The 144,179-nt window shown below is 36.7% G+C and overlaps 1 long non-coding RNA gene across 2 annotated transcripts; it reads left to right on the forward strand.

Annotated features, from left to right (window-relative positions):
- Positions 1–22,472: 22,472 nt before the first annotated feature.
- LOC111773821 (uncharacterized) lies at positions 22,473–75,002 on the forward strand. 2 transcript variants are annotated; one of them, XR_011440226.1, is made up of 5 exons: positions 22,473–22,650; positions 48,263–48,345; positions 66,737–66,813; positions 72,404–72,653; positions 74,681–75,002. It is a non-coding gene; the product is annotated as an uncharacterized lncRNA (long non-coding RNA). The 2 variants fall into 2 exon arrangements; XR_002808442.2 differs by lacking the exon at positions 74,681–75,002 and having other exon boundaries at positions 72,404–73,328.
- Positions 75,003–144,179: the final 69,177 nt, after the last annotated feature.

Below are 144,179 nucleotides of genomic sequence, written 5' to 3' on the forward strand. Positions count from 1 at the left end.
GATGGTTTTCTCAGTTTTCTTCTTATTTATGATTTGTGGCTCTGCTCTGATTTTTTGTTTAGTGGTTACCAAGAGGTCTGTATAAAAGATCCCATAGATGAGATAATCCATTGTCTGATAGCATCTTATCTCCATTAGCCCAAGTAGGTTCCATGCCTTTCCTCTTTGCTTTCTTTGTTATTGTTTTCACAAATTATTCTTTTTTTGTGTTGTGATTAAATTGAAGTGTTTATAGTTATTTTTGATGCTTTCTTTCTCTTTATCTTTTATGTTATAATTATATCTTTGCTAACCTGTTCTGATAGAGAGCTGATTTTTTTTTTATTTTGTCTATTTATCTTCTTCATCAAAGCTTTGTAAATCTTTGCCTTTTTGTTTCAGGTAGCAGGGCTTCCTTCATTACTTCTTGCAAGGCAGATCTAGTAGTGGTGAATTCCCTCAGCCTCTGTTTATCTGAGAAAACCTTTATTTCTTCATTGTATCTGAATAATAATTTTGCTGGATAGAATATTATTGGCTGAAAGTTTTTTCTTTCAGTATTTCAAATGCATCATCCCATTCTCTCCTACCCTGTCAGGTTTCTGCAGAGAAATACACTGAAACCCTGATAGGGGTTCTTTTTCTAGGTCATTTTCTTCTGCCTTGCTGCATTTAATATTTTTTCTTTGTCACTGACTTTTGCCAGTTTTAATGTTATATGACTTTGAGAAGGTCTTTTTGCATTGATATAATTAGGAGTTCTGTTGGCTTCATGCGCTTATAAGTCCATTTCTTTCTCCAGGTTTGAGACATCGTCAGCTATTATTTCTTTGAGCAAAGTCTCTGCTCCTTTCTCCCTCTTTTCTCCCTCTGAGATACCTATAATCCTTTTAACTTTTCTTGATTGAGTTGGATGTTTCTTGATGAAGTTCTTCATTTTTTAAAAACCTTAGCTCTCTCTCTTCCACTTGAAGCATTTCTATCTTCAAAATCACTAATTCTGTCCTCCATAACGTCTGCTCTCTTTTTTATGGTTTCTACATTATTTTTTTATCTCCTTAATTGTGTTCATCATCTCCATAATTTCTGTATTTTTTTAAGGGCTTCAATCTCTTTGGTGAAGTATTCTTTCTATTCATTAATTTTACTCCTTAGCTCATTGAACTGTCTTTCTATGTTTTCTTGTAACTTATTGAGTTTCTGTATAACAGCTATTTTGAATTCTCTTTCATTGAGATTGTTAATTTCTGTGCCTTCAGGATTGATTTCTGGAGACTTGTCATTTTCCTTCTATTCTGTCGTATTACTGTAGCTCTTCATATTGTTTGATGAACTGATCTTTTGCCAGCATGTTTGTGGTCTATCAAGTCACAGATTCCACCTGCCACTGCTGGTGGTGGTGGTGGGGCAGGGATTATGTTTTGTGATCTCACCTCATCTACTGGTAGTTGTGCCAGTCAGGCCACTGTATCTTTATGCAGGCTGGCTGCAGTTGCTCTGTGGGTTGTGCTCACACAAGCAAGGGCACTGCAATTGGCAGGCAGGTCTAGCCAAGTTGCTGCACTAGGCAGGCAGGGCTCCTTCATGCCAGCTATGCTGCCACCACTTGATGGGGAGTGTTTACTTGGGTGAGTCCTTCTTGGTAGGTGTGTGTCCCACAGGCCCAGCTACCACTCTGCAAGCATTCGTGTGGCCTGGGCTGCCCTCGCCTCCACTCACAGTCACGCTGACCACTATGTGAGGATCTATGACCTAGAACATTGCCACCAGGGAGGGGGAGGGGTATGCTCACAAGTTACTCTGCTCCAGGGGATCCAGTTCACCCACTTACAGATGTGTAGCTGTGTGAATCTCTCAGGCATCATGTTGTGTTGTATAGGAAATCCTCTGTTGGTTGATGGATGCCCATTTAGTTGTAACTTAATGGGGAGAGGCAAAAGGAACAACACACTCCACCACGATGCTGACATCACACAAATTTTGCCTTTTTTAAGGCTGAGTAGTATTCCATTGTATATTTGTACCACATCGTCTTTATGCATTCATATCTTGATGGGAACTTAGGTTGTTTCCAAGTCTTGGCTATTGTGAATTTCACTATGATGAACATAGCGATGAACGTATCTTTTCAAATTAGTGTTTTCGTGTTCTTTGGATAAATGCCCAGAAATAGAATAGTTGGATCATATGATATTTCTATGTTTAATTTTTTGATGAATCTCCATACTGTTTTCCATAGTGGCTGCACCAATTTACTTTCCCACCAACAGTGTCTGAGGAGTCTCTTTTCTCCACATCCTCTTGTACACTTGTTACTTTTGTCTTTTTAATAATACCCATTATGACAAGGATGAGATAATATCTCATTGTGGTTTTGATTTGCATTTCTCTAATAATTAGTGATATTGAACATCTTTTCCTGAGCCTGTTGGCCATCTGTATATCTTCTGTGGAAAAAATACCTGCTCAGAACACTTGCTCCAGTTTTTAACTGAGTTGTTTGTTTTTTGTTGTTGTTGAGTTGTATGAGTTCTTTGTATATTTTAGATATTAATTCCTTATCAGATTTATGATTTGCAAATATCTTCTCCCAATTGGTAGGTTGTCTTTTCATTTTGTTGATGGTTTCCTTTGTTGTGCAGAAGCTTTTTAGTCTGATGTAGTACCATTTGTACCATTTGTGTATGTTTTCTTCTGTTTCCCTTGCCTGAGGAGACATATTCAAAAAGATCCTGCTAAGACTGATGTCAAAGAGTGTTCTGCCTATATTTTCTCCTAGAATTTTATGGTTTCAGGTCTTAAATTCAAATCTTTAAACCACTTTGAGTTAATTTTTGTGGGTAGTGTAAGATAATAGTGTACTTTTATTCTTTTGCATGTTGTGCAGTTTTCCCAACACCATTTATTTAAGAGAGTTTCTTTTCTCTATTGTATCTTCTTGGATCCTTTGTCAAAAATTAGCTCTCCACAAATGTGTGGGTTTATTTCTGGACTCTCAATTCTGCTCCATTGATCTGTGTGTCTGTTTTTCTGTGGTTACTGTGCTGTTTGATTACTATAGATTTGTAGTGTACTTTGAAATCAGAGAGTGTTGTATGTCTAGCTTTGTTCTTTTTTCTAAGAATTGCATTGGCTATTCAGGGTCTTTTGTTGTTCTACCTTTGTGAAAAATGTTGTTGGGACTTTGATAGGGATTGCATTGAATCTGTAGATTGCATTATGTCATATGGACATTTTAACTATATTTATTCTTCCAATCCATGAACACAGAATATTTTTCCATTTCTTTGTGTCTTCAATTTCTTTCAATAATGTCTTATAGTTTTCAGTGTATATGTCTTTCACCACCTTGATTAAATTTATTTCTATCTATTTTATCCTTTTTATTGTGTTTCAAATGGGTTGTAGTTTTGATTTCTCTTTCTGTTATTTTGTTGTTAGTGTATAGAAATGCAACTGAGTTTTTTATGTTTATTTTGTACACTGCAAATTTACCATATTTATTAATGGTTTCTAGTAGGTTTTTGGTGGGTTCTTCAGACTTTTCTATGTCTAAAATTATGTTATCTGCAAATAGTCAAGCTTTATATATTACTTTCCAATTTCAATACATTTTATTTCTTCTTCTTTCATAATTGCTCTGGCTAGTAATACCAATACCATCTTGAATAAAGGTGGTGAGAGTGGGCATCTTTGTCTTCTTTTTGTTCTTAGAATGATATCTTCAGATTTCTATGACTGAGTATGATATTAGCTGTGGGTTTGACATTTATGGCTTTTATTATATTGAGATACTTTCCTTCTATACCCATTTTATTAAGAGTTTTTATCATAGATGGATGCTGATTTTTTCAAATGCTTTTCTGCATCTATTGAGATGATTTTGTGATTTTTATTTTTCACTTTGTTAATGCAGATTTACTTCCAGATGTTGAACCATCCTTGCATCACTGGACTAAATCCCACTCGATCATAGTGTCTGATCCTTTTAATGTATTTCGTATTCGATTTGCTAATATTTTGTTGAGGATTTTTGCATCTATGTTCATAAGTAATTCTTTTTTGTGTTGTCCTTGTCTGGTTTTGGTGTCAGGGTAATGTTGGTCTCATAAAATGAGTTAAGTACTGTCCCTTCCTCTTCAAAATTTTGGAAAAGTTTGAGAAGGATAGGTATTAAAGCTTTTTTGAATGTTTGGTAGAATTCACCAGAGAAGCTGTCTGGTCCTGGACTTTTGTTTTTGGGGTGTTTTTGATTACTGTTTCTATTTCTTTACTAGTGATTGGTCTATTCATATTCTCTATTTCTTGATTCAGTTTTGGTAGGTTGTAAGATTCTAGGAGTTTATTCATTTCTTCTGGGTTATCCAGTTTTTTGGCATATAACTTTTCATAGTATTCTCTTATAATGTTTTATATTTCTGTGGTATCCACTATAATTTCTCCTCTTTCATTTCTGATTCTGTTCATTTGAATGTTCTCTCTTTTTTTTCTTCATGCGTCTAGCTAACAGTTTGTCAATTTTGTTTATCTTCTTAAAGAACCAACTTTTAGTTTCATTGATCCTTTCTACTGTTTTTCTTTGAAGTCTCTATTTCATTTATTTCTCCTCTAATTTTTATTATTTTCCTCCTGCTGCCAACTTTGGGATTTGTTCTTCTTTTCTATTTCTGTTAGGTGTAGTTTAAGAATATTTATTTCAGGTTTTTCTTGTTTGTTGAGGTAGGCCTGTATTGTTATATATTTCCCTCTTAATACCACTTTTGCTGCATCCCATATATTTTGGTATGTTGTGTTTTCATTTCTATTTGTCTCCAGGCATTTTCTTGATTTCTCCTTTGATTTCTTCATTCATCCAATGGTTGTTCAGTAGCATGTGGCTTAGTCTCTACCTATTTGTGAATTTTCCAGCTTTCTTCTTTTAGTTGGTTCCTCGGTTTTATTACTGTGGTAGAAAAAGATGATGGATATGGTTTCAATCTTCTTAAATTTATTGAGACTTCTTTTGTTTCCCAATATATGGTCTATCTTTGAGAATGTTCCATGTGCACTGGAGAATAATGTGTCTTTTGCTACTTTTGGATGGAATGTTCTCTATATATCTGTTTAGTCCTTCTGGTCTAGTGTTTCATTCAAGGTCAATGTTTCCTTCTTGACTCTCTGTGTGGATGATTTATCTATTGATGTTAGTTTGGCATTAAATTCCCCTACTATTATTGTGTTGCTGTCAATTTCTTTCTTTAGTTCTGTCAATAGTTGCTTTGTATACTTTTTTCTTCTATGTCAGAAACATGTATTTTTTTTTTTTAAAGATTTTATTTTTTCCTTTTTCTCCCCAAAGCCCCCCGGTACATAGTTGTGTATTCTTCGTTGTGGGTTCCTCTAGTTGTGGCATGTGGGACGCTGCCTCAGCGTGGTCTGACGAGCAGTGCCATGTCCGCGCCCAGGATTCGAACCAACGAAACACTGGGCCACCTGCAGCGGAGCGCACGAACTTAACCACTCGGCCATGGGGCCAGCCCCAGAAACATGTATATTTTTAAGTGTATGTCTTCCTGATGGATTGGACCATTTATGATTATATAATGTCTATTTTTGCCTTTTGTTATCTTTCTTGGCTTGAAGTCTATTTTTCCTGGTATAAATATGGCTACACATTTCTTTTGATTGCCATTTGCTTGGAGTATCACCTTCTATCCCTTCACTCTATGTTCATCTTTAAAGCTGAGATGGGTCTCCTGGAGACAGCATATTGTTTATTATTGCTTTTTAATCTATCCAGCCACTCTGTGTCTTTTGATGGGTGAATTATGGTTATTTCCATTGAGAGTGGTTATTTATATCTGAGGACTTAATACTATCATTTTATTTTCTGATTGTTCTAATTTCCATGTTTTATTTTTCTTGTGTTTCTATCTGCCTTTTCAGTTTGGTGGTTTTCTGTGATGTTTCTCAATTTTCCTTTTTTTTAATAGTTTGTGACTTTGCTCTGCTTTTTTATTTTGTGGTTACCTTGAGTTTGTATAAAATATCTCATAGATGAGATAGTTATTTTTTTTTGCTGATAGCATATTGTCTTCATTTGCCTTTGTAAATTCCATCCTTTTCCTCTTTCCATCTATATTTTTTTGGTCACAAACTATCCCTTGTTTGTATTGTGAGTTTGTTACCAAATTGAAATGATTATCATTATTTTTAATGCTTTCTTCTCTTTTAACCTTTATGTTATAATTAAGTATTTACTAACCAATTATGATAGAGAACTGCAGTTTTCTAATTCAGTCTGTTTATTTATCACCTTGCTCAAAGCTCTGTGTACCTTTGCCTTTTTGACTCAGGTAGGAGGGCTCTTTTCAAAATTTCTTGTAAGGCAGGTTTGGTGGTGATGAACACCCTCAGCTTTTGTTTGTCTGGGAAAGCCTTTATTTATTTTTCATATTTGTAAGATAACTTTGTTGGATAGAGTATTCTTGGCTAGCAGTTTTTGTTATTCAATATTTTGAATGCATCGTTCCACTCTCTCCTGGCCTGTAGAGTTTCTGCTGAGAAATCTGCTGATAGCCTAATGGAGGTTCCTTTGTAGCTTTTTGGGTTTTTTCCTCCCTGGCTGACCTTAATATTCTTTCTTTGTCATTGAATTTTGACAGTTATAACATAATATGCCTTGGAAAAAGTCCTTTTGTATTGAGATAATTAAGTGTTATCTTAGCTTCTTATACTTGTATATCCAGTTCCTTCCCCCAACTTTGGGAAGTTCTTAGCTATTAATTCTTTAAATATGCTCTCTGCTCTATTCTCTTTTCTTTATTGGATACCCACTATGCTTATGTTGCTTTTCCTAATTGAGTAGATATTTTTTGTTGAAATTCTTCTTTAAAAAAATCTTTATTTTCTCTCCTCTTCTACTTGAATCACTTCTAGCTTTCTATCTTTGAGCTTGCTAATTCTCTCTTCCATATGGTCTGCTCTATTTCCAATGCTTTCTACTTTATTCTTCATCTTATTTATTGAATTCTTCAGCTCCAGAATTTGGTTCTCTTTTAGAGATTCAGTCTCTTTGGTGAAGTACTCCTTCTGTTCACTAGTTTTATTCCTGATCTCATGGAACTATCTTTCTGAGTTTTCTAGTAGCTTGTTCAGTTACTTCATAACAGCTATTTTGAATTCTCTATCAGTTAGACTGTTATCTTCTGTGACTTCAAGTTTGGTGTCTGGAGAATTGTCATTTTCTTTTTGTGATACTGTGTTGCCATTATTTTTCATGGTGCTTGATTAGTTGTTCCTTTTCTGGAGCATTGTAGTAGCTACAACTTTCTTATTTAGGTAAGGCTTTATTTGCTTTGATTCTGAGCTGCTTCTGGTTGTGTTTGAGAGCCTGCACTTTCAGCCCTCCACTGCCTCTGCCAGAGTTGTCATCAATGCCCTTATTGTGCTGCTTGTGCCTCTGAGATTTCTGGTGACTTGCTGCTTAGAGTGTCACTGTGGTCATGGGTGTTGCCAAGGGTCATCAGGCTGATGAGCACCTCTGCTGCTTCTGGAGTCACCTGGGTCATAGGTTTCCCCACTATGGTGTGGGGAGAGGTAGAGTGAGATGGGAGCTGGGGTCACAGATGCCTCTGTGATGCCCATATTTATTGAGTCTGCAGAAGCTACTGCTGTGGGTGAGGCACCAGAATAGTGAGTACTGCTGCAATTGGGTGGGGTCAGGGTCATGGACTCCACTGTTGCTGTCATCAGGCTCTCTATGGCCTTAGGCACTCCTGTGCCTGAGGGCCACTGCTGTGCATTCTGTGTCTGCTGTTGCACCCAGGTTTTCTGGCAGAGGGTGCTGGCACCACTGCTGCTGGGTGGGCTAGGGTCATGGGCGCCACTGCAACCCCCACAGAGGAAATGGTACCTGGGTAGTAGACACTGCCATGATTTATAGAGCCTCTGATCTTGGGTACCACCACCGTTCCTGGAACCTCAGGTCATGGGTGCCACCAATGCTGCTGGGGTGGAGGGGGGGAGGCTGGTTGCAAGTGTCATAATCATACCTGGCATTTCTCATTGTAGGCACGGCCACGGTTCCTGGAGCCTCTTGTCTTGAGCACTGCAGAGGTTTCTGGAGCCTCAGGTCACAAGCACCACTGCTGGGGGCTACAGGGTCCTAAATGCAGCCCCCTCTGCTGGGAGGGTTTTGGTAGGAGATGCCACTGCTCAGGGAGTGGGATGGGGGCTGGGTCTCAGGCGCTGCCACATTTCCTGGAGCCTTTAGGGGCGTGGGCTGCCTCGATTCCTGGGCCCTCTGTTCATGGGCATTACTGCAGTTCCTGGAGCCTCTGGTCATAGGTGTCACCACAGTTCCTGGATCCTCCCATCTCAGGAACCACTGCCACTTCTCACTTGGTTCTATCACCTCTAGGAGGTCTAGTCTGCCCACTTTCAGATTTATAGATGTGTGGCTCTCTTATGCATTCTGGTGTGCTGAGCAGAGGATCCTTTGTTGATCTCTGGATATTCTACTGGCAATAACATTGAGAACAGAGACAAAGAGAAGGACTCACTCTGCCATGATGCTGATATCACTTCCTCACTTCTTTGATTTGATTTTTTTTTTTTGTCTTCTTTTTTTAACTTTGTTTTTCTCTCATTTAGGATAACACCAATTTTCTCTAACTCTAATATCAAAAATTGACAAAAGCAGTATATTAAACTATCCATATCTCAGAATTATGTCAGCCAATTTGTTAAGCCTGTGTGAAATTTTTTATCATAGTAGCATTTTTTTTTTAATCACTAATAGCATTACTTACAGGCGTGTTTTTCCTCCTTTTCTAAAAGTGCTAGGGAGTTTGAAAAGAGGGCTGTGTTGAAAAAGAATGTAGAATTCATAGAAATAAAGGTCCTAAGGATGTCATAGACTGGATGGTCATGCTTGCAAGGATTAAGAATTCTTTGTACTATTCACCTCGTTTGATCCTTAAATGTTACCCTCTGTGGAAGCATTACTAATAATCTTGGGGACATAAAACTACCTTCACGTTATTAATACAAACTCCAAATACACCGTTTTTGTCACTGGTAGTCCATGTCCTTGAAGTGCATGCAAGTTTTTAGCCACTGAAGTTGTATGCTGGTGAGTTTTAAATTTCACGGTGGTGCTTTATCCCAGTGAATCAGACATCTTGGCTACTTTTGTGGGTCAGTCAGACCTTTTCCATGAAAGAGTGGTTTTCTCTCCATGTCTCCAATGTTGATTATGCTAAAATATCCTCTACGTCTTCCCTCACTTGAAATTGCATTTGCAAATGCCACCCTTTATTAGTTAAGTTTCAATGCATACCATGACCAAGAAATAGAGGTGGGATATTTCCCAGGTTCTAGTAATAAAGATGGAAAAGTTCTCAAAAAATGCCACCCTGACACATGTGCATAGTACCTGGCATACAGCAGTGCTTAATATATCTTTTTAAAATATACTTATTTTTGAAGGATAATATACACAAAACAAACAGTGCACATCATATTTGTAGAGATCAATTAATTTTTATAAAGTGAGCACATTCGTATACCACCAACCAGACCAAGAATTAAAGATCACGGTACACATCTGCTCTTGTGCACTCTCAGGTTCTGCTCCCAAAGGCAGCCGCGGCTCACACATTTAACACCAGAGATTAATTTTGCCTTGTCTTGAACTTCGTAAAAATGGGATCATAAAGTGTGTACTCTTCTGTACCTGACTTCTTTCGCTCAACATAATGTTGATAAGATTCATCCATGTTTTTGCATGTAATTTGTTCATTTTCATTGTTTACTGTATGGCATTATGTAAAAGTGATATAATTTACTTATTTATTCTACTGTTGCTGGGCATTTGCATGGTTTCCAGTTTTGGGCTATTCTTAAATAATACTGTTATGAACATACTTGCATTTGTATCTTGGTGAACATATATATATGTCTGTTAAAATTTGAACTTCTGGGTGATAGGTTTATGTTTAGCATGAGTAGATACTGATATATTTCAAAGTTACTGTGTTAATTTATACCACCACAAGCTGTGTTTGAGAATTATAAGTGTTTTCACATTTTTAAAAACACTTGATATTGTCAATTCTGCTAGTGGGTATGTAGTGGTATTTCACTGCAATTTTACTTTACATTTTCCTGATGTTTATGGTGGTTGAGAACATTTAATATGTTTAATGGTCATTTTGCAAAGCATCTGTTCAAGCCTCTTGTCCATTCTTTTTAAATTAGGTTGTCTGTCTTTTTTCTTAAGCAGTCTTGCTATGAGTGCTTTTCCTTTTAGTGGCTTATTTTCATTTTATCTACTGATATTTCTCGATGACTATAAGTTCTTAATTTTAATGCATTTCAATTTATCATTTTCTCCTTTTGTTTAGTGTCCGTGTGTATGTCTTGTTTAACATAATTTTGGATATCCCAAGGTCATTAAGTTATTCTCTTGTGTTATTTTCAAGAAACTTTAAAATATTCCTTTTATATTTTTATATTTTTATCAAAAATCCATCAGGGGTTGATTTGTGTATGATATGAGGTATAAATAATCATCACTTTTTCCCCACATGTATGTCCAGTTGATCCATCCACACTGCCTGCAAGGTCACTTTTGGAATATATCAAATGTCTAAACAGATGTGGGTTTGCCCCTGAGTTCTCTATTTTATTCCATTGGCCTAATTGTCTATAATTACCACTTTTTCTGAATAACTATAGTTGTATGATAAATCTTGATAGCTGGTTGCATAAGTCATCCAACTTTGATTTTTAAGATTAGATCAGTTATTTTGGCCCATTCTATTTTCACATAAATTTTAGATTCAGCATGTCAGTTTTTACAAAAAAACCTGCTGTGAATGCATGAACAATTTGGGGAAAATTGATATCGTTGCAATGTTAGGTTTTCCTGTCCTTGTGTATCATATAGTCTACTATTTATTTATTCTCTTTGTTTTAGGCCTTTAAGTTTTTCAATAATGATTTTTATCTGTGTATATAATTTATATCATTTGTTAAAGTTTTTATTAAGTATTTGATGTTTCTCTATGCTTTATTAAACTTCATCTTTTTTCCTGGTGTATATATAAATACAACTGATGTTGATATTTTTATGTTAGATTCATATACAATAAATTTGCACAGTCATGAATTAATTCTAATAGTTTTCTGCATATTGTATTGGTTCATTATGTATAAAATCATACCATTTGCAAATCTGCACGTAATAAGAGTTTTATTGCTATGTATTGTTCTTTTTGACCCCATATTTTTCTTTCTTTCCATTAATTTATTGCACTAGTTAAGACTTTCTAGTCAAATATTGAATAGAAGACAAGGAAATTCCATCATTACTGATGGTACGGAGAAAGTTTTCAATATTTTAATAAGTATGATATTTTCTCCAGACATTTTATAGATATCCTTTGTCAGATTAAGAAAGCTCTCTTTTATTCGTAGTTTATTGAGAATTCCCTTTTTTTCTTGAATAGGTATTCAATTATTTCAAATGCATTTTACGACTTTACAGGGACGATCACATGCTTCTTCTCTGTTATTCAGTTAATGTTATGATCTTCATTGATTGATTTTATCCTGATAAAGCAACCTTGAATTTGTGAAGTACATTGTGACATATTCTCATTTTTATATGTCAATGGATTCAGTTTGCTGAAATTTTGATTAGGAATGTTATATCTACATTCGTGAAAGAGACTGGACTCTAATTTTTCTATTTTGTAAGATTCTTGTCTGGCTTTGTGAATAAGTTTTATACTGACTTCATTAAATGAACTGTGAAATATCTCCTCTTTTTCTATCTCTGAAAGAGTTTGTGACAGCTTTGTTTTATCTTGGCCTAGAATTTTCTTTTTGGGAGGATTTCTAATTTTAGATTGTACTTCCTTAGCAAACTATTTAAATTTTCTATTCTTTTATTTATTTATTGGGCCAATTTTGTTAAAATTTTTTGTAGTGTATACTTGATTTATTATTATAAACAATTTATCTTTTTATTTAATTTTCTTTTAGCTTACTTTTCTCTTCTTTCAAACTTTTTGGGGTGGTTAATAAGGTTACTGATTCTCAGGTTTTTATTTCTAATATATTTATTTAGGGCGATAAATTTTCCACTAAGCATTGCTTTAGTTCAATCTCATAGGTTGTGATAAGTTGTGTATTAATTATTGCATGTAAAACACTTTATTATTACTATTCACATGTCTTTTTTTAATTTAAGGTATTTTTTTTGGTGAGGAAGATTGGTCCTGAGCTAACATCTGTTGCCAATCTTCCTCTTTTTTTTTTTTTCTTCCCAAAGCCCCAGACATAGCTCTATATCCTAGTTGTACGTCCTTCTAGTTCTACTATTGGGAATAGAAATATTGGGATGCCACCTAAGCATGGCTTGACCAGCAGTGTGTAGGTCCATGCCCAGGATCCAAAACGCGAACCCTGGGCTGTGGAAGAGGAGCGTGAGAACTTAACCACTATACCCTCAGGGCGGCCCCTGAAATGTCTTGTTAAATCTTGTTTAATAACCTATGGTTATTTAGAAATTTATTCCTTAGTTTCCAAAGATTTGGAGATTTTCCCTTTGTGATTTTACTATTGATGTTTAGCTTAGTTTCACAACTGTCAGAGAGCATAATCTGTTTTCATCTGTTTTAAGACCTAACATATGGTCCTTTTTTAAATGCACCAGAGACCCTTGAAAAGAACATGGAGTCTGTAGTTGGTCCAGTGATCACTTCTGCTGTGTATGTTCTGCTGTTAGATTCATCTACAGAACTCTTAACTTCTGTTATATGTATTTTTTCAGTTGTCAAATTTCTATTTGGTATTTTTTATAGATCCCTTTTCTCTGGTGAAATTCTCTTTATCTATTTTACCAAAACTATTAATCACAGTTATTTTAAAGTCCAGTTCTGATAATTCCCATATCCCAGTCACCAATTCTGTTGTCTGTTTTTCTTTTGGTTTTAGTCTTTTCTTCCTGTCTTTTGGCATGCCTAGTAATTTTACTGAATGCCAGGCACTGTGTATGAAATTGTACAAATATTGTGAGGTCCTGAATGGTGCTCTCTTCCATTCAGGATTCAAATTCATGTCTAGAGTGTATTGCAGGGATGCTCTTCCTTTGTGGGACCTGGACTTCAATTTTTGTGTCCCATGCTCTGTGAGATCATGGAAAGCCATTTGTGTCTTCCCAGGTTCTTAGCCATCACTGCTCAGTTCTTAGCTTCTTGTGTGCTATTTATAAATTGTCAAATGCCTCAAGGGGAAAATAGCTGCAGAATTTGGGGCTTACCTCATTGCACTTTCCTTTTGCTCTGTGTCCTGGCCTTTAATTTGGCTGTTTTGGAACCTCCAAACTCCAGTGTTTGTCTCCTTTAAGTCTCAGCTGTGTGTCCCTTTAAGACTGCTGAAAATGTGGCTCCAGTTGCCAGGCTTGCAGCCGCTAATCTCTGCTTCACTTTTTAGCCTTTTGCTCTTGTGCCACTTGTCAACCAGCCAATGCTGTGAGGTAAGACAAACCACTAAATATTGGACTCATCTTAATGTGATTCCCTTTTCCCAGGGACCCTCAAGTCCTGGCTACCTTAATAACTTTTTGATGGCTTTGAAGATTTTCTTTCTTTTAAATTTAATTTTGCACAGCTTCTCAACTTGTTCTTATAGGAATATTACCATAAAGAGAAGACAATAAATTTAAATTTCTTTCTCTCATTTCCCTTTTGTAAAATAAGTAATAATGTTTTGCATATCATGAAAATTCAGTCACTATCTCCTTGAATTAATATTCTTTTTTATTTTAAAACTTTTTTTCCCATGTTCAACCTCTTATTAGAGCCCAGTTTTCTGAACTTAGTATAGAATTTTTAAAATAATATTTCTTATATTTATTTCTTATGTGATATATTATGACTTTTACCCTGAAAATAAAGATATGGGGAATTTCTAGTATCCTCATATCTGCATTATTTTCTATTGAATAATACAGTTAAGTCATGGAAATTGAAGATTTCCTTCTTTCTTTCTTTCATTTTTTGAATATGAAAAGCTTTTACTCTGACTCTCTTGCCATTTTCTTTTTGTGCAACGTAATGAATTTTTCCAGTGAAACCCATTGAATTCACACCATATTCTAGGACCTGAGAATATGCTCTCTGCACCTTAAAAATAACAGTTTCCTCACTATTTTCCAGACCTGGCATGTTTTAATGAAAATGCTTGCGCAGAAGCCAGCATGTTACCTTGCTGCATGCCTTTCGTGACATTGATGCTTTTCTGCTCTATTTCCTAGATCATACTACGTGATTAACAGATTTCTCTTCTTTTGGTTTCTTATTTGTGTGCTACTATTTCTGTAAATTATTGCGAACATTCACTTAATCATTTTTTGATAATCAATGATCTACTATTATAGCACTTGAAGGATAAATGACCTATCAGAGAAATCATTATCGGCAATAGCTAGCATTGAGTACCTTCTGACTATGTGACACATTGTGTGTTAGGTACTCCAGGAATCACTGCAACCTCTGTCCAGATAGTCATAGCACTGGATTTTGTGATTTGAACTTTTTTGAGAATGAGACCCTGTGATTCAATGGATAATCCAGAGGAAGAAAGTCCAGTGTCTGAGAACTGTGTCTACTTCATTGTATTCACGTTATTTGATCTTTCTGCGCTTTCTTTCCATGCTATGCTCTCTTCTCCATGCCTCTTCCTGGTTGATTCTATTATACTTTGTATATACCTGTATTATGCTATCATTATTTAGATTGTAGTAAATTGCTGTAGGGTCCAGATCCCATTTTAAAATGTGAGTGCCTTGAGAATCAGCATAGTATCTTGCTCATTTTTATCTATCCTGTAAACACAATACACATTTGCTAAATTGTATTAAATTGGTTAAAATAAGGAACGAAATGGGATGTTTATTAACCTAATCATGGCATAGTTCAGTAAAGAGCTTCGGAAAAGAATCATAATACTACATGGGATTGTTTGTTTCTTTCCTCTTTATTCACTTCCAGGACTGACCTCAGATCAACAGACCAGGAATTTAGCAGAACCTTTACATTTTGAGTACTTACTGATACTACCACTGCCACTTGTGTTTAAAATTTTCATTTGGGGCTAATATTAACAGAGTCATTATACCTTTCTGTACAAACACTCGCCAATCGTAAACTTGACGTACACGTCTTGGATGTTCCTGGATAGTTTTATTCCAAATTACTTTCTTCATGAATCTTCTTGACCCACTTTCAAAGTTCCTTTGTTCTTGATCTAGAACAAAGATCAAGGGAAAGATCTTTGGCCTTTTTTCTCTCTTAAGTGTTTAGATTTTTTATTTAAAATGAGACTTTTTCAGTTGTGTGATATCGATGGTATTTCTGGTTCAGTAGAAGCTTTCTTGACTTAATGTGACCTGAAACAATCTGGTCCCGGATGACGCTCGGTCACTTCTGTAGAGACATCCATCAGTGCCAATGGCCCAAGGTCATCCAATTGTTTTTTTTTTTATTTTTCCTGGAAAGCAGATGGACCTCACATCAGGGGATGTCTTACAAGTTTATGAATTTTCTGGCCTAAGCCTATGTTATAATCCTTGTTGCTACGTTTCCTTTTATTTAATCTCTGACTCAAAATGAAATTTACAAGTGCAAATATAGATAATAATTGTTGTAGCAAGTAGCAAAGTTTGATTAGGGGTAAGAGAAATTTTAAAAATTTAAATAAATAATAAAGGAAAAATTCATGGTGCCCACAAATGACATTTGAGGAATAGTAAGATCTCAAAGCATACAATTGGAGCACACATAATTTTGGTTTTGTTTATTACACTTTGGTTATTTTTCACATCAATGGAAACAATGAGATTAAAAGGCAATGGGTCACAAGTGAAAAAAACACACATGTAAACGAAAAAATCATTGCTTTAAGTCTTAGCCCTGACACATATCAAGTGTACGGCCTTGGGAAAGTCATTTGTTTGAGCTTCTCAATCCTAGACTGTTCAACAGAGCTAAAGATAATATTCAAGAAATTGTTTTGGTGATTTGTTAAACTAAAATTAAGACGTGGTACTCACATCTTTATAAATGATGCAGCACCTCTCAGATAGTCTCATTTTCCCTTATTTTGTCCCTTCTCACTTGTTTGCCCGGGCATGCAGATTTATCATTCCCATTAAAATGAGCCAGTTAAGATGGGAACATTAACAATAGTAGCTCCACTAATTGGGTGTTACCTATAATGCAACACAATGTATTTTTAGCTTTCATAAGAACCCTTCAAAGTAGTAGTTGGGGTTTCTCTGAAAAATGAAAATTAATTATACCCTACCTTTCTTCTAAGTTTGAAAGCAATGAGAAGTAGACACAGGTGTCTGAGAGGAATTAAAAATATCAGCTTTTCAGTTGGAAAGCAGGGCTCAGTAATGCAGCTACAAATGAGCCTCCTAGTACATTTCCCCTTGAATTTAGACCATATTCCCCACCTACAAGTAGATAAAATACTCAGAAAAGACACCTTCCCAGCTGCATGAGAGAATTTTGATCTTCCCTGTAACTTTGAAATTAGAGAACCTTCAGATTCTAAATTTTGACTGACTTGGGCTCCAAACCTGCTTCTAGAAGAAAACCTTCAGACCTGATTGGGAGCATCAATTCATGATGTGTGAGTATAGGAACAGAATGCTTTAGCTCTGCACTCAAGATGTCATGGACAGTAGATGGGAATAGTCACTTTAATAACTTAACCTTTCCCAATAGAGGGTTGTGACCAATGGTGACAGACTCTTCCTCTCTCTCCAGTCAGGTAAATCTATCTCTACCTCCTGCAGAGAGGTATGTATAACATAAGAGTTTTAGAGACAGATAACTCCAAAATGTTGGTTCAAAACCATTCCTTCCTAGGGAGTAGAGTGGCTATCACTTTTTTGGAAACCTGGGGAGAGAGGAATGTGGTTCTCTCTAATAGAAGTTATTATTTATGCCAATTTACAGATAACATCACAGGGCCTCAGAGAAGTTAAGCCACTTCCACAAGATCTCACAGGGAGTGAATGAATGATAGAGCAAGGATCCAAATCCAAATTTTGAGATTCCTATAGTCTATATGTTTTAAAGGTAGCCAAGGAGGCAAATGCAACAAAACTGATGTGAAAAAAATGCTTTGGGACACTGCAGCTGCATATGACCAATAACCAACCACAGGTATTTATCTGATTTTGAGGATCATTATGCAAATCAAACATCTAATGCATATTAAAATGATTTATAACCTTAAAGTAATGAACATATTACTGATTATTATCACAGTTGATATTTCTCTACACCAGCTTCCTTTTCTGTAGTATAAGGTTAACAATTCTTGCCTTAGCTACTTCTTGGACTGCTGTGAAGATTAAATACAATAATACGTCTGAAGTTCTGCATAAGCTGCAAAGCACTATACAAATGAAGCTTACCATTATTGATTTGTACATTAATTGTTAGTCCTCAAACATGAGTTATTAATGCTTTAATGGTGAAACTCTTACAAAATGCTATTATAAAGTAAATAGAGTTGAGACCACAATTTCAGATCAACAAAATGTGGCCAAGAGACTGGTGAGTCTAATTGAACATTGCGTCTTATTGACTTTGTGGTTTTTTTTCTACTTTCCAGCTCAGAATGCAGAGAAGCTAAAAGGTGTGGACATTAGAAAACATCTGTGTAAATCCCATTCACCAACTTGATGACTTTCTTGATGCTCAAAAGGTAGTCCCTGGACCAGCAGTTTGGGAATCACAAATATAGACTCTCAGATCCACCTCAGACCGACTGAATCAGAATCCTCAGTTAAACAGCCTGTGGGAGCACTGCCCCGCGAGGGGAAAACGACAGTGATTCATTACAACACTAGAAGCCTGTGTGATTGTTGGATTTCTGGAAAACAACCAGGAAACTTTTTCTTTGATAGTGTTTATGATATACTTAATATATTTAGTGTTATAGTTGCCTTGTTCTATAATAGTTATTTAGAAAAACAAAAATACTAGACATCTGTGCAGACTTTTTCCTTTATTTCATGTTTGCACTTTCTTTCTTTTAATTAGTATACTTAGTTTCTAATTCATCTTCAAGTCCTCTCTGGACACGTGCATTCATTCCTTTATTCAGTAATCATTTTGTATGGTGATAATGTACCAAATACACTGCTGTATTCTGAGTACGTAATGGAAATCGAGACAGTACGGATTCTTTATCTCATAATACCTATAGTTTAATGGTGAAAGATGGAAACAAATAAACACATAAGTGTAAAATGAGAAAAGAGCTGTGAAGGTAACAGATAGGGTGGGGGGCAGGTACTACTTAGATGCAGTTACCTGGGCAGGCTACCAAAGGCAGTGGCATTGTAACAGCTTTGGAAGATGAGAAGAAAGCAGCCGCTCAGTAACTGAGCAGAGGCAAGACTGCTAAGGCTTTAAGAATGAAGAAAGTTTGGTAGAGCTTAGAAGCTAAAAGGAGGCTAGAATCTCTGGAATTTGTTGGGTGAGATGGACAGTGGTCAGAGAGGAGTTTGGAAGGATAAGCAGGGCCTAGATTAGCCAGTCTTGCAGGCCATAATTAGGTGTTTGAAACTCGATAGGAAGTCATTGATGTAGTTTGAGCAGATGGGGATGGAGTGAAGGTAGACAATTACATTTGAAACAGGTCCAATTTATATTTAAGAGTTGCCCTGGCTGCTGTATGGAGCATGAATCGGACAGAGACATGCTAGAATCCTGCAGGAGTAATACAGATGGCTTGGTGACAGTGATAGATTTTAGGAATGTTTGTTTGTGTTGGTGGTTCTATCCTCAAATCCATTCCTCATCCTTTCTCTTTTCTCTTCTTCATTTCAGGCTTTTTCCCCACTGTATCTGGCTTCTACTGACAGAAGGCAATGGTTGGAGCTTGGAAGGAAGGGTAACCTTTCCATAGTTGTAGCATTTTATCCTTGGCTCCAGCTCACTCAGGACTGCCTTGTTCTGCTTCCAGCTTCTGCAAGATGCTCCTAGCCTCTAGGCCCCAGTAACAGCATGTCCTCCCTTGGCTCTGCTGCTAATCTTTGGGTTGCATGACCAATTCCTGTTTAGCTTTTCAGCTCATCTATCACCTATGTAAGCAATTCCTTCTATTAGATTTCCTTTGCTCTAAACACATAAGTGTTTTCTCCTTTACTGTTTAGACCCTAATGGATGTAGAGAGTAACAGAAGGGAAAGAACCAAGAATGTCACCCAGATTTTGACTTTTCTTAATTGGGTACAAAGATTGGGGCAAGTACAGTTTGAAAGAGAGGTCAGTTATTTACTGTTGATCGTGCTGGTCTTGACACATTCAGTGCAAACATCTAAGAAGTCTAGAGCTCACACCAGATTCTGAGTTATAACTTTCTTGATCATCAGATATTGATGGTTCTTGTAGTCATGGAAATGGATAGTTCATCTAAGGAAAAATGTAGAGAGATAAGTGAAAAGAAATTTCGATTGAATCATAAAGAATTTGAGGTAGGCTGATGGAGAAAGAACCTGTAAAAGATATTAAGAAAGAGCTGAGAATTTTCTGGATTGAAATTAGCAATGCAAGTAGAATGTATAGAATACCTTTAATGTGTATCTCTCACAAATAAGTTATACTGCCAAATGAAATACCAAAACACAATTGGCAACACCATCAGTAAAACTAGCTGTAGGCCCTGAAAAATAGAAGACAGACAACAAGACAAGAATATTTACGAGTGATTAATTACACCTTAATTGTAAAATAATTTGGTATTCCTGGTTCTGGTGCACGTTGTGATTTATGTGCCCTGGGAAAAGTGCAGGGCTGCAGCCTACAGTTGGACAGCCACTGTTGAAAGGTCCAACCTAGTCGAGAGAGCCAATGAGGGTGAAATCCATTCCATCCTCCTCTAGCCAAACTGTGCACCCTGGTTGACAGCTATTTCTGCTGGAGGAAAAGAGCTATTCTGTAAACCCCTAAGAGATGGGAAAAGTCTTTTCTAACATACCCAAAGGTATTTGTGTATAAGCAATGTCTTTGGACCAGGGTGCTAGCCAAGTGTCCTATGCCACTTATCTCAATTTTAGGCTAAACTACCTATGATGTCAAAACTTAGGCAAAGTCCAGGCTGTACTGCTGAGGAAAAGAGATTTTGAGAGTAGTTTTGCTCAAGATATGGCTCTTAGACTATCTGCATCAGAATCACCCAAGAAGGCAAATTCCAGGACCCCACACTAAAACTCAAGAATTCAAACATGTAGGAGCAGGATCCAGGACTTCAATCTTTTACAGGCATAACAGGAAGCTCTATGCACATTACAAACAGAAAATAACTGCTCTCGGGACACTGGCATGTCCCCACGATGCAGACCCAACTTGGGAAAGAGCTATTTGACCCTGGTTTTAAAGACCTGGCGATCTACTTTTTGAAGACTGAAGGAAGACACACATTGGTTCTGGACTTTTCTGGAGGGTGGAGGTGGATACAAACCTGTAAAGTGTCCTAAATTACTCCTTCATGTTCCTGTTATTCTGTGAGATACCTCCTGGAAGGTTGCACAGATGTTGTTTTTTATGGAAGTACATGGATTAATCAATGCACATTTACTGATGAATTCCATGTATGATATTTAAGTGCATTTTAAGGCAGAATATTCAAAAGAACAATTTGTTCATCTCCAAATGATCTCACTCCTAGTGCTTTCCTCCTGGACACTTCCACCTCCCACCAGCCTACCCCTGATCATTAAGGCCCGTCCCTCAGAGCAGCCTTGGCTGATCAACCATATCCCAGCTGCTCTTCTCCATCCCAGCGACGGCATCATGTCCACGTCCTCCAGGGCCCCAGCTCCAGCCTGTGTTTATCTTTGTCATGTTTTTGTTTTCTATCTATCTCCCTGGGATGTACTCAACACTAGAACATAAACCTCATCTCAGTTGTCAACCACTGAAGATCCAGTGCCTGGCTTGGCGTAGGCAACCAATGTATATTTGTTGTATGGATAAACACAGAGAAATGGACCTCCGCGGGAAGAATTTAGGGTTGGGAGATGTCCCTTTTCAACTTTGTTTCTGAAATGATGATTCTTAATTCGAGTGGCGGTATAAGTTAAGCTTGCTTTAGTATTAGGCGAAAGTCTTAGGCATCTTTCAGAAGTCACTCTTAGACCAGTAGTCTTAGGAGTCTCTGGGAAGTTCTTCTGGTTAAAGAATTCGGAATCTAGGACCTCAGAAATCACTGGAATGAGTGTCTTTCCTAGTATTTTAATTACTAATTTGTAATGAGGACCCATGAAAGCAACCCTGACGTTTGCTCAGTTTCTCTGTGCTCCTCAGCGAGACACTCCTCTTACCTTCCTAAAAAAAATGCACGTCTGGAGGGAGGTGAAACAGTCATTAATCCTGGAAGGTGTTTGTCCTCCTTTCTTTTGACATTTTATTGCCCTTTAACTCATTTGTGAAAGATATCAAAGCAGAATCAGACTAGGGAATAAAAGCCCTTTTCATTAACATGGCCAACCTGCACAGATCTCTCTTTTCTTCCTTGTAGAGGGTCTTTGATCAGTACATGAGGAGAGAATTTATGAAGAAACAAAGTTAGGAAAATTTTACACCAACAGATAAAATATCACAGCAAAAAGTCACATATTCCATTTCGGAAGAAAAAAATATTTCCAAGCTGAAATCATAAAATTATTCCTAGCTGAAAGTATTAACCAGGCTAAAAAAGGAATACATCCATTAGTGGTATGGTTGGTTATTTGGGGACATAGGGAAAATGAAGATTGTCAATGCCCATGCCATTGATGTTTGGGGGGAAATGCATCATTTACAGGGGCTTAAACTCCAGCTAGGGGGCTTTGGCCCTTAATTGTTTTTAATTTCCAATCTGTAGGGTGGGGGAAATAATAAATGCTCTTTGCTTCCATCAGTTTTTAAATCTCTGTCTTTTAAAATGCTCCTTTCTGATATGGAACTTGGTGGTCATACTATGTAAAAGGCCTGCGTTTATGAAACATGGAACAGGGTTTGAGACAGTGGGCAATTTTAAACACAAGACTTTTGTGATTTAATAATATATTATCTATTAAGTATTTTTGTGTTAAGTGTTGAGTATTAAGTCACTCTGTAAGCCCTTGAATTAAAATATTCTGTAAGCACTCAAGTATAAAGTATTAATGTTACCTCACAAAATTGGGGTTCTCTTGCCCAGTGTGCATAAACAGACAGTTAATTACAGCATCAGCCTTTGGGGAAAGAGATCAGCTTTATTCTGTGAGACTGATCTACAGGCGGACAGTGGACTTGGGCTCGCAGGTCTGTCTCCCTGATTCAGGATTTGGGCAAAATTTAAGAGGTTATGGAACACAGGTTGGCACGTGGAAACGCTGGTGGGGTAGGTTTTGATTGGTGGACTTCAAGCATTTATGTTGAGGTAGGTTCTAAACATTTATGACAGGATTCTAAACATTTATGATGAGGTGGGGAAAGAATTTTAACACCTGGTCTTCCTGAATGAGGGACCTCTTGCTTCCGATAAGAGTTCAACTTTCCAGTTCCGCCTCTGACCTGATCCTTTAGTTCCATGGGGAAGAGCATCTTTGGTTCTTCCGTCACTTCAGGTCAGGATTTCTTCCTCTGCACAGGCTCTGGCCACATGACTTTGCATGTTTTCTGAAAGGCAGTTCTTAATCACTCTGTTGATAAGAGATGGCATCAGTTGAACTGGTCCTGGAGGGCCCTCAGTTACATTAATACTATCTATTAGGGATTTTTGTTTAATTCATATCATTAGGGTATATTTCCATGGATTTTTAATTTTATTTCTTTTAGTAGAAATAATTTTTAGAATTTAGAAATTCTTTTAGTAGAAATAATTTTATTTCTTTAATTCTAATTAGGTAGAAAACTTACAAATATAGAAAAACGTGAAAAAGGAAGAAAATCATGACTTGTAATAACTTGAATCAGGGATAAACACTTTTGATATTTTGGCAAATTTCCTTGTAACATCTGTGCAGAGATATGTGTAATACACATGCACATAGTATGTTAAGTATGTACATATTCACTTATATATTGAGCCCAAAGGTCTAAGTTTTTCCTAGCACATGGAGGTAAAATGAGGTCTCTTTTAGAATATTCAATAAATAATACCCATCATGTAGTATGTACAAAGCACTGTCTCAGTCACTAGGGGCCTAACAGGAAATAAAAACCAAACATCTCTGTCCTCAGGGAGTTGATTGGGGAAGAAAGCTCAGGAATTACAGTGGTTTAGGCCCTAATTTTAGTCTTCAAAGGCCCCACACCTTTTTCTGCAGGTGTGTCCTCTGCTCAGGAGTATGGTCATTATGCGTCTTCAGCTCTAGCCTCTTCCTCTTCTCGTCACACTCCTGTGAGTGCAGCCTTTGACTTGTGGGGATGGGCTATGTCTTGGCCTAGCCAACCCCGGTGCTCACTACGCTTCCCAGAGTCAGACCTAGCATGTGGCTGCCTGGAGCAGGCGTGGGGTTGAACACTCTGGGAAGGCTAGTGATTTGGTGCCGGGTGATCACTTCTACACACCTTTCATTGTATAGAGAAGAGGCTGAGTGCCACTGGGGAAGGCGATTACACTATTGTCCCGAGTGATCAGCTCTGGCCCCAGAGTCGCATACCCTCTTCTGCACTACAAAGGCCTGGAGTTAACCAGAGCATCATCTTTAAAGGTAGCTTAGCATTCCACTGTTACCCAAGTGTGTTTCTTCTGAGTTTTAAACTCAATACTAGTGACTTGTCAGGATATTCCACTCGGGCACTTATAGTGTACTCGAAAGAGTTCTGATTAATTACATTTTCTCTATGCCATTACATTTTATATGACATTTTAGGTACCCTGTTACATCGGAACCCTGAATAGCTGCCTAAAATCCCATCCCGTAATCTGGCTCTTCTTCTCCCATCACTGGCCCTGGGACAGGGGAGCATGTTTGTTCTTTGCCTCTCCATCCCAGGCAGACCCTTTTCATAATTCCCTCCAGCAGTGTAATGACTTGACACATAACAAACCTCTGCTTAGGTTCACATGCCAGAAAGTAAAATATAGGGAATAATTTATAACGTTCTATTAGATTTGGCTGCTCTTGGTGCCTACAGCCTCAAGACCAAGGAAACCCTGGTCAGATGCCTGTCTGCCCAGCTCCTGTTTGCCATTGTTTGTCAAAGTGCAGTTCTCCTTCTTTTAAGAGGATTGTCCCCATGCCTGTCCCCATGCATGTCTGTCCAAAGCCTGGAAAATCTCTCAAAAAGCAAAGGGAATTCTTCTTTCACTGTCTGGCGGGTAACTTCACAACTCTAACTTCTTATACCAGAGTTTGCCATATCCTGAGATGACATATCCTCTTTAAGAGGAACTCTTCTTGTAGACGTAGTTCTGTCCCAATTCTCTAGGCAGACAGGACAATCAAAACACTCCATCCTACACCAGTATGTATTGAGATATCTAGTCTCAGATAAAACTGAGTATCTATAGAGCCAAGCACTCCACTGTGATTCCTTTAGTTAGTCTTGTCTCCTACATGAAGTGGTCATTCCTGCGTCTCTTCATGTCTTTCCCATGGTTTTCAAAATCTTACATCTGTATTTTCTGTGAGCAACTGTCTAAGCAAAGATATGTGCATGTATGCACACATGAACACACACACACACACACACACACACACACACGTTACATGCACATATTTATCTCCAGGAGAATAAACAATATCCAGGTATTTAATATTCTTTTCTTTTTTTTAAAGATTGGTCCTGAGCTAACATCTGTTGCTTATCTTCCTCTTCTTTCCTTTCTTCTTCTCCCCAAAGTCCACCAGTACATAGTTGAATATGCTAGCTGTAGGTGTTTCTAGTTCTGCTATGTGCGATGCTGACTCAGCATGGCTTGATGAGAGGTGCCACGTCCACGCCCAGGATCTGAACTGGTAAAACCGTGGGCAGCCGAAGCAAAGAGCGTGAACTTAACCACTCGGCCACGGGGCCGGCCCCCTACTGAATATTCTAAATCTTCAAACATCAAAGAACACTTTTACCAAAGAAGAAAAACAGCATTTAGAGACAAAACTGCTAAAAAATATACATAATTTACATTATATTCTCAGACTAAACATTATCATTCACAGTCAGGTAAATACTATCTTCACACATTTCTCCAAGGTAATGACTGGGGACTTGTTTTACATTCATGCAACTAAAGAGCTCACTCAAGTGGATTTCCTAGAAAAAAAGAACATCACATTTTGGAAAACTATTAAGATTTTTTTACATATACATTAAATTTTGTTATATAAGCTTCTTTTAACAACATTACTGTTAAACCCTATATTGACTTTTGTATAATAAACTTTTCGCTTAATCTTATGTGTATTTTCCCTCATCATTAGTAATTTTTGAACACCTCCTTTCAGTGGCTGCTTCAATAATGTGGATCTACAATAACATCACATTTCTTTTAGTTAGAAGAAGTCTATTCTGTTTCTATTTTTTTTCCTACTACAAGCAACATTGGAATGGTCATCCGTACAAGTTTGCCTGCTTCATTTATTGGTTATTAAGACATGTCCGTATGAGTGAAATTGTGTCATAGGATCTTATGGTTGAACCTCAGGAGAATAGGTTCCTATTTACCTGGCCCTGCTACATAATACTGTGTCTTTTTTGTGGAACTGATTAGACTAGTATCTTATGTTCATTGTTATTAAGTCACGTTTGTCAAGGCTCTTGTCCTTTTTCTGTAGTTGAACTAAGGGCAACTCAGTAAGATCTTAAATTTTGTTGCTTAAGGTCTCCTTTTAGGAAAGCCTTCTTTACTTTAAACAACTGGTATTTACTAATAACACATTTAATTTAATTATTCTTATACACTTATTCAATGAAATCACAATGAAAATTCTCATTTTTCAAGCATAATGAAAACTGAGTCTAAACATCAGACTCTTCAAAGAGTTAACACACAGTTGGCTGTGACCAAATCCAGGTCCAGAGAGTTGTAAGCAGATTCTGCCAGAGGTCTGTGTGCACCACTGGAGGATAGTTGTGGAAAGGGCTAAGCCTCCAAGAGCCATCTTCTTTTGACTCTGAGAGGGTGTTAGCACCAGATGGAATGAGGTCTGCCTTCTACGGGAAGAGCACCGTCTGCCCTGTACCACAGTGGCAATGCATTTCCCACACAATGTAGTTCCATGCTGACCACATCTGGTGTGATGGTTACTCACATCTGTGACTTATACATGATCAGACTCACTGAGGTTTGCTCTTCTTCCCGTTTCCAATTGCTCTCTTTCCTCAATCTTCTCTGTCTTTGTTGTCATTGAATTTCATTTTAGTCTGTAGTCAAATTGAGGGCTTCTCTAAAGTTTAATTAAAATCCTGTTTTTTGGGTTCCTTTCCCAAAGTTCTGCTATGTCTGCCCTTTCTGGAATGGTTGGACATTTGATTGACTAAATAAACACTCAGAAATGCATATAATTCTATAGTCACTCTCTACCTGTCATCAGTCAGTGAATTGTTTGTAAATGAACAGATATGATTTCCATTTCATCTCTGAATGTTTGTTCCTTCATTAGATTAGCCAGAGTGATCAGAGGAAAACTGTTTTGACCTCTGGAAAACACACTTAAGGGTATTGTCTCTCTGTCTCTCTATCTGTCTGTCTGTCTCGGTAGAAAGACAGATGATAGATAGATAGATAGATGATAGATGATGATGATAGATAGACAGATAGATGATAGAGAAACATATGATAAATAGATAGAAAGACACATGATCATGATAGATGATAGATAACGATGATGATAGATGATAGGAGGATAGACAGATAGATAGACAGATAGATAGATATCATAGGTACTGAATGCCACACACATGGCAAACACGAAGTAGGTGTAAGTTCCTTCTATATTCCAAAATTTTTACATTTTAACTTAGTAATGTAAATTTTTACATTTTCATTTAAACATGTAAAGGCCTTAAAACTACATTATCTCTGAAATGGTTAAGTGAGAATTTTTATATGTTACAAAACGCTATGTAAATATGTATCTTCATTTTACATATTTAAACACAAATAATCTAGGTCAAGTTTATCGTAAATTAACACATTTTCTATACTTGTCTTTGGCTAAGTGATTATAGATAACAATCTGAAATATGCTCTGCCTACCTAGAATCCTGATGGAGGCAGGCAGTGAAGAGCTCTCACCATTATGCTGAATTATGGGCTGGACACAGTCGTTGGTGGTATGAGAGGACAGTTTTCCCTGTGTAACAATTACAATGCAGTTTCACTCATAACAGAAACGTGACACATTTTCTTAGTGTTAGACACACATAGCCTATGCAGTTGTGCCAGTGTTGAACTGGAATTTGAGAGTTTTAATGCATTTTTGAGATACCACACATACGTGAGAGTATAGCCTTTGTGTGATAATTGTAGATCTGAGAGGAATAACAACTGAGCACCAGTGACTAATCAACTCTCCTATTCAACAATGTATCCAATACACATCTCTTGAGTGTCTACTACTTGTAGATTACAAAGTGAATGAGTAACAGGGAAAGAAATATTTTGGGATAAAAAAGCATTGCATATCACATAATCTACCATGTTACACATATCCAATGAAAAATGGAAATTGCAAAAATGGCAAAACTATTACTACTGTTATGATTTTATGCTGTATTAAGAAATTACCAATATCTTGTGAATAGAGGAGGTCATTTGACTTGCCCAAGACATGGAGAATGTTAGCTTTTTTGTCAAGAATATTCCATTTCACGTTTTTCAGAGTCAACACAACTGCCTTTGCTATGAGGGAGTTATCAGGCGATTTTAATGATATCGTATTGTTTATTCTGCTACTAAGCTAAAGAGCATTACGTGAATGTGACAGGTGTTAGTCTGTTTTGTTTAGATTGTACAATGTGATCTTCTTGGGCAATGGAAATAATGCAAAATGTCAAACACACACACACAACCACACACTCAAGATATGATTGATTAAAATGAAAGATGAAATTTGTGAACTAGAATGCTTTCTATTTTGAAGAATAATAATTGTTTTCAGTGTAGGAAAGGAGCTATGCTATGAGAACTTCTGCTGTTATAGAAACAACAACAACCATTGATTGAATTCCAACCTATCAGGGAAACAGTGGATGGGCTAAATTAAAAAAAGAATCCCACTAAAGCAAAACATTGCAATTGTTTATGAAAACATGATGTAAATGAGAAGTGGAAGTTTTAATTAAAATAATTGTTTTAAAATGGTTTATGCAAGATTCTAATTTAGAAATTTACCGTTTTTCTCTGTCACCACCATTCTTTGATAAGCTGACTTTAGCAGCAATGAAACAACTCATTACATTGCACAGTATGTTTTTTAAAAAATAATTATTTGGTTTATTATGATTCCTTTAAAAAAGAACACAGATTTTTTTCTTCCCCAAAATTTGTGTGCACAAACATACACACACATATACCTTTTATATTTCCTAATTCTCTGCAAACTCTTCTTTAAAAAACAAATTAAGGATACAATTATTTTCTTTAAGAATAAATATAATATTAGTCTTAAAATTCTTTAAACTACTTTAATATCTTGTGGAAGTGATTTGAATTTAAAAAATAAGTAAAAAATAAAAAAAGCATTTTGTTGCTTTTTCCGTTATCACAAAATTCGAAACTCATCCCAATAGGTCTTCTGCAATTGCATAAAACCTTTACTTTAAAGAGCTTAATAACTTTGGCTATGTCAACTTTTTTTTTTGAAGATTGGCACCTGAGCTAACATCTGTTGCCAATCTTCTTTTTTTGTTTCCTTCTTCCCCCAAAGCCCCCCAGTACATAGTTGTATATTCTAGTTGTGAGTGCCTCTGGTTATGCTATGTGAGACGCCGCTTCAGCATGGCCTGATGAGCGGTGCCATGTCCGAACCCAGGATCCAAACCGGTGAAACCCTGGGCCGCTGAAGCGGAGCAGTGAAATTAACCACTCAACCACACGGCCGGCCCGACTAGGTCAACTTTTTGATCCATGATGCCCACTACTGCATTTCACATCGCATAAGTTTTCTCTGTTTCTGCAGCAAGATCCTTCCTCTTGGTGTTACAGTTCTTTTTAAACTTCTTCATGTTGTATCTCTATATCTTATCTGCTTTCCCATCTTTAAAACTTCTCTCATATGTGGATTGCCTTTATTATTTTTGTTCACTTGATACCTCCCATTTTCTTCAAAGAGACTTTTAGATTCCTGTTCTCTATCTATCCAAAACATTCTGTCATTATTTTCCTCCCTATCCAGTCCAAATCCAAAGACCACCATAATTTCAACTATTTCCACGCCCCATAGTCTCTGCTCCTTTGTCTGTCTACATCTTTGCCGAATCTTATCTGTTTCTAAGCTCACTCACATGGCTATTAGAAGGCCTCAGAAGATCTGCTTTCAAGCTTACTCACCTGGGCTCTCCACAGGGCTGCCTCACGGCATGGCAGTAGGCTTCTCCAAAGTGAGTGTTCCAAAAAGGAATGAGAGAGCACTCCCAAGAGAGAAGACACAGTCTTTTTATATAACCTATTCTTGGAAGTGACATACATTACTTCTGCTGTGTTCTATTCATTAGAAAAGAACTAGGGGAGGTGATTACCTAAAGACGTGCACACAGCAGGTAGGCACTGGGGTCATCTCTAAGTCTACCTACTACAGAGGGAGAAAAAAATGATATTGAAAAAAATCAACCCAAAAGAAGCAATACCAAAAGAAGCAAAAATAAAAAGAAAACACAAAGTGAAATGGTATAAATAAGCCCAATGTATCAGTAATCACAATTAAATAAGCATATAAAAGTGAAGTATTAAATGCAGAAATTATATTATATTCAAAATATAAAATACATGTGTGAGGAGAACAAGAGTCGAAAAAGAAAAGATATAACTGTTCTCATTGACAGATAATATGACTATTTTCATAGAACATTCAAAATAATCTTCACTCTCAGAATTTATTAGAGTTGATGCTCTCTAATAAGGTTTTAGGATTTAGGTTTCAGGATACAAACTCAATGTACGAAAATCCTATATGCCAGAGACAAAAATGATTAGAAAATATAGGGTATATAACTTGAGTGCACAATAGCAATAAAAGTGATGATTCCCAGGAATAAGGCTGACCAAAAATATTCAAACATCTGGGGATAAGATTATAAAATAATGATGGAGGACATAAGAGAAAGACATAATTGGAGAAACTTCAACCTATGCGTGGGTTGGGAAATATCAGGAACATCAAAGTGCCAATTTCCTTCAAATATATAAATGTAATATAATTGCAATTACCAACAGGTTTCTTGGTAGAATTAGAAACACCACCCCTGAAATTCACATAGAAGAAGAAGTAGGCAGACTAATCCACTAATTCCCCCAAACGACCTCTTGTTCCAGGGGGATCTAATGGCTCATAGACCCTTGGTGTGAAATCTGGACTAGTCTTGACTTTTCCACTTTTTCAAGCCTCTTCAAATAAACACTGTCTTATTTTTCACTTTCATTAATAAACAGTCATGTATCGCTTAATGATGAGGACACAATCTGAGAAATGTGTGATTAGGTGATCTCATTGTTGTGCAAACATCATAGAGTGTGCTTACACAAACCTAGATGATCTAGGCAACTATGCACCCGGGCTCTATGTACTCTCATGGGACCAGTGTCATATACATTGTCCGTTGTTGACTGAAACATTGTTATGTGGTGTGTGACTGCATTTCCAATCTGTGCACTTATCTGTTTTCACTAAACATCTCGTGAAAGCCACTGTTGCTTTATATAGGTAACAGAAGACTATAAGATTATAATATGGAAGCTTATATATCTTCATGAAATTATCATGATCTTTCATGATCACGATCTATCATGATCTAGCATGATCTTTGTACAGTGGGGGAATTTTGCTCTTCTTCTTAACAGGAATCTATATAACAACACTGGCTTCTCTCTATAGCTTGTAATGAAGCCAGATTAATCTTTATAAAATTCTAATTTAGCGAATCCTATGCTTAAAGCCCCTTAATGGTTTTCCATTGTTCTTATAAAGTCCCAAACACTTCACATGACTCATAGAGCCTTGTGTGATCTGCCATTGCCTACTTCTCCAGCCTCATCTAATGCCACCCACCCCAAAGCTGTAGATACATTGCCTTCTTTCCGTTCCTCAAGACGCCATATGCTTTATCCCCTCAAGGCTTTTACACAGGCTAATCTGCCTTTCTGGAACCCATTTCCCACCATCTCTCTTCACATGGGCAATCTCTACTTATTCTTCAGGTCTCAATTATAATTTTTTTGGTGAATCTTTCCTTAACTCTTCACCTACCAATCCCACTCAAAGTGTTACAATTTCAATAGTTCCTTCTTTGTACCCCTCATCAAAATCTGACTAATTTCTGTTGTGTTTCTTTTCCCTGAGTCTATAAACTCCACAAGGAGTGGGGCTCTATTATTCTTCCCTACTCTATATCCAGTGGCTAACATAATGACTTGTACATAGTAGATACTGTATATATATTCAAGGAATGCATTAATTTATCCTTGAGGAATTAAGAATAATTAATTGATTTTGACTAGTTAAAATATAAGGTAAATGTGGTTTTTTTAAACATATTTCTCTCTACTTATCTCAATTTCTTAACATTTGTTGTCATTCTATTCTTAAAGATTGAAAGAAGATAAAGTAAACAACAGAACATTTTTACAAATTCTAGAAGAAATCAGATTTAAGCAAACCAAAAATCTGAATGTATTCAATAACTTTTTTTTCAGGTCTTCTAAAGTTGGGAAATAGAATTAAACCCTTCACAAGTAATGATTTTTTTTTTCCTTTCTCTAGTGTAACTCTACTTATTGGGGTAGGGTGGTCACTGACTATTTTTTGAACAGGAATTCCTAGAGATTAAGGAGGAGCCAAAATATTTACCAGAGTAACATTTGATGTTAACAAAATAAAAATAAACTCATAACCCTGATATGTTTGACACTTTCAATTCAAGCACTCTTAGTTGGACCATTCTCTAATACTTTCCTTAATCATTTTCCTTGTTTGCATCTGTGCTCTCAGTGTTGCAATAGTCCTATACAGTGTTTGGAAACTATAACACAATCCCACTCTCAAAATAGAAAGGGTGAAAAAAAGACCATCTACATTTCACACCCTGTCATGTTCCAGCTACTCTAGGTGATTAATGATAATGGCCATTTGCTCAAAATACAGACTCATTTCACAAATAGGATTGGAAAACAACTTTATGATAAAATATATTCTTCTTATATGGTATATACCTTTCTTTGCACATAAAATGGAAGGCATTCTTAAATTCTATATGTACATAATAGTGCATGAAATTACACCTTTCATAATGTTGTGTATTGAAAGCAACTGGATTGATTTGGTCAACCAAGGAACACAGCCTGTTTTCTTCAGAACTGTGAGAATTATGTTTCTCGATACCTTGCAACCTGCAGAAATCTTCTAATGGAAGAATTATACATTCCACGTTTATGGTTTATTTTATGGAGACTCTGTACTTGATGTAGAAGAGAGAGGTTTGGAGTTTCCATCATGATGCCTACGAGGAATCTACTTATTTACATAAACTTTATGATGATGAGCTTTAGAACAAAAGGTTAACTGAATCAAAGGGGAAGTCATCAATGAAGAATTGATCCCTCTGGAAGTGATACAATTCTCTCACTCTTTTAAATTGTGTTCACTTCTCTTGGTGAAGAGAACTGAAGGAATGGCTCCCCATGACCCATTTTGTAAATGATGAAATGTTCTAGGCCTACACTGAGGTAACGGGGAAAGTTTGTTTCCAGTATTTGTTATGCATCTGATTGTTCCTCTAATAAACTAAATGTAATTAAAAATAGAGCGGGGCCATTGCATTTTAATAGCTTGGATTCCTCCCTGTGGAAGAATCAGCAAACAGAAAATATTCAGCTCCCCAGCACCTGCCAGGCAGCTTTTGTCAAGATTAACAGCATCTCACCAGGTTATTAGAGGAAACATAAATACTTTTGAGGCTTTGTGGGTAGTTATGATATCACGTTTTATTATCTACTCCTAAAATGGAATTATTCACTATAATTGCTTGCCAGTCACAGGCCAACAAACATGACAGAAGAAACCCTACATACCGGGGAGAGGGGTTATAATGCAAAGGCAGCTGACCTAGAGAATGTTTTTAAGGACATATTATTATGTATTTGCAATAATCATAATTAAAATTTTACGGCACTTTACAGCTTCTGGGATAGACGCATATTTGTGCCTTGCAATTTGAAGTGGGCATAGCAGTTATTTGAATTCCTATTTGAATAAGGAAATAGGGGTGTAAAAGTGTTAAGTGATTTGCTCAAGAATCCTGCTGCTAGTTAAGTGCAGAGTCGAGAATGAGCCCCAATCTATGTTCTTTCTGCTGCACTGGTGCTGCATAGCCTAATTTAACTTCAACAGCAGACACACGGTGTTTGCAATTCCCTTCTGAACCACACCCTTCTTGGTGAAAAGAAGATTTTGAAAAAACTAAACTTTCCTGAGAGGAATGACGGAGAATAACCTGAAATTTGATGTCAGGCACAGGATATTTGAGAAAATGTGGGAAGTCACTGTCTCTGTGAGTGAGATGAGAAATATGATCCATTAGAAGAAACTTTTTGTTTTTATTATTTTTATTTTTGTTCACTCTATTTCCAAAACAAACTTGATTATCAAACAGTGGAACGAGTCAAGAGAATGAGAAGACAAGTACAGACTGGGAGGGAATATTTGTAAAACACATTGTTGGATAAAAGGCTATGTGAAATATACAAAGAACGCTTGAAATTCAGCAAAAGGGAAACAACTCATTCAAAAAATGGGCAAAAGATTTGGACAAATGCCTCAGCAAGGAAAATATGCAGATGACAAATAAACATATGAAAAAGTGCTCAAAACCATATGCCATTAGGGAGTTGCAAACTAAAACAATGTGATAGCACCATACACGTATTATAACATCTAAAATCCAAAATGCCAACGATGAGGTGAGGCAACAGGAACTCTCACTCATTGCTGGTGGGACTGCAAAATGGCCGCTTTGGAAGACATTTTGGCAGTTTCTTACAAAACTAAACATACTCTTACCATTTGATCTAGAAATTGTGCATCTTGATATTTGCCCAAAGGAGTTGAAAACTTAAGTTCACACAAAAACCTATACATGGATGTTTATAGCAGTTTTTCATAGTTGCCAAAACTTAAAAGCAACCAAGATGTCCTTCTGTAGGTGAATGGATAAATAAACATCCAGACAACGGAATATTATTTAGCACTAGAAAGAAATTAGCTATTAAGCCAGGAAAAGACTTGCAGGAAACTTAAACACATATTACTAAGTGAAAGAATCCAATCTGAAAAAGCTGCATCCCATATGATTCCACATATATGACTTTCTGGAAAAGGCAAAAATATGGAGACAGTAAAAAGATTGGTGGTTGACAGGGGTTGTTAGGGAGGGAGGGATAAACGGGCAGAGCACAGAGGATTTTTAGGGCAGTGAAACTACTCTGTATGATACTACAATGGTGGATTATGTCATTGTACATTTGTCAAAACTCATACAGTATACAACACCAACAGAGAATCTTAACGTAAACTGTAGATTTTTGGTGATTATAACGTGTCAGTGTAGGTTCATGGGTTATATCAAATCCGTCTACTCTGGAACTAGATGTTGATAGTAGGGGAGGCTGTGCTTGTCTGGGAACGTGGGGTATATGGGAATTCTCTGTACCTTTCTCTCAATTTTGCTGTGAACCTAAGACTGCTCTAAAAATAAACTTTGTCTTTTTTTTCTTTTTGAGGAAGATTAGCCCTCAGCTAACTACTGCCAGTCCTCCTCTTTTTGCCGAGGAAGCCGGGCTCTGAGCTAACATCCGTGCCCATCTTCCTCTAGTTTATACGTGGGACGCCTACCACAGCATGACTGCCAAGCAGTACCATGTCCGCACCCGGGATCCGAACCAGCGAACCCCTGGCTGCCGAGAAGCGGAACGTGCGAACTTAACCGCTGCGCCACCGGGCCGGCCCAAACTTTGTCTTATTTTAATAACTTTTTTAAAATAGAAAAAGTGGTATGGGGAATATGACATCTATGTGCGGGTGTTAACGACACAGTGTGTGTCCAGCATGGAGTGAATCAGTGATAACATTTTAAAATCCATCTGAGGTCTCAAGGAAATTTGGAGAATTTTAGATCAAGACTCCTGGGTCCCACATTTTATGAGACTAAATGAATATCATGGCAGAATTTCTCACTATATATTGTAACAGTACCTGAAGGCTCATTCTATTTATTACCATACAAGCTATCACTGCCAGGTACCCCTGAATCCTAGACTATCCAGATAGGAAAGGTTCATTACAGTCCAGTTAGTTCAATGGGATGGAATATGGGAATGTGCTCAAAATACAAAATTTCTGGCAGAGAAGGCAGTCCTTGAAATAACTGAAAGAAAATAAAACGTTTTGTGTGCTCAAATCCTTTATTTCCTGCATTATATGGTAGAATCACAGACGGGGTTTCCCAGCTATAACCCCATTACCTTGATTGAAACTTATCTGGGGGTTAAGAAAATTTTAATTGTTTCCTTGTATCTTATTTTCTATATTTTTTTCAGTTTGAAGTTGTCTAATAATATTTGAATCAGATATGTTTTTGCATTCTGAGTTTTCCTCATCTTTTCTTAATAGAATATTACCATCAATTAATTTCTAAGTTTGCCTATTTTCTTCCTCAAGCCACAATCTGAAAAGTTCTTAGCAAAGACCACTTGCTCTCTGCTTTTCTAGCTTGTCCTCCTGAATCCCTGATCCCCAAACTTACGTTTAATAGTAACCAATGTGTCACCAATTTTCACCTCAATCTGCCTTTCTTTGATGGAAAGTCCTTCTCAAATTCTTACTATTCTGTCTGGGAGTCCTTGGGTATATCTCTTTTGGGTTCATAAAAAGTATTTCTATTATCATAGAACCCACCATGTTCCTCCGGGCTGCATCCAATTCTTGACCACAGCTAACAAAGTCACTTGTGGTCCTCTGATTACTACTGCCGCAGCTAGTATTTTCTAAGAAGTCGCTGAAATTTTTCGGAAAGGTGTTGCCTCCTGACACATCCTTTAGGCACCAAACCATGTAGTTCATCAACTCTTGGGGCACATTTTCACTTGGGCAGCAAAGCAATGTGTTCCAGGGTGTAGAGAGACCTCTGCTTGCAGCCTCATGGAGTTCAGATGGGAATCCTTGGGCCTGAGCCAAAATACCAGCTCCCAGTCAAACATTGTGTCTTCCATATTGTCTTCTCCTCCCCTCATTAACCTCTGTCTGCTGTAAATGTCACTGCTGGATTTCAGGAGTGGACAAAGCCTATCTAGTGCCTGTATCCCCACTATACCTGTCAGTCTCCTGGTCTGGTTATATTTTATAGGAAGAAATTTCCTTTCTGAACATATCTTATCCCTAATGATTTCCTTTCTTCAGTAAAATAGATTTTGCACTTTAAATGACTCATCAAGCATTTATGAGCTGAACACTGACACTGGAGGAGGGATGTTTTAGGAGAAGGGAGAAAAAGTGGCAAAAACCACAGTCCTACTGTAGTGGCACTGTCTTTCGGTAGTCCTTTAAAAGAAAACATACTCTAGAATGGTGACATAAGAATATGAAACTTCTGCTTTTGAATTATGTTTATATTCTAACTATTCTAATTCTTACCATCTGTATTTCAACCACATATCTGACATGAAATAACAGAACATAAAGGGGGTCCAGAACCCTGTAGACGTTGCTAAAATAGGTAGCAAAGAATGTGAATAAATATGTCATCCTTTAGTCTACAACCCTACGATTTATTCACTGTCATAGATTTGGCTGCATAGTTTCTGGTTGAGATCATTAGTTCAGCATACACTAATGCAGGACTTCCTACCTGCCAGGGATGTGCAGGATGCAAGAAATTCAAGACATCACTGTCTAACATGGAAGCATATTTCCTTCATTTTATCTTCTTAATATTTGTCCTTGGCAGTAAATTAGAGCATACATATTTTTGGAAATTTACTTTAAGCCTTTGAAACAATGATTTTTGTCACATAGCTTATAATTTTGAATGAAATCCTGAGCAAACCCACCAAATTAGGTTGTTTTAAGCCCAAATCTGATTGCCAATTAGGGATTGGCTTAGTAAATCCAGATACTATTTCTAGAGTCTTTTGATTACATGCTTATAGAGAGTTTTTATTACAAACTCAGTAGGTTTCAAGCTGAAATTCATAAATGCTCTGGATCTGAATTCTACCCTAAATGTAAAATGATTAAATGAGTCCGCGTCTACCCTCAAAATTTAGGACTGATTGGTTAGCCTGGTTGGTTTTTTATGTTTTCTAGACCTAGAAAGCTAGATTTTAATAATGTCTTATTTTCCTTGCTTACATTCTGTCCTTGAATTCTTCTAATATACAGTCTAAATACATACCTTTATACATAATATGTGTATATGTCAGTTGAGTTTTGTCTCTGTGGAGTAGTGGAGAATAAGCCAGACAAGTAGCCCCAAACCAAAGCAAGTGGGTTAACAGATGGAGTGCACAGTATGAAATTAGAGAATAATTGGCAGGAATTTTTTTAATGACCCATCTGGAATCCAAGGGTCAAGAGCATCAATTCTGATATTTACACAGGATCACAGCCTCACTTTACATTTAACTTCTAAGGTTACTTTCTTTAAAAGAAGTCATCATTACAAAAAAAAATTACTTAGAAAATAAACAGTAACAGTAAGTTACAAATTACCACAGAGTAACTGCTGCATTATTATAGAATAATGGCTTACGCATAAAGAAATAACATATTACGAATTGTTGTGGTTAATCACATTAAGAATTCTAAATCTTCTGTGCCACAGTATACAGAACTGCAAAAGATGTATTAGGGTAGGCTAGATTAATGGTGGTCAGTCAACATAAATGGTAACCACCATGACCACATTCCATAGCATATAGAACAAAGAAATTTGCCTTTAAGTAACAATACAAGATGAAGGGTTTTTGGATTGGTGGGTGGCTCTGCTCCATCAGGGCACTCTGGGACTTAGGCTGATGGTTGCTGTGATAGGCCACATAATGCCAGTCCTCACACCCAAGATGTCCACACTCCAATCCCTGAAACCAGTGAATACGTTACCTTATATGGCAAAAGAAACTGCAGATGTGATTAAGCTAAGGATCTTGAGCTAGGATTACCCTGATTTATCCAGGAGGCCTAATATAAGTTTCAAGGTCTTTATAAGAGGGAAATAGGAAGGTCAGAGTCAGAAAAGACAAAGTGGCAACAGGAACAGAGTCAGAGAAGAACATGAAAATTGGAAGCAGAGGTCAAAGATTGAGAGAGACATTCGAAGATGACACACTTCTGGCTTTAAAAATTCAGCATGGAACCACAAACCAGGGAAAGAAGCTTGCCTCTAGGACCTGGAAAAGGCAAGGAAAGGAGATTTTCCTAGACCATCCAGAAGGAACCAGCCCTTTGGACACCTTGACTTTAGCTCACTGAGACTGATTTTAGACTTCTGACCTCAAGAACTGTAAGATGCTGAATTTGCGTTGCTTTAAGCCACTAAGTTGTGGGAATCATTACAGAAATAGAAAACGTATTCATTGGCTTAACTTGGGACTTCCAAGGCTGCTATGGCCATCACCATTACAGCTAGTGCAAAGAGATGAAAGAGAGCACTGAGATAGGGACAATGGGACAGGAACCCTGCTCTGTTAAAGGGCTTTGTTGGAAATGCCTCATATCACTTCAATTCATGCAGAATGAAGAGAATTTGGTCCATGGCAACTTGGAAGCTGGAAATTGAAAATGTCTTGGAGCCATGTGAGCAAATAATTCTACTGTGGAGGAGGAGGGGAAAGAGTTAGGAGTTTGCTGTAATGGGGGTGATGGTGCCTAGTGTTTGATCTATCTTGCAGTCTAAGTAAAGCACATGAAGTATATAGGAAGTAATGCAGTACAACAATCATTTAACAACAACAGCTAATGTTGATTGCAGGTTTCCTATGCACTAGTCATTCTTGGTGAGTTACATGTGTTCAGTCACTTAATGTTTCCATTATGAGGCAGGCACTATTGTTATTCCACTTTACAGAGGAAGAAAGAGGATTACAGAGGGAAGCAACTTGCCCATTGAAATATGGCTAGTAAATGGCCCAGGCCGGCTGACTCTGGAACTTGGGTCCTTATTCTCTCTCTATGCTGTCTTTTGATTATATCTTCATATATTAGAGGGGGACATTCTCAATACTGAAAATAGGCCAGTGGGCAATGGTTAGTTACCTCTTTGGTTGTATGAAGAAATAATTTGCAAAAGCACACATTCCCCTTATACAAATCTGCCAAGAATTCTTCAGTCTGTGAATTTTACTTACTCTTCTAAGATGAATAAGATTTTAATTTTATTATTTGTACTTGGTACTATTAATCAACACTGAATTCATTGTATGACTTTTTCTTTTATTTTGCACAATAATTTTTAATTCTACATAAATTTTGGAACTTTGAGATACTATTTACTATATTTCTATAATTGTCATATTCATTTATGTATTCATTCAAAAATATTTACTAGGTACTTACTATGCACCATTATTGACACTACTTTGGTAAGCAACATAGATTTTGTTTCTGCTTTTACAGAACTTAAAATCTAGTGTGAAGGGGCCAGCCCAGTGGCACAGTGGTTAAGTTTGCACGTTCCACTTTGGTGGCCTGGAGTTCACTGGTTTGGATCCTGGGCACGGACCTACACACCGCTTGTCAAGCCATGCTGTGGCAGGCATCCCACATACAAAGTAGAGGAAGAGGGGCACAGATGTTAGCTCAGGGCCAGTCTTCCTCAGCAAAAAGAGGAGGATTGGCTGCAGATGTAAGTTCAGGGCTAATAGTCCTCAAAAAAAAAAAATAAATCTAGTGTAAAGGTGATTTATGCAAATATTAACTATTAAGTGTGATAAAGACTAAAATAAGGGAAATGTAGGATGCTCTTGGAGCACGTAGCAATAAATCTGTCCTTAACTAGAAGTCTTTAGACACGTATTCTGACATTTTAACTAGGAATTTTGTAAATAACTTGCAATCTCTTAAAGCATCCATTTTTCACTCTCTACTTATAGTATTTTTTAAAATAAAATAAATATGGTCATATTAATATAATCCAATTTCTTACAGGTTAACAAGAAACTCTCATGATGTTAAGTTTTCTGCAGTTGTGATCCCATTTCTCTACCTACCCTTTGCAATGCAATTCTGAATAAATTTTCAATTTATAAAGAAATCAAAGTTCCCAAATTAAATTATTTATATACATATAATATATAAATATATGTAAACATAAAATACAGATCATATAGAATATACAATTTATTGTATGGATATATCTTATGTAAATATATTTCATATAAATATCTGACATACATATGTTCATATATAGAGATGTTTCTGTCAGAATACAAGGGACACTTTTCTGTGAATCCTAAAACAATATTTGGAAAGCAAGGGTATCTTGGATTGTACACACATACAAAGGAGGGCTTATAAAACAACGTGTTAGGAATCGAGGTGACGTTGTCACCAGGGTTTTGAATGGTGAATGTTCACTTCACCTTTTCCTGTGTGCAGATATTTTAGTAAACGTTAAAAATCCTGTTTGGGCTTTACTCCTCTTGGCCTCTTTTCCCTTCAACACATTCTAAGCAGGCTTTTGCCAGCACCACGCCACTGAAACTACTTTTCTTCATGGTCGTCTGTGACCTCCAGGTTGATTCAGTTGTCAATTTTCAGTCTTTGTCTTGACTCGGCTGCAGCATTTGACATAGATGAGTACCCTCTTCTCCTTGAAACACTCTCTAGGATGTGACTTACAGACCACCACACTCCCCTAGATTTTCCGCCTATCTCATTGCCACTCTCTGAGTTTCATTTGCTGCTTCCTCCTCTCTCTTACCTCTAAACATTGAAGTTCTCAGAGCTCAGACCTCAGATCCTTTCTTTGCCTATTTATAGTCACTCTTCAGTGACTGAATTCACCTTAAAGGCTTTAGATATGATCTATACTCTGATATCTCCCAAGCATATATTTTTATTATGTTGTCTCTTTCCTCAGATCTGTTAGCATTTGCTTAATATATTTAGGTGCTGTGATGTTGGGTGCACATATATTTACAATTTTTATATTATCTTGATGAATTGACCCCTTTATCATTATATAATGACCTTCTTTGTCTCTTGTTACGGTTTTTGACTTAGAGTCTATTTTGTCTGATAAAAGCATAGCTATTCCTGCTCTCTTTTGCTTTCCATTTGCATGGAATATCTTTTTCCATCCCTTTGTTTCGAGCCTATATGAGACTTTAAAGCTGAAGTGAGTCTCTGGTAGGCAGCATATAGTTCTGTCCTTTTTTTTTTCATCCATTCAGCCACTCTATGCCTTTTGATTGAAGAATTTAATCCATCTGTATCTAAAGTAATTAGTGATGGATAAGGACTTACTCATGCCATTTTATTGTTTTCTGGCTGTTTGGTAGTTTTCTTATTCCTTTCTTCCTCTTTTTCTCTCTTTCTTTGTGAATTGATGACTCTTCATAGTGGTACGCTTTGATTCCCTTCTCTTTGTCTTCTGTGTATTTGCTAATAGATGCTCCACTGAGAGATTTTTTCTTGAAAGTAGCAACAACTGTTAAGGTTACTAAAAATGATTTGGTTTCTTAGACCAGGAAGTGCTAGTACAAGGAAGCAATCCCTTGTAGACATAGCACTAACTTTGAAATGGATGGGAAAGCACCAGTGCAAAGACGTAAACCAGCCTGTTATTGTCAGCCTCCACTAATTTGAAGGGAAATGAAGCCACATAGTCCATGTGCAGGAGCAGTGGGAAAAAAGCTGTAGAGTCTGTGTGTGTGTGTTGGAGTTGAAACTCAACATTTTGGAAAACAGGTTGATAAGTTATGGACAATAAGAAGAAATCTGGAGTTCAACAGAACCATGTTGACCATCTGAGGTGTTTATACACCAGTCAATAAGGAATAAGAAATAGTAAGAAAAGCTTGGAAGCCTAATTTGTGACCATAAAAACAAGTGAAGAGTCTTACTTGCCAAAGTCAAGTGCTTAAGTAACGCCACAGTCCTTTGTTATTCAGGGGTAGGGGCTGAAGTACTTTCATGCCTTGGGATTGCACAACAAGTCATGAGGGCAGTATGATTACTGATAAGCAAGGCAGGAGTTCTTTCACATTCAGTGCATCTTGCTGATAACATCCTTACTCTTTAAGTCCTGTGGCCTCACATAATCCAGCAGCTCTTCTTCCATTGTGCCACAGTCTGGCATGGGCATCTTTGCAGAAGCCCAGAGCCCTGGGGCCGGAGTCTAGCTTACCTAGATTCTGTATGTACCCATCGCCTTCTTTGGCCTCCAGACTTCCTCAGGGCTGTCCCTGATGGGCTACAAGATAGCTATATTCCTCTCCATCTAAATCTGTTCCTTCCTCAGACTTGGGAATCTTTCTCATTTCCCTCACATTATCTCTTCCTTTCCTCCTTCTTTCTACCTTCTACTCTCCTCAGCTACCCCTGACACACCAAGCAAGTATAGTCTCTTCAACGAGCTATTGCACACAAACTTCTCCAAAAGGGGCCTATCTGTCTTACTGGAGAAAGAAAGAGGAATAGATTACATCAGACACATAAGACGAATCAATATCTCCATAAATTATTCTTTTATGACTGTGTAATCAAAACTGTACGGGAAAGCATACTGTCTGTGTTTTCTTAAATCATTCCTTGCAATTCTTCTTCATTTCCTCTGAACCAAAAACTGCTGAAATTTTAAAACTCTACTGGTAAGTTACCAATTAAATCAGGAAATTATTTTCTAGTTATTTTCATCAAGGATGGAGTTTATACACACCTGTTCACTGATTCTCAGTATGTAGCATTGTGATAATTTGTTTTTAGTGTTTCCAAAACATATTCAGAGACAGAAATATCCTTTAGGCAGAATAAAAAGGCCCTATACCTTTAAAATTTCCTTCCCTGACTGAAATATTACTGACTATATTAGAGGTACCAAGGTAAATCGTCCTACCTTAAATGATGAATATCTAAATTATTTTTTTACATTATTTTGTTGTAAATGAACCTTTAATGAAAGAAGATAGAGATGTTTCAGTAGAGAATTAGCAACAGAAGACTTCAAAGGCTTCCCTTGGGAGGATAACCAGTGATTATTTTGATTATTTTTTTTTTATTTTGCAATACATGCTCTCCCTTATTCTCCAGCTTTCTTTCTCTGAACATCAGCATTTTGTCTGGCTGCATTTTATAATATATTAGGATTCTTCCATTTGACATGTGGCTAATAGTAAGTGTTCCCTCGGTGGCTTGTATATTAAAGCTGAGCCTCACGGAAAAGCTGCTTTATCATACAATGTGAAAGATTTTGCCAAGTTGGAAAAACCAATTAGAGTGATAATAAAATATATAGACAAAAGTCATAAAGATGTATTTCTAGAAAGAGGGAGGATAAGTCTAGATTAAGGAGAGGGAGTAATATTACCAAAGTTGCGCCTAAACAGGACGGTTTATGGCACTAGAAATACATTTTTCTCAGGGCAGGCTTTGACCCGCCTAAGACAGTTTATCAGAATGTGACTGGATCCAAGACTTCATAAGGCAACGGGTGGCCACACAGAAAGAAGGTCAATATTTAAATGGATAATTAGGAATTATATCTGTTTTTTAACCTATAGGTATACTGTCATATATCTCCTTCAATCTAATAGAAGAGGGAATTCTAAGTATATAAGTATCTTGAAACTACATAACCAGAGGGGCTGAGGGACAGTATAACACACTATTGAATCATTCCCCATGGTGCACATATGTGTATATGGAGCTGGGAGTGTCCTGGAGGATTATGCTTACTTAATTTCTGCTTCTCCCTCCCACCTCCTACTCCACTAATCTCAACACAGAAACACACACACACACACACATGACCTTAATATAGGTTATCTCATTTAAGTGTTTTTGTTTTCTTTTGTTTTTGCAAACAGGAAGTGCATATTAAATACCTGTTTATTAGATCACCCTGATACCTAATTCTATGCATTATTCATGCAAAATTCTGTAACAGTAAAATAACATTATTTCCATTTTATAGACTTACATAGAGAGGTTAAGTTTCTTGTTCGGGGTCAATAATTTCTCATGTAGACTACTGCAGTTGTCTCTAACTCTTCTCTTTACTTCATGTTAGAGATAGATTAAGACCCAATCTTCTAACCTTTTTCTTTGTTTGTTTAAAGATTGGCACCTGAGCTAACATTTGTTGCCAATATTTTTTCCTTTTCTTCTTCTTCCTCTTCTTCCCAAAGCCCCCCAGTACATAGTTGTATATACCAGTTTTGAGTGCTTCTGGCTGTGCCATATGGGACCCCGCCTCAGCATGGCCTGATGAGCAGTGCCATGTCGGCACCCAGGATCTGAACAGGCAAAAACCTGGGCCACCCTGGGCACACAAACTTAACCACTTGGCCACAGTCCGGCCCTGGAACGTTCCAACTTTCAAGACTCATTCTCATCACATCATGTCAGCTAGCACATGATATCAACACGACTTATTACTGATAATGTTGACCTTGATTAAGGTCATATTTGACAGGATTCTCCACTGCAAAGTTATAATTTTTCCATTTCAATACTCTATGAGTTAGAAGGGAATCACTATGTCTGGCTCACACTCAAGGAGAGGAGAATTAAACTTCACGATCGGGAGGGAAGATATCAAACAGTTTGTGGTCATACGTTAAAATCGCCACGGTAATTAATGTATTTGGGGGAAGCTACTTTGAATCTATGCCAATTGCCTTAAAGTTTTCCAGTTAATTTTAGCATTCATCAGTTGATTTTGCCTGCATAAATTATTTCTGTGGCATTCTAATGGTGATTTTCTACTTCCTTCATTCCTTCTACAGTTGTTAATGGTAGATCTTCTGTAAGGAAAACTTATCCCTTTTCCTTCCATTTATTTATTGAATCATTTACTTATGCCAATATGGACTTATGGATATTTATTATATTCTTTCAGTTATAATCCAATGATACAGTTATTTATTAAAGTGTTCAAATTATTCTAGCATTAGCCGTTGGGAACTATTGAAGTTGACTTCTTTGACCTTTTGACATACCCCCATGTTTTCTCCCATTTTTAAACACTTCCTTGCTTTCTGGCACAACCAGATGCTCCAGGCTAGTCTCATATTATTCCTTGCTCCAGCACTAGAATCAGCTATTTTTACAAGGAGCTGTGATTGCTTTTACTGAAGAATGGTACTCACAAATCAAGATTAGGGGATGTTTTGTGATTTTTAATAGACTGAGTTTTTTCTTTTTTGTTGTGAAAATATTTGATTTTTGTGTAGTCAAATGTATTCACTTAGTTTCTGCTTTTGGCTTAATGCTTATGTAGGGGAGGAAGACATTTCCTCTACCCACTGTGGGTTCTTTTGGTGGGAGAATGAATTAAATTCACATGAGACAGAATAACAGGAGAAAATTAAACAAAGCTTTATAACACATATACATGGGAGAGGCTCAGGCAAGCTGAGCAACTGCCAAAATGGCTGAAGCCCCCACCTTAAATATCATCTTTAGCTAAAGACAAAGGAGGATGCTGGGGGTGGAGGGAAGTTAATCATGGGAGATTACCACACAAGTACAGTAAACAAATGCAGATTTAAGTCCTTGCCTTTGGCGTTGATTAAGAGTTTCTAGAGATAAGTTCATCCCCCCTTCTTCCTGGTACAGAGAGGGAGACACTTTTACAGTTGGAGATTTCCTTTACAATGTAAATGTCTCTTAACAAAGGATAAGTAAACTCTGCTTCTCAGAGTTCCTTTCCTGTCTGCAGTTTATTAAAAGTAACCAGCCCCAAATAATCCTCATGCCAAAGAGACATATGTTGGGGTGGCCAATGCCAGTCCCCCACACTTAGAAAGACCTTCCTTAACTCACTATATGTAAATAGTCACCAATATGTCTTTAAGTAATAATATCAACAATCTTTCAGAACTCTGAGGTTAATTGACAAGAAGTCCTCTCTTTCACTGCTAGGAAAAATAGCCAGTCATGGTGTCTTTGACTTACCAGCCAGTTAGCACAACTGTGTTAGTCAGGCATGCCCGCAAACCTTGTATTTCATTACTGATCTCTGCAAAGACAGCTTTAGGTGTGCTGGTGGTAGATATGTATTGTTTGCAAATATTCCTTGTATATGTAAGATTTTTGAAACTTGGCGTGGGCTACCAAAGAGTCCGCTCAGAGCCCATTTTTAATAGTAATGAATAAGATCAGATCTCTTGAGCCAAAGTGAAAAGTCATAGTAGCAAACTGCCTCTCCCTAGTACTGATGAATTTCTTCTCACCTTCTGCTTTCTGCTACACAGTTGTTTATGAGGAAGTCATGGAATTACATTGAGGAGTTAGTGGATGTGGTATGAAAGGACTTGGCACTTACAAAATATTTGCTTGGAGTCAAGAGTGGTCCAGGGCAATGGAGTGTACGTGGTTGGGGGCACAGGGGTGAGTTACATATTATGGGAGAAGAGGTGACTCCATCGGCCAGTAAAGTTCCCTAAGATTTTTCTAGTCAAATGGTCTCTATTTATGATTTACCTAGTTAAGCACATATTTAAAATAAATAATACAAGTACTACAGCTCCTAGACCACCAATCCCCTCAGCATTATGATACTAAGAATTATCAAGATAATTACACCTTTTAAAACATTACCTAAAAAGTGCAGGAAAAGGTAGAGAAACTAAGGTCTTCATTGCTGACTTCTGGCACTATCTTCCCAGATAAACTGTAAGCCAGAAGAACTGCTAACATTTAAGAGATTCTGTGTACTGTTACCAGTTAACTTCCTTTAAAAAATTTATATGTGTGTGTGTGTATATATACATATGCACATACACACATACACATAAATTCATGTATATACTGATATATGCACTCATACACATAAAGATACTTATGTGCCTATATATTTATGTTATATAGTAGCTCACTGTTCTTATTTTTCTATTACTTCTTCATTTGACTCAACAATATGTGGTTTTAGAGACATTTCCCTGTTAATATTTGTAGTTTGGATTGTTTTTAAATGCCATAGTTAATTTAACTATTTCTCTAGTTTTTGACTTTAGGTTTCCTCTAAATTTTTGCTTTCAATACGAAGATATTATGAGCATATTTGGAGCATGCCTCTTTCCTACAATCCAATATTGCAATTGCGTAGTCAAAGAAATGTATATTTCAAACTTAATAGATGTAGTGATATTAACCTCCATGGAGGTTTAAAAGTTCTCCCTCCTTGCTTTGCCAAAACTAAAAATTGTCAAACCTTTAAGCTGTGGCGAAGCTGATAAGAAAAAATTATACCTCATAGTTTTAGTTTTCATTTGCAGATTTCTTCTGTGATAAAGCATGTTTCCTATGTTTAAAAGCCACTGTATTTTCTTTTTTGGAATTGCCTGTCTATAGCCTTTTCTTATTTTTTCTATTGGACGGTTTCTATTTGTAAGAATTTCTGACATGTTAAGAATATTAATCTTCTGTTGCACATATTGCAATCTCTTTAGTCACTAATTAATCCTCTTTACCATACTTTTAGACATGTTGGAGTTTTCCTTGTGTAGTTTAATGTGTTATTTTTTTCGTTTATGCCTTTGCGTTTCATGGTTATTTTGTTTCCATGATCTATTTATCTTTTATTGTGCCGATACCACAATGTTTTAAATATTTAAGATTTATAGGATATTTTAATACCTAGTAGGGTAATTACATTCTCTTTGTTCTTTTTCAAAATATTACTGACTACTCTTGCATTTTTAAATCTATTTCTGTTTTAATCGTTAATATCAATTTCTACCTTGTCTGTTCTTTTCCTAGGCCTTTCTGTTAAAAACTTAATTCATTTACTTTCAACTGTCCTCCTATTTTAATGAGTGCATTTAAGACAGTGCATTTCCCTTGTTTTGACTGTATCTCATAGGTTTCGATATGCAGAGTTGCATTGCAATTCCCACTTGATTATTGTCTGGAAACAGTGAGAACTACAAAGTGACTCCACCTACAGTAAGTAACTGCTCTGTTGGTTGACTCTGCTTTTTCCTTCTAGTCGTGGACCCTGCCTCCTCTGACAGGAGTAACATTGAGGTTCTTGATCTTACCTCCTGTGACAGAGGTTTCCTGTGCATTTCTTGGGTGCTGCTTTCCTCTGTTTCTGTTCTTTTTGGAGAATTACTCCAGTTTATGACCCAATAATAGTTCTTTCTGTTTGGTTGGTTGTTTTTTAAGTGTATCGTGTGTGTGTGTGTGTATTTGGTGGTAGGAGCATTTGGTGCGTGTACTCAGTCTGTCATCTTGAAATTAGAGTCCCTATTTCCTAAATGTCAGAAATAAGGTAGACATGGGACTCCGGGGACACCAAATATGAGCTAGGAATAGCGCTCTCCTTCACTGTGAACTGCTGTCTTTTTGTATGTTTCCTAAAGTAAAGCACATTTGGATTAAGGTTTGCCTTTTTGCCAACTGACCCTTTGGATGAACTTGGGTACATCCTGCCTCTGCTACTCCAAGCCAAGGGACTGGTTCCTTTGAGGTCATTTATACTAATTCTCCCAGTTGGCTTTTCCTTTCCTAGTGGTGAATCATCCAGCCATTTCCCAATTTTGTCTCACCTGAATTCTATCTTGCTGTAAATCTTTGAAATCCTAGTTTCCAGAGCTGATAGAGATGCCCCTATTTAAATATATCTTTGGGAATTTAATGATGGAAAGGATTTAAATACATCAAGTGAGAGGAATCTAAAACTGGGAATCCCAACAGCATCTTAGTAAAACAAACTCGACCTGATTAATCTCTTTGACTTCTAAAGTCATTAGTGAAACCAAAAGGCATTTAAGCAAAACAACAAAGTCAAAAGTATACTATTGAAGAACAACTGCCCAGGAGAGCTAACATAATTTCCTTTGTTAAAAAAATTTAAAGTAAAAGATGGGGGCCATTTTTTAAAAATAGGTAAGTTCCGTGTGCCACACTGATGAGACTGTAGATACAATCTCTCAAGCTTTAGATCTAACATGCAGTGAGTTTGTATGTATGATGTATGTATGTATATACGTATTTTGGCATGAAAATACTCTGTAAATTCATTTAAACAATGAGATAACCAGAGAAAAACTTTCCTCATTTTGTGATCTTTCAGGAGGTATTTTAAATAGTTTTGTTATTGTCAGTTCAACCTGTGACATCTCATTCTGTGAATGTTGCAATGCCTCAGAGCCACTCTGAGTCCCGGAATTTTTATTAATACAGGCCTCTGATATCAATTAGACTGGCAGGAAATCACCTTGGTCAGCTGTGTATACCCTAACTAATAGATAGTTTTATAAGTACATAAAACATGGATAAGGACCAAGCAACCTTCAAAGTATACTCTTATTTGTTCTTAATTCCTCATCTAAGTTTGGATAAGCACAGATGGGGCCATTCTAAAACAGTCTGTGATCTTGATACTCAAAATGTGATCTCAGAACAGAAGAATAAGCATTGCCTGGAATCTTCTTAGAAATGTGGATTCTCAAACCCCTCCCCAGATCTATTGAATGAAAATTGGCCTGTTAGTATGATCCCCACATGATGTGTTTGCATATTTAAAAAACACTGCTGGGTAATTTAATCAGACTCTCTCCTGCTGTTAAAAAATGCAAGGATACAATGAGCAATAACAAACCTGACATGTTTTCTTTCTCAATTTCTTTCAAATGTATACTTCCAGTAATCCTGAAAATGTGTACTATCCTTTCAACCTGACCATTAACTATAACGATAATAATCTTGTTCCTGGATTCTTTATGTTTGTTGGCGATGAAGGCAGACCTATTCTTTCATTACTCTAGATTAAGTCTTTGTTATCTCTAACACACGCTAATAACATAAGCTTCCTATCTAGTCTCCTTGCTTTCAGCATTAGCCTTTTCAGATTACTTTTCACACAGCTATGAGACAGACTTATCTACAATGAAAACCCAATTCTATCAGGCTTCTGCTATTATCCTGTCATATCTCTCTATAACTTTCAGGATGAAATGACAAATTCTTGGTGTACCATTTAAGGAATTTCATCCCCTTCCTAGCTTGTAAATTACAGCCACCAAGAATGGAGCAAACGCTCCTGATGCTCTCCATAGCCTCTCGGCCCACCTGGCACTCTGAAATCTCTCTCCTTCAATCTTCTGGGGCTCTCTTCTTCTCTGCCCAAGGATTTTCTCTTCAAGGCCAGAGTTTGGGGTGAAGTGTAACTTTTGGAAGTGGTAGGAGTTAAAACCCCTGGGCAACCTTCAAACAATTGGGGTCAAAGTAAGTAGATAAATATCTCAGCCTCACTGTCCTCTCATGGGGCAATCCTCTGATCTATCTTCTCACGGTCTCTCCAGGGTTCTCCAGTGGAACTGTGTTCCAGTTGCTCAAATAATAACTGGCTCAATAACATGCTTTATTTTGGCTTTTCTCTCTTTTCACTTTCCCCACTCCTCACATGTGCTTCGTGGAATCACCTCACAAAACTACTTGACCCCAAGTGCTTCACTAACGGTCTGCTTTCTGGGGGGAACTGAAGTAAAAGCAGTTAGTACTGGATGTGACCCTTGAAAGCAGGTTCTTCTCTTTGGATTCTGAAGTTGGATCACCTGTAAATGAGATGGAAATGGATCGCTTTGCTGGTGGTAAGTGGGATGGTGATGAGCCTTGGTGCTGGGGTACTGGGACTAGGTAGAGATGGAATGGCAAGCACTGGCTTATGCAAGAATGCTAGCACTTGGAACATATGAAGTCAAATGTGATTAAAAGGATAGTGGAGTTGGTTGGCATTTGTTAAGTGCTCAGGAATTCTTAAAGAAGGAGAATGTAAGGCTTAGATTAGCAAACTGTGTTTTCAGAGCATGCTGTGAAATCCAGAAGGCCTCTATGCCAGCATTTAAGGAGACTCCTATCTTTTGAAGCTAGAGAAGCTACTTGCCTGTTATAACCTCAGTAGCTAGGGTAAGATTTCAATATAGCACAAGTGGCTGACATATAGTCCTTGTGGCACTAGATTCCAGACCTGAGCCAATTGTCAGACGCTGGGCCCATCAATCAAAGGGAGACTAGGACCTCTTCAGAAAGAATTCCTGCAAAACCTCTATAAGAATTGACAGTAAATATTACCCCAATCCCTTTCCAAAGAAACCTGCACCCATTTACCAAAGCAATACCTGGATATTTTGAGTCATTGTGTACAGTGTCTGAGCTGACATTAATACTAGGGTCCTAAATACTTCCATGGTCCTGTTATTAGAGTGGATGCAAATAGAGGCCAAGTAATAAGCAGAATAGAGTTCAAATCCATGTCTCTGATCCATGAATGCATAATCAGAATGAATATTTGTATCAGCTACTAGAACCCTCTAAATGAGTTTCTTACCTGTGGAATAAGAGTTGTTACGATAGAAGAACCATGTGGAAGCTCTTGAAACTACTTCTCTGGGCCAAAATAGCAAATGAGAGGCAATACTACGTTCACATTAGAATTGTAGAGATTAGTGCTATTTTCAAAGATTCAAAAGAATCAGAAGTAGTGATGATTATTTAATAAATCCATTTGTGCCTCTGCATATACCACACTTACCAGTAGTGCTTTGGACTACTTAATGAGTGACATGGAAGCCGGGTAATTTTTGGTTAAATTTCAAGCAAGGGAGGCCTTTTCAGTACCTACAGAGTGTCGTACAAGCTGTTCTGGTGCTTGAGCCATCTGATCTGGCAGATCCAATGGTGCTATCGGTATCCGTGGAAGATATACTGTGGGGAGCCGCTGGTGAGTCCAAATAGAAGAGATATACACAGATTCCCTATGGTCTTAGTGCAAAACTGTCTATTCTGAAGCAGATAATCACTTATTATTTGAAAAGTAGCTCCTCATAAGTTCTAGGAAAAGCAGTGACTGAGCACCAGACCTTGTGCAATCAATTGACATTATAACCAGGGCCATCTAACATGACCTTAGTATTGTGAGATATCCACCAATTTATAAGAAATAGCAGGTACAACAACAAAATTTATCATATGATGAAAATGGTATATTTGGAACCAAGCCTAAGCTGGTCCAGAAGATGCAAGCTACACAAATAGGTGGCTCGGGCTCCTGCATCACCTGTGTGTGTTGCCCTGATAACTCTCGCCCAGCTTACACCTATGGATTCAGGAGGAGTGCTATATGACCAGTTCATAGAAGAGAAAGTTAAGCCTGCTTCGTAGATGAGTCTGTGGATATATTGGCACTAGCTTAAAATGGAGAGTTCTTTCATTAGAATCCACTTAGGCATGGTTTTAGGTTGGTCATAGAAGCCTGGAAAGAGTAATACGGGAAGGGTGAAAGTAGTCTGGGGAAGACGTATGTGGATGAACCTATGAGATTGGGTTCAAATAGTGCATTTCTTTGTTTCTAATCTCAGAGAAAACATCCTCTACAGGTCATACAGGCAGTTTTTCCTGAGAATTATCCAGTTTTTTAATATTTTGCCTTTATATAGCCCTTCAAGTTTCCACTTTATGGTTTGACTCTAAGAAATCTGGTAATTAGGATGGCTTTTCCAGTGAAAGTCAGTTAACCTCTCTGACTTTAACTTTTTCTTGGACAATAGACCCATGAACAGAGTATATGTGGTGCCAGGAATGGAAGCTATACATGGGTGCAACAGCACGGACTCCCTATTTGGGAGGTTGATCCAGTTACTGTTACTGCTGAATGTTCAACCTGTAGGAAGCAGAAATTAACACTGAGTTCTAAACAAGGTACCTTGAGGAGACTAACCAGCCACTCATGGCAAGTTGATTACACTGGACACCTTTATCCAAGAGAGGGAATCAATTCATTGTTACTGGGTCTGACACTATTCCAAGTATAAATTCGCTCTCTTTGTCTTTAGTGTCTCTGTCAGCACCACTTTCTAAGAGTTCATAGATTACCTGATTTACAACATAAGGTCTTACATAACATCACCTTAAACAAAGAGATGTGTTTTAAGCAAAGGAGGTACAACAGTGAGCACAGAATCAACTGGTTCTACCATATACTGCAACTTGTGGAAATTGTCAACATAATAGAATATGGAAATACTCTCTTAAAGTCTCACAGTACCATCTTGGGGACAACCTCCTACAGGTTTAGGGCACTGTCCTCTAGGATGCTTTATATACATTATCTAACAGTCATTACAATGTCCTATTTTCCCTTTAGCTAAAATACACAGGTCCAGGAACCAAGGGGTGGAAGTAGGAGTGGCTCTGCTCACCATCACTCCAAATGACCCACTTGAAAAATTTGAGTTCCCTTTCCCCACAACTTTAGATTCTGCTGGGCTATGGGTCCTGGTCCTCGAAACTGTGCATGGGGCAACATTTTCATCAAGGACATAGAAGGTAACATAAGGCTACATTTTATATTCTTGTGCTAAGTCATCAGTGGGCAAAAACATAGTTTCCATACTGGAATGATTAACTGACTCCAATAATCATGAAGATCTAGGATAGTTGCTACATAATGGGGTTACAGAGCAGTATGATTGGAGCTCAAGGGTCCACTAGGGTGCCTCTTAGTGCTTCCAACACTCAATGGTTAATTGCTCCAACCATTGCCTGATGAGGGCAAGTGACCAGGGACTTCAACTCTTTAGAGATCAAGTTCTCTTTGTCCTACTGGGCAAGTTAATGTAGATCAATGGATGTACTATAAAAGGTGAGAGGACTTTAGATTGGGTCCAGTTATGCTCACAAGATGAGCTGTAGCACTAGGAGATGTAATGAATTTCATCAACCATTTGCTTTAAGTTTTATTTTTTCAAGAGATTTTGACTGGCCACAATGCTGAGCAACTGTAATAGAGAGGATTCCAAGTGAGGCGTAAGAAAACTGAGAAATACAAGGAGTATTCTGAAGCAGATGCTATCCCACATCCCCTTGCCCCACCCACATTCACCCGCAGCTCTGGTACCAGCAAGCTCACGGCTTCCTATTTTAAGTACTTGACTCACATCTTCTCTCTTCAAAGGCTTTCTCAAATTCACTAGGAGCTTGCTTCTCTGCACTTAGGTAACCAAGAAGTGTGTGGATGTATACAGTGGGAAGAGTTAACCACCCTAGGGGTAACCCTCAGTGATGAGAGATAAAAGTCCTGGATAAATGACCCAGTTTCCCATCATTTACTTATATCTATTACACCTGGTTTCTTAGATAGTCCCTGCAAGATTTACCACTGGTACCCTAAAACAGCAAATTTCTTATTAACACAACTTTTCTTTTTAATTTCTCTCCCTTTCCTATCACATTTTCCCCATTGCTCATTTTGTTTCTCAAATTCTTCCCTCAGGGTCTGATTTTAGGGGAACCCAAATTAAGGCCGTGAAATTCTCACTATTCCTTAAACACATCAGCTTCATTGTCAAAATGCCCATGTGCCTGTTGGGAAGGAGCTAAGTGTGACTGTAGAGTAAACGTTTCTGGTGCTTTCTCTTGAGGAGACTTACAGGGCGATGGTTATCACTCTGCTGAATTTCCTATGGTAAAAAATTCTGCCCCTCAGTGTTTTAAGCATAGAATCCTGATCTGTGTACTAAGAAGTAGCGTACCTGTCAAATTTTGCTTCTCTGCTTCTTCGCCCTGCATTTCCAAGGAAAACCAAAACCTTCTCTCTTTCTTTATGCATACGAAGAATTTCAAGGAGAATATAGTCAGTTTTTCTTGAGAATCATCCAGTTATAGCCCTTTAAGTTTTCATTTTATAGTTTGACTCTGAAAGGCAAATTTATTTCCTCTTTCTAAATTCCTACCAAGCACCACCACATTAGTCTCTCAGTTGTCAGTCCTCTGCCATGTTTCCTCAAGCCTCCAAGCTTTGATTCATGATGTTCCTAGTAGAAAGTTCTTCATCAACCTTCCACATCACTGCCTTAGACTCATACAGTGGAGGCAACTTTGGGGAACTTGCCCTGACCATCAGGAAGTGAAATCCCCTTTTTGCATCCTACATATACTTTTAATATAAAAAGAATCTTATTTAATTGCAGTTTTCTGTGTGATGCTCTTAAGGTCAGAAACTATGTCTTATTCATCTTTGTATCCACAAGACATAAGAGCACTCACTGTGTGTTTGTGGAGTGAGTGATTGCATGCATTGTAAGAAGAAACAGCAGTAAAGCATCTGCACAGGCCTGTGATGCTCCTAGCAGGACTTTGATGTTGAACTGTGGTTTAAGCCATTTTGAGGGGTGTCCACAATCCAAAAGTTAACATTCCCCAAATCAGAATAGCTTCTTAATCACAGTTTCATGTTGAATTTTTGAAGAAAGAAAAATATCAAAGAGTCTATTCACTTGGCATGTATTATGTAATTCTTTCCCAACTTTTCAATAGCACAATTGTGCAAGCCATCAGGGTAACTTCCAGTTGATTCTTTCACGTGAATAATTCTTTACTTTTGCATATGTAATAGCTAAGATGATGTGTTCAACACTTTCTGCAATAAGAGAAATAGTTCACTTAAAGATATCTAAAAGATACACAAGTAAGACAGATTTATGACATAAATGGAATTTTAGAGTTCCTTAGACAGTTTTCCTACTGGCATCCACACTGAAACATGGGCTTGTCTAAGGTGCTGTCCATTTGATCTTACCAAAACACACTTGAGAAGATGAATAAAGCACCAAAATATCTGATGGCAGTACCATATGACGTAGGGTAGCTATATAACATATAGTTTCCTTAGACTTTAAGCAGTAGTATATGCTTTTAGAAAATGATTAATGTTGAACAAAAAGACAAAAACAAAATGAAGTGTCAACATAATACTCTAAGATTTTTCTTAGGAGAGTATCCCAACATAGATACCCTTCATTATAAAATGAAAAAAAATGACATATTAGTTAATTTAACAACTTTTTAATGAATACCTATTGTGAATCATGTACTATCATATGTATCCAAGGTGTAAAAATTAGAGAATGCAGATATAGCAACAGGAGCAAGATAATATCACTGGTCGTAGATAGGCACTATTCAAAGCATGATTCTCTCTCTGACACACGTGTGCACACACATTTATTTCTCAACACCCCCGAGGGAAGAGAGCCCATTTGTCTGCCTATTGTAATTGCCATAGTGCAGGTACACTTATAAGTCAGATGGTTTTCTTGATTTGTTTGAAGGAAAATTTATCCTGACTGATGTGGATACACACACCCAAAAGGTGAGTAGCCCCTATTGGTTGTTACCTGCCTACTAATAATCTTCCATTTTCCCCTTCTAAGAAAACTCTAATTTTTAAAAAAAATTTGGGACAGCCATGTGGTGCAGGGGAGGCTGGGCCCCTCCTTAGTCCTAGGAATTAAAGCTTGATTAATATAAGTCAATTAAAGCATTCTCATTTTCCTTGCTAATGTTGGAACTAAGAATGCAAATGAGGCTCAAATATTTCAAATTAAGCAAAGATTTTTAGGAAACTTTGGAGAAAGACTTTGTTACTTTTAACAGGGGTCATGAAGATGGGGTATGCTCTCTGCATGGGAGTTCTTGTGTTTCTCTACTCACTGCCCTTTTATTCCAGACTGTCTTTTAAGGAATTTGTATAGTGAACAGCCTTCAAAGACGGAGATAGTTGTGGAGTGAAGGGCAGGTTTGCTTACTGTCTGGAACAATAAAGACAACGCTTCCTTCCAGCACCACAGTCAAGCAGGTTTGCTCAAAGCTTCTTATGAGAGATTAGGATTCCCTACTGTCAGGGTTCCTCTCCTGTAAAGCAACCCACAGAGGATGCAGGCATCACCAGGCCCTTGTCACATCACCCTGTGTGAATTGTAACTTTGGGAAATAGCTCAAAAAAGTGATGATACTGTTGCCATTGCTTTTGTTATGAGTAATAAACTGTCCATCTCTACCTCACTCAGAGGTCTCATGTCTTCTGGCAACATCCATGGAAATGCGGCAGACTAATTTGCTGGCCTGCAAGTAGTGTTAAATCTCAGACCCTGAATAGTTCTTGACATTCTCTTTCTCACTGTTGGCCATTGCACAATGTCCTGTGAAACTGTGAGAGCAGAGCTGTGGCAACCACCTTATGCTCATGAGGATACAAGTATGAGGACAAAGGTCAATAGTGTGTGGGCCAGAGCAAAAAATATGGAGAGGACCTAGGTTATTGAAGATATTGGTAATTATATGATAACAGCTTTTGGAATTATTCTACTTCTAGATTCATTTTAGTTGAAATGATACATTTCACCTATTTTTAAAATCATTTGGGTCAAATTTTCTGTTAACTGTGGCAAAAGCATTTAATCTAAATTTTCAAGGAAAGCAAAACAGTTTTGAAGGCCTATTTACTGCCAACAAATACAATAACATCCGACATTTATTTAGTACTTACTGTATGCAAGCTTAGTAATAAATATTTGGGGTACTTTAAAAATTTTAATCCTTAAGCAACATCCCTGCATGGTTGTTATTATTATTTTAAACACGAAGAATCTGAGCATCTGAAGTTTAAGTAATAAGCCTAAGATGATTCAGCTAATAAGTGACAGAACTAGGATTCCAATACAGGTCCAGCTGGCAACACAGCCTATGTTACCAACCCTGATAGAGTATCTCCCAAGTAGTTATGATGCCCAGCAATTGTGGAGCTTCCTTCGGTCCTGGCTCTGTGCTAAGCATTTAACAATGAATTCTCCTTACATAAATGGGGGATGAATTGGGACCAGTTATATAAGTCTCTGTGCAAATTAGTGTCAGGAAACATTCTGCTTGAAAATGAACTTTTTAATTTGTCCCCAAACAGTAATTTTAAATCAGAGGTCTGCTTGCTTTTTCAGATCAGAACTGGAAATTAGATGCTTACTAGCTATTGCTGAAAGTGAATTTTCACTACTTGTGCACTAATTTCATCAGCATATATTATTATTGTAATTGGAAAAGATGTTTTGTTGTACTGATAGATGTCCTAAGAGAGATAGCATACCTCCTGTCAGTCCTTTATTCAACAGTCCTTTATTGCTCAAAAATTGCTCCAGCTTCCACCTAAACCTTAAATCACAGATGGAAACTCCTCAAGACTGCTGGATTGTAAGCCTTATGCTGTCAGGGACCAGGTTCGACTAGTTCAAATCACTAGCACCAAGGCTAGTGTCTGCTCTCAACTACTCTCATAAATAGATAAATTAATAAATGAAATCCAAGGAATTAAAAATATATATATCCTCACTTTTTTTCATGATGCTCCCTGGAGACACTGCAACAGCATCACTGAGATTCTGGGTAAAAAAATCTACATCAAATGGAACATTTCTTAGTATATAACTTGCTTTTTGAATTGTAGTTGCTTGTATTTGGTTAATTAAAATCTTCCGTGGGTGATTTTCTATTATAGTTTATGAGTGTGACAGACTGATAACCTGTCTAGCTTCTTAGGATGGTTGAAAGGGGTAGAAATATTCAACGAAGATTTTGAAGTGCTGGAGAGTATGATTCGAAATTTAAAAGGATGGCTAAAATATCCTAAAGATATCCTTTCTGTGTCTGTAGTGCCTGGAGTGACATCAGAATATAACCTACTTCTCAACTGTAATATAATTTTTAATATAAAAGTTATTCGTTATCGCTCACCACCATGGCCCAGAAGTGAGACATAAGCCAAATACGTGACCCACTGTACTACAGCTCTGACACGCATTTCCCTGGTGCAGCTGTTTCCCAGGGAACATAGTCCTAATTATTTAATGCTTTCAAAGTCAATAAATTATTGGAGGGAAGCAAAAGGCCTGTTGGTGGTTGAAATTTCTCCGTGAAATGAAAGTTGTCCCATGAAGTGAGAAGTCGCAGCAAGGTATCATTTAATAATAGCAAGTAATATTTTTAAATTACTGTTTAGAAATGTATTGCCTGATATTAAAATGACTTTATATAAATGCTGTGTCCTCAATTTAAAAGGACACTGGTAAACCCTCCAGGACTGAACAGGCCTTTTCTCTCCCTAATTAAATTAAGTGCCGTGTACAGTGCCTCTCTGCAAAGATTAACAGAATGCATTCCTTGTCAGTGTTGCCTGTGGCAGCATTTTTTTTCCTGATTTAATTAAAAGCTGTTCTTTTATGAAGAACAAGCTTGCAGCATAATTCCTCTTACGTTTACATTTCTAAAGGCTGTTTGCAAGAAAGTGGAGAGTGAAAATAAAGAAAAGACAGAGAGGAGAGGGGACTAAGTTGTAGGTATACAAGAGGAAGTTAACAATATTTCCTGGTTTCCGGGAAAATTTCATTCCAAAAGTGAAAATGAGCAGAGATAAATCAGGTATCTGGGAAGACGAGAGCTTTCATTGTGGCGGCTTAGACCATCTTTCTATCTTGTGCCCAGTCAGCACCCTTGATAAAAATACTGGGCATTTGTCGAAGAGGTAATGACACCACAAGCTCTCATGTAGTCAAATACTTGTTGTGCTGTTGTTTCCTTCAAAGCGTGTGACTAGTATGGAGGCAGAAGCAGGTTTTCAGTCTGTTATCACATGCAACGCTAGGTCTGAGGGAGCAGTGCCATGCTGGGAAGAGACTAGGTGCTCTGAGACAGGCGCCAAGTCCATTCAGTCACATCCTGAAGAGGCGTGAGGGCCCTGAGAGCCAGCTGAGACTGTGCCCCCCAAGTATTGATGGTTTCAGGCTTAAACAACATACAACCCTCTGAACTCTTCATATTTTTGTTACGAGCTTAGAATACCCATTTGTATTACTAAATATCACCTTAGTATTAGAAGTCTATGTCTTCTGAGTTTAAGCAAAGTGGATGAATAGAAAATAGCAGAGAAGAAGAAATCTTTAGATAAAAGAAGCATCCAATACAAATTACAAAAGTAGGGAAGGAAGGGAGAGCTAGAAATACTCTGTTATGAGATACTCTTGACACATAAAGCTGCATAGTGTTACTTGAAAGTGGATTTAGGTTTCTTAAAAAATATATATTGGAAATTCTAAAAATCGTTAAAATAACTTTTAAAAAGAAATATTATTTATAATCTTAGAGAGTAGAAAAATGAAATCACACAAAATGCTTAGTTAAGACTAGAAAAGGTAGGAAAGAGGGAAAAAAGGAATCAAAGAGCAAATGTAAGAAATATAAAGTATCTACAAACATGGTATATACTAATCCAACTATATCAATAGTCACTTTAAATATGATGGTCTGAATACACCAGTTAAAAGATAAAGAATATCAGAGCGGATTATGGAAAAAGATCCAACTATACATTGTCTAAAAGAAATCATATTAAAAGTAAAGGTGTGGAGAAAGATATAGCATGTTCACACTATTCAAAAGAAAGCTGGAGTAGCTAGTTAGTTTCAGACAAAGTTGTCTTCAAAATAAGAAAAATTATCAAAGATGAAGAGAGGCATTACATAATGATAAAGGGCTCAAACTCTTTGGTTTTTTATTTTTATTTTTTTGAGGAAGATTAGCCCTGAGCTAACTGCTGCCAATCCTCCTCTTTATGCTGAGGAGGGCTGGCCCTGAGCTAACATCAGTGCTCATCTTCCGCTACTTTATATGTGGGATGCCTACCACAGCATGGCACGCCAAGCGGTGCCACGTCCGCACCTGGGATCTGGGCTGGCAAACCCCAGGCCACTGAAGCGGAACGTGTGAACTTAACTACTGCACTACTGGGCCAGAGCCAAAGGGCTCAAATTTTTAAGAAGACATAACAAACAACCTTAAATGGATATGCACCTAAATGGAACATCAACATAGGTCAGATGAAAACTGACAAAACTGAAAATAGAAATATAAAACTCCACTATTATACTTGGCAACTTCAACATCTCTCCTTTAGTAACTTACAGATCAAGCAGGTAAACGTTCAGTAAGGATATAGTTGACCTCAAGAGTACTATCAATCAGCTTAATCTAGTTGAGGTTTATTAAAATACTCCAACCAGCAACATTAACATGCATTATTTTCTCAAACTCATATGTAACATTTACCAAGATGGATCTTATTCTGGGCCATAAAATACATCTTAACAAATTTAAAAGAATAGAAATAAACAAACGATGTTCTCAGACCACAATGGAAATGAACTAGAAGTTAAGAGAAACATACCTAGAATATCCCCAGATATCTGGAAATTAAACAATATGCTTATGAATAATACATGGGTCAAAGAAGAAGTCTCAAGAGAATTTAAAAATATTTTGATAAGCAATGAAAAGGTTCTTACCATCATATGTCATTAGGGAATTACTGATAAAACATCAATGAAATACTACCATACACCTATTAAAATGGCCAAAATCCAAAACACTGACAACAGTAAATGCTTACAAGGATGTGAAGCAACAGGAGCTCTTATTCATTGCTAGTGGGAATGCAAAATGGTGCAGCCATTGGAAGACAGTCTGGAAGATTTTTATAAAACTAAACATATTCTTACCATAAGATCCAGCAATCGCACTCCTTTGTATTTACCCAAAGGAGTTGAAAACTTATGTCCACACAAAAAACTTCACGAGAATGTTTATAGCAGCTTTGTTCATGATTGCCAAAACTTGGAAGCAACCAGGATGTCCTTCAGTAGGAGAGTGGATAAATAAACTGTGATACATCCAGACAATGGAATATTATTCAGCACGAAAAAGAAATGAGTTATCAAGCTGTGAAAAGACATGGAGGAAACTTAAATGCATATTACCAACTGAAGGAAACAAATCTGAAAAGACTACATTCTGTATGATTCCAACTATATGACTTTCTGGAAAAGGCAAAACTATGGAGACAGAAAAAGGATCAGTGGTTGCCGGAGGTTGGGGGAAGGCAGAGATGAATAGAGAGAGTACAGAGGATTTTTAGGTCAGTGAAACTATTCTATATGATACTGTATTGGCACACACGTGTCAGTATACATTTATTAAAATCCATGGACTATACAACACCAAGAGTAAATCCTGATGTAAACTATGGACTTTGGGTGATAATGATGTATCAATTTAGGTTCATCAATTGTAACAAACATACCGCCCTGTTGCAGCATGTCGATAGTGGGGAGGCTATGCATGTGTGGGGTATATGGGAACTCTCTGTACCTTCCTCTCAATTTTGCTGTGAACCTAAAACTTCTCTAAAAAGTAAAGTCTACTAAAAAATATTTATATAATCCACCATATCAACAAAATAGAGAAGAAAAAAATGACATATCAATTGATGCAGGAAAACCAATGACAAACCTAACACCCAATCATGATAAAACCTCCCAGCAAAGTCAGAACTATTGATAATCTCCTCAACTTAATAAAGTAAATCTACAAAATTCCTACAGCTAATATCATGCTAACTCATAAGGAACTGAACACCTTCTCCCCAAGACTGGGAACAAGGCAAGGATGTCCTCTCTTACCACTCTATTCAGCATTATACTGGAAGTCTCAGGTGCTTCATTAAAAACAAAGGGAAACACAATGCATACAGATTAGAAATAAAACTCTATTTATAGATGACATGGTTGTCTATATAGAAAATTGAAAGAATAAATTAAAAAATAAATTAAAAGAATAAGTAAAATAAATAAATAAAACATTAAATAAATAATAAATATTAAATAAAACAAATAAGAATAAATTTAAAAAATACAAAACTCCTGGAAATAATAAGCAAGTATATCAAGGTTGCAGAATACAAAATTAATACACACAGTCCATTGTTTTACTATTTAACAGCAATAAACAATTGGATTTGATAACTTAAAATGATATATATTTATATACCCATTTACAATAGCACCAAAAATGAAATACTTAGGTATAAATCTAATAAAGTGTATTCCACATGTATATGCAGAAAACTATGAAATTTTGATGAAATAAATCAAAGGAGATCTGAACAAATGGAGAGATATTCTGTGTTCATGGATTGGAACACTCAGTATTATTAAGAAGTCAGTTCTTCCCAATTTGATCTGTAGAATCAATGCAATCCCAGTCGAAATCCCAGCAAGTTACTTTGTGGATATCAATGAACTAATTTTAAAGTTTATGTAAAAAGGCAAAAGACTCAGAAAAGCCAATACAATACTGAAGAATGAAGCAAAGTTGGAGGACTCACACTATTCAATTTCAAAACTTACTATAAAGCTACAGTAAACACGACAACATAGTATTGGTAAAAATATAGATGCATAGATCAATGGGCTAGGATAGAGAGCCCATAAATTCACACAAATGCAGTCTACTGATATTTCACAAGAGAGCCAAGGCAATTCAATGAAGAAATAAGAGGCTTTTCAACAAATATTATTTGAACAATTGTATGTCCATATGTAAAAAGATGAATCTAGACACAGAACTTATACTTTTCACAAAAACAAACTAAAAAGTGGGTCATAGACCACAATGCAATATGTAAAACTATAAAATTTTGAGAAGAAAATCTATGTGATGTAAGGGTTATTGATGAGTTTTTAGATGCAACATCTAAATCACGATCCATGAAAGAAAAGAATTGGTTAGTTGGCCATCATTAAAATAAAAAACTTCTGGCCTGCAAAGGACATTGTTAAAAGAAAGAAAAGACAAGCCACAGACTAGAAGAAAATATTTGCAAAATGTATATCTGAGAAGGGATTTATATGCAAAACATTAAGAAAGAACTCTTAAAACTCAACAATCAGAAAATAAACAATCTAACCAAACAACGGGTAAAATACCTGAATAATCACCTCACCAAAGAGAATATACAGATGGCAAAGAAACAAAAGAAGATACTCCACATCATTTGTCATTATGGAATTGCAAATTAAAACAACAATGAAATACCACTCCACATCTGCTAGAATGGTTAAAATCTAAAAACCCGACAATATCAATTACTGGTGAGCATGTGGAGCAACAGGAACTTTCATTCATTGTTGGTGGGCACGCAAAATGACATATCCACTTTGGAAGACAGTTTGGAAATTTCTTATAATGCTAAGCATAGTCTTACCTTAGGATCCAACAATTGCACTCATAGTGACCCAATTAATTTGAACAATTATATCTATTGAAACATCTGCACACAAATATTTGCAGCACTTTTATTTACAGTCATCAAAAACCAGAAGCAACTAAGATATTCTTCAAGAGGTGAATGGATAAACAAACTGTGGTAAATCCATGAAATGGAATATTATTCAGTGATAAAAAGAAATAAAGTATCAAGGCACAGAAAACATGGATGAAACTTAAACGCACGTTGCTAAGTGAAAGAAACCAGTTCAAAAAAATCTACATGGTCTGCTATTCTCGTGTTGGTATTGGTTAACAATTCTGATAACCACTGTTTGCACATGCTGTAATTATGCAGTCAAGGTAATGGATGACAGATGGTGGGAGTCCAGCTTTTCACTCTTGGTTACAGATATGCTAAAGGGAGAGGCTAGATTGATTTACATGGTAATGGATTAGAGTTGAAGATATCAGTATGAATTCATAGTTGGCTTACAATAGATAGATAGTTACAGATAGAAATATTTACAGAAATGTGTGTGTACACCGGTTAGTATACAAACAAATATGTCCTCAGCTGTGAGGATCTAGAGGCAATGACTCCCTAGTAGCATCCTTTTCTTGTTTTCTGTTATCATTCTCCAATAAAAGGAACCAGGGTTCCTTGAATAAATGGCTGATTCTAGGGCTGGAGCAGGAAATATATACCATAAGACGGGAGCACCTGGTATTTTGAGAATGTGAGGAAGTGCTAAAAAAGAAAAAACAAAGAAAAACAAAGAATAATGGGATGTGTCAAAGGGCCACAACCGAGAAAGCCTCCAATGACTAGAGCTGGAACAATGTTAACAAGAAAATGAATAAAGTTGTATTGAATTATATTCCAAAGTGTAAAGAACATATTCATGAGCCCATGCTGATATAAATACTACATAATTAAATAAATGGGAGAGAATTGAAAAATATGTCATGCAGAAGAATTCCATTTATCTAGGTATTCCTCTTTTGAGGAGGTATAATGTAACTCCCATTTTTTAAATGTGGGTTGTGTACAGTGGCTTGTTTCTTAAAAGTGCAGTGTGGGAAGGGGGAGATGAGTAAAATTACAGTGGAGAGACCTAACAGACGCTGCTTCAGAGGGAGGATCGAGGTTAGCCAGTAGTGACAGTCGTGTTGAATATTGATGGTATGTACTCTTGACATAACGTCCTTTACCGCTGAGGTCCTCCTCACAAAAATAACCCCAGTCTGACCATGAGGAATGCATCACGCAAATCCCAGTTCCGAGGAACATTCCATATAGTGCCTGACCTGTACTCCTCAAAACTGTTAAGGTAATCACAAAACAAGGAAAAATGAGAAAATCACAGTCAAGAAGAGGCTAAGAAGGCATGAGTGCTTGATAGAATGTGGAATCATGGTGGCATCCTGGGAAGAAAACAACCTTAGGCAAAAACTAAGGAAATTTGAATAAAGTATGGACTTTAGCTAAAATAACTTATCAATGTTGGTTTATTAATGGTAACAAATATACTATACTAATGTAAGATGCTAATAAAAGTGGAAACTCGGTGTGGAGTATAATGAAGTTCTCTATACTAATTTCATAATTTTTCTGTAAATCCAAAACTGTTATAAAATAGTTTATTTTAAAAAACAAAGTTAAAAAAGTAGAAAGGCAGTGCTATTTTAAAGATTAGAGAAAATATTTGGCAAACATAATCTCCGTAGTGGTTACTGCTAATAAATTTTCCATCATTTGGTCATTGAAAATCTGCTTATTGGGAAGATGGAAGAGGTGAGGAGAAAAGAAAAGTAAAATAAGGCTTAGCAACCTGGTTTTTCTAATCCTATTCTGACTCAGCTTCTGGTTCAGTGGTGTGAATGAGTAACAGATGTGAGACTCGGATGTCTTCCAGCATTAAGGAAACTGTGGTGCTCAACACAGATTCCAGAAAACCATTCCTTCAGTGTGCCAAAAACATCCACCAGGGACAGTCCAAAAATGAGGAGATCACTTCCGTACACAACAGAAGGGGGCGACATAGATAATGGAAAACCATTGCAATGCTCAAAACAAGGGAATGAAAAATTCACCTTTTGGAGGCTAGCATAATCACAGATAAATCCTGCCTTTTCTTTAATGAGATCATAATGTGAGTCATCTGTCTGTTGTACGTATTTTGAACTACATAGGTCCTGTAAATTAGTATGGAGTGTTCATTAAGGGAGGCAGAGCTACAGATAGGGTATTTGAATTTATAAAGAATTATTTTCTTTTTATGAAACAAGAAAATAGCACCCACAAAACAAACATTTATCTGTTTTTCTTTAAAAGATGTTATGATGAATTTCTGCCTATATTATAGTTTCATAATGAAAGCATTTTTATTCTGTTTTGGTTCCACAGTTGCCTGCCATAATGATTTAAGAGAAGAAGGAGATTAGTGCAGCAATTTTGCAGCAATAAAGGCCACCTTGTGGAAGGTCAGCTCACTGCTTGCTTCTTGTTTCTCAGCACAAGACCCTTCCAGCAACAAGAATATGGCTGTTAAAAGAGCTGGACACAGCAGTCAGAGAAAAGTCATTTCTTATATGTTATTGATATGGTTTTGTACATAGAATTTCAGTAGCTTTTTGTTAAAACAACTACTGGAGTTATATTGCTTCCTAGGACATATATACTGTGAGTTTTTTGTTCTGTATTAAGGAGAAAGGCACAACACTAGAGAGTCACGAAATGCGTTGCTCTCCCAATAGTTTGTGGAGCCCCAAAATATACTACAACATTATCTTTATCTTAGGAAATTTCTGGGGGATCTCGTCAAGATGGAGGCATAGGCAGACTCTGAACTCATCTCCTCCCACAAACACAACCAGGTTACAACTATTTTTGGAAAAATTACCCTGGATAGAAAACTGAAAACTGAATAAAAAGAACCCTCACAAAAAGGGACAGTCCTGACTAAGGCAGAAGAGGGAGAAATTCCTTCTGGAGAGAAAAAAAGCCACGTTCAGGAGCAATGGAGTTTCTCAGCTGGCCAGGTGGGAGCCACCCTAAGGTATGCAGCCCTCCCTGGAGGAGTGAGGTCCAGAGTGGGGGCAATACTGTTATAAGCATCCTTCAGACTCAGCATAAATGAGACGAGGGTCTTACTATCTGGCTTTGCTGGCTATTATCTGCAGCAGGGAATACCCTCAGAAAAGCTATCTGACGAAAGCCAAAAAAAACCTGGGTCTTAAAGGGCCCATGGACAAACTCACCTGTCTCAGACATCAACCTAAAATCACCAGAAAGAAGGCTGACAGTCCTTTGGTGAAAAGAGACTCACCTGGTAGGCTCTGGGTGCATCTTGGTGAGAGGAGAGACCTCTCTGGAGACTGAGACATTGGTAGGGCCATTGTTGTCTCCTAGACCAGGCATGGTGACACAGACCCTGGCAGACACCATTGAAGTTCTTCCCCTGGCCTGTTAGTCCAGGGCTCTGCCAGACTCACTAGAGTGCAGATTTAATCTAGTTCAGCAAGGGCGGGCAGCTGCCATAGTGACTGGCCCCACCAAACAGCAAGCCCTTGGACTACTTGTCAGCCTGCATTGACTGGGTGCCTTGATCCTCTACAGACAGGCGAGTGTGTCTGCCTCTATGGGGCGGGGACTGTATGAGGACCAGGTGAACTGTGGGGGACATTGGTGCAGAGGTGGGGGCCTGTGCAGTGGGGCATTGGGGTACAATCCAGGGGGTTTGGAAGTGTGCATGGACCAGGACTGTGTTGACTTGATGGTATGTGTGGACCTGTCGGGGGTGGAGGTTATCAGTTGCAGAAGACCTGTGCTTCACAAATAGCCATCAAAAGGATCAGCCCCACCTTCCAAAGCCTGAAACAATTGAGTGCTTCCATGCCTAGGGCCAGCCCCACTCAGCTGCATTCCTAAGAGAACTGACAACAGCCTTGTAGGCCTGAGGCCTATAGCAACTGTAAGCCCCTGAGCCTAGCAACAAACTACACAGGGTCCCTAGCAAATTAACAGGAAAACGTCAACAGGAGTGTGCTGTTAGACCCGGTAGTCAATGGTGCTGAGGATCCCCAAACCCGATTTACAAACAGCTGGCCAGGGAAGGAAAGACCTTCCTGCATTGGGTACCTGCATTAAGAGCAACCCTGCCACAGCAGAAGTACACAAGTAGCTCACAAAGGGATCACTCCTGGATCATTTGGACTGGCGACAAGAGGGAAGTCACTGCTGGGCATCAAAAGGCATCTTTTACATAAGGCCACTTCTCCAAGATCAGAAGACATAGCCGACTCACCTAATGCATAGATATAAGCACAGAGAAAGAGGCATAATGAGAAGGCAAAGGAATACATTCCAAGCAAGGGAACAGGGCAAAATCCCAGAAAAAGAACTAAATGAAACAGAAATAAGTAATGTACCTGACAAAGAGTTCAAACAAAAACTCATAAGGGTGCTTACTGATATTGGGAGAAGACTGGATGAACACAGTGAGCTCATCAAAAAAGAACTGGAAAATATAGAAAAGAACCAATCAGAAATGAAGAATACAATACTGGAAATGAAAAATTAACTAGAGGGACTCAATAGCAGAGTAGATGATACAGAAGAATAGATCAGTAAGCTAGACGAAAGAAAGAGGAAATCACCAAAGCTGAATAGATAAAAGAAAAAAGAATTAGACAGAAAGAAAACAGTCTAAAGGAACTCTAGGACAATATCAAACACACTAACATTTGTATTATAGGTGTCCCAAAAGGAGAAGAGAAAGACAAAGGGGCAGAAAAACTATTTGAAGAAACAATTGCTGAAAATTTTCCTAACTAAGGAAGGAGACAGACATTCAAGTACATGAAGCACAGAGAGCTCCAAACAAGATAAACCCAAAGACCTCCACACCAAGACACATTATAATTGAAATGTCCAAAATTAAAGATAAAGAAAGAATCCCAAAAGTGGCAAGAGAAAGGCAACAAGTGACATACAAAGGAAAGTCCATAAGGATATCACCAGACTTCTAAGCCAAAACCCTACAGGTGAGAAGAGAATGGCATGATGTATTTAAAGTGCTGAAAGGAGGAAACCTACAGCCAAGAATACTCTATCCATAAGGCTGTCATTCAGAATGGAAGGAAAGATAAAGAGCTTCCCAGACAAGCAAAAATTAAAGGAGTTTATCACCCAGAAGCCAGTTCTACAAGAAATTCTGAAGGGACTTATTTAAGTGGGAAAGCAATGACCACAAATAGGGATAAAAAAATTATCAAAAGACCTCCCAAAAAACAGGCAATAATATCACTGGTAAACGTAAAAATATAGTAAAGATAGCAGATCAACCACCTATGAAGATAATCTGAAGGTTAAAAGGCAAAAGTACTAAAATTACCTATTTCAATGATAAGAAGGTAATGGATAGACACATGCAAAACAAGAGATTAGATGATTTCAAAAACATAAAATGTGGGAGGAGGGGTATGAGAAAGTAGACCTTTTAGAAAGAGGTCAAGCTAAAGAGTCTATCAACTCAATGTAGACTGCTATATACATAGGATATTATATAGGAACCTCATGGTAATCACAAACCAGAAACCTATAATAAGTAAGAAAATAAGTAAGATGAAAGAAATCAAACATATTACTAAAGAAAGTCATCAAACCACAAGGGAAAGAGCAAGAGAAAAAGAAAGGAACAGAGAAGAACTACTAAAACAACCAGGAAAAAAGTAACAAATGACAATAAATACATATTTATCAATACCTACTTTAAATGTCAATGGACTAAGTGTTCCAATCAAAAGGCATACAGTAGCCAATTGGATAAAAAACAAGACACATATATATGCTTCATACAAGAGACACACTTCAGACCTAAAGACACTAACAAACTGAAAGTGAAAGGATGGAAAAAGATAGTCCATGCAAATGGAAAAGAAAAGAAAGCAGGGATGGCAATAATTATATCAGACAAAATAGACTTTAAACAAAAACTGTAATAAAAGACAAAGACAGGCACTACATAATGATAAAGGGAAAAATCCAACAAGAAGTTATAACACATGTAAATATCTATGCATCCAACATAGGAGCACCTAAATATATAAAGTGATTATTAACAGACATAAAAGGAGAAATGGACAGTAACACAATAACGGTAGGGCATTTTAATGCTCCACTTACACCAATGGATAGATCATCCAAACTGAAGATCATTAAGGAAACACTGGCCTTAAATGACACATTTGACCAGATGGACTAAGTACATATATGTAGAACATTCAATCCAAAAACCACAGAAGACACATTCTTTTCAAATGCACATGGAACATTCTCCAGGACTGATTACATATTAGTCCACAAAGCAAGTCGCACTAAATTGAAGAAGGTCGAAATAATACCATGTGTCTTTTCTGACAACAAAGGTATGAAACTAGAAATCAACTACAGGAAGAAAATCAGAAATGCCACAAAAATGTGGAGATTAAACAAAATGCTACTGAACAACGATTGGGTCAATGAAGAAATCAAAGGAGAAATAAAAAAAATCCTGGAGACAATTGAACATACAACATGCCAAAATCTATGGGATACAGCAAAAGTGATTCTAAGGGGGAAGTTTATAGCAATTCAGACCTACCTCAACAAAGAAGAACACTCCCAAATAAACAATCTAACAGCACATCTAAAGGAAGCGGGAGAAGAAGAACAAACAAAGCCCCAAATCAGCAGAAGGAAGGACATAATAAAAATCAGAGGAGAAATAAACTAAATAGAGACTAAAAAAAAAAAAAAATAGAAACAATTAATGAGACCAAGAGCTGGTTCTTTGAAAAGATAAACAAAATTGACAAACCCTTAGCTAGACTCACCAAGGAAAAAAGAGGTAAGACTCAAGTAAATAAAATAAGAAGTGAAAGAGGAGAAATTACTGTGGACACCACAGAGATGCAAAACACAATAAGAGAATACTATGAAAAGCTATATGCCAACAAATTGGATAATCTAGAAGAAATGGATAAGTTCTTAGAAACATACAACCTTCCAAACTGGACCAAGAAGTAGAGAATTTGGATAGACCAAATACCAGTAAGGAGATCGAAACAGCAAGCAAAAACCTACTAAAGAGTAAAAGTCCAGGACCAGATGGTTTCCCTGGTGAATTCTACCAAACATTTAAAGAAGACTTAATACCTATCCTTCTCAAACGCTTCCAAAAGATTGAAGAGGCGAGGAGACTTCCTAACTCATTCTATGAAGCCAACATTATCCTAATACCAAAACCAGACAAGGACAGCACAAAAAAAGACATTTATGGGAAATATCACTGATGATCATTGAGGCAAAAAATCCTCAACAAAATACTAGCCAATCAAATACAAGAATAAGTTAAAAGGATCATACATCATGATCAAGTGGGTCTTATTCCAGGGATGCAAGGATGGTTCAACACCCACAAATTTATCAACCTGATACACCACATTAACAAGGCAACAGGCCAATCTAGTACTCAAATTTAGCCCAAATTAGAAGTGTTTCTAGTCAGAAGGTTTAAATTCCTTGGGGGCATGCCCCTTGCCTTATTTGTTACCCTTCCACCTAATCCAGCGCCTAAAAAATAGTGGACCCTCAATTGTAGTCATTTGCTAACTGAATGGAAAATGCTTGGAAATTAAGTTTCTCATCTATTAACATTTTCCTGATGTTCAATCAGAAAAGGGATTTGTGTTAAAATTTTCTAGTGGCTCAACATTTTAAGACACATCTCACACAGTCTTTACCTCGATTTAGACATAGTGTTTCAGGGAAAAAATATGAATATATTCAGAATTTAGCTCTATCTGTACCTACTCTGTTCTCACTTTTGTCACAGGAGTTTGCTGTTGTCCAAAGTAGGGAACTAGATAAGGTGCTCAGACTGCAGATGACTTAATGAATTATGTTTTCAATGTGAGGTAATGTCTGTGTGTGTGTGTGCACTTGCACCTGTATTTTGTCTCAACTTTTTTTCATCTTTTTGTTGAAGGTACATTTTATTGTATTTGTTTGCTTTCTTTATTTATTTTGTAGATGACTGAGAGCAGCTGAAGACTCCCAAAAATCAGTTGTAAACCTTTCATCACAGAAGCTATAACTGTCTGCTGCTGCTTCTCACCACCTCCACCTCCACCACAAGCAGAATGATAAAGGAAACCCTTCATCCAGAGGATTTATTTTGAGATGAGAGATTGAAAATTTTTCAGTTTTAAAGGACGAATATGAATGAATGATCTAGGTTACTAGAAATCAAATGTTTCATGTGCTGAAACTACAAAGATGAGTAAGATGTGGTTCTCTATACTTAAGGAATTTTGTCTTATTGTGACATGACAAATTGAAGCAATTTTTAAAATTTTGAACCTAAATTTAGAGCTAGATTTTAGAAATTCTGTATTTTTCTCTCTCTAAAATACCTTTATCATTACAGTGTGTAAGGGAATCAAGTCCAATAGTTACTTGTTCAGCAGTGGCCTGTTGTATACTATACAGCTTAAGGAAAGAAGGATAAGGATAGTTCTATTCTTCTTCTGTCACCAACCAGCAAGTGGACCTGGACAGGCCATATTGACCTCACTGAGTCTCAGATTTCTCACATCAGATTAAGGGTTTGTTTTGCAATGATATTTGAAATTGCTTCTGTTGAGTGAACCAGAAGATCATTAATGTATATAATGTACGTAATGCACTTAGCAAAGTATATGATACATATGTGATGAAGGAAATACCTACTTATATTTCAACTCAATTAATATTCTTCACAATTAAGTGGTCTTAAGCAATCCATCTCACCCTGTATTTTACATGAGGTACTATGGTATATTGGACCCAGGACAGCAGAATGTGGTTTGCTTCTCAGCATCATTGCTGCCTAGATCAACGGGCTTGCACATATTATTTCTATAAATCTTATACTTCCTGTCTAAAAATGATGATAAAAATACACGTGTTAATAAAACTAAGTCTATTTTTCTTCTAATTTAGTGCTCTGAAGGTATAATTTTTAAAAGCTTCCTAGTGCAGACATGCTTCATTGTATTGGCTTTTTTGACCATATTTCTGTGTGATAAAACAAACCAATATTGTGTGAAGGCAACCATTGGTCCCCAAATGTTTCATACAATGCTCAATACATGTTGTTCTCTAAACTCTTCCTCCTCTTCCTTTCTTTTCTCCAATATGTTAGCCTCTCTAAGATTTATGCAACTCTATACTAAAAACTTGTATAATGAATATCTACATAAATGAAAGGATATAAAAAATGAACTACTCTCTTTTTATTTCAAAACTCTAAAGTTGTAGCATACATTACTCGTTCTTTATTACCAGATGAAAATTTCTTCAATGCTACCAATAGGCCATTTCTATTCCCGAGGATGTATCTACTTTTAAAAGACTATCACTGATTAAATTCTAGGATATTCTTCAATGCTGACTATAACTAGACCCTGTGATGTTTGTCTTCTCTCTCCTGCCCAGGCAGCATTTCTGTAGTTGGGCATATGGACAACAGATATTTGAAGCTATAAAAAATAATTCTGAAGAGACCAGTTGACATCCACTTTTCACACGGCACAAAAGGCTCTTATCTTTTAGTGGAGGTTGCAATGTCTTATGTCCAAGGACACTTGAGTATTCTGTTGTGACTTGACATCAAAACAAATTCATTGATGTTCTTCTGTGGGACTACTGACTGGCTTTTTGTTTATTATTGTTATATTTTATTTGTATAGATATCTTGCCCTGCTCTGTGCTAAAAATAGTGATGTTTTTATTGTTAGTGCCATACACTTAATAAAGCCGCAGTTTTCTTGGCAATTAATTGTGCTGACAATCAATGCAAGGCTGCAGGCTGTGTGTTTATGTGCTGAGTTGTTGATTACTGAAGCCCGAAGAAGTCAGACTGTCAAAATTAAATACATTGCTCAGACATAAAGCCACATTCTGTTCTTTGTTTGACCAAATGACAGTTGATTATAGGCTGAGTCTAGACCTGGTTTTGCTTGCAAAGTAGAGAATATTTTGTCACCTTTAGGCAATAAAGTTAGAAATTTACTTAGGACAAAATAGCATGGTAGAATTACTCATGTCTGCATTTTATCAGGATGTAGTCTACTTTTGATAAAATTTCACTTTTTTGAAGTGTTCTAGCAGATTTTGGAAAGCATTTTGCTTTCCACTGAACTTTAAGACAAAATACAGATATATGTGTGATGTTTTGGGTAGATAGTTCCAATTTACTCAGGTAATTTCTCCGGATTAAATATGGCTGATGACTTTGTATTTTTCTCTCCACTTTTTTTCTTCCAGAATTTACTACACAACATTCTTCTGTGACATTTGACTGTACGTCCTGACTCACTGGATGTTTAAGCTTTGTCCAGTGATGATGGGAATAAGAGATCAAAGGTCTTTGATGATTGAAATTGGAAAAAAATTCATTCAGGAAATAACTTTGAGCAATTTTTGTTTTGTAATCCAAATCTATTTACAGGCAATGTAAACTATTTTTTTTAACAATTCTCAAATTAGCTCGAAGCTCTCGTTGTTACTTTCCTCAAAGCATCGTTTAGATTAAGAACTCAGTCTTTGCTTCTTTACACTTCACAATAAATGAATATGTAAAACTTAATTCACACTTAATTGCCACAACTTTGTTTTTCATACATGGATTTGAGTCAAATGAACCATTTTGGACAAATAAGCCCATATTTCAATAATAGAAATAATGCTGAAGTTCTTATTTTCCTTCCTTTGTTATAGCTCTTAAAATATTTTCATACACATCATTCCAGACTTACAGGAGATTATTTACATGGCCTAGCAAGTTGTTGAGGACAAACTTGGTTCAGAAGAGGCACTTAACAAATATTTGGTTGCTGACTGACTTAACAAACAAACAAGTAAACAATGTTCTTATAATAATAAAGCCTATTGGTGTGTACTGTTTTATAACCTTTTTGTTATAGAGTTTGATGTGTCAATTAAAAATAATAGATATGAGACTTCTGGTTTCCATTTAGAGATGTTGAGGGTTGGAAAGGGCCTTATTCCCAAGCACACAACAAAAACTAACCTGATAAACATCAAATTCATGACTTTTCTTGAATCCATGAGTGTTGAAATCACAAAGCAACCAACTGGTTCAAAATATAAAGAGAAGGGCCGGCCCCATTGCTGAGCGGTTAGGTTTGCACGTGCTGCTTTGGTGACCTGAGGTTTTGCCGGTTCAGATCCTGGGCACGGAGCTAGCACTGCTCACCAAGCCATGCTGAGGTCGCATCCCACTAGAAGGACCTACAACTAGAATATACAACTATGTAATGGGGGGCTTTTGGGAGAAGAAGAAAAATATATATAAAAAGAGATAAGCACCATCAGGGAGAGGTGAAGCATAAATTCTTGTTTACCTGGGCAAGATGCAGCTAGACAGTAGTAAGCAGAGTTCAGCTAGGATGATGGTCTAATTGATGGAAAACAGTCAAACATGCACTGGAAAGATGGCTGCAAAAAAAGAATTGTCCACACTCTCTTTTAGGCTCTTGCTGCACAAAATCCATCAGGTGATCACAGCCACACACAAAAGAGGGAAGTGTCCTGAGAAAGTTTCTCTTATGGTGAAAACCTGAGAGATGGGATCAGCTGTAAGAAGGAGACAGAACTCCACTGGGACACTTCCATCTGTATTACCTCTAAGGAACGTAATTCTTAATCTATGAAGGGAGACATAAAAAAATACTGTTGTTCTATAAGCACTGGAGAAAATCTGTTGCAACTAGATAAAAGGAATAGGGGAAAAACTCACCATCACTGGAAAATAGATAAAAAATATCTTCTAGCCCAATGGAGGAAAGAAGCACTGAGAAAATTAATCCTCAAAACCCATGGGACATGATATCTGCCTGAGGTTTTATTAAAATCACACAGAATGCTCTCCCATTCCCCGCTGCAAGGCTAACATCAAGTAGCAAGTGACTTGGATGAAACAGGCCCTCCCTGAGGTACAGTACAAAGGATAGATTAAAGCTGAGTAGGGAGCATATATTTAAAAAACAAACAAACGAAAACAAAACAAAACAAAAAGAAGTCACCATCCTAAACACAAGGTGTTGCTAAGTGAAATCTGACATCTGTGATGTGCTCAGTGTAAACCTATGCGGAACAATCTGCAAAGCCAGCCTACCTCCTTAGTAGATTAACTCAAACCCCTGCAGTAAACACATATCTGAAATAAAGGTGAGCCCACTTCCCAGCAAAGTATTCTTGTCTCAGTCTTTACTGTCCTACGCAGATGTTTAGCTATCAATAAAAAAAATATGAAACACACAAAATGGCAATAAGGAAACAATGCAATTCAAGAGTCAAAGCAATCATTGAAACTAGATTCAGATATGAAAGATATTGGAACTATTTGGAAAGGTATCTAAAATAACTATGACTCACTATGATTAATATGGTAAAGTCTCAAATGGAGAAGGTTGACAATAAGCAAGATCAGTACAGAGATAGAAAATATAGGAAAAAATCAAATGGAAATGGTAGAAATGGGAAAGATAGTAACAGTGATGAAGAATGCCTTTGAAGATCTCGTCAATAGACTCAACACAGGTGAGGAAGGAATCAGTGACTAGAAGACAAGTGCATAGAAATGACTCAAACTGAAATACAAAGAGAAAGAAGAATAGGGAAAACAGTAACAACAACAGAGCATCTAAGAGCTCTGAAAAATATCAAATGATATAAAATACATGTAGATAGAATTTCAGAATGTTATAAGAGAAGGGGACAGAGGAAATATTTGAAGAATTATTGGTTAAGAATTTTCCAAGATTAAGAATAAAGCCAAACCACAGACTAAAGGAATACCACACAGGATAACTAGCGTAATAAAATAAGATGAAATTAAATTAAATTAAAAGGCAGAAGATAATAAATAGAAGATAAAAGAAAAGACATCACACCTGGAAACAAAGAACACAGGGAATATCTTGAGGCAGCCAGAGAAAAAAGATACATTACATGAGGAGGAACACAGATGAGAATTACAACAAACTTCTCTTTTGAAATCTTCTAAGTTGGAAGACAATGGAGTGAGATCTTTAAAGTACTAAAAAAAGTCAGTGCAGTATTCTATACTCAGCAAAATTTTATCTCCAAAATAAAGTAGAATTACTTTCTCAGACAAACAAAAATTGTGATAATTTAATACCAGCAGATCAGTTCTATAAGAAATGTTAAAAGAATTCTTCAGAAAGTGAAATATATTACGAGGAAGAAACTTAGATGTATACAAAAAAATGATAGTACTGTAAATGAAATGAATGTAGTAAACAAATTAATTTTTTTCCTATTTCTAATTGCTCAGGAAGGTAACTGAAAGGATAAATAAAAAATAATGAGTGACTCATACGACTTTAGCATATGTAAAGCCAGATCCATTATAAAAATAGCACAATGCTGGGAAGGAAGAATTGGGAATATACTGCTGTATGATTCTTATACTATGCATAAAGCAGTACAATATTATTTACAGGTAGACTCTGGTTAATTAAAAATACGTATTGAAATCTTGACATACCTAACTAAAATTTTTAAATAGAGGTATAAATATTAATAGAGGAGATTAAATTGAATAATAGAAAAGCTCAATTTACCCAAGAAAGGCAGCAGAAAAAGAGATTAAAGAACAGATGAAACAAAAGAAAAGACATAGCAAGTTTGTAGATTCCAATCTTACCATATCAATAACCACAATAAATTTGACTGGTCTAAATACAGCAGTTAAAATACAGAGAATGTTGGATTTGATAAAGGCAAGACCCAACTATGTGACGTTGTGTAGTAAAGAATTTGGCCTTGCTCTTTGGCCTTTCCCTCAGCTTCTGAGAGGTAATCTCTGTCATACCCAACAAGAGGGTCTTTGTTTAGGGTGGGAGCTGGCCACAGCAGAAAGTTCAGCCAGTGGTTTAGGGTGGGGGCTTTGGGTAATTCAATACCAGTTGACCTAGACACCTTGTCAATCACCTTGTCAATCAGGTCTATGTAATGAAGCACCTGTAAAAACTCTGGACAGTGAAGTTTGGGTGAGCTTCCTTGGTTGACAAAACTCTATGGGTACTGTTACACATTGATGCCAGGAGGGTAACGCACGCTGACTTCATAGGGGAGGCGATGGAAGGTCTGCATTTAGAACCCTCTGGTCTCTGCTGGATGCATCTCTTCTTTTGGCTGATTTTGATCTGTATGTTTCCTTGCAGTAAAGTGTAACTGCAAGCAAAATAACTTTCAGTGAGTTCTATGAATCTTCTAGTAAATTATTAAACTTGAGGGAGGTTTTGGGAACCCTGTGACCTTGCAGTTGGTACCAGAAGTGAGGGCTGTCTTGTGGAGGACTGTGCCCTCCAATTTCACAGTTTGGCCAATTCTGGGAAGTTGTCAGCAAAAACCATTTTGAAAACAGAGGCGAAGATAAGTTAAAAAAGAAAGTATGAAAAAAGATATACCATGACAACATTTAACAAAAGAAATTTGGAGCAACTATATTAATATCAAACAAAGTAGACTTCAAATACGAAATATCATCAGGAATAAAGAGGATATTACATAGTGACAAAGAGGTCAATTCTTCAAGAATATATAACAATCCTTAATGTGTATGTACCTAATAGAAATTATTTTAAATTTATAAAGCCTAATATGAGAGAATTAAAATTAGAAATAAATAAATCTATAATTTTGGTTGAGGATTTCAATACCCTTCTCCAATTAATTGATAGAATAAGTGGGAAGAAAGTCAGTAAGGATATAGATGACCTGAACAACACTACAGTCAAATCAGCCTAAGTGAAATTTATAGAACACCCCACTAAAGAGGAACGCAATACACATTATTTTCAAGTGCACGTGGAAAATTCACCAAAGTAGACCATCGTTTACTATAAAACAATCTTTAGCAAATTTAAAATGTTTGCCTTGTTCATTAATATATTTACAGAAACTCATATACTCTGTCATTTAACAGTCACTGAATAAACATTTGTTAGTAATTGTATCCATACAGAAAATAATGACTCAAATTGTAGTAAAATGGTTTTACTAAAAGTTCTGATTCTTGAACCAATAATAAGAGATTAAGCATAGTCTCTAATCTATGAAAGCATATCAAAGCATATAAGAGAAAAACAAGGATGTAGGAGAGGATATAACCAATAATATAGAGAAAACTGTGATAATTATCACCAAATGCTATAGTTTGTGTTCATTGCAATAGAACAATTATCTTTTCCCCTACCTCATTGGAAATACCCATTCCACTTGTACCAGACTGTCTTCTCATGGATTTAGTAGCAGAAGATAACAGAAGGGCTATCATGGTCTGCTGTGTCCATGATTTTAGCAGGATTTATTTGGTCTTTCTAGATTTAGTCTAAACAAGCTTGTAACTTATGAGCCTCACTTGTATGTCAGAATGTACATTATTCATAGAGGTTCTTTAGCTATGTTACTAGTGAGGTATGGAAACTGATACACCACAATACTAAGCAGGATCTGTTCCTCCCTAGGGTAACTTATACCATGCACATAGGGAACATCATCATTCTGATGCCAAAATGTGTTTCAGTGTGCAAAAGGGGACTTTTAAGAAGCTGTGTTGGCTGGTACAGATACAGATGCCACACTGGTGGCTGTTGCTTCTTTCTTGTATATTTTGCTAATTATTAGTAAAAAGTAATGTGGGTTATAACGTGTTTTTCATGAATCTCTGTTGGATAATTCAGTCTTTTGTGACAGTATAAAGTAACCTTAAAATTATAGTATAAAATGTGACTGATATAAAAGAATATCATAGTAAATATTGAAAAAGCTGTCAAATTACCTTTAAAATGTAGCATGTTCATTTAATTTTATGAATGCATTTATTGAAAACATTCAAGTCATAGGTAATTTTCTTGCTGTTAAAGCTGTCCTATAGAAAAAAGATGGAAACTTAATCATTCCTTCCACGAAGTTATTATTCTGGAAGAAAAATATGACAGAGTGCAACTAAGAAGAAAACTATCAAAAATAGACAGAGATATCCTAAATAAAATTCTAGCATAGACAATCACAAATAACCATTTAAGAAATATAATGGGAAAATATACCATTCTTAATAAGTATAAAAACATAAAAGATACAGGAGAATATTAGACTAAGATGCAGACAGGATATGTACAAGAAAAAAATCAAAATTTTTCTGATGACATGAAATAGTTGAGTAAATGGAAAGATATATCATATCCAGATACCAAACCTGAGAAATGGAAAATTACTCACTTTTCTCCAAAAAATATATTCAAGCAATACAATTCTAATCAAAATGCCAGTAGGATTTTGGGAATTACTAAGCAACATGAACCAAAAAGTCATCTTCAAGCATGAAGAGGAAAGAATAGCAAAGGAAGTCAGGCAACTAAGGAATAATGAAATGGGGCAAGAGGAGCTATTACTCTGCTGGATATTAATTGAAAAGATAGATTTCTACAACAAAGAGAGCATGAGCAAACTAGAGTGAGAAAAGAGAGGTCATGGAAACAGAATAGAAAGTCAAGAAAGAGATTAATTACATATATTGCAAGCATTTATTAACTGATAGTCCTATTATTTCACATAAATAGGAGCAAAGAATATGTATCATGTTAAATGATGCTGAGATAATTGGTTAACTTTTTGGAAATAATTTTTTTTAAAGGATCCTAACTTCACTTCCTATAACAAATTGAATTCCAGATGCTTTAATATTACAAGTTCTCAAAAATAAGGTTAGTGCTTTTAATCTTAAAAGGGGCTATGGCTATCTAATTATAACCCACAAAACTGAATTCTCAAACAAAAAAGAAATGAAAGAATTTAGTAATGAAAAGATAGTGCTATGTAAACAAGTACTTCCATTGATCAGAAAATGCCACCAATAACATTCAAAGGAAAATAAAATCCTGGGGCAAAAATATTTGGGACTATATATATGATGAAGAGTTGGATATTTTTTCCTATTATATAAAGAATTTTTACAAATCAAAATAGCAACAGTCAAATTTAACTCTCATCTAACATCTTTGTAAACATACTAATAACACATCTCCTGGCAAATATATTAATGATATTTACTGGTGAGTGAGTCCATGGAATGTTTTTAGCAGGATATATATAGTCTAGGAATACTTAAGGGGATCAAAGCTGGAAGCCATGCCTTTATGGGGCACAACTCTCTGGAAAATATCATGTAAGTTATATAACTGAGTATAAATTTGGAGTCTTTCAGAGCCCCAGTAGCTCCCTATTGTGTAAGTAATGACCTGGCTGCATAATTTAGAGACCTTGTGTGGTAAATCTGGGTGAAAGAAGATGTAATATAGCAAGGAAGGACCTGAGGAGTGGCTTTGGTAGTACAGACCTCTTGATGCTTTGCCAATACCTTGCAATTACCTGTATCTTTGATATTATTAATGAAGCTTAATACTGGATAGAATCATTGACATTTATGTGACTGAATTGGCAATCACACACCTCAAAGAGAACAATGAGAAAGAGCATGAAGAGAAATTTAACAACAACCAAAACTTCAAGATTTATAAGCCATTGTTGGTTCCCAAACTGACCTTGTCTTGGACGCTGCACGAGAAGTAGATCTCTGTACCCATCCATCAAATTCTTAAAAATGTATGTAGCAGCCTTAACTGGGTTCAGCCACATATACTGTCCAGATGGTCTCAACACCACCTTACTATCTCAAGGCTGTGTCCTGGAGGGAGCTTCCAGTGTGAGGAAGGCAAGCAGAACACACATCCTAAGGATAGGGGAGGGGTGAGGAACCTCCACTTATGTCAGTCCAGTCACTGGTCAACCACTGGTCACTTCCTCTCAATAAACTCCAACAGCCAAAAATAACTAGCATTTTCGAGTACTTGCTATATCCTAGACAAAGTATTAAGAATTTTTAATTAAACCTTGTCATCCTTACCACCATTCAGTGATATATATATTATTTCAGTCTTACAGAAAAAAAAACCTTGAGTTTTAAAGATTTTAAATGACTGGCTCCAAGTCACATAACTAGTAATGTGACTATAGGGCTCAAACCTAGTTTAAATGACTCCAAAGTCCATTTTCCTTTTTCTGCTTCATATTGGAAGCAGCATAACTGAGAAAAAGTCAGTTTACCAAGGAAATGAATACATATAAATGAAAACACAAAAATGCATTCTCTATAAAATTGAAAACATTAAAATATTACTAAAGATTGGAGCAATACTAAAAGGATTTAAATTGGTACAACTTTTCTAGCAATATACATTTCTGGTAACATACATCAACAATCTAAAAAATGTATAAAGGAATTTGATCCAAAATTCTAGAAATTCAACCTCAGGAAAATATCAAAGATGTTTGTATAAGAAGATGTTTTGTAGAATTATTTATTATTAGAAAAAATGAAGCAACTTAAACTTTCAATACTGTTGGAATTGGTTAAATAAATCATAGTACTTCTGATACTTTTAATCATTAAATATTAATGAATGCTAATAAAATCTTGTTTAGCAAAAATATCAGTTAACAAACAGCCTATATTTTGTGTAAAACAGCCAAATTTCTGTGCATAAATGCTACATTTTTATAGTTATGTATTTAATATTTTATATTTATGTAAGCACAGAAAATACTAGATGTTTATATAATAAATATCAAAAATAATTAACCATGTTCAATCTGATTGAGTTATTTATCTTTTACTTTTGCTTTTATGGATTTTCCAGTTTTTCTATGGTAAAAATGAATTCTTTTTGAATTAAAAGAAATATTTTACATATATATTCTAAAAACCCAAATTTGTGAAGAGGAAGATTGGGCCATAGTGTTAAAACTTGGAATCAATTTTGAGTCTAATCAATTTTGTAAATGAAATAAAGGTTTAGTGCACAAATTGAAAATTTATATGCTCCTGTCAGATTTTATAGCATAAATTTTTAGGTGGTATAAAAATATCCAGGAAAGGAAAAACTATTTTATTTTCGAATTATCAGTAAATATTTTACGGAAAAGATTAAGATTTACATTTGTGGAAAACAAAGAACATTTATGGAAGTAGAACACTTGTTCATGTTCACTTAGAGTCAGAGAGAAGACTAGTCATATGGCATCAACATGTTTTTTTTTTAGGATGATTAGACCTGAGCTAACATCTGCCGCCAATCCTCCTCTTTTTGCTGAGGAAGACTGGCCCTGAGCTAATATCCGTGCCCATCTTCCTCTACTTTATAAGTAGGACACTTGCCACAGCATGGCTTGATAAGTGGTGCTAGGTCCGCACCCAGGATCTGAACCTGTGAACCCTGGGCCCCCGAAGCAGAAGGTGAAAACTTAATCCCTGCACCAACAGGTGGCCCTGGAATCAACACATTTTTTGAAAAGACCATTCAAGGGTTTTGAATAGACCGTGTAAGGACATTGGAAGGCAGTGCAGTTGGACTGATTCTGACTGAAAGACGTGGTGGCAAGGAAGTACCACAATGTATAGGCTCATAGTATGCTGAATCAATTAAAGAAGAACACCTTCGTAATTAAGAAATTGTGTCAGTTTATGTCCTCTGAGAAGTGGATGCCAAGACTAAACTAGATACGCCAGACATTTACCGGGGAAATGCCTGTGAAACATAAACGAGGAGTAAGCAGGAGTTGGGAAAAGACCTCCAGATCATCTGTGAAGGGAGAGAGGTAAAAAAAAGCATTAAGTAGAGAACGTTTTGCAGTGAAGCACAGTTCTGGGAATGTTTGGGGCAAGCTAAACAGGAGTGCCCAAATGAAAGCTGCCCATTAGATCACCCAACATGGGGCAGGAATGACCAGGTTCCGGTCCACCCCACAGGGCTCCATCATGGGCTGGGGCTGCCCTGGGGAAGCGCGGAGTGGCGTGAATACTGTGGTGCATCCAAAGCTCGGGCAGCTGAAGACTCTCAACAGTCTATGCTCCCATAGCAGATTTTCTTGGAGAGAGATCTGAGCGGGACACCTCCATACCCACACCATCCCCTAACTGCAGAGATCCACTTGTCCCCTGGATGTGGGCAGCTATTCCATGGTTCTGGTAGCGATTACCCCTGGGAGGAAACTTAGAGGTGGGTTGTTAGTGAAATAAATTACCACTCTCCCAATTGTTAATTCCCTTTACCCTTGCCTGTTGCTTGGGCTGGTCTTGATAGCTTACCTGGAGGTGTGATTAAATCTTCACTCTGATGAGTATGAGCCTTTGATAATCATACATTTCTCATACCAGGTTGCTTCCTGCGTCTATTCCCAGTTACTACTGGGCAAAGGAGTATGAAGAGGCAGCATGTGGATTGCCTGGGTCTTTCATGTATTCTCCCTTACCCTAGTAACTAAAGGAGGACTGTCTCCTCTTGCTGCTCTGTCAGTTTATCTTGACAAGGTGATAATTCTTTTTCACCAACTAGTTCCTGATCACAAGGAGTCCAAAGTGCCTTGGTAGCAGCTGTAGCTTGGAATTCAGTGAAACTCTTTGCTACACGCCCTGGTAAGAGTATACTCCTGTTGAGGACCAAGCTTTCTAACCCTCCAAAACCTAGAGGTATGGGGATGGGAAGCTTAAAGTCCCCAGGGGGATCATTGAGAATGATAATGAGTGGGGTCACTCCTTCTTTCACCTCGATCCTGGAAGCACCAATTTCAGTTTGAGCCTGCCAAGCAGCAGATGCCAAGACTGAACTAGATTTGCAGATTTATCAAGTAAATGCCTGTGGAGGATGAAGAGAGCAGCTGCAGGGGTAGGCAGAGAGAGGCTTCACCTCTCAATTGTAAGTGCATGAAGGAAAGATCAAGTAGGAAGAGCCTCAGCATGGAGCACTGTCCTGAGAGTTTCAGCCAGGCCGTGGCAAGTCCCCCAGCTAAACTTGAGGGTTAGAGGAATCCCATATCAGGTAGGGATGCTCAGGTGGGCGGGAATTCTACTACTCTCCTGCCATGCTCCATCATTGACTGGGGCAGCAGCCTGGAGGTGGCCTGAGATGAACACCATGGTAGGTTCAAAGTTGTAACATTTTGGAGGCTCTCATCACCCATGCTTCCCAGGCAGTTTCTCTTAAGGGGGACCTGAGCAGCTTCTTTTGATGACTGCTACAAAAAGTTATGGGTTAATCCAGGAGAGGGAAAAACGATCTTAAATATGTACAGTTGGACTGACAGAAGGAAGGAGACAACTTGAGATGCGTTCAACTTGTGTGAAAGATGCTACCTTGGAAGTGTTAATCCTGCTCCATTGTGAAGGTTGTGCTTTGATGTGTACTTGGCAAGCAGAAGATGGTAATGTCTTCTTTATGCCCGACACATATATAAAAATGTGTGAGAGGGCCTGAGGGTGCTAACGTTCTCTTTGTTAATAGTTGTAGTCTCTTTGATTGTGTAAAGTATTTCATTATCAAAATTAATATTCAAATTTAAATATTCAGAATAAAATTTTACTCTTCTGTACATATTTCATTCACTTTAAAAATATTTTAATGACATTTGCTCTAAGATATTCTTTAGCTTTTTCATTTTTTATTGTCAGTCAGTATATACCCCAAACACCACTAACTATATTTGTCAATGTTTTGCAAATATTGTATCTTATTTGTCAATAGAAAAGCTACATAAATATTATAGAAATTGTGTGGGAGCTTGACATATTATGTATATAGACTGACTGGCTGAAATTTACACTTGGATGTATTTGTATGTGATGAGGTCAAGAATGTTTTAATATTAGTGTGCTGACACTAATCTATAGAACCGCTCATAACCGAATTCTTATAGACCCAGCATCCTTAGAAATTTCACTCACTCCCAACCCTGATGAACTGTCATAATAATTGATTGTATTAACAGAAATAAATAGCCAAAATTTGGCTCACTCTCAGAACGACCCTGTTTCAACTGACACAGGTGAAGAATAAGGTTATTTCACATTGCCCCAGCCAGGTCAAAGCTCAAGGAAAGCCTTGGCTTGTGCCTTTAATTTGATCCTGCAGACAAGAGGATGAATCAGCTTTGTCATTCTCTTTCTGTTTGGCATGGATACCAATAACCTTGATTCACTTTCATGTCTCTCCTAGAGGGAAGGAATTTTGGCAGAATATTGCTTACTTTTACAGTTACAGAAGTTACACAGTTTAAGGAGTGAACAGTAATTACATGCTGTTAAACTCAGAAGGCCATCAGCCTAGATGAACATTCTGAAGAGGACACAGCCTTCAAGTTCAGTAAAGGATGATTACCAGAGCATTTTAGTAGAGAGCTGGTGAAGGAGAGGAAGGAATAACTCTGTAAATGTGCTTAGGCAGCAAACCTATGAAAATGCCGTTAGACACGGCAGTGACTACATTGATGATGCCAGGAATGATTTAGCGGGGTGTTTCACACTTGCCGTTAAGCAAAGTGCCATAATGCGGTTTAAATGTACTCAGATTCTACTTGTTCTATGCAGCTTAAACCACAGGGGTGTCCCTTACATTGTTACTTCATGTTGGTTTGTGGGAAAATCCCTAGGTTTTTGTTAAGGACCGCTCTTCCTCTTGGCTCTGGATTCTGCAGTTACAGAAATTTGTTTTCTTCTTTGCCAATCAATGACTCTCTTTTGGTTGTTAAAATACATCTTAAAATTTACTTCTTCCAGGAAACCTTCCTGATTAATTGCATTCAATTACTTCCCTTCAACATCTTCCCTTTGTGAACACTGCTTTAAATTCTATTCCTGATATGTTGGTTTAAAGATAAGTGCGAATATATCTTAAACCTTCAGTATGGATAGTAATGTAATATATATTCAGATTATGATGAGAATATACTTACCTTCATAACTAGATCATTAGCTCTGACTAAGCTACAATTATTTTATTTCTTTTTTGTACCTTCATAAGCATTATGTCATTCTGAATACAGTATACAAAAAGTCAGGTGAAAAAGCCTGTGGATTTAGTAGGAGGTATTTATTTCTGAGAGAAATGAAAAGGAAAGGAAAAACATCTGAATACTCGAAGTGAGTAGGTCATTTTCCCACTGCTTTGAAAAGGAGGAGTGTTCTAGCATTTCCTTTTTGCATTCTTATTATGAGTCTGTCCTCTCTGTATGCTCTAGGAGAAACAGGAAAGTGAAAGTCCATCCTGCTGTCAAGTCAAAAGTTCTTACTTTATTGAGATTATGTGACCAAGTGGTAATATATTTTAGGACAGAATTAAATAAGATATTGTAGGGGAACAAAATTTGCCACCCCAAAATGTGTCTCTTTGGCATGAGGATTATTTTAGGCTGATTATTTTTAAGAAACAAAAGAGTCAGGAAGTTTTTCTTTTAACCTCCCTATTAACTGACTAAAAGAGTGTAGATAGGGAGCCTACAGCACAAAGAGAGCTCTCACCAGAGATGACTACGAAGAATATCTACTGGGTGTGGTAGACTGAGGGGAACATAGCAACACCTGTTTGTCCACATTCCTCTCTGTGTCCCTTTGTCCCTGCATGGCATGACAAACATTTGTTTACCAAACATTTGCTCTTTCCATTTCCTTGTGCATTTTCTTCCCCTCTTTGAAGTCTCAGACCCCTACTCGCTTCTCCTTAGCTCTGGATAGCACATAAGCCTCAATCTCCTGACTGCCTGTGGATCTCAGATTCTTATAGAGCCCATGTATGTATGTACAAAATTAAATTTGATGTTCTCTGGTGAATCTGTCTCATGTCAATCTGATTATTAGACCAGCCAGAAGGACCTAGAATAGTAGGGGAAGATTTTTTGTCTCCCCAACAATATACAATACTAAGAAGTGGGATAAAAATTGTGCTGATCTCAATGGTGCCCTGACCAAGCCCCATCTTCTTTTAAGCAAGCTTCTTTTGTACTCTGAAATAAAATCCTACCTAATACTATCTATATTCCTATTCTTTGCTTCCTAACATTATTTGCAATTAAAATGCACATATATGGTTGGCATTCAAATGATTAAATCATCCATACGATTACCAACTATATTAAGTTCCTATTGGTTCTATAACAAACTACTGTAAACTTGGTGGTTTAAAACAGATACACATAAATTTATTATCTTATAGTTTTGGAGATCAGAAATCCAAAACCAGGGCTGAGCTCTCTCCTGTGGCTCTGGAACAGAATGTGTTTCCTGGCCTTCTCCATCTTCTAGAGCTGTGTTCCTTGCATTCTTTGGCTCACGGCCCTTCCTTCATCTTCAAAGCCAGCAGGGTAGCATCTTGTTCCAATCATCACATTACCTCCTCTGTCTGCAGCCTTATCTCCCTCCACCTCCCTTCTATAAGGACACTTGTGATTACATTTAGGACCCACATGGATAACCCAGGATAATCTCCCTATCTCAAGATCATTAATTTAATCACAACTGCAAAGTCCATTTTGCCATAAAAGGTAATAGTTGCAGGTTTCAGGGTTTAAAATAATACTAGACATTTCAGGCATTGTGGTGAGATAGCGGGGAAATATATTTTCCTTTGCGAGTGGGGAAGGGGCTATTTTTCAGGATCTTTTGAATTACATCGCTCGACCTAGACACTAGAACTCTCAATTGGCTTTAAGCTTTAATCTTTCAAATGCTCATTATGCAAAGAGCATGGGTTTTCTATTCTTATGAGAACTGTAAAATGTGATGTGGGCTCTTCATAGATTCTGGGCCAGTCTTTGGTCCCTACTTCCTATGTATAAGCTTTGCTGTTCCTTGTATTTTCTTAGCTTTCAAGTCCTTAGAATATGCAGCCAACAACTCCTTTAGAGCAAGAAGGAGAATAAAGCTCAATGTGAGAGTTGTACATATATGTATTATGTAAAAGGTTCTTTTTAATTTTCTTACCACAAAAAAAGACTTAAAGTTATGCTTCTTCCAACGTTTTGTGTTATTTCTCCTGGGGTTTCAAGCAAACCATTGTCTGTTATTCTGATCATATTATCAGATAAACTTATTATGACATTTACATAATTTAACAACATCTGTCATGCATAGGTAGTCCCATTAAACCACATGTAAACTGTGATCATTTAATGGATGGAATGGAGATTAACTCTTTTTACTAGCACAAAACATTGTCACAAATTGCATTTGCTTTTCTGGACAGCAAGATTTCTAAAGTGACTTTTAAAGAACGTATGTAAGACATTATTTTATTTTCCAGAGTAGATTAAAAAATAACAACAACCGACAACAATAATTCAGCTATGTAGGAAAATAATTGGGGATGTTGAAGTATGTAAAGGACATAAAGCACTAAGTATAAAGCAAATATTCTCCACTTATGAAAATGGTGATCAAAGAAATGTTACCTCTGTGACAGAGAGAAGGAAATGGCACAGACTATTGGCTTAAAATTTTGAAAGTTTTGAAGCCAAATGAAAAGAGAAAAGATAAAGGTTGATTCCAATCCCCAGGGCATTGTTCATTTGTAAATGATAATTGCAAAACATTCTCTCTATTTAAAGCAGGGAAAGCATGAGAACATATCTCTAGAGATATATAAAGAAATAATCAAAGCTGTTGGACCTGGAGGGTTTAAGCACAAATCTGCACAAGACAATTGTTTAAGTCCATTGAAGTATTGAAAAGTCCTGTATTTTGGATTCATTAGTTCGAGAATAACATGGAGATTACTGGACAACTAAGGGTATTGTAATATGTCAATTTTAATTACTTTAATAAATAGAAGAGCTGAGTCTATTGACCTGTACCTTCAAATGGAAGATTTAAAGCATAGACCTTCACTGATTAATGAACTTCAGTTGCTAAAAGTAAGTTATGCTTATCAGAACTACAGAACCCATGCTCAAATTACTAAGAACCACTTGACCTAACATTTTTTTGTGATTTATTTTTTACTATATGTTGGGACAGAAGCATGGGCTAATGTTATCGATGACAAGTGAGTCGACCAATTAAGATGGTTGCACTTTTCTTTTCAACAACAATCGTTTGAATTCAAGTCCTCGCCTTTCGTTAAAGTAGTTAGTGCCTCACAGCGAATGTTAAAGTCTCTACAACTATTTTGGTATTTGACCGAATTTTCCCTTATAATAAGGGTCTGTTTTACATAATGATTTTTATAAATAAGAGACACAGTCTCTGTTTAATTGATGGATATTCCTGCTAGTTTCACAGTATACAGCTTTATAATTCAAAAATGTGCAAGTGTTCTTTCACGTAATTAGAGATTATCTAGAATAGTCATAAATTCATACTATATCCATCCTCTACTCCTTTGTTTCTCACACACATTGGAAAAATAGAAGAGATTTTGCATTGCTGTTGTTAATATTGGCAGAAGAATATTGGTTCAGAAATTATAAATGTTTTTTTTCTCTTGTGCATCTATTAGTGTCTTGTTATTGAAATTTTAATGCTGTAATTTCTTACATAAAGTATAGGTACTAAACTATGCCTTTTATATCAATAAATTTTAAAAAATGAATGCTTTTAATTCTGTTTTCAGTGACTAATGAATACATTGTTTGGATATAAACTACCGTTCTTACTACACAGGATGTGGCCATCCTGCATATTTATACTTTGAGAAACAGATATTAATTTTTGTCCTCCATTCTTTGTGTTCTGAAATTCAGTGGTATTGTTCTGGGTGAATGAATCCTTGCCCACTATGCAATTCTATCACTTCTCTGTAGTTAGTCTCACATGACCAGTTGTAGTATGAGTGTGGGGTTGGTAATATGTGAACGTAGGTATTTTTCTTCATTTGGACAAATGTCTTTTTATTTGAAAAGTAACTCAACCTTTTACAAAATATAATATATACTCAATATAAAAATTCAAATAACCTAGAATAGGAAGAAGAAATAAAAAGTAATCCAAAAATCCACTATCCAGATAGAAGCACTTGGCATACATGATTCTGGACATCAACAGATAGAAGAAGAAAGATCCAACAGAGAGAGATGACTGATAATATTCCAAGAATGGGATCATGCTGTATGTTCTAGTTTAACAAAATGTTACATTTTAAATTAATTGTCTTCAACAGAAGAACTAGAAATTAATATGAATTCGACAATCAACAAAGAGATGGCTTTATAACAAGCAGTATCCATTTCTTAAATTATTTAAAGTTTAAAAAGTTGATGAGAGAGCCAGCCCTGATGGCTTAGTGGTTAATATTGGCATTCTCACTGCTTTGGTGACCTGGGTTTGTTTCCTTATCAGAGACCATACCACTCATCTGTCAGTAGCCGTGCTGTGACAGTGGCTCACAAAGAACTAGAAGGACTTACAACTAGAATATACAACTATGCACAGAGGCTTTGGAGAGGGAAAAAAAAAAGAGGAAGATTGGCAACAGATGTTAGCTCAGATCTAATCTTTCCCAGGGAGAAAAAAAAAGTTGAAGAGAAACATTCCATAAACTGGAGTATTGAAACTTTTGATAACATTATTGACTCTATATTATGAAAGATAAGAAAAGAAACACAGAAAACTTCTTCAAATTTTCACTCTCTCCTCCTTTTCTTATTGTAAACATTATCTTCACTATTTATAAAAACTACGTTCTGTTTTGAAACTATGCTTTCCACAGTTGGTTAGCCTAAAGACTATATGTAGATGGATCTAATACCCATAGCCACATATTTTCCACAGCAAAGTATTCTTATAGTAAAATATTTTTATTTCAAGAAGGGTTTATAGGGAAATTATCTTGTCTGTTTATAGAAAGGAAAATTTGGGCATTAATTCTTGAGTTTCATTTTCTTTTTCTCTCAATTTATAGATATTGCTTCACTGTTTCATAGCATTGATGATTGCTGTAAAAATGTCTGATGCCAGCCTAATTAATTTGCCTCATGTGATTTGTGTGCTTTACTTAGATGTACACAAGACTCTTTACTCTTATAGTTTAGTATATTTGTGAGGATAGATTGTTGGTGAGGTTGTAGTGTTGATAGTACAGAATCAATTTTTTCTCAGTGTGGAATGACACTTTAATCTGTAAATTTATCTTTTTTGGGGTTCTTTTGTTATACATTGAAATATTTACATTTTTCAAGAATATTAATTTTGTATATTTTTGTCTTTAATACTGTCACTTTCTACATTATCATTTTAATCTTACTCCTCTGAGCAACAAGTTAGGGTGGGTCAAAATTGGATCAGTCTTAAAATACCTACTAACAAATCTTTTATGTTCTGAATTCTGAGATCATGTCTTATCTCAGATAGTGGCATTCATTAGAACAATGCTGTCAGATAAATAAAGCTTTCTATATTGATTAGAAGCTGTGAGAAAGATCATATAAATATATGTTCCTGAGATTTAGTATTTATCTATTTTATTTTATTGAATGTTAAAGAACAGATACTACATTCTCTCAAATATCGCTCATCACCTATAGATATTATATCTATAGTTCTCCCTAGTGACCCTGGAGATTATATTAATAATTTGCTATTATCAACAGTCCCTGGATTTCTGTAAAGAGCCACACTTGCTTACCATATATCAGCCCTTTCAGGTGCTGCTGGTTCTATTAGCTAACGTCTTAGTTTGGAGTTTTGCATTGATATTCATGAATAAAATTGGATTATTGTTTCTTTACTGTTCCAATTTTGTTAGGTTTTGCCATTTTATTCTGGATTAATATAAGACATTTAAAATAGTATGTCCTGAAAAGGTTTAAACAAATAGAGTTGGACTTATCCTCATGTCAAATGTATGGAAGAATTTTCTGTGAAACCATGTTAAGGTTTTTTGAAAGGGTTGGAGTATTTCTTCTGTGGAAATTGGTCTTTTTTTTTTTCCATGAAAACTGATGCACTTAGACTTTCTTTGCCTCTTGAGTAAATTTTGGTACATTCCAAATTAATAGAATATTATCTATTTTATCCAGGCTTTCGAGGGTATCAGCAGAGTTGAGAAAATAGCTTCATATGACTTTTTAAAAATTTCTCTTTCTCTTGTAATTTTTATTTTTCTTTATTTTCTGTATTTGTTTCTTTTTCACTTTTCTCTCAATAAAGTTTGCTAGTAGTTTATTTATTTTTTCAAAGAATAATTCTAAATTATTTCTAAATTCTAAAGCACCCTATAAAAAAAGCAAAAGCAAAGAGTAATACATAGTAAACCAATACATAGTAAACCAATAAAGAAAATAAAATGAAACCTAAAAACACGCACTCCTAAAGAATGCAGAAAATAAAGTAAAAGGGGATAAAGAACAGAAGGGACAAATAGTAAACAAATGGCAATGTCATAGATATAAACCCACCATATCAATCTATTAAATATAAATGTTCAAAAGGCCCAAATTAAAACATAGTGATTGACCAATTAGTTAAAAAGTAAGATTCAACTATATGCTGCTTGTGGTAAATGCACTTTAAACATAAAGATATAAAAAGGTCAAAAGTGAAAGGATGGAAAAACATACACCATTCAAATACTCATCAAAGGAAAGCAGTGATGGCTATATTAATATCTGACAAAAGAAATTTCCATCAAGTTAGTAAGAAGCCGTAACATTTTTAAACATATATGTACCTAAAAAGACAAAATTGATGAAAGAAAATCAACAAAACTGACATAAAAAATAGCAAATCCACAATGATACCCATATATTTTAATGTTTATCTCAATAATTGACAAGATAGAAAGCAAATAATTAACAAGTAAACAGAAAATTGGTAAAAATATAGAAGATAAAATATCACCCTAAATTGCCTAATTTTAATTTATTGAATGCTCCAACTAACAATAAGAAAATACACATTTCTTTCTAGTACACACAAAACATTTGCCAAGATAGACTATATTTTGGACCACGAAATAAATCTTAATAAATTTAAAAGAATTCCAGTATTGCAAGGTATGTTTTCTGACCACAATGAAATCGTGAGGTCAATAACCAAAAGATATCTGGAAAATCCCAAAATTTTTGGAAACTTAATAACTCCTATATTGCTATGGATCAAATAAAAAATCAAAGAGGAAATTTGAAAGTATTTTGAATGAATATGAAAATGGAGTCATATCAAAACTTCTGTGATGGGTCTAACTAAACTGGTATTAGAGAGGGAATTGATAAGACCTATATCCTATATTAAAAAAGAAGAAAAGTCTAAAATCAATTTCCCAACTTCCATACACCAGGAAAATAAGACCACATTAAACTGAATGTAAGCAAAGGGAAAAATTAAATAAGAGCAGAAATAATTGAAATAGAAAACAGAGAAATAATCACCAAATCTGTGAATCCAAAAGTTGGTTCTTCGAGGAGATCTATAAAGTTGACAGAACTTGCCAGACTAATCAAGAATAAAATAAATTATCCATATCATGTACAATAGAGGTGACACAATATAGATTATATGGATATTAAAAGGATAATGAGGGATTATTACAGATGACTTTATGTCAGTAAGTTCCTTAAAGACACAAATTACACAATTTTACATAAGAAAAAAGTATATAGTCTTGTTACCTTAATATCTACTAAAGAAATTAAACTTATACTTAAAACCTTTCCCACAAAAAAATGCTCCAGGCCCTAAAGGCTTCGCTGTTGAATTCTACCAAAAGAAAATAAATAATCAGTTATGGACAACTTCTTCCAGAAAATAGAAAATACAGTGGAGACTTCCCAATTTACTTATGAGGCTAGTATTACTATGATAGTAAAACCAAAGACATTACAAGAAAAGAAAACTGCAGACCAATATGCCTCATGAACATAGATTCCAAAATTCTAAGCAAAGTTTTAGTAATTCAAATTGCTCTCTTCAAAACCCATAGAGTATCTCTCAGACCATCTGATCAAAGCAAAACAGTCCTTTGGGAGAGATGTAGCCAATGGCTGCATTAAGATACCAATATATGTACTACATTTGAAAAGGGCTTTATGTGATTTATAATCCATCTTGCACGGTTCTCTACCCTTTGCCCAACCTCTTATCTCTTTCAAGTTAGCATATGTTATTGATTCGAAGTATGTAGTCTTTCTAACTTTAGTGCACTGGTAGTTACAAGGGGAAGGAAATTCTCAGATTCACCTTCTTTCCCTGCAACCAAAAATTGGTATGCAGCAATATTTTACTAGAAGAGATGGAACCATAATTTTTTATTTTGTAAAAGTCTATTATTTTACTCAGCTGGTTAGCATGACAGTAGATTTTCCCATGACAATGAAGATACTCTGCATTGGTATCTTCCAAGTCCACTGACACTCAGTGCCCTTCCGCTTGCAGTCTCATTTTCTGAAAGAGTTGGAAATTCCACTTTCCAGCCTGATGAAAGAGACTAGCTTTCCTCCATAGTGACCTTAGGCATGAAGAGTTTTCAGCAACGTGGTCTGATTTCTACATCTTGCTAAAGTTTAAATTTGCCACAGGGGGTATTTTTACTGGGAAAATTTGAAGAAGAATGAATAATGTAAAACTGTAATTCACAGGTCCTAATTTCAACATTTGAGGTAATAATACATTCCTTTTGAACATTCTCTTGCTATGTCACTTTTAAAGGATGTAATAATTAAATGTATGACAGGACTAAATGGAACACAGATGCTAATATTTCAACCCTGATTATATGGTGAAGTTTGATTCAACCACAGTGAGAATCCTGAGTTTAGCAGCACTGTATTTTCCATGTAAACTGAAACTTCAATGTGAAATTTAGCAAGAACACAAGATGAGCACTAAGTATGATTTACTTCCTATAGTAAGCGTAGTTAACTGGAGGCAATGCAGGAATAAATATTTCAAGTTGAGAAAGAAAGTAAAGTATGGCTGTCTATTATTTTCTGGCTGACCGTTAAAAGCTCTAGTCTAAAGTCTAAACATACGGCCCACATAGCAGAACAATAGAATTTTGTGCCTTTGAAAACTCTCGTATGAAAAATTGATTTAAACTTTCCATTTACGTCTGTCATTTGAACTTCAAGGACAATATAAGCAAAATACAAGGCCACTTTGAGAGTCCTATTCTACTTTAATACTGTGTACAATTTGGTCAAGGATTTCTAATGTGTTTGGTGTGGAAAATAAGGCTGGACAGTTTTCGCATGCATCAGCTGCCTGACTCCAGGAGCAGCAGCCCTGGAATGTGTTCTACACACTGAAAGGATTTTAAGGACTTTGGCTTCTTTCAGGATCACAAAGCTTTTCGTCTTGTCTTGAGCAGTTTGCTTGACTCTGTAAGCTTTGTGTCAAACAAACTGGGGCAAAATTTTGTATCTCTGAGGGAAAAAAATATTTTATTTAAAATGTTGCTTACAGAATTCCTGATTCTTCAGTCCTTACAGTGTCCTTCTTTGTTCCCAATGCCCACGCCTGTCATCTTTATGACCCTGATGAAGTTTCTGGGTGACCCACTTATTGTCGCTTCCTCCTCTCTTTCAAGAATTCTTCACATCAGCCAAATTGAGAAGAACCCATAGGTCTCAGAAAATACCGAATATTTTTCCATTTCTGCATTCTGGCTTCCTTCCTTTATCCTATCTGGAAATACAAAGACTCAAGAGATAGTAAAGCATGGCTATGTAGATTAGCAATGCAAACACAATTCATCATACGGCTCAACTTGCTAAATGTTTAATGTCAGTAATATAAACAGAATGAACTTTTTAAATGCTTTAACTATGTCACAATGTTTATTTTTAGATTAAAAAGAATAGTGATTTAGGTCTAATGTACTAATCTCTATTCATTAAACCAAAACACCTGTAGAACAACAAAAATTTATTTTCCTCCTGACAATACTTGTGCTCCAGAGTAAGGTTAATGCTTTACCTTTTAATAAACACTTTAAGTTCTATTATTTTATAATTCAAAAATTGTCAGTGGCTAACTGAATTTCTCTTTATCGTTAACATCAAGTTTCATTCCATTTTCCTTATTCGATAGTAAGGTCCATGAGGTTAACTTTCCACAGAGTTTAACATAGTCATTCTAGAAACATTTAACTAATTGAGTCCAGTTAAAGGGAATTCTTCTTTGTATTCCTCCTTAAATTTCTTCATAATAGCAGTCACACAAAAAAAGTTAAGTCAAGCAGGAAAAAGAAGCGTGCTTTAAAGAATTATGATGGTGCTTCTAAAATTTTTATGAAAAACAAAAGAGCTAGGAGTTTATTACCACCTGATCAAAAATATAAGTTTAAAGGTAAAAATAGAGAAAAGTTGGGTTGCCCCAAAGGCTAGCTCTGTGTTAGCAGAGACACTTGTGGTGGTTTGCTGGTGTGCAGAGCCTGAGCTCGCGACTGTGGCTGCTTTTCCCCATCATTTGAACATTGTGCTTCATGATGGAATGATGCTTCAGGTCCTGCACATGGAGTAAATGACTGCGTTTCTCATGGGATCTACAGCTCTTGTGCCTTATATTACCTACTTGAGGCGTGCAATAATCGTCCAGAACATGTAGCTGAATGATCACATTAGCTGTGTTTTATAACTATAAATAGTACAGGATGCCCTTTCTCACATGTTTTAAATGTAGTGGCAAATTGAGTTCGGAGTAGTCTCACAAATCATAGCGGTAATAGATTTATTTCCGAAATTGAAGGTGAAACAAGCCCAATATTCATTCCCAAAGATTTAATGATATTGATCCTAATTTTTCTTGAAAGTTATCTGGGTAATAACAAAAAATAATTTTCTCTGTAGTAGTTTATAACTGAAGCGATTTTAAGATGACAAAAGTTAATATTTTATGACTACTCCTTAAAGATGTGTGGTTGGGGCTGGCCTGGTGGTGTAGCCGTTAAGTTCACACACGCCCCTTCTGCAGCCCAGGGGTCACCAGTTTGGATCCGGGCACGGACCTATGTGACGCTTATCAAGCCATGCTGTGGCAGGCGTCACACATATAAAGTAGAGGAACATGTCATGGATGTTAGCTCAGGGCCAGTCTTCCTAAAAAACAAAACAAAACAAAACAAAAAAATGTGGTTATGGATATTTCAGATATTTATTTTGAGGGAAAACCCAACCTCATAAATTAATGGTACCATTTCATTATCAATAGAGGTGAGCTGCTGGGATCAAATTGCAACACATCTTTATGTTAATAAAAGTGACAGCATTTTACATGTAAAAGAATGAAAACTGGACTATCTCACTTTTAAATCATTGAATAAAATTTTCTATTATATGTCTAATTCTTATATCACATCAGAATTCCTTTCTGCCCTATATATTCTGAGGTTTGTCTAATAAATCTCTCAGGATTTAGTCTTTGAGTGTTTAGCTACTTGCTTTCTAATCTATTTAGTATAGTTTTGTTTTCTTTACTATTAATTAGCACCTCAACTCTTCAGTCTCTGAAATATGGTACCTGGGACACCATCTTCTGTTTCTCTACTCACCCAATAAGAGAATTCACCTGATTTTCTCTGCAAAACAATACCAAGTGCTGGAGCTTGACGTATTGTTTTATTTTGCTCTGTTGTCTAATAATATGATAAACTTCTTTCAGCCTTGAGATAAGATGGAAGAAAAATGAAAGGTCTGGAAACATGGCAACACTTGGGAATATAAAAAGCCAAACTGGAATTGGAATTTTGAAACTGAAAAAGCTTGAATCTGTTTACCATGATTTGTTCAAAGGAAATAAAAAAGACCTTGTGAAATACATATCTCACTTTATATTGAACACATTTTCTAAATTTGAAAAACTTGTCAGGTTTTACCCATATTCTTTTCTTGTCAGTAGCAACAGTGTTGTAAATTGTTGTTGTAGCAGAAACATCCCGTCTTTGCCTATCCTGCCTGTTTGTTCTTTCAATTGGCACAATCCAGATGAAATAATTAGAAATACCTGAGGGAGGAGAATCTTTTCCCATGAATCAATGCCTTTATTGAACATCTTCTAAACACCTTGCATTCTGCCTAGTAGAGAAAAGTTTATCCCCAAGGAGGTAGTAATCTAGACATTTCACCATGAACTTCAATCATATTTGCATTTTACCACTTAGAAGGATCAAAATTAATAGAACAAAATTAATGTTCATGTACAAAAATAATCCTAAATTTACATCAATAACACTTGAACTTTTTAATATTATTTTCTTTCTTTCTCATACATTATCTAAATCTTACTTTTATTCTTCTTATCCTTAGCCCTTGTGCCACCACTGGGAACCCACCACTTGAAAGTCTACTTTTTTTGAGCTTCATGTTATCCATTCATAGATCCTTTTCTCCCTTATCTGCCTCCTGGGCATTCTTTCCTTGTCTTACAGCCAAGAATTGCTCAAGAAAGTAATAAAATAAGGCTGATTTGGTCACAACTGAATGAGTATGGTTTGCCATCAAGAAAGTCATTTTTGTTGCTTGCATGTTTTTTCAGTTTTCCTTTCAGACTCATGGTTACATTCCTAAAAATGCCTATAAAAAGCTGAATAAGACATACTGCCTTCTCTGAAGGACCTCAAAATAGGATGGGTGAGATGGATGTGTGTTCTTATAATTATAATACAGTGAAGTAAATGTCAATAGAAGGACCCATGATTAAGAAAGGTGAGGATTCGCAGCACATTTGATCATTCGAGTCTTGTGGCATAGTTTTCTGAGGTTGGAAATAGGCTTTTGTGTACAGTAAAAAAGCACATAGAAAACAGTACGAGGCCCCTTTCTCTTCTCATCTCTCTTCCACTGCATTTTATCTAAACCCTTCTGAATTTTCTAAGTTTAGCAATTATGGCCCACAGGAAGTTTTATTCCTAACTGGTTGACACTGGAGTCAGTCTCAAAACCCTATCCTGGACCTTCCTCTCATATAATGCAAAACCTTAATCTTTCAGAGATGGGCAGGAAACCCTCCCACCCCCCGGGCCCAGGCAAAGAGCCACTGCTTTTGGTGGAGTAGAAACAAAACCCACTGCCTCTGGAAAGGAGTAGAAAACCTTCTGGCCACAGGACACAGGTGAAGATTCATTGCTTCTGGGGGAAGATAGAAGCAAAGCGTGTGACCCTGGGGAAGAGACAGAGAAGACTCTAGGGTCCAGGATATTGAATTGTTGCAAAATGTAGGTCTTCCACCAATGGAAGAGGGGCAAGAAACACTCTCCTGTGCAGAAACCACCCCCCCACCCCCCAGGTGCAAGCAGAGATTGGCTACTACCAGGGCTAAGGGGAACGGACAATGAGAAACCCCCACCCCAAGTTTCCAGGTGCTAAAGCCTGACTAAACTGAGGAAGACCAGGAGAACAGGGAAACTCTTTGCTCCTACCACAAGTCTAGCACTGGGTAACAAGCAACAGCAATTTACTGCTGGAGAAAGGTAAGAATGTATAGAGAGACCCTTCTCTGTGGCACTGACTTAATGGTTCTGCTAAAAGCAAAGAGTGAAATGGAGCAGGGACATTGCAGAAAATCTTCCAGTGCCACAGGTTGTTCACTAAACACAAGGTCATGGCAGCCCACTACGGGAGAAACTTGAAGCCTGTAGGACACGGAAGTGGACTATAGCAACACTGAAACACAAATCCCACTCAGCTACTGTCTAGATGGATTGAACCTCCTATGCTAACAGCCTGACAGAAGAAAACATCTGCAACGTTAGCAAGGATAATTCCTATTTACCTCAGTCTCTCCTTTATTCCAAACATAGTATCAGTTAACTATCACCAGATACACACAAAAAAATAATACTAATAACTATAATCATAAGATAGACAATGTAATAGGAAAAAAACCCCACAACTCATTGTCAAGAGAGAAAAAAATCAACAGAACAAAACCAAGAGATGATATAGATTTTGGAACTATCAGCCAGAATTTTTTGCTCCCATATCCAATAAATAAATAAATAAAATAAATAGATAAATAAATAAAACTACCATTTAAAATATCATAAAAAAACATGAAATACTTAAGAATAAAACTGACAAAACATGCAAGATATTTAAGATGAAAATTATGAAAATTGATGACAGCAATTAAAGGCCTAACAATGAAGAAATATACTGTGTTCATGTATCTAAAGCCTCAATATTGTTAAGATGTTATTTCTTCCCAAACTGGTCTATAGAGTTAACTCAATCTCTATCCAAATATTAGCAGACTTTTTCTTTTTTGAGGAAGATTAGCCCTGAGCTAACATCTGAGGCCAATCCTCCTCTTTTTGCTGAGAAAGACTGGCCCTGAGCTAACATCTGTGCTCATCTTCCTCTACTTTATAGGTGGGACACCTACCTCAGCAAGGCTTGATGAGCGGTGCCATGTCGGCACCTGGGATCTGAACCGGCGAACCCTGGGCCACCAAAGTGGAATGTGCACACTTAACTGCTGCACCACCAGGCCAGCCCCTAGATTTTGTAATAGACATTGGCAAACTAAGTCTAAAATTCATTTACAAATACAAAGGACCGAAAATATTCAAAGCAACTTTGAAAAAGAAAAAGAAAATTGGAAAACTTACATTATCAGAATTTAATTCTGGCTATAAATCTATAGTAACTGTAATAATAAAATATTGGCATAAAGATAGACTTATAGATCAATGGACAAGAATAGAGACCCCATACATAAAAACACATATAGATGGTCACTTGGTTTTCAATAAAGATAGCAAGGTATTTCAATGGAGAAGGGATATTCTTTTTAACAAACAGCGTTTGAGCATTTAAATATTCCTATGCAAAAAACTAAAGTAATAGTAAATAAAAACACCTTTATTCTTACCTCACACCATACTCAAAATGCACTTGAAAGTAGATCATAGAACTAAATGTGAGAACTAAAGTTATAAAATTTCTCAAGCAAAATATAGGAGAAAAATCTTTGTGACCTTGAGTTAGGATACAAAAATGCAAACCATTAAAAAAAGTTTGATAAATTGGATTTCACTGGAATTAAAAACTTCTGCTTTTTGAGAAACTCTGTTAAGAAAATGAAAAAGTAAGCCATGACTGGGGAAAATATTTATAAAACATGTCTTATAAAACACTTGTATTCAGAATATATTAAAGAATTCTTGCAACTCAATAATAAGAACGATTAAAAGATTTGAATAAGCATGTCATTAATGAAGAGACACAGAGAGAAAATAAGCACATAAAAGATGCTCACAATCATTGATTATAAGGAGATGCCAGTTAAAACCACTAGGAAATACTACTACAAACTACTAGAATGGCTTAAATAAAAAGTCCAGGAGTGCCAAGTCCTGGCAGGATGTAGAGAAACTTGGATTCTCGTATATTACTGGTGAGAATGGACATCGTATAGCTGTTTTGGAGAAGAGTTTGGCAGCTTCTTAAAAAGTTAATCTTTACTTCCCATACATCCCAACAATCCCACTTGTACGTATTTACTCAAGAGAAACGGAAACATATGTCCACTCAAAGACCAGTACACTAAAATTTATCAAAAATTTTGTTGATAATAGCCTCAAACTGGAGACAACCAAAATGACCATTAATAAATTGCGACACAGACATATCGTTAAATAATATGAAGCAAGAAAAAAATTCTAATACATGTAAATGACTGAATTATAAAAGCATTATACTAAGTGCAAGAATCCAGACATAAAAAGCTATATATCATTTGATTCCATTTATCTGACTTCATGGGAAAGGCAAAATTCTAAGACCAAAAATCTGATTGGCGGTTGCCGTGGCTTGGGCTATGAGGAAGAGGATTGAGTACTAAAGGGTATGAAGGATATTTTAGAGGCAATATAGCTATTCTCTGTCTTAATTGAGGTGGTGGCTACACGAATGCATACAATATTCAAAGTCATTAAGCTGTGCATTTTAAAGGAGTGAATTTTTTTTAACTTAAATTGTATCTTAATAATCCTGACTAAAGCACAAATAAACAAAATGTTACTCTCTCTTTGGTGTACCAGAACTGTATTTTCAGTTGACTAAAGACCATCTATCTCCACTTTCATATCCCACTAGTTCCTTAAACACATCTCCATATTGAATTCCATAAATATCTCCTAAGTCTAGGCTTTGTCTTTTTCTGATGAAACTAGTATTTGTACTCTCACTCAAACTGGAAACCTTTGAGTTAACTTTGATTTCTCTCACGTCTTCATATGCAATAAATTAACAATTCTTATAAGACCTGCTTCTCCTATGGCTCTTGCATCCATCCCCACTCTCCATTCCTTTTTGCTTCATCTTGGTCCTGGGCATCATTGAATTTTCTCTTTCTGGTCAAAATTACTTCTTATCTCATGTCAGAGCCTCCAGCTCTTCCCATTCTAATCACACACTTTTGCCAGCTTAATATTCTCACGCAGGCACTATAGGTAGTGTCTTGGCTCTGCTATTTATTAGATATTTTATCTTGAGAAATTTAATTTCTATAAGCCTTCTAATTCATAAAATGCATTCATCCATTTAGTGGACAACTATTCATTAAACCCCTACTGATTGCCAATCACCATACTAAGCGCTGCAGTGATGACACTAAATCTCTGCTTTGCAGAGCTTGTTTTCCAGTGGGAGAAGGCAAATAAAAATCAAATAAGCACAGTAATTGTAGATGCTTATAAGTTCTCTGCAGACAATAAATTAGGGTATAATGATATATCTTGTCTAGGTAGTTTGGGAAATAAGACTCTATGCAATTACTTTAGATTCAGTGGTCAAGGAAGGCCTCCTGACATTTTGCGTGGTATTCAAATAACCTGAAAGTGCTAGTCATGAGAAGATCTTCGGAAAATCACTCAAGGAGGAAGAACAGTGAGTACAAAGGTCCTGTGGTAGGAAGGAGTTTGAGTATTTTTGATGAGAAGAAGGAAGGTCAGTGTGGATAGAGAATAATGAGCAGAGTCAAAGAAGGGAAAATGAAAATGTGCTCAGAGATCCAGACAAGGCACATCACTCAGGGTCTTACGGAGCATTAGAAGGTGTTTAAAAACCCCACATATAGTAGAAAACAAGCGAAGGATTTTAAGAAAAACAGTTAATTGACCAGGTTTATATTTAGAAAAATAAACTGATGATAGAAAATAGATTAAAACAAGTAAGAAGGAATGCAGAAATACTACTTAGGACACTATGACAATGATCTACATTCAGAATAATACTAGTGTCAATGCAAATAATCCATAACCAATCTATAAATGAAAATTTGGATGAGTTCATTCTGAGCCAAAATGTGAGGACCATAGCCTAGGACATTCCTTCCCCAAGGAAGGAAGGGCACCAAAGAAGTGGGGTGTACAGAGTGGTTATATACTGACAAATGGAAATGGCAAGCAATAGGACAGATTGGAGCATATGAGGAAGCCATTGCTGTAAACCTAATTTGGCCTGACTTTGTTTTTCCAAAAGGGCCTGACATGGCCATTGAGCATGCATTGTATATCTGCTTTAAACATTTCCTATGGCAAGAACAAATGCCCTTAAGATAAAGGTGCAACTTCTCCCACATTGGCATTTCCTTAAGGATAAGCATCTTTCCTTAGGCTAGGAACTGATTGCTGTGCTCACCTTTGACCACCCAGCTCACCTGTTACCACCCAGCTCCAGACAACAGACCTGCCACCCTGCTGTGTCCACTGAGACAGCAGAATTACCTGCTGTGTCCATCAATCGCTGTGCCAGCAGAGCAGTCTTGCAACTATTGTAAAAGGGACATTTCAATCCTATGTGAAACATCCTCTTTGGAGGTATAGAACCACTCTGTACACCCTGCTGCTTTGGGGCCCTTTCTTCCTTTGGGAAGAAAGGCCCTGGGCTATGGTCCTCAGATTTTAGCTCAGAATAAACTCCCCCAAATTTTCATTTATAGATTGGTTATGGATTATTTTCATTGACAACACCCTCAAAGAGGATGTTTCACATAGGATTGAAATGTCCCTTTTACAATAGACTGCTCTATCAGCACAGTGATTGATGGACACAGCAGGTAAGTCTGCTGTCTCAGTGAACACAGCAGGGTGGCAGGTCTGTGGTCTTGAGCTGGGTGGTCACAGGTGAGCACAGCAATCAGTTCCTAGCCTGAGGAAAGATGCTTATCCTAAAGGAAATGCCAATGTGTGTGTAGGGGGGAGTTGCACCTTTATCTTAAGGGCCTTTGTTCTTGCCATAGTAAATGCTTAAAGCAGATATACAATGCATGCTCAATGGCCATGTCAGGCCCTTTTGGCAAAACAAAGTCAGGCTGAATTAGGTTTACACCAAATGGCTTCTTCATATACTCTAATATATCCTATTGCTTGCCATTTCTATTTGTCACTAGTTTGGGCTAGAATGTAGTGGTGAATGTGCTGAGAAGTGAATGGATTTAACTATTTTTTGAGGTGGATCCATCAGGACTTGCTGATGAATTGTACAAGAGCAAGGGAAAGAAGAAGGAATCATGCATTATTTCTAGGTTATGGGCCTAAATAGCTAGGTAGATGGTGACGTAATTCACCTAATTGAAAAAGACTGAGGAAAAATAGTTTTCAGGGGGAATCCAAGAGTTCAGTTCTGAATACATTAATATTGAGGCGCCTATGAAACATTCAAGTGGATTCTTGAGGAGAAAGATATGCTAAGCAGGAAGATTTATATAGGATTCTGGTACCCAAGTGAGTGGTCAGGACTGGTGATATAAAGTGAGACTCATCAGAAAATTTTGGTATAAGGAACCATGAGCATGGAAGATATTGCAGGGGCAGAGAAGACGGATAGAGTGGGATAGAACTCAGCACTGGGGCATCCAAAATATAGTTCTTCAGAAGGTGACAAATAAAAATGGCAAGCAGTAGGATATATTGGAGAATATGAGGAAGCCATTTGGTATAAACCTAATTCGGCCTGACTTTGTTTTCTCCAAAAGGGCCTGACTGTGGCTATTGAGCACACATTGTATATCTGCTTTAAAACATTTACTATGGCAAGAACAAATGGCCTTAAGATAAAGGTGCAACTTCCCCCCACATTGGCATTTCCTTAAGGATAAGCATCTTTCCTTAGGCTAGGAACTGATTGCTGTGCTCACCTGGGACCACCCAGCTCGAGACAGCAGACCTGCCACCCTGCTGTGTTCACCGGGACAGCAGACCTACCTGCTGTGTCCATCAGTTGCTGTGCCAACAGAGCAGTCTTGCAACTATTGTAAAAGGGACATTTCAATCCTATGTGAAACATCCTCTCTGGGGGTATATAACCACTCTGTGCACCCCACTTCTTTGGTGCCCTTTCTTCCTTTGGGAAGAAAGGCCCCGGGCCACGGTCCTCAGATTTCAGCTCAGAATAAACTCTCCCAAATTTTCATTTATAGATTGGTTATGGATTATTTTCATTGACAAAGGGAAGACAGTAAAGGGGACTGAGAGAATGGGTAGGGAGATTAAATACAGCTATAGGTGTAGGATCTTAGATGTCACAAGAAGAGTTTTTAAAAGGAAGACTAATCAAATCTTTTGAATATTGTGAAGATAATGATTAAGATGAGGAGAAAAAGAGACCATTGACTTGGATGTTTTTGGTAACATTGACAAAAGCAAGTTCAGTGGAGTGTGGAATACAAGCTAAATAATTTCCCTAGGTACAAATGAAAATTTAATAGTACTCTGAAAATCCAAAATGGATGGTGAAACCATCTTGAGAATTGCATCATATAGGAAAATGTTCTTTAAAATCCTAATGGATTAACTTGGACTAATGCTCTTGTAGGATAGTTTTAAATAATAGTAAATATAGGAAAGATTTTCCATATATTATAGTCAGGAGCCTTCCCTGTCGGAATGGGAATCAAGCCAGAATAATAAGCGCTTCAGGAAGAAGCTGAAGGCAAGAAAACAAAGAGTGTCACTAACATCGTTGGGAAGATTAATAAATAAAAATCTTGGATATGCTGATATATCAAGGCAAAAATTACATTATCATAAATCTGTGAGTTATTTGTGCAATTAGGACAATACTCTACTCAGAAATCATAGTATTATGTTCCCTTTACTGGTTAGTGGAAAATGGAGGTAGGGAAGATGCATTTTGGATCCAAAAATGCTGGGAATGTGCTTAGAAGTGCACTAAGTTCATAAGTACATTCCGTGTCCAAGTGGACAAAACATCTAGTTGAAAATTCTCCTTAAAGGAATTCATGTTCCAGGTTAAAACCTGCTACTGTTTAAAGGTGTATTGAAAGGAGTTTCACTTCAGAGCTCATCTATTTCTCTGTTTGCTCCGTGCCAGATTTGCAGTGACATTTATGTAATCTTTATTTGTATGCAAATTTATGTTAATGACATCACTGATGCTTGGAATCTAAATTGACATGGAGTGAAAGCAAAGTACTGTAATTATAGCTTTGTGAATATTGGCCTTTCTGAAAGGAAGTTGGAAATATCAATGGAATTCCATTGTGAATCCAATGTGTCTGGTCTATGCAGATTGAGTATTTTGAGATTTCATTGCGTTCTCCTTTGCCAGCATCACGCTTGAAATAGATGTGAGAATAAAGGGGTTTCTCTATAAATATACTTTAAAAATAATGATGGATGAGCAGTCCATTTCTGAGATTGTTTGTTGTCTTCAAAATATTTCTACTATTTTCTTCTTAGATAGATGGTTAGAAAATAATGTGATAATTTGATTTTTTATCAATAATAAACTAACTTTTGACTTCTAATGGCCTTTGATACAATTAACTTTAAGCCCCAAATGAGAGTGAGCTTCAGGAATATTTTTTTCTATAGAAATTGAAATTAATATTCTTTGTAGCTTATATAATGAAATTGGTAGCTCCCTTTAGGGAAAAATCCATTTGGAATACAGGTGGGGTTTATAAGCAGATATTAATTTAGAGAGTCCTAGACTATGGAAGAATAGTTAATTCTAGATGGATTGGATCACCGAGTAAATGACATGTTCAGTTGGCCCCTCATCTATTTTCTTTGTGAATACTTTTCTTAACGCACATATACTTTTTCTTCCCATGCATCACAGTAATATCTTATGTACTTCGTTTCACCTTTTTATTTCATTACGGCAGCTTCCTTCTTCTATCTGATGGTGGTACCTTTTGTTTACATACAGCTTAAACTTTGGGTAGCTGTGAACCTCTAACATGGTGAGCACATGCCTATCTCTATTTCTATGTGTAACAGACTTCTTTTTTCTAAATTCCTATAGCACATAAATCATTGCTCAACAAATAAATGGATATTCCATCATTTATATTCCCTTACTGTCTGCTTTTCTAACATGAATCTCAAATGGGTGAATGATTTTATATGCTTTTTGTGTTAGAAAACTCAATTGTTGGTAAGATCCTCTTTTGCTATCCTTGTTATCACCAACGATCACACACTTATATCTAAGCTGTTTATTGTAGCAATAACTTCAATTGAAAAACTTACCTGTTCTACTGATAATTCAGTGAATGTGAATAGACAAACAAATGACAGATGAACACGTATTTGTATAGAATTTTCCTAATGCTCTATCTAGATAGTACTATTACCATGGTTATGTATTTTGTGAAACACACACACATAGCACACACAAACACAAATGAAAACAAAAATTCATACAAGGAGCAACAACATCAAAACTCTGGCTTACAATAAAGCTTTTATTTAACTAACTCTCCTGTCAAAAACAAATAGCTACTCTGGACAAAATATATGTAAAGACACACACACACACACAGAGTTATTTAGGGACATGGGAGAGTGACCAAAAACAGGCAGAAATTGGAGGGAATTCATTCCTTGAAAGAAAGAAATCATACTGGGTGAAAATCACATTGATCTGACATGCTGTGAATAGAGCTCAAACAAAAAGTTTGGTTTTATTACCTGAGGAGTGAGTGATGCTTCCGTTTAGAACATGGGGCTGAAAAGCAACTGGAAATTGAGAGGAGATATCACAAAAATGGGAAAACTTCATAAAGGGAGACCCTGGAATCTGTATATAATACACCACAAGGCTTTGGCTGATCCCTAACCTATGCGTGAATGGGACAGACTCCAAGTGGTTCAGGAAAAAAACAGCAATTGAATGGATGAAGGTACTGAGAAGATATTTTAGAAGTTTCTCCCTGTAGGAGAAAGAGAGAAGGTTGGTATCTGAATTCGTGAGACCCTAGGACTATTAGAACAACTAAAATAGATCATTCCTTACAAAGGACAATACCAAGACTTCACATGATCAAGAGGACCTGTTAATAATGTAATTGGCTGATAGAACAAAACTCAACGATCATTAGAGGAAGATGACAAAATCCAGACTCACCAGAAGGTATAATCCACAATTACAAGATTTGTTAATATACCAAATAAATAAATAAATAAAAGAGTCCAGAGAAAAAGTGAGTCAATAGAAATAGAATCACAGATTATTCCAACATTGAAATTTTCAGGTAAGGACTTTAAAAAGCAACTCTGATAAATATATAATAAAATATACACAAAAAATGATTAAAGAGATGAAGAATTTAACATATAAGAAAATTATTAAAAAGAACTACATAGAAAATCAAGAATTGAAAATATCAACATGTGAAATAAACAGTCAAAAGATTTAACAGAAGAATGGACAAAAGAGAAAAATGGATCAGTGAACTTGAAGGCAGGTGACCACAAGTCATGTAAACATTAGCACTCAGAGAAAAGCACTTCAATAAAGATATGTTAACGGAGACTCAGTAATATGAAAGGCAGTATCAAACGCCTAACATACATGTAACTGGAGGTCCAGAAGAAAAGGAAAGAATTAATGGAAAATGAAATGTTTGAAAAAAATATTCACTGAAATGAATTCCAAATTTGATTAATCACAACCACTGACAGATCTGAGAAGCTCAGTTAACTCCAAGTCAGATGAATATAAAGGAAATCAGACTTAAGTAGATCTTACTCTTGAAAAATAAAGACAGAGAAAAAAACAAACCAAAAATCCTTACGAATGCAGCCAGAAAAAGACATATAACATACAAATGACAGCTGATTTTTTAAAAATCTGAAGCAATAGTGGGCAAAAATAAGTTAATAGAACAGCATCTGTGAGGGATGAGGGGAAAAAAAGAAAAAACCTTTTAACCTAAAAGGCTACCTCCAGAAGAAAAACCTTTCAACAGTGGAGCAGAAATAGTACCAAAAGTTTCAAATAAACAAGAACTGAAATAAGAAGTGATATAGCGAGTTCTATTGGTTAAAAAAGAAGTGATGCCAAAAGTCCTCAGCTGACCAAATGATTTTCCATATAAAGAGAAGAGAGGACAAAGGATCAAATACTGGAAGAGACAAATAGAAAAACAAATAGCAAGATGGTGGTTTTAAGTCCAACTAGCTCAATCATCACATTAAAATTAGATGGACAAAACATTATAATTAAAAGATAGAGTTTATCAGACTGGATACAAAGTAAGACTCAACTATGTACCATTTATTAATGTTGAGGAAGAAAAAAATTTTCCTTTACCCTTCTAAGTTCTTCTGACTGGACTCAGAATTACATTGACAGGAAACAGATTAAGAAGAGAAAATCAAATTTAATTTCATATGTACAGGGGCACCATAAGAATATGAGGCCCAGACAGTCAGGCAACTGAGGCTTATATGCCTGTCCTGTGCTAAGGAGGAGGGAGTAGGGGTCTGGGACTACAAAGGGAAGGAAAATAATTCACAGGAAGATGCAAACAGCAAAGGTTTGGTAAACAAATGTTTGCTCAACCATGCAGAAATAATAGAACACAAGAATTTTCACAGCTCTTGCTAGTTTCCTCCCTGCCTACCACACCTAGCTCACATTCTACTGTAGCTGTCTATAGTGAGAGCTCTTTTCCTGGAACAGATCTTCTATCTAAATTCTTCTAAGCATTTAAGGGGGATGTAAAAAGAAAACTTTCTGAGTCTTTTGTTTCTTAAAAATAATAAACCTAAAATATTCTTCATGCCAAAGAGATAAATTTTGGGGTAGCAAATTTTGCTCCCCTACACTATTGACACATTTAAATATAAAGATAAAAGACAGGTTGAGGTAAAATAATAGAAAAAGATAAATGAGGCAAATATTAAGCATATAGAAGTTACTGTGGCAGTATTAATATCACAGTCGACTGCAAGGCATAGAAGATTTACAGAGATAAAGAGGGACACTTCATAGTGATAAAAAACCCATTTAATGAGTCAATTTGTTAAGAATAGTAATATTCCTAAATGTTCCCATACCTAACAACAAGCTATCAAAATATATGAAATAAAAACTAACAAAAGTAAAAGAAGAAATAGAACCAAAAAAAAAGTGGAAGACTTTAACACCACCATCAATCAGTTTGACCAAATTGACTTTTGCAAAACACTAAAATGTAGCTTGTTTCCAACTCTACTTGGAACAATTACCAAGATAGATCATATACTGGGCTACAAAATGTGTCTCAGTTTAAAAAATATTAGTATTACATATAGCATGTTCTCTGGCCGCAGTAGATATAAATTAAAAACCATAGGGCTGGCCCAGTGGCACAGCAGTTAAGTTCCCACGTTCCACTTTGGTGGCCCGGGGTACACCGATTCAGATCCTGGGTATGGACATGGCACCACTTGGCAAGCCATGCTGTGGTAGGCGTATAAAGTAGAGGAAGATGGGCACAGATGTTAGCTCAGGGCCAGTCTTCCTCAGCAAAAAGAGGAGGATTGATGGCAGATGTTAGCTCAGGGTAATCTTCATCAAAAAAAAAACAATATAATATGAAAGTCTAGAATATCCTCCACGTTTTTAAAAATTAAGCAACTTAATTTTAAAATTAAGCACTTTAAATATTCCAAGGATAAAAAAAATTACACAAGATTAGAAAATATTTTTACCAGAATGATAATCAAAATTTGTGGGCTGTAGCTAGAGGTCTTGAAGACTTCATGACTGCAAATGCTATTAACTTTGTAATGAAAACTACAAAACTAGAAGAAGCTAGAAGAAATTAAAGAAGACTTACAAAACTGGAGAGATGTAACCTCTTCAAGAACTGGAAGAATCAATATTGTTAAGATATATATAGTCCCTAAATGAATCTCAGATCTCAGCAGATTTTTTTTGTAATGTTTGACAAACTCATTCAAAAATGTGTATGGAGATATAAATGATGTATTAGGGTCAAAACAATCTTGAAAAACAACAAAATACTACCTGATTACTATGGTTATCAAAAAAAACTGTATTTATAGAAGAATGGGCAAATAAATCAATAAAGCAGTACAAATCTGTACTATGGCTCAGTCATGTCATTCCTAGATATTTAACCAAGAAAAGGAAATGATGTATCCACCAAAGACTTAACAAAAGTGTTCATGGCAGTTTTTATTCATAACAGTCAAAAGCTGGAAATATCCGGAAACCTATCAACAAGAAAATGGATTAACTAATATTGGTATATTTACTCAATTGAATTCTCCTGAGCAATAAAGAAGGCAAAAAGTAATGAAACATGCAGCAACATGGATGATTCTCAAAACATTGAGCAAAAGAATACCTACAACATAATCCCATTTTATATCAAGTCATAGAGCTGGCAAAATTAAGGTAATACAAGTCAGAAAAACGAGTGCAGGGCATGGGAGTTTTGACTAGTATCAGATTCCACAGGTAAAGGCCTCAGTCCAGAAAGGGCTCTCTTTACTTTAGAGGCCAGTATTAAACCCAGGCTGTCACCTGTGCTTCTGACATACCAGGCTACAAACTGGATGTTCCCACTGTGGGGATCAGAACTTGCCACCTCAAGATGTGTCTCTTTGGCATGAGGATTATTTTGGATTGGTTACTTTTAAGAAACTGCAGATGGGGGAGAACCTCTGAAAACCAAGTAGAAGTTACCCTTTGTAAGAGACACTTACATTTGTAAGGGAAATCTTTGGCTGTAGAGGTGTCTTCCTCTCCATGCCAGGAAGAAGGGTGGATGACTTTATCTCTAGAAACTCTTATCAATGCAGAGGGCAAGGACTTAATCTGCATAATAACCTTACTCTTGTTTACTGTGCTTTTTTGGTTATCTCCCATAACTGGCTACCTCAACCCCCAACATCCCCCTTTGTTTTTAGCTGAAGATGGTATTTAAGCTGGCAGTCTTGGCCATTCTGGTGAGTTACCCTCTTTTCCTGTGTTTCTCCAAAGTATAGAAGTTATAAAGCTTTGTTTGATTTTCTCCTGTCATTCTGTCTCATGTCAATTTAATTCAGAGACCTGCCAGAAGGACCTAGAATGGGTAGAGGAATTCTCTTCCTCCCCTACAATATGACGTCCCTCAATTGAAGAAGCCAATCACAAGTCCACGTTGTTACCTATACTTCTGAGAGGCTATAAATCAGAGATTCACACAACCCCTTCCTTGGGTTTGATTAATTTGCTAGAACAGCTCACAGAACTCAGGAAACTCATTTACTCACTAGACTACTGGTTTATTTCAAAGGGTATTAAAAGATACGAATCAACAGCCAGATGAAGAGATACATAGGGTGAGGTCCCAAACAAAGGAGTTTCTGTCCTCATGGAGATAGGGGCCCTGCGTTGTGACACATGGAAACGTTCTGGTTCCACAACCAGGAAGCTCTTAGAACCCTCTCCTTGTGGGTTTTTATGGAGGCTTCATTACATAGGCATGATTGATTAAGTCGTCAGCCATTGGTAATTGAGTCAATGTCTAGCCCCTCTCCCATCCTGGGAAATCAGGAGATGGGACTGAAAGTTACAACCTTCTATTCATGGTTGTTTCCCCTGGCAACCAGCCTCCATCCTTAGGTGCTTTCCAAAAGTCACCTTCATTAACGTCAACCCAGTTATGGTGGAAAGGGATCTGTTATGAATAACAAGACACCCATTTTATCTTTATGGCTCTGAAGTGTTTTCAGGAACTGAGGCCCAGAGACCAACCAACTATTATGACAAAAGATATTCCCACTGCTCTTATCACTCAGGAAGTTTCAAGGGTTTGGGGAGCTGTGAGCCAGGAACTGTGGATGAAGACCAAATATGTACGAGAAATATATTTTCATCTTCTGAATGACTAAATACATGTTTTTCTTATAAATCACAACATCACAGTGTTAGAAATATTTTATGTCTTGATTTGAGTGGTGGTGACATAAATGTATATATTTGCCCAAACACAAAAACTGTATACTTAAAGTCTATACATTTTCTATTTGAAAATAGAATAAAGAAAAATAATGAGTTTTAGAATAAAATTATGAATTTTTTTTCCTTTTTTTGTCATCAACTTAGTTGTGTATTTTCAAGATATTGAGAACAATTGTTGTGTATTAAAATAAGATTATTGCACTAAGGGTTACCACTCTATATATGGAATTTTAGGCTCTATCAGAAAGAAACCATGAAAAAGTTATGCTATATGTTCCTTATTTATTGTATAGTGGAGAATTGACTTAGTCAATTTCATGCTTTAAAGTTCAGTTAAATTGGGCTATCTCGAGATGTGGGTTCTAACTGTTTTCTGATTTTCTCAAGAATTGAAGAGTAGCAAAGACTTTAAAAAGCATAGGATTTTTTTTTATTCCCTTTGAACGTAAGATTTAGTAGAGGTGTCAGTCTGTATCACTTGGACTTTCCAGTGTATTCCACCCACCTTCCAATTGCCGATATCTGTATACCTAAGGCAGCCACCCTGATCACGTGTACTGCAAGTTCAAAGTGCCGAAGGATCAATGCCCTCTCCCAGCAGCCCTATTCAAATAACTTTTGGAAATTGTTTTATAAATATCAAAGCTCCCTTGTCCCATGGGTGGGGAAAGTCTGAGACATGTGTTTCACACCATTTCCCAGAATGATCATGTGGAATTAAGGTTTATTCACCCTAGGTAGTATCTGGCTTAATAATACACACTTTATTGGCTGCTTCCACATTACACCTCAATTAGTCCACTTTTTGGAATCATCTTCAATAAACATCTTTGGTAGGTCCTGTAGAGATTATGCCCAATAATGAATTGAATGAGGCAACAATTCTGTTATCCTTGTGTTCATTTTGAAAACAGTTTCAAAACAACTTAGAATTAAATCAAGATATATATATATTATTTGATCCTGAATATTTTTCCATGCTTCTAAAGTCTTCTTCTCAATGGTAAATAACAAAACATTTGGAAAGTATTTTGGGCGAGGGAATTTATCATTATGACATTATGTACGGTCTATTGAGTCTGAAAAGCTGTTTCTTGGAAGGCCCGATTCCAGGACTAGAGTCACTCATACCCATATGTATTGATGAAAGTGCTCGCTAAAAGAAGGTACAAAAATGTCCCCTTTCTCAGGGCTGGGTTTCCTGGGGATACCCACAAATACCTTTTTATCATTACGGCACACACTCCTGGGATGCTCTTAGAAGGCTTTTATTTTCCATCTATCTGAGTTGTCATTGAGGCACGTTGCAAGGTACCCATGGTTGAAGACCCCTTTCTCCTATGTGTTTTTGCGGTAATTGTCCACATAGTTTGGTTATGTTCTTAATAATACAAATATATCCATCAATACCACAGAAAATCTGTCACTCTAAATTCATTTTTTGGAAGGTTTATAACACCACAACATGCATACTTATACATGCTAGCTCTAAAAATTATAAAACACAGAGCTAGGTTGATATGGTTTTAATGTCAAATAAGATCTTAATTGAATGCAGACTAATCAAAAGTGTGGATGTTATGTAAACACCTTTCAGTAACAAGACTGTTCTGAAACCTGAAATCTTCTTTTAGGTAAAATCATTAGTAGTTTTTTTTCATTATTTTTAAAAAAGTGAAATACCAGTCTCTAATTTCTCTTTTTACATTTGCTAACTGATACCTCAAGAACCTATCAATGTTTTCTTTTCAGGGTGCTTTATCTCATTGCGTGTGGAGCTGTTCTATGAGATCTTTATTACTAAACCCGTGTACTATCTTAGTCCACAATTGGATATAATGCATTCAAATCTATAAGGTCAACTGCTAGCTCCCTTCTGAAAAGTGCTTGGAGTATTTAACTACATGAAAAGGATTCTACAAAATTGTCTAAAAAGCATACCACTTTAATGTTCGCTCTTCAAAATATTTTAATTTGGTGTTATCTGTCTCACGCTCACTCCCTCCCCAGACTGATGGCTCATGTGTATTTAATTTCTTTAAACACTATTTAAAATTGAGGGTTTTGTTTTAAGGCACTCTGCCAGAATTGGAACTACATCTGTCACCGCCTCCATTCTAGCAGCGCCCAGCTTTGCTGTTCATATCCTCAATAGCACTGTGTGTAAAAGCTGAGTGTCATTACGACTTAGAGACTTATCCTCTGGCCTTGTGCCAAAGAAGTCTAATTTGGAATGTGGGGAAGGAGAGACAAGAAAATTATAACTGGAAGAAATGAACATTGAATTCTAATTTAAAGCATGAGGTTTGGGGGGGTTTGGCTTCTATTTTGCATTTTGTGGTTTGGAGACTTTTAAAACCTCTGGTTCTGTTGCAAATAATAACACAAGGAAAGTGCGAAATTGTATATTTTGATTCATTTTCAAGGATAACAGCCTAAAATATGTTGATGCACTTTGCTAATATAATTGTGAGCTAAACATCACCGAAACTACTGCCTATTTTTATTGTATCTGTTATCTTTAAGTAAACCTCATTTAATTGACAATTAGTTGCAATAACTGAGGACATTAAAAAAACTTACCTTTGTCTTCTTGAAATTTCTCCCTGAATTAAATCTGAATTCATTCATTTTTAGAGATTCAGCTCTTACGAATTAGTGAAAAACTTAAAATACTCAGATACCTTGCATTACCTGAAATTTAACATGCCCAAGATCAAATTCAATTGACTCTTTCTTCTCTTCAGATTGGCTTTTTTATGGCTAAGGCGATATTCCAAATTTTGTAGGAAATTTTGGAGTTATTTCATTTAACATTCATTTATGAGAACCATGTTTATAATTCTCCACTCTCATTTCCTGTCTCCAGTATTTTTATAGTTCTTATCACTTATGAAATGCATTTGGATTCACTTCATTCATTCTTCTTTATTCCCGCCCTTCTGTTTCTGCATAAATCTTGTGCTACCCATATTTCCTCTCCCCGAGTTACTATACTTCTCGACTGACTCCAATCTCCCTCCTTTTCTACTCATCCTGGACCCTGCTGATTTTTATAAAACCCCTCCTTCATTACTGAAGACTATTCCATGTCTCTCTCACCTGCTCCCTAAAGCAAGTCCTGACTTCTCTGACAATTTTTTTTTAAAGATTGGCACCTGAGCTAACAACTGTTACCAATCTTCTTTTTTTTTCCTGCTTTTTCTCCCCAAATCCCCCCAGTACATAGTTGTATATTTTAGTTGTGGGTCCTTCTAGTTGTGGCATGTGGGACGCCACCTCAACATGGACTAATAAGTGGTGCCGCATCTGTGCCCAGAATCTGAACCAGTGAAACCCTGGGTCGCTGAAGTGGAGTACGTGAATTTAACCACTCGGCCAGGGACCAGTCCCTTTGACAAAATTTTTTAGATGATTTTTCTTAGAACAGTTTTAATTCACAACAAAGTTGAGAGGAAGATACAGAGATTTCCCATATGTCCCCTGGCCTCCCACATTCTTCCTCTCCCATAATTGACATAGCTATCAGAATGGTACATTTGTGATAACTGAAGAACCTGCATCGACACATCATAATCTCCTAAAGTCCACAGTTCACCTTAGTGTTCACTTTTGATGCTGTACATTCTATGGTTTTGAACAAATTATCACGTACAATGACATGTATCCATCATTATAGTGTCATGCAAGACTATTTTTAGTACTCCAAACATTCTCTATGCTCCACCTGTTCACCCCTCCTTCACCCCTAAACCCTGGCACCACTGATCTTTTTACTGTCTCCATGGTTTTCCAGAATGGCATGTAGTTGAAATTATACAGTGTGGAGCCTTTTCAGATTGGCTTCTTCTGACAAGTTTTCAAGTCCCCTATAACTATCCTCAGACTGCTTAACCACATTGTACATTCCTGTGGAGACTTCTTTGGGTCCTTATCTGCCAACATCTAAAGCCATTCATAGTAATTTATAGGCTTGACTCTGACCTCAGTGTCTTGGACCAATCCCGAATGTAGACACCTTTATTGTAAGGCACTCTACTTCAATGCAGTGAGTTTCTAACTGTTAGCTAATCCCTGATTTTATATCCAGGCTGATAATTTGATTGTACCTTGTTCACAATAATTGGTCCCCAACAAGTGCCCCAGCTCCCATAAGTGGGCTTCCGTGTTATTGTCTGTGAGTTATTCCCTCTACGCTTGATGTGTGCATCATCCTAGTCCCTCTGGAATTCTGTCTTGCTTTTCTTAGTTGGTTGGTTGATTTTCTTTTAATACATCTCTCAAAGATGACAACCAGGTGCTCGAATCAGGGATACTGCTAAATTTCATCCAAGTTGCATAGCTGCTGTGTGAATTAGAACAAATTAGTAAAACTCTGTGAGCATTACTTTATTCATATATAAAATATGATGCGGAGCAGTAAATGAACCATCTCACATGAAAGCACCTGCATACAGTAGATCCTAGATCAGGATTTCTCCAACTGAGGATCAGGAAAGACCCCTTGAGATATTAATAAGGGTTCTGAGGTAGAAGAAAAGTGGTCCAATAACTTGGAAAAGGTGAGGTCAAAAGTATGTGGTGTATTTTTATCTCAGGACATCTCAGAACTTTAATACCAGCCAATAAACATGAGTCAATAAACAAGAGGGGTGAACATGTAGCATTTCCCAAACATATTGTCAGTGAAATGCTTTCTTTGTGGAACATCTACTACAGTTCATTGGACCTAGTTTTGAGGAAACAATTTGAAAAGTGCTCCCCTTGATGACTCCTGCCCTTTCCTTCCCTCTTGCTCCTGCTGCCACACTTTGCTGACTGACATGACCTACTTGGGGTCCCTGGCATCACCCTACCTCCTGGTTCCTATGTCTGTTATCTGTCTTGTCTTAGGCCTCCTCTCTTACCTGTAGAGGTTGTTACATACTCATAGCCTTGTCGAATGTAGTAAAAGCTGCTAAATGTAAGAATCATCTTTCACACATTTTTAATTCCTTAGAATCTGGCAATATAAGGCACACAATGGCTTCCAACTATATATATTACATTTATATATACTTGTATATATAAATATTTATATATATAAACTGACTCTTCCTATATAAACTAAATAATATATAAGATATTTTCTACTTAATTATTAAGTCAAAACTAATGAATAGTGAGCCTGATTGAGAAAAGGGTTTTAGAGAGTTTTGGTATGTCAACTCAGATTCACTAAACTCATATGAAATTGTGCATAAGCATTGTTTTATATACAGCATTATGTACAGACTTCATCTACTTCATAGGTTGGCGTCTTTCTTTTATCTTCTTGAGATACTTGGGCAAAGAAGTGCAAGAATGGCCTGCTATCATTGATATTATAGTTCAATATTTTAATATAACTTTTATATATTTATGGTTCTAATTATTTATAACAAAGCAAGCTCTACTGTACAATACAATAATTTGTTATTGAGATAGAAATCTTCAAGTGTCTCTTAGACGTACCACCTTCTGATCTGGTGCCAAAGTATGATGGACAACCACTCTCCTGCATTGTTTGACAATGTAAGTGAGATCACACCAATTACCAAGATTATAACTGGTTTTCCTTGATATTCTTTGGACTCTCCATCTATTCAGCATCTCTTTCAGAGCCATATATCAAAGTCTAAGTAATGTTTCCATGAATTATACATTTTCTCAAGCAATGATATGTTTCATCTACAGGCCCAGACGTGTTGAGCAAGAATACTCTATTTTATGACACTTTATAGAGCGTATTTTCTGTATTATTATTAAATATTGGATTACTTGCAACAAACCAGCCATTCTCTCTTCTCCAGTACCAAGAAAGGAAGAAGAGTAACCTTATTTGTGTGATGGAGCACAGTTTAACAGACAATCTCAGTAGTGGGGAATATTAAGTGTTTTCCCAGGTATCAATAAAATGGTATTCACCTTCTTATTTGTGCATGAACTCTTACGAATCTTGAAAAGAGGAAAGATGAGTTGTAAAATTATCAAGACATCAGGTTAGATCACTAACAGACAGTACAATGGGTTATCACTTGCTATCTAATTTTATATGAAGTTACGTTTTGTATTTGTTTAGACCAGTTTGTAATACTATATAAATATGCAAGAACTTGCAAGAAGGACATTTTCTGCGAATTTATTTTGTCTTGGGATTATGAGCCACGTCTTCATGGAAATCAATTTAGAATACTGCTTAACTAACATTACTAATATTATCCCTTACTATGTGAGGGATGTATTTAGCCACTTAGATGATGAACATCTAGAGATCATTTTGCATCAGTAAGGCATGATTTAATCTTATATATTTACTGCTTTATGTATATTATTGATGTAACATCTTCTTTTCTGTGTATAATAGTTTTGTGATCTAAATAAATTTTCTTTCTTAAAACAAGTAAGACTGAATCAAGCTAAGAGCTTTTATCATGTGGACAATTCAAACACATAGACTCAATAGTGGCATTTAAAACCTGGAGCCCCAGTGCATTTCATAGTGTTCTCAATCTTCTAATGGCTACAATATGCCCAGAATGAAGATCACACTTTGGATGCTATGTTTGGATCAGCTTTCTAATCTACAGCTTAAAATCATAGCAATCTGTTTTAGAACCTTCTATGAACTAATGCGTAGAATGTTAAACTGAGAGTTCTGGTAACTATCATCAAGGTGTCCTTGAGCAAAACAAACCTTCTCTTTTATAGAGATTGGCCTTTCAAATTCTTCATATACATTTTACTATCATGAGATAATATCTGGTATTCTAATGTTAATGTTGGGAATAACTTACAAATTTTTCCCCATTTTCTCTATTCCTTTACCATTCAGGTTAAACAGACTATATCTATATCATCTATATCTATATCCATATCTCTATCCACGTCTCTATCTCTATCTCTATTGATGTCTGTCTATATCTATCTATGTCAGTTTCTCCCGGATGAGTGGCTGCAGGGAGATGAACAGAAACCCAGAGTTACAAACAGGGCTCGTTTTGTCATCTCCGCCCCTGTGTGAACCCACACAGGATCACCTTGACTTACTGGGGCAGATCTTGTTTTATGTCCCAAGCAACATGATGAACACCATGTGATATAAAACTTTCTTAGTCACAGAGGGCTAGTGATGTAGAATGATCGTGGATTCTTTATGGCCTTATCTTTCAGTGTCTCTTTTTATTCTGGTTTCAGGAAGTGGTGTATCTTGTTAGGGATGCCTTCTCCGCCTGACTAAGGAAAACTATTCACCTGGCACTGGTCCGTTGACCTTTTGTTTCCATTGCCAAGCTCTTTTAGCAAGGCTTGGCGATCTTACAATCTATAAGCCATCAGCTAAAGCTATACCAACCTATGAAAATCAATTCCAGCATATGTGGGATTTCAGTTTTATTGCCCAGGAGTCAATAATGAACATTATCCCTCAATGTGGCAAGAGTGCAAAGGCTTCTAACTTCTTTGACTTTCTTACTGGATTATTTTGAAGTGTTTACTCTCTTCCTGGCCACCCTGAAACAATAGCAAATTGGGCAACCAAACCATTTTTAGGATGTAATGTTGTTGATTGTGTGGAACGATTCTGATGAGTTTTCTTTCTGTTTGCTTTGTTGTTTCAATATATTTTCTTTTCCACTCTTGCTGAGGGGGTTTGCTAACTTATCATTCTCGTATTTGAGAAGACAATACACACTAGCATCATTTCTGTGATGCATGTCTATCATTTGCACTGCACTAGCTCTGTGTTCTTTAGTAGATCGAAAGGTTTATCTTCCCACTATAGAAGGAAGTCCCGAATATTCCTGGATACAGGAGCACTAAGAAAGTAATGTTGTATAAGGCTGTTGTAACATTGACTCCACAATATTGCATTCCTGACAGTATTCTTTTCTATATTACTCTAAAATTCAAAAAGGGAAACACTCCTGATGACTCCCCAAGGAAGGGATCCCATTTTGAGTGACAGTCAACTTTTCAGCTCAGTCAAATCATTTTAGTTTTATTTTTGGCTTTGAAATGTGTCAATTGCCCCCAAGACAAGTGGCGTGCATTTAAGTTTAAATATATTTCTAAAGACTACAAATGAGTTTTGGTCTACTCACTTGGATTTTCTATATATTATCTCACTTCTGATATAGTGGAAACTAGTAATACTGCTCTGCACTATTTTTAGAACTAATCAAAGACCATGGTACTTCCTAGAGTGGTACTTCCACACTCTTACTTCCCAGCCCTTCTGCAGTTTGATAGGACCATGCATTCAGTTCTGAGCAGCAGGATATTGGCAGAAGTGACATCTGTAGCATGGTGACCTTTCAGCTCTCTCTCTTCTCCTGTCCTTGCAAACAAGAAAACTTTGTGTTAGGATGGTGGAGACACAAATGAAGGCAATCTGGTTTCCTGAGTCATTGCAAGGAAGAGAGTTACAATGGAAAGTTGCTTAGATCCATAAAGATCTTTGCATGCATGAGAAATAAAACTTTATGATATTAAGCCCTATAGTGTGGGATTGTTACCAAATTAAAACCTAGCCTATGGCTGACTCCCTCTGAGTACTTAGTAATTTATGTAGGCTGTTTGAAAACACTGTTTCACTTGCTGTCTGAGATCTGCTGCACAGATGAGGATCTTGAGATGCAGGGAAGTCTTATTGTCTCAGGTCATACTCTCAGGAAATGGCAGTGACAGGTGTCACATGTACATCTTCCTCCTCGTGGTTTATGGCTCACTATATTATACTCATTTCCTGCTCTCAAAATGAAATCCTCTCTGTCCACGTGCAATATCTGGATCCAAAACCTGACCCTGAAAAGTCATCTAGTTTTATTCTTCCTTCTTAAGAAGAATGGCATCTCAGATATTCTCATTAGGAAGGAGTCTCTTTTGTATATAGATATATCTTTCGGTGTTCAGAATTGTAAGCTTGTACAAACAAAATCCCCTCATCCAGTAGATAGTACTGCGGGGAATTACACGGTCTTAGGGACATAAAAATATCGGAACTTATTATGAAGATCACAACATATTTTAAAAGTGAATTGTCTGTATGAAGGGAGTGGCATTGAGAAATCTATGAAAGCAAAATCCTTCAGAAAGCCTCTCTCATATTGTTTTTGCTACTGTTTGATTGTTTCCTCAAATTTAATTGCATTGAGTAAAAAATACCTGCCCGATAATGAATAACGCTGTAATCAAGGTCCTCAGTTTTCTGTATAGCGTTTGTTGACTGAAATGGAAGTGAGTATAAATGAATCTTAATATAGGGTTGAAAGTCTCTACCTTTCAAACTGGCTGTATTGTTCTTATGTCTGCAGTGTTTAGAGTATTATGTTTTGTTTAAACATGCTTGATTTCTGAACCTCATTTTGCCTCTTGGTGTTATAACTCTCTCAAGAAGTATTTATGCTATGCTGAACTACTGACTAGAGCAAAATGACGTGTTGGGGAGACACTTGAAAATACTTGGAAGCAGAATCTAAAGTAGATTATTTAAATTATGGTTACATTTAAATTTAAATACTTTCCTGTTTCTTCAACTTAGCATCAAAACACTCTATGACTCACTAGAAATAAAAAATAGGAGGAGAAAAAAATTATAGAAGGGATTAATTATTTTGCACAGCAAAGGAAAATCAAAGACCAAGTTAGTCAAGCGGATGGTGGATATATTCTCCCATTAATAAAATATAATTGAAAACACACGTTTGGTTAGAATAAAGGTCTATGGAAAATACTAGTTATAGAAAATAGCTACAAATAAGGAGTTATTTAGATAAAAGTAACACAGAACATGATAAGAATTTTGGAATCTTAAATGTTAAGAAATATCCCACTTACATCATAGATACATAGTCATAGAGACTGAACAAAGGTAATGAGTTTTTAAGTTCTCTCTTCAAGAAGAATGTGCTAGAAGAGGCAGCTCTGTGATGCATTCATGATTTTACGTTATAAAAGATTAAAGATGTTTTTGATACTTTGAAAGTGTTCGTGTATAAATCTCTCATGAATATCTTCTGTGTGGAGCTCCCAAGAGTAAATAATTTTAAACAGTCCTCCAGTTTACCAACATGCATGTGAGCACATCCATATAAATTCCCATGCCACCTTGATTGTATTTTTTTTTTGGCACTTACACTTTTCTGCATATATATCTATATCTATTAGATAACGCTTATCTCAAAGAGACAAAACAGCACCATGTGGTTGGAATAGTCTTTTCTGTGTTAGAAGTAATTGCTGCTCCTTCAGCAGTATTAAGGACTTGCTTAGCTAAGCAGTAAAAGCATTTCTGGAGTCAGTAACCACATGGACCCAGAGTGCTCCTGACAAGGTATTTGTGTCATGCTCAGACTGGTTGTTGAAAGTGGGTTTGACTTGCCATCTTTCAGGTTTTGAATAACTAGGATTAGTTATTCCTCTTTGAATCTTCCTTTATGAGAGAATGATGTTGTGCTATGGAATTTTGTCACAGAATTTTTTAAAGCTCTTTATTATTGACTGACTCCAATCTAACACAGCCTAAACGATTACAGATTACAGTTTCAACATCGTGGTTTGAAGCATCAGTGAAAAGCATGCACTACGGCTATTTTGCCATTGAGCTTTTACTTTGTTCACTTGTAAGATTATTTGCTTTTGTATTCTCTACGTTGCTCAATAAATGTTATCTATTGTCATAGTGTTAACGAGTTCCACCCAGATCAGTTCAAACTGAAACATACCACATTGTCTAAATTTATACTTGACCTTGAAAAAATTAAAAAGCTTTTCTTTACAAGAGTTATTTAGGGCAATGGGAAACTATGGCACTAGTAAAAAGTGTAAATTGAATGAGAATACTATTATCACTGAGTATTGTTATTAGCAAATAATTTTGATAAGAAAAAAATACTCTCACATTTTAAAGTATTCAGTCAGTTATACCCATAAAATCCACAAGGTAACTCATTCACTAAAGAGCAGATGGAATAAACAGCAAGTTTGAGGTCAGATCTATCATCATAAACTCCAACAAGGAAGGAGGGCAGACCAAGTGAGAGGATGTGGGGCAGGTGTGCCAATGAGGGGGTTCCATGTCATGCAGATGGTCTACACATTTCAAAGTTGTTCCTTGGAGACAGACAATTTTCAAGTTTTTGTCACGATGAAACATTTAACACACATGAATCAATCCATATGACATATATAACTAGCAAAGGGACTCCTAAAATTAACCCTACATGCCGCTACCTAGCTTACAGAGTAGAATTGTGCTCCTTCCTGATTCATCGCTCATCCCCACCAAGGAGTTCCATATTTCTGATTTTTGTCTTCAATATGACTTTCATTGATGTTAAAGTTTTGCTACACTTGTATGGATCCTTAAAAATCTGTGATTAATTTTTTTTTCTTTTTTTATTGCAGTAACATTGGATTATAACATCATATAACTTTCAGGTGAACATCATAATATATTTTGAATTCTGTGTAGATCATGTTATGTTCACCACTCAAACACTAATTACAGTCCATCGCCACATATTTGTGCATAATCACCCCTTTCGCCCTCCCCCCTCCCCCCTTCCCCTCTGGTAACCAACAACCCAATCTCTGTAGCTATGTATTTGTTGTTGCTTTTTATCTTCTACTTATGAGTGAGATCAAATGGTATTTGACTTTCTCCCTCTGACTTATTCCACTCAGCAAAATACCCTCAAGGTCCATCCATGTTGTCACAAATGGCTGGATTTCATCATTTCTTATGGCTGAATAGTATTCCATTGTGTATAAATACCACATCTTCTTTATCAACTCGTCCCTTGATAGGCATCTAGGTTGCTTCCATGTCTTGGCTATTGTGGATAGTGCTGCAATGAACAGAGGGGTGCATTGATCTTTATGCATTTGTGTTTTCAAGTTCTTTGGATAAATACCCAGCAGTGGAATAGCTGGATCATATGATAGATCTATTCTTAATTTCTGAGGAAACTCCACACTGTTTTCCACAGGGGCTGCACTAGTTTGCACTCCCGCCAGCAGTGTACGAGGGTTCCCTTTTCTCCACATCCTCTCCAATACTTATTGTTTCCTGTCTTGTTACTTATAGCCATTCTGACCGTAATGAGGTGATATCTCATTGTAGTTTTGATTTGCATTTCCTTGATAGTTAATGATGTTGAACATCTTTTCATGTGCCTGTTGGCCATCCATATATCTTCTTTGGAGAAATCTCTGTTCAGATCTTTTGCCCATTTTTAATTGGGTTGTTGCTTTTTTTGTTGTTGAGACATATGGGCTCTTTGTATATTTTGGATATTAACTCCTTATCTGATATATGATTTGTAAATATCTTTTCCCAATTGTTAGGTTGTCTTTTTGTTTTGTTGATGGTTTCCTTTGCCATGCAGAAGCTTTTTAGTTTGATATAGTCCCATTTGTTTATTTTTTCCATTGTTTCCCTTGCCTGGTCAGACATGGTACTTGAAAAAATGCTGCTAAGACCAATGTCAAAGAGTGTACTGCCTATGTTTTCTTCTAGAAGTTTCATGGTTTCTGGTCTTACATTCAAGTCTTTAATGCATTTTGAGTTGACTTTTGTGCACGGTGTAAGATAATGGTCTAATTTCATTCTTTTGCATGTGGCTGTCCAATTTTCCCAACACCATTCATTGAAGAGACTCTCCTTTCTCCATTGTATGTTCATGGCTCCCTTTTCGAAAATTAGCTGTCCATATATGTGTGGGTTTACTTCTGGGCTCTTGATTCTGTTCCATTGATCGGTGTGTCTGTTTTTGTGCTAATATCATGCTGTTTTGGTTACTATAGCTTTGTAGTTTATTTTGAAATCAGGGAGTGATATCTCTAGCTTTGTTCTTTTTTCTCAAGGTTCCCTTGGTTATTCGGGGTCTTTTGTTGTTCCATATAAATTTTAGGATTTTTTGTTCTATTTCTGTGAAAAATGATGTTGGAACTTTGATAGAGGTTGCATTCAATCTATAGATTACTTTAGGAAGTATGGAGATTTTAACCATGTTAATTCTTCCAATCCAAGTGCATGGACTATCTTTCCATTTCTTTGCCTTCTTCAGTTTCTTTCAATAATGTTTTATAGTTTTCGGTGTATAGATCTTTCACATCTTTGGTTAAGTTTATTGCTAGGTATTTTATTCTTTTTGTTGCAATTGTAAATGGGATGGTATTTTTAAATTTCTCTTTCTGCTACTTTGTTGTTAGTGTATAGAAACATAACTCATTTTTGTATGTTGATACTGTATCCTGCAACTTGACTGTATTCATTCATTATCTCTAAAAGTTTTTTAGTGACTTCTTTAGGGTTGTTTATATATAAAGTCATATCATTTTCAAATAGTGACAATTTCACTTCTTCTTTTCCAATTTGGATCATTTTTATTTCTTTGTCTGGCCTGATTGCTTTGGCTAGCAGTTCAAATACCATGTTAAATAAGAAGGGGGGAAGGTAGACATCTTTGTCCGGTTCCTGTTCTTAGAGGGACAGCCTTCAGTTTTTCTCCATTGAGAATGATATTATTAGCTGTGGGTTTGTCGTATATGGCCTGTACTATGTTGAGATACTTTCCTTCTATACCCATTTTATGCAGAGTTCTTATGGATGCTGCATCTCATCAAATACTTTCTCTTCATCTGTTGAGATGATCATGTGATTTTTACTCTTCATTTTGTTAATGTGGTGTATCACATTGGTTAATTTGCAGATATTGAACCATCCCTGCATCCCTGGAACAAATTCCACTTGATCATAGTGTATGATCTTTTAATGTATTGCTGTATTTGATTTGCTAGTATTTTGTTGAGGATTTTCATCAATGTTCACCGGTAACATTGGCCTGTTATTTTCTTTTTTTGTGTTGTCCCTGTCTGGTTTTGGTATCAGGATAATGTTGGCTTTGTAGAATGAGTTGGGAAGCTTTCTCTATTCAATTTTTTGGATGAGTTTGAGAAGAATAGATATTAAGTCTTCTTTGAATGTTTGGTAGAATTCACCAGGGAAGCCATCTGGTCCTGGACTTTTATTTTTGGGGAGGTTTTTGATTATTGTTTCAACCTCCTTACTGGTGATTGGTCTATTCATATTCTCTACTCCTTCTTGATTCAGTTTTGGAAGGTTGTATGATTCTAGGAATTTATCCATTTCTAGATTATCCAAGTTGTTGACATATAGCTTTTCAGAGTATTCTCTTATAATCTTTTATATTTCTGAGGTGTCCATTGTAATTTCTCCTCTTTCATTTCTGATTTTATCCATTTGCACCTTTTCTCTTTCTTTCTTGGTGAATCTAGATAACAGCTGGTCAATTTTGTTGATCTTTTCAAAGAACCAGCTCTTGGTTTCATTGGTTCTTATTGTTTTCTTAGTCTCTATTTCATTTTTCTCTGTTTTGATTTTTATTGTTTTCTTTCTTCTGCTGATTTTTGGCTTTGTTTTTTCTTCTTTTTCCAGTTCCTTTAGATACACTGTTAGATTGTTTACATGGGATCTTTCTTGCTTGTTGAGGTAGGTCTGAATTGCTATAAACTTCCCTCTCAGAACTGCTCTTGCTGTTTCTCATAGATTTTGACATTTTATATTTTCCTTTTCATTTTTCTCCAGATATTTTTCGACTTCTCTTTTGATTTCTTCATTGACCCAGTCGTTGTTCAGTAGCATTTTGCTTAATATCCACATTTTTGTAGCTTTTCTGATTTTCTTCCTGTAGTTGATTTCTAGTTTCATACCTTTGTGGTCAGAAAAGACGCTTGGTATTATTTCGATCTTCTTAAACTTATTAAGACCTGCTTTGTGGCCTAATATGTGATCAATCCTAGAGAATGTTCCATGTGCCTTTGAAAAGAATTTGTATTCTGCTGTTTGGGGATGGAGTGTTCTATATATATATATATATCCAGTAAGTTCATCTGGTCTAATGTGTCATTTAAGGCCAGTGTTTCCTTAATGATCTTCTGTTTGGATGATCTATCCATTGGTGTAAGTGGTGTGTCAAACTCCCCTAGTATTATTGTGTTACTGTCTATTTCTCCTTTTATGTCTGTTAATAATTGCTTTATATGTTTAGGTGCTTCTACATTGGATGCATAGATATTTATAAGTGTTATATCCTCTTGTTGGATTGTTCCCTATATGATTATGTAGTGTCCATCTTTGTCCCTGTTCAAGTTTTTGTTTTAAAGTCTGTTTTGCCTGATATAAGTATTGGTACCCTCACTTTCTTTTCTTTGCCATTTGCGTGGAGTATCTTTTTCCCTCCTTTCACTTTCAGTTTGTGAGGTGTCCTTAGGTCTGAAGTGTGTCTTGTATGCAGCATATATGTGGGTCTTGCTTTTTAATCCAATTGGCCACCCTATGCATTTTGATTGGAGCATTTAGTTCATTGACATTTAAAGTAGCTATTGATAAATATGTATTGTTGTCATTTTGTTATTTATTTTTTTTTTTAAGATTTTATTTTCTCCTTTTTCTCCCCAAAGCCCCCGGTACATAGTTGTATATTCTTCGTTGTGGGTTCTTCTAGTTGTGGTATCTGGGACGCTGCCTCAGCGTGGTTTGATGAGCAGTGTCATGTCCGCGCCCAGGATTCGAACCAACGAAACACTGGGCCGCCTGCAGCGGAGCGCGCGAACTTAACCACTCGGCCACGGGGCCAGCCCCTTCATTTTGTTATTTTTTAATAGATGTTTTAGTAGTTCTCTGTTCATTTCTTCTTCTCTTGCTCACTTTCCTTGTGGTTTTATGGCTTTCTTTAGTAATATGTTTGATTTCTTCTCTCTCATTTATTTGTTTATTTATTATAGGTTTCAGATTTGTGACTACCATGAGGTTCATATACAATATTCTATGTAAATAGCAATCTACATTGAGTTGATGGTCTCTTTAGTTTGAGCTCTTTCTAAAAGCTCTACTCTTTTACTCTCTTCCTCCCACATTTTCTGTTTTTGAAATTATATCTAGTCTCTTATCTTGTGTGTGTCTATACATCACCCTCATATCATTGAAATAGTTAATTTTAGTTATTTTGTCTTTTAACCTTCATATTATCTTCATAAGCAGTTGACCTGCTACCTTTACTATATTTTTACCTTTACCAGTGATTTTATTGCCTGTTTTTTTTTTTTTTTTTTTGATAATTTTCTTATCTTATTTGTGGTCTTCTCTTTCCCACTTAAATGAATCCCTTCAGCATTTCTTATAGAACTGGTTTCTTGGTGATAAACTCCTTTCATTTTTGCTTGTCTGGGAAGCTCTTTATCTCTCCTTCCTTCCGAATGATAAATTTGCTGGATAGAGTATTCTTGGCTGTAGGTTTTTCCTTTTCAGCACTCTAAATAAGTTGTGCCACTCTAGCCTATAGGGTTTTGCCTGAGAAATCCACTGATAGCCTTATGGGCTTTCATTTGTATGTCACTTGTTGCCTTTCTCTTGCAGATTTTAAGATTCTCTCTTTATCTTTAACTTCGGACATTTTAATTATAATCTGCCTTGGTGTGGGCCTCTGTGGGTTTATCTTGTTTGGTGCTCTCTGTGCATCATGTACTTGGATGTCTGTTTCCTTCCTTAGGTTGGGAAAGTTTTCAGATATTATTTCTTCAAATAGATTCTCTGCCCCTTTGTCTCTCTCTTCTCCTTCTGGGACACCTATAATATCAATGTTACTGTGCTTGATATTGTCCCAGAGTTCCCTTAGACTGTTCTCATTCTTTTTTCTTTTATCTGTTCAGCTTGGGTGATTTTCTCTAGTCTTTCATCTAGCTCTCTGATCTGTACTTTTGTATCATCTACTCTGCTATTGAGTCCTTCTAGTTAATTTTTCATTTTCAGTATTGTATTCTTCATTTCTGATTGGTTCTTTTTTATATTTTCTAATTTTTTGTTGATGTTCTCACTGTGTTCATCTAGTCTTCTTCCAAGATCAGTGAGCATCTTTATGAGTTTTTGCTTGAACTCTTTGTCAGGTAGATTGCTTATTTCTGTTTCATTTAATTCTTTTTCTGGGGTTTTGTCCTGTTCCTTTGCTTGGAACATATACCTTTGCCTCCTCATTATGCCCCTTTCTACTTTTATCTACTTATATCTTATATATATTTCTGCTTATATCTTATATCTACTTATTAGGTGAGTCAGCTATTTCTCCTTTTCTTGGAGAAGTGGCCTTATATAAGAGATGGTTGAGGCCCAGCAGTGTACTTCCTTCTCATTACCGGGCCAAATGTTCCAGGAGTGACCCCTGTGTGGGCTACTTGTGTCCTTCTGCTGTGGCAGGATTGCTCTTAATGCAGGTACCCAGAGAGTCCAGGCCTTCCCTCCCTGGCTGACTGTTTGTAAATAGGGCTTGGGGAGCCCCAGCATGATTGGCTACAGGGGATAATAGCACACTCCTGTTGCAGTTTTCCTGTTCAGTGAGTAGGCACCCAGTGTGGCTGGTTGCTAGGCTCAAGGGCTTACAATTGCTGTAGGCCCCAGGTCTGCAAGGTTATTTGTCAGATCTCTGAAGAGTGCAGCTGAGTGGGGCTGGCCCCTGGCATGGGAGCACCCAATTGTTTCAGGCTTTGGAAGGTGGGACTGATCTCCTTTGTGGCTGTTTGTGAAGCACAGGTCTTCTGCCACTAATAAGCCCCCCATAGGTCCACACACACCTTCAACACATTCATGGCCTGTGCACACATCTGAACCCCCTGGAGTATACCCAGTCACCCCACTGCAGAGGCCCCCACCTCTCCACCAATGCCCCACACAGTTCACCTGGACCTCACACAGGCTCTGCCCCAGAGAGGAGGACACATTCACCTGCCTGTAGAGGATTGAAGCACCCAGTCTATGCAGGCCGACAAGTAGCCTGAGGGCTTGCTGTTGGGTGGGACCGGTCCCTAGGGTGGGCTTCCTGCCCTGGCTGAATGGGATTAATTCTGTGCTCTAGAGGGTGTGACAGACCCCTGGGCTAACAAGCCAGGGTAAGAAATCCAATGACATTTCCAGCATCTGTGTCAGCATGCCTGTACTAGGTCACAACAATGATGCCAGCAATGTCTCAGCCAGAGAAGTCTCACTTCTTACTGACATGCACCCAGAGCCTAGCAGCTGAGTCTCTTTTCACCAAAGGACTGCATACCTTTCTGGTGATTTTATGTTTCTCTCTGAGATGGGTGAATTTGTGTGTGGACCCTTTAAGAGCTGGCTTTATTCCACTTATATTGATAGCTTTTCTAGGGGTATTCCCCATTGCAGTTAATAGCCAGTGAAGCCAGATAGTATGACACTCATCTCAGTTGTCCTCAGTCTGAAGGATGCTTATAGTGGTAACATACTCCTGTTCAGGTCCCCACTCCTCCAGGGAAGGCTGAGTACCTTAGAGTTGCTCCGATTCAGCTGGCTGTGAAGTTCCATGCCCCATGAAGGTGGCTTTTTTTTTTTTGTCTCCAGAAGAAATTTCTGACTCTTCTGCTTCAGTCAGGACTGTCCCTTGTTGTGGATGTTCTTTTTATCCAGTTCTCAGTTCTCTCTCTGGGGTAATTTTTTCAAAAATAGTTGTAACCTGGTTGCATTTGTGGGAGGAAGTGAGTTCAGAGTCCGTCTAAACCGCCATCTTGATGAGATCTCTCTATGATTTACTTTTTATTCTTTCAACTTTCTGTATGAGTGATACATATTCTATTCTGTGTATTCTTCAATTTTCTTGCCTCATTCATCATTATGTTTCTGGCACTCATTCATGTTGAATCTTATAGCAATAGTTATTTTGTTTTTACTGCATATAAGTGATTTTATTTATTTATAGTTACGCATAAATCTCATTTTACTATTTAATTTTCTTGTGAATTGATATTTGGGTGATATAAGTTTTTTTTCTGTAATGGAAAAAAATGGTGCTGTGAATATGTCCTTGGTTGGCTTTTTGGAATTTGCCTTGGTGTGTAAACAAGAATCCTAGAGTATGTGCAAACTGAGTTTTGCTTGATGATATCAAGTTGCCTAATCGATAGTACCAATGTACACTTTCACTGGTCATGGGTGAGAAGTCTTATTGCTCCATTTCTCCCCAGTATTTGGGATTGTCAAACATTTTCACTTCTGCCAGTCTGGTGTATGTAAAGTGGTGTCTCATTGTAGTTTTAGTTTGTATGAGTTTGAGCCTCTTTAATGTTTATTAGACATTTGGGATTATTCCATGAAATATTTGCTTACACTTTTGCCCATTTTCTATAGGGCTATTAGTCTTTTTCTTGTTGATTCAAAGGATGTTAAGCCTTTTTGGTTATATATGTTACAGATATTTTCTCTCTGTTTGTGACTTGTATTTTCACTATCTTCATGGTGTTCTTTAGTAAAGAGAAGTTTTGGAGTTTTTTTCTTTATGGTTTGTGCTTTTTGTATCATGCTTAAGAAATCATTTCCTCCTGTATTTCTCACATTTTAAGTCTTTAATAGACCTGGAATCAATTTTCATGCATAGTGTGAGATAAAGATTTATTTTTGTTTTTTAAATAGAAAACCAATAGTCTTGATACCATTTATCTATCAGTACTCCTGGATCTGCATTGTCAACTTGGTCATAAGTCCAGTTTCATAAGTATCGGTCAAATTTCGTATACATTTGGCTGTCTATTCTCTTCGTGTGTACAGTTGTCCAGCTCTGCACAAACATGACACTCTCTTAATTATTATAGCTGTATAAATAAGCTGTTTTAGCTAGTCCCTCCATGGTACTTCTCTTCTTCAAAGAGCTTTGTCTATGTTTGGCCCTATGATGTTTGATATAATATTTAGAAGCAGCTTGTCAAAGTCCACAAAAACAGTAGTTTGGAAGTTTGGTTGGAATTGCAATGAATCTATAGACAAATCTGGAGAGGAATGACCTCTGACTTTTCTGTCCAGGAACAAATACATTTCTTCATTTATTTATGTCTTCTCTAACTCTTTCAATAAACCTTTAAAATTTATGTCAATAAAGATCTTTCACATCGCTTATAAATATTTTTCTAGGTACCTTATATTCTGGATGCTGCTGTAAATGGAATCTCAAACTATTGTTTACTTATTTAACTTTTCACTGTACTATCCAGGATCTGAAGTTCAATATTGAATAGAAGCAGTGAGTGATAGAATGTGCTATAGGCTGAATTTTTTGTCCCCCCCAAATGCATATGTTGAAATACTAATGCTCAATATAATATTATAGGATGTGGGGCCTTTGGGATGTGATTAGATCTTGAGGCCAGAGCACCTGTGAATGAGATTACTGCCTCTGTAGAAAAGGCCTGAGAGATTCCTCTGCTTTCTACAACAGGAAGTCTGTCATCCAGAAAGGGCCCTCACTTGACCATGCCTGCACCCTGATTTTGGACTCTTAGCCCCAGAACTGTGAGAAATAAATTTCTATTGTCCATAAGACATCCAGTCTGTGGTATTTTGTTATAGGAGCCTGGATGGACTAAGACAGAATGGTTAGATATAATCTCATCATTGACCTAGTGTGGAGGGAAATCCTTGCAAATAAATGGAAATGATAGCTATCTCGACAAATGCGGCTAAAAGCAGTCCTGGCAAATATGTTTTCCACTCTATCTAAAATTTCTCCATTTAGGAATTCTTGAGGGTTTAGTTACGATTAAATTGTATTAGAGTATGGGGAATGTAACTGTTTAAGCACCTTATTAGTGATTTTGCACCTTATCATAGATTATATCAGATAACAAAAGAATGAGGGTTAATCTTGACTAGGAAAAAAAAAAAAAGAGCAAAAAAATAAATTTCTTCATCCTGAGTCATCCAGGGGAAAAACATCCAGGTACCAATTTCCCTCATCCTATGCTCTGGACAACTCAGGGTGGAGAATTTTTTGTTCTACAGATCTAGCATATGTAACTAATAGATCCTTGCAAGAACTACATTTTCCAAGCTGCTGAGCCAAGTGTACTGCATAATCTGTCTTTTAAGGGGGCTTCCTCTGGGCAATAGAAACAGATGTCTACCTGAACTTTGCTTTGAATGATGTGTAAACAACACCTCTAGAATTACCAGGGAAAAGTACAGGATGAAGTAATGGACACATCTAAATACAGAGGCTGCCCCTTCTCTATCTATTATCATACTGTGTTACAGTTTATGATAATGAAATTTCCTTGTATTTTATTGAATTGGATGGAATGTTTATATATCAGTGTGTGTATGTGTAACACATAAATACATTTAAATTATGTTTTGTATGTATGTTTAACTCCTATGAGTTTTATATAAATATGAGCATCCATTCACATCAATAGTAGTAAGTTATCACTGTAAAGAGTAGGAATTTTGCAGCTAATAGCTTCCTTTATCAGGTAAAATATAGGTAAAAATAAGGTAGTAAATGGATTGAGTTAAGATGAGTGGTGGTGAGGGCATCTGAAACTCCTGTAATTTAGTCCCATATTAGGATTTATTAACAAGGAAATTAGAGTCAAGTTCGCAAATTATTTTCTGTAATACCTAATCCACTTCTCCTTGAGGGGCAAAAGACTCCTTTAATGATAAAAACGACTGGCTGGGGAATATCAAGTAGAAGTGATAGATGCCTATTTTGCTGATAATCATTATTTCACACCAGTTGTTCTGACATGAAATATTAGTGCAATGAGCCTGAGCAATGAACTTCTAAGATCACTTCTGAGACCACAGCAGCCAGAAGAGTCTCAGAGCTCCATGTCACCTCGGGCATATTCATGAACAGGAAATAATTTCGACTTTCTTGCCAGATCACCACAAAGAAAAATGAGAAAGGAAGCTAAGTCAGCTCTGAAATCAGCCACAGGTTTCCAGAAGTTTACAACTTCATTCTGTCCCAGTGACGTTTGGAGATAAGAAGAGGGTAGAGGGAGTAAGAGAGAAATTATTTTCTAACACTGATGTTTTATTTTTTGCAATAAAGATAATAAATTGCATTACAGGCTTTTTCAAATGAATAAAAAATATATTTCAGGAAGAGCTCTGACAGAGAATAACTGTGGATTATGAACAGTTCACTTCACAATGCATTTGTCCTCATCATGGATCATACTAATAGACCAGGCACCTCCGTGAACTTCAGGTGCATAAGACATCAATAAAGAGAAAGCACATCACCAGCGCTGATCTTAGAACACAATAGAAGAGCTAGGTTTGCTCAACTATCTATTTTTTAATCCTTTTGGCTCCATACAATAATTTAGACATTAAATTATAGTGATGTTAAATAATGAGAAAAAATTAGCTGATATTATTGGATAGTTTGCACAAGGCCAAACACATGCACGTCAATTATGTGCATATCAATAATTTGACCTTCTCAACCACCCCACAAGGTAGATTTTTTTAATTTACTTCATAGGCTAAAAAGGTTTAGTCCTCCCCAGATTGTAACCTGGGGTTGTAGAGATTGGCAGGACTGAGGTATAAATCTGAATCTTCTGCTTGCAAGACGAGTGCTCTTTCCACTGGGGATTATTTATCTGTTTATTTGGTTGACTATACAATTTAAATTTGGTATCAAAGGTAGACAAAGTGGATCTGCTTTCAGTCTCACATTGCAAATCATCAGCAATTAAATTGAGAGGCAAGTTTGCAAATTATTTTTCTGTGATACCCAATCCATCCTATAAAGGTAGCTGGATGGTGACTTAAATCATCAAGGTGATTTTATCTGGATGGTGGTCATGTCCTCCATGCATAGCAAACATCCTTCTAATTCTAGCATTTCCTCTTCATATTTATTTAAGAAACAAGATTTTAAAGTATTAACAAATAGTATGTGTTCCAGAGCATGAAGTACGGGGTCCAGAATGAAGAATTCCATTTCCATCTTCCTGATAGTGCTTGTTGAAGTGGAAACACAGGGTACATCCATACTGCTAGATTCTTGGAGAGAAAATGTGAGCAATTTTGCAATCAAGGGCAGTTTCCTGTCAGTGTCCCATAGAGTCTGCTGATGAATGAGTTTCCAATCACCAGCATTGTTCCAGTTGGGCAGAAGTCCATCATTCTAGAAAATTCCATAAAGCCAAGTTTTACTGTTTTACACTTTGCATCAAGCATATCCAGGGACACAGAAAGAGATTAAGATTGTGCTTAAGTCACAATATGGCTGTTTCTAAGCTTACATGGAATAGAATTCCCTGATTACCCTTCAATAAAATCTCCTCTCTCCTAAATGGAGATAATGGCTTTAGCAAATGAAATTCATATTGGGATAGCTCTGGTGAATCATATTTGTTACTGGAGGGAATTTTCATGATGATTGTGGTATTTGTTATGACCAAGGAGACTATAAGCTTATTGAAAGTGCTAATAAAATTGAGCAGCTTCGTTAGACTTCCCACCTCCCTCCATTCCTTCTATGCTTTTCCATATTTCAGCAACTATTTATTAAGCACCAGCTATGTAGCAGTCCCTGTTGTAGACATCAGGAGTATAAATATCATTTAGAACAAAGCAGAAAAAGTTAGTGCCCTCGAGGTACATCCAATTCAAATGAGACAAAAAAAGATGCTAGCAAAATAAATTCACATATTACGTTAAATGATAAGTGCTGTAAAGAAGGAAGCAGAGAAAGGCATAGAAAGTGGTGGAGAGGGTGGTATTGTATACCTGTGGGCAAGGAAGTTCCCACTGGTAAGGTGATATGAGAGCAGAGATCTGAATGAATTAAGGGACAAGCCACAAAGATATCCGGGAAATGAATGTTCCAAGAAGAGGGAACAGCAGTGCGAATGCTCTATGAGTTGCTTTGGGCACTTGTTTTTAAGTGTGATTGAGAATGAGGGGGAAATTGTAGGAAATGAGGTTTGGAAAGGCAGCTTGGGGACATGTAGGGTGTACAAAGACTTTGCAGGTTCCCCTGTTTCAGATGGGAAGGAATCAGAGTGTTTTGGAAAATAGGATCATGAGATGATCCGTTGAAAAGGATGACTCCGACTCTGTGTGGGGACTAGAATGCATAGATCCAAGGGACAAATCAAAGGGACTGGCTGATGGGTGAACTCATGCTTGCCAATACTTGGGAGGTATTTCTGAACTAAGAAGTGGGAGAGCAGATGTTCAGCCTCCAAGTTCCTGCTGCCACCTCTGAGAGAAGCAAGTTCCAAAATGCCATCTCCTTGACCTTCCTTTCTTGAAGATCTACTTTTAAGCGCAAGAGATCAGATACTAAGGTCCGAGCATATCGAACATCTCTGCATGTGCTTCGGCACAAGCACCCAACAACCTCTGCATCCTCAGCTCCACCTTTCTTCTTTACAGTTTTACATTTTGTGTGCTGGTACAGACTACTGCCCACAGAAGGTTACAGGGCAAAGCCAGAATGACACACGGAATCTTCTGTTTGTAAGTCCAGGTGGAAAAGCACTCTTTGGTAACCTGAAGCAACTATCTGCTTTTTCACCATGAATCTTTATGAATTCCTCAAAATCCCTCTAAATTATTCAACTTGGTGTGTCTTTGGACTACCAAAGTTGTGACAAGTAAAGTAAAGCCAAATTCACCCCATTGTCAATACAACATTCTCATTTATAGCAATTTTGAAAATGATTCCCTTTCTGGATGTAACCATAAAAAGATTTTTTTAAATAGAGCTATTTTGAAACTGGAAATTATACCATAATTTTAATTTCAAAAGTGTATTTATCAAGTGCCAATTTACAGAATTAAGAACTTTTTTATAGTGTTAGAAAAAAGTCCTACAGATTTTAAAAGGGATGATGTCGAACTTTAATTACTTCTGTATTTAATATTTTTTTCTGAAAGAGATATATGCCTTTGTTCTTGTGTATTAGCAGCAACAGTGAGGATTTAAGTGGCCTAAGAATATTCTACCGTAAAGGAGGTATTTGCGAGTAAGGACAAAATTTTTGCAGCCACTACTATAAATATAAATACATATACTCTTCAGCTTAAATATATTATCTTACTGATGAATAATTTTGATATTCATTTTCATTATGTTGGGATCTTTATTTTCAGAAAGCAGAATGTGTAATCACAGGTGGTCATTTTTGTAACCAAGGTAGTACTTTGATGCTTTTATGGTAATTTCATGTTTGACTTTGAATGTGGTAAGATACTTTACATTAGAGATTTTTGTAGCATAAAAAATACATTTAAAAACTATAGACAAGTATCCTGAGAGGTTTTCATCAGTAGACTTTGAAGGTGAAATTGATTAGATAACATTACAAAAATGTGAAAAAGATGATCATATTTTCTTTCATCTGAAATATATGCAATCAAAAAACAGGGGATACTTATACTTAAAAAGGTATTTCATGTCCAAATTGTGGAATCTGTAGTTTTCTATACATTAAAGAAGAGATATACCTTAAACCAATATAATAGTATACGTCAATTATACCTCAATTAAAAAAAAAAACAAAACCAAGATGTGCCAAGTGAATGTGATTCCACCAGAATTTTAGGGTGCACAAAAATAGATTAAAATGGGTATTTTGTCTATTTTAGAAGATACTTATGAGCAAAATTGTACATGACCTCAGAAGTTATTAATGTGGATGTAATGTGAACTGAACAGCCTTTTCCAACTCCCACAAGTCTAGAATAATCGCCCTTCCTAGGATCTCTTATAGCTTCTAGAACTGAACAATTATTGTAGTACTCATCCCACTGTATTGTAATTTCATTTTTACTTTTCTATCTTCTTCACGAGACTGTAAACCATTCAATGACAGAAATTGTATCTCGTTCACCTTTATATTCCAACACATATCACAATGTCTATTACATAATAGGTTAAATACATAGTTACTGAAGTGATTATGCTGTGTGTGAAAGAGAACAATGTGGAGAAGTCAGAGGAGTAATTCTACAAATGGAGTCATACGAGGAGCTACAGGCACATGTTCTTGGCCCACCTTTGATTCCAGCCATAAATGAAGCTGCCAGCGTTGTGCAAGTGTGTCTCTGGAGAGCCTTCTATCTCTGTCTTTCTTCCCCAGTGCTTCTCAGATACTGCAGTGGGGACTTCTAAGGGACCAAACCCTTAGCACTCAGTCATATGCAGCTTGGAAGTGAAAGATGTTAATTCCCCAGAGGGTAATCATTGATGGATGGGGTAGTAGAGTTGGTGGATAAATATTCCTTTCCTCAGGTGAACAAGTCTGAAGTGCATTTTACACCATTCCTTGAAGGGTCCTGCTAGCGGGATGGTGCCTGAGTTGCTCCCAGTGGGGACCAACCAAAGAATGTATCCGTACATTGGTTTCCACTTCTCTGTTTCACTTTATTATCCCTCTCCTGCTACTGTTGCCTGAAATCACTCCCCCGAAAAACTGTCTTCACAGACATTTAGTTTCAGGTTCTTTACAGAGGAGATCTGATGCTACAAAACAAGCTAACAGAACTAGTAAAAGTTATAAAAGTCATTTGTATACCAGTTTTATTGTTGTGCGAAATAATACATGAAGAAAATAAACCCAACAACAACAACAAAATGGCATCTATCATTTACCTGGCTAGGGACAATGTCCTTAGCTGACTAGGATAGAGTTTGGTGTCTCATCACAAGTCTTATCTCAAAATCAATTCAGTACCTTTCTCTTTCTATCTGTCTATTCAGAGCCAGCTCCTAGAGTAAACATGGTAGGGAGGAGAGGAGGACAAAAGGAGATATTTTGATTCTCTTCCCCTAAGGAAAGGGTTGTAAACAGAAGTGTAGATCAGACAAACCTGGATGTAGTATACGCCATGGGAGGATTATCTCGCACGTGTTACCCTGTCCAAACAAATTACACAGTCTGCGTGTGACCCTTCAGTTTATTTTAAGAGCAACCTAAATCATCCTTGTAAATTGGCGGATAAACCTTTCAATAAAGATGGGATGATAGTGGATGTGACAGAGGAGACTTTGCAACACCTGCGCAGTAGTCCTGTGATTAGAAGTTTTCCTTGCTTACTCTTTCATTCGTATGTCTTTATAAGTAAATTAGGTTAAAACTGGGTTAACTTAAAGGAAACTTATGAATGGATGTCGCATGGTGTACAATTTATTTTTTGTGGACGGTAACAAAGCTTGACCCATGGCCTGGTTGTCCTTGAAAGATCTTGTCTGTGGGCTAGAGACCATTCCTACAGTTCCAGTGTTGAAGAGAGTGTGGGTTAGCCAAGTAACCCATCTCTGGCAGGGTATTTCATATGTATTCAAGAGAAGAGTGAAACTTTTGACAAGTATCTGACTTTTGGTCCCCTGCAATTTCTCTTTTAGTCTTTGTTTTAAAAAGAAAAGAAAAATTAAACCAAGATCCACCCCAGAAAGAGAGTAATAGCTCAATTTGGCAGGATCTAAATCTTGATACCGACCCTGGTATCAGTTTCCCCACATTAAACCCAGCATATATGGGGTTAAAACTAAAACACTCATTCCCTGCTTACTCTCTGGCTTCCTGGCTCCAGAATCCACTACCCTCCATGGAGACAGACACTGTCAAGCACAAGCACCTGGATCATCTCCTCCCCACAAAGAGATACGAGCTGGTGGGAAAGTTGCTGACCAGCAAGGTCATGAGCTCCCTCCTCTCTGCAAGTGTCTCAAGGCCAAAGACAGGCTGGTGGGAAAGCTCCGACTTTCCCATAGCCATATGCTCCCCCTCACCTACCTAAAACCCCAAATAAAAACCCTTTCTTTCAGCTTTTCGGGGAGTTTGGGATTTGAGCGTTAGCTGCCCTCTCTCCTTGCTCAGCGCTGTGCAAAAAAATAAAAGTCCTACTTTCTTCCACCACACCCGGTGTCAGAGATTGGCTTGCTGCGCAACGGGTGAGCGAACTCACTTCAGGTTCGGTAACAATCAGACATTTGATCAAAATGTTAATATAAAAGTACTAAGTGGAAAATGTTAGATAACACTATCATGATCATATCTGAATTGTATAATATGTCTCTGTGCTTATAGAAGAAAACAGAAATGGTACTAAAATGTTAACAGTGATTTTCTGTGGATTTTGAGATTGCAAGTCTATTTCTTTTCTTCATTATATATTCCTTAATGTTGCACTATGAACATGTGCTACTTCTGTGATGAGAAAACCATACTATTACTCAGAACTCCATTTAGAACTCCTCCTTGACTTGCTATACTCCTGTCTCTTTCTCTGCTAGCCTTAAAAACATGCTCTGCTATTTTGGTGGTCGAGGAGGAGGAGGTTCCACAAAGCAGAGACTGCTCTTGTAAGGCAGGAAACTCCAGAGAGAATAACTCAGTCTCGTAGTTAAAAAGCACATGCCCGACAGGTCCTCTGTCTTCTGTTTCCTGCCGCAAGCACACACTTCCCATGACATTTTCTAATGGTATTTCTTTAATGCTGACCATAGAAGGGAAAATAAAAAAATGTAAAGACGACAACAGCAACAAAAAGTGTCATTCAAAGTTTCTAAAACAAACTGAAAATTAACCAGATTAAAATATATTTTTTTGGTATTCATAGGCATAGAGATTGAACTATTCACTGGTTTCTCACTATTTTCTTCTCATCTTGGGATTACATCTTTTAAGTGTGATCTGGACCAATCTTTCTAAATGTGAGGTTTCCACTGTCAGTCTTTTTCATTGTTGGTCTGGTGTTTCTGGTTCTTTTTTCTTGGTAGGAAATTTCCTTTATACTCCTCCTCAGTCTCTGTTTTCCACTGTAAAAATAAGGGGCTTGGGAGGAGACACATAATGTTGATATTGTTGAATCTTCTGTTACAAAAACTAATGGTTGCACAATGAGTCGTTCTAGCAGAAGACAAGATGAAAAAATGAGAAGCAGATATCCAAAATAATAACATCAAGGAAGAATGGGCCACTTGTCAGAAGCAATCAAGGATATATGCAAACAATGGATGAAATGATTTTATATATTTCTAAAGGAACACCTTATCATCTTTTCAGGACCCCACTGCTCCAGTAACCAGCCCTACTGGTATCATCTCTAAGATCATTCCAAGTATTGTATCCTTGCATTATTTCTGAATTGGCTTTATAACTTCCAATTTTATTCTTATTACAAGTCAAATACATGTTTGATGTAGAAAATAGAAATAAAAGGAAAACAAAAATCACCCTTAATTCCATTGCCCAAGATGATCACTTTTAAAATTTAGAGATATATATAATGGAGGCATGCAGGCATGAATCACAGTTGAAATAAAACCAAGGTTAATTCTTAACTGGAGTGTGTGCTGTTTAACAGTTCCGTGGGGTTCCTTTTGCTAAAGTTCAGTGGGGCACAATACCCTACCACAGCAAACCTCTGTATTTACGGAACAGCGGAATTCTTCCCGCAGTCAGCACTGGGCCAGCCCGGAGCCCCTTCGGGCCACTAGGAGAGCGGCTGGCGGCTGGGCCCACATCCAACACTTGCCGGAGGTGTTGCTGCTGGACTAAAAGCATGGAGATATTTTAATCCTTTTTGAGAAATTGACATCTAGGAATGTTGGATCACTTTATACTCCCACTAGGTATTTGTTTATTGGCTTCTCACTAATTCTGTGTTTTCTGATTTTTTGAAATGTCCAGTAGTTGGAAATGGCATCCTTCTGTTTTAATTAACATTTTTTTGTTACCCCTGAGGATAAACTTAAGTAATATATTTATTGCCATTTTTTTCTTCTCTTGTGAATTGTCTGTTAATGTCCTTTATACAGGATTTTGATTTTAGTATTCACTTATTTCTTATAAATTTTAAGAGTTTTCTAAATAATTGAAATATTAATCC

This window comes from Equus caballus, chromosome 6 (assembly GCF_041296265.1).
Source record: "Equus caballus isolate H_3958 breed thoroughbred chromosome 6, TB-T2T, whole genome shotgun sequence".
In the NCBI taxonomy this organism is placed as follows: Eukaryota; Metazoa; Chordata; class Mammalia; order Perissodactyla; family Equidae; genus Equus; species Equus caballus.